This window comes from Erithacus rubecula (genome assembly GCF_903797595.1).
Source record: "Erithacus rubecula genome assembly, chromosome: 10".
Lineage (NCBI taxonomy): Eukaryota > Metazoa > Chordata > Aves > Passeriformes > Muscicapidae > Erithacus > Erithacus rubecula.
This window is the reverse complement of record NC_136662.1, coordinates 227,928-368,560: the sequence shown is the minus strand read 5'-3', so window position 1 is coordinate 368,560 and position 140,633 is coordinate 227,928. Positions and strand designations below refer to the sequence as shown.

Sequence of the window (140,633 nt, the reverse complement as noted above, 5' to 3'; positions counted from 1 at the left end):
CCATTTCCCATTCCCCATTCCCAGCCCTGTCCTGTGTCCCCATTCCCAGCCCAGGCAGCACCATCACTCTCTTGGAGAGCAAAGTCTTTTTTATCTCTTCCTTTGTGAGCTAATAATGTTTTTTTTTAATTGAAACATGTTCAGCTTCTCCTTCTTTCTTCTTGTTTCAAGTGATTTCTGCCTCTGCCAGCAAAATAAGAGCCTGTGTTGCTGGATATTTTTTTCCCCAGAAAATGCAAGGGTTTTTTCTTCCTCCTCTTTTTTATTTTTCCTCAAGATTTCAACTCTTTGACTTTGGAAGAGAAATCATTGTGGAGAAAGTATTTCTTGAAATGATGACAGAAGCAAAATTATATTCCTTTGTAGAAAACAGGGACATTTGAAGACAGGCTTTACATCTTTGTTCTTTGTTCCGGGAAGTGCGAATTCGCAGGGTCCTGGACCATTAATCCTTCCCCATTCTTGGTTTTTTGAAGATGAACATTGCAGAGAATGAGGCATTGTGCTTGAAAGGTCCTTTCAGAAAATACCTTTTCCTTCCACAATGTGTTCCAGCTCTCTGATAATTTGCAGAACAACTTGGCTTTTCGCAGCAATTTGTGTCTTTTCCTCATAAATATTTATTTTCCCGGGACACCCTGGTGTGATGGGGCTCCCAGGGTGGCTGCTGTGAGCAACCAGACCCTGTCCCCAGCCCAGGGGTTTGGCAGCTCTGGAGCAGAGGAGCAGAACCACGGGAAAGGGACAGGAGGATGGAAAGGGACAGGGGGATGGAAAAGGACAGGGGGATAGAAAGGGACAGGGGGATGGAAAGGGACAGGGGATGCAAAGGGACAGGGGGATGGAAAGGGACAGGGGATGGAAAAGGGACAGGGGGATGGAAAAAGGACAGGGGAATGGAAAAGGGACAGGGGGATGCAAAGGGACAGGGGATGGAAAAGGGACAGGGGATGCAAAGGGACAGGGGATGGAAAAGGGACAGGGGATGCAAAGGAACAGGGGGGTGGAAAGGGACAGGGGGATGCAAAGGGACGGGATAGAAAGGGACAGGAGGATGGAAAGGGACAGGGGGATGGAAAGGGACAGGGGGATGGAAAGGGACAGGGGATGCAAAGGGACAGGGGATGCAAAGGGACAGGGGGGATGGAAAGGGAGAGGGGGAATGGGAAAAGGACAGGGTGAATGCAAAGGGACAGGGACAGGGACAGGGATGGGACAGGGATGGGACAGGGACAGGGATGGGACAGGGATGGGACAGGGATGGGACAGGGACAGGGATGGGACAGGCACAGGGATGGGACAGGGACAGGGACAGGGACAGGGACGCGACAGGGATGGGACAGGGACAGGGACAGGGACAGGGAACAGGGACAGGGACATTCCCCACTGTGCCAGGGCAGCCCCGGGGTCAGGGCTGCTCTGAGCAGGGTTTAATCCAGCTGGGGAACCAGCCCCAGCAAACACTGGCGTTTTCCACATCCTCAAAGATTGCCGTTGCAAATCCCATCCTTAGCAAACCTGATTCTCCCGTTAATGTCTGTGCTTGGCAGTTTCAGAGGACTAATGAGCTCACTAACAATGTTCTGTGCCATCTCTGCTCGGGATGTTTAAATGATCTGGCTGTAAAACCCTCGGTCATTACCACACACTCTGATTATCACTTTTTCTAAGCACATTGTCAAGGTGCCTGAGCCTGTGTGCCTCCAAGGTGACCACACACTCTCAGCTATTTTGGCTTTCTCTTCGGGAGCCTAACGGTGCTGCACGCCCCTGAAATGTGTTTACAGCAGTGCAAACCTGCTCCCAGCACCTCCCCACAGGTCACCTTGGCCCAGCTGGGTGCACTGTGCTGGGACTGGCCCCAGAACCAGGAGAAAGGGATCAGACCTTCCTTCAGATCCTTCCAGAATCTGATCTCTGTTATTTAATAAGCAAAAGCTTCCAAGAAATGGGAATATATCCCACTGTTGCCCAAAGAAAATTAGAGATGTCTGTCAAATGCCAGCATCCCGGGCTGGAAGGGGTGAATTGGGATTTGCCCCTCCTGTAAAGCTGTGCAAATCCTGCCCTGCAGAAGGGATCACCCCAAAGGGCTCTGAGCAGGGTCCTGTGGGGTTATTGCCTCTGCTGCTCTGGGCACCAGCTTTGTAGGGTCACCTTAAATGAGAAAAGCAGCTCATAGTTGCTGAAAGGTTATTTATTACAAAGCACATCAGGCTCAAAAGACAAGCAGAAAAGCAAAAAGTTAGAGAGATTTGCTGAGCTCAGCACTGGGAGCCACTGGTTGCAGGTGCAGAACTGGATTTCACAGGAAATCAAGAACTGGATTTCACTTTGCTGTGGTTTGGCCTTACCCTGGAGAAGATCTGGGTAATAACAGGGACCAGCACCTGACTCCCCACCAGGATTAACCTGCAGGACAAACCTGAGAGAGCTCAGGGCTTTTTCAGGTGACTTTTTCTCCCAGGAGACAAAGACACCACCTGCACTGGTGGCTGTGAGCCTGAGGAGTGCAAACAGCACAATCCCTGTGTGCTGCCCTTGCTTTGAGCCAGTAACTAAATAACTGATTGTTAATAGGTGAACGATGATGCCTGATGCTTTTTCATGTGCTCCTAAGATCTGAGGTTTGTTTAGATTTAAGGGAAGCTCCATTCAGCACCAGCTGGCTCTGGTTTGGCAGAGGTGGTGCCTGGGGGAATTGCTCCAAGACTCAGCACTAATTTTGCTTTCCCATCTGCCCAGAGAACAAAGACTGGCTCTCGTTTGTGTGTTCCACAAAGGCACGAGGGCTAAGGCTGCACTCCTTGCTGGGGTTTGGATGGAAGTAAAACATCTGCAATTGCAATAAACAGCCCAAACACACCTCACTGCTCTGTGCCTTTGCAATTCTGTTCAGTTTTTGGAATATGAGCAATAAAAATGAGAGAACCATGGGGAAGTGGAAGGGAATATGCATGCAGTGTGCTGCCTTTAGTATTCCAGGCTGCAGCAAGCAGAGTCCCCAAAGCTCACCTGATTTCCTGAAGTTTATTTGCCTTAAATTCCTCTAAAAAAAAAAATTTAGAAAGCTTTGTACCTTACCTTGATAGATCCACAGTGTTTCCCCAGTAGAAGGAATAACCACAGACACAGAAGTGCTAAATGGATTCTTGTATCAGCCCCATCACAGTGATTACCAAATAAATTTCTAATTATGATACACTTGAAGCATTAGGAGGAGTAAAAGATCAAACACATCTCTTTATCAGGGAACAGGAGCTGAAACTAGAGACCATAACGTGCTGTGCTGGGAGATAAAGATCAGGTTACCATTGAATTTTTTATGTCTTCCAAAGGTCAGAATCACTTCACCATAAAATTTTCAGTGTCACAAAACTCAAAAGTCGTAAACGTGTTTTTGTTCTAGTGTACTCATGCACACAAATTATTGGAACCCTTAAATTGTTGGAACATCAAATAAAAAAAAACAGGACGTGAAAGTTTTCATCTTGACGTTAGAGTGAATATTCCTGAAAATCTAATCCATTGGAGATGGTCATAATTACTGTAAAATTGCTTCTGAAACTAATTTCTTCATGCACACACAAATGAAACAGAATTACATTTCCCTTTTCTCTTTTCTCTCCCTTTTTTTTTCACCTACAAAGGAAAGAGGAGACACCAGCCTCCTTTGAATATCAGGGTCTGTCTTCCTCAGGTTTTGATCTTCTTTGAAATCTCCTCCTCCAGGGCCTTGTTAAGGCAGCAGAGCCCCAGCCTGACACCTTAGAGAGCTGCAGCCACAGGTACAGGATCCAGCTGCAGGTCCAGAGCCACCCCACACCTGTCCTGGCTCACACCTGCCCTGACCTCACACCTGCCCTGATCTCACACCTGCCCTAACCTCACACCTGCCCTGATCTCACACCTGTCCTGATCTCACACCTGCCCTGATCTCACACCTGCCCTGGCTCACACCTGTCCTGATCTCACACCTGCCCTGATCTCACACCTGTCCTGGCTCACACCTGTCCTGATCTCACACCTGTCCTGATCTCACACCTGTCCTGGCTCACATCTGTCCTGGCTCACACCTGTCCTGGCTCACACCTGCCCTGATCTCACACCTGCCCTGATCTCACACCTGCCCTGATCTCACACCTGTCCCGATCTCACACCTGTCCTGATCTCACACCTGCCCTGATCTCACACCTGCCCTGATCTCACACCTGTCCTGGCTCACACCTGTCCTGGCTCACACCTGTCCTGATCTCACACCTGTCCTGGCTCACACCCGTCCTGGCTCACACCTGTCCTGGCTCACACCTGCCCTGATCTCACACCTGCCCTGATCTCACACCTGTCCCGATCTCACACCTGCCCTGATCTCACACCTGTCCCGATCTCACACCTGTCCTGGCTCACACCTGTCCTGATCTCACACCTGTCCTGGCTCACACCTGTCCTGGCTCACACCTGTCCCAATCTCACACCTGTCCTGGCTCACACCTGTCCCGATCTCACACCCGTCCTGGCTCACACCTGTCCTGGCTCACACCTGTCCTGATCTCACACCTGCCCTGATCTCACACCTGTCCTGATCTCACACCTGTCCCGATCTCACACCTGCCCTGATCTCACACCTGCCCTGATCTCACACCTGCCCTGATCTCACACCTGTCCTGATCTCACACCTGTCCCGATCTCACACCTGTCCTGATCTCACACCTGCCCTGATCTCACACCTGCCCTGATCTCACACCCGTCCTGGCTCACACCTGTCCTGGCTCACACCCGTCCTGATCTCACACCTGCCCTGATCTCACACCTGTCCTGATCTCACACCTGCCCTGATCTCACACCTGTCCTGATCTCACACCTGTCCTGGCTCACACCTGTCCTGGCTCACACCTGTCCTGATCTCACACCTGCCCTGATCTCACACCTGTCCCGATCTCACACCTGCCCTGATCTCACACCTGTCCCGATCTCACACCTGTCCTGGCTCACACCTGTCCTGATCTCACACCTGTCCTGGCTCACACCTGTCCTGGCTCACACCTGTCCCAATCTCACACCTGTCCTGGCTCACACCTGTCCCGATCTCACACCCGTCCTGGCTCACACCTGTCCTGGCTCACACCTGTCCTGATCTCACACCTGCCCTGATCTCACACCTGTCCTGATCTCACACCTGTCCCGATCTCACACCTGTCCTGATCTCACACCTGCCCTGATCTCACACCTGCCCTGATCTCACACCTGTCCTGGCTCACACCTGTCCTGATCTCACACCCGTCCTGGCTCACACCTGTCCTGGCTCACACCCGTCCTGATCTCACACCTGCCCTGATCTCACACCTGTCCTGATCTCACACCTGTCCTGGCTCACACCTGTCCTGGCTCACACCTGTCCTGATCTCACACCTGCCCTGATCTCACACCTGTCCCGATCTCACACCTGTCCTGATCTCACACCTGCCCTGATCTCACACCTGTCCTGATCTCACACCTGTCCTGGGCTCACACCTGTCCTGGCTCACACCTGTCCTGGCTCACACCTGTCCTGGCTCACACGTGTCCTGGCTCAGTCTCTCACCTGTGGAGCCCCCATTCCCAGCCTCCTGCCCTGTTCCCAGCTCTCTTTGCCCATCCCGGGCTGTTCCAGGTCTCTGGTTTCACATTTATCCCGTGCCTTTGCTCTGGCTGTTTGCCACAGGACAGGAGCACACCCAGTGCCTCAGGTGCAATGTGAAATCAAATCTGCAGCACCCAAAGAGCCTGTGCAGAGGTAAATGTTGTTTTCTCCCAGAAGCAGGGCTTTGTGCATGTATTTCTCAAATATTTATCCCATGTTTATTTTATATACTCTCAACTTCACAAACTGCAGATAAGGGAGTCGACTCTATTGCAGTTTTGTTCTTTAATCGTGACAAATGTTGCTTCTTTTCCAATAATATTATCATTCCCTTGTCTTATTATTTCAACATCTTCTTTCTCTGGTGCTGATAGATGAATCCTAATTGAATTTAATACTGGAGACCATAGGCAGGAGCCCATTACCCAGCCTGAGCTCCTCAGTGCAGAAAGCAGAGCTTGCTCTCCGTTGCTGACTCAGCAGACAGAACATCGGGTTTTACCAGCTCCAGACCCAGGAGGGGAAGGTTCCAGCTCAGCAGGTTGTTTGTGGTGTCAGGGAAGCCCTGCCTCAAGGATGGACACAGAGATGTCTGTGCAGCCAAAGGCAGCACAAAGCTTCCTGTGGGCTGAGGAGACACAAAGCAGGAGTTTGGGTTCCTCCATTGCTGGGACTGCAGTTTCCATTCCAGCACCTTCAGGAGCAGCTTCAGCAGAGAGGAGCCTCTTCCCACAGCCTTCAATCCTCTTCTTGTCTCCACTGAAAAGATGAAGCAGATGCAACACACAAATCTGCTAGATTTTGTTTCCAGGCTTTATCTTTCAAATTACCTCAAAATGGATCAGCTCTTGCTTGAAAACCAGGCTGGTGCCTCCTTCCCCTGCCCTGGGAGTGGTCAGTCCATGGAGGGGCTCTTCAGAGTAAAACCCCACAGGCAGAACACAGCTCCTTGCTCCACCTCCATGAGAATATCACCGGGCACTGCGTGGATTGGAAATCTCAAGGGTGAAAAAAGGTGTTAAAATCCTGAGCTGGAGTGTGCTCAGTCTTCCAGCATAAATTACACAGCTGTTTAATATTATTTACTAGTGTAAAAATGTGCTTAGAACATTCAGGCAGATCCAGAGAACATCCAAATGCACATATTTGATAGATCTCAGAAAGAAAACAAGGTATGTACCAGTATCCATGACAACAAAGCCACGGCGAGCCGTGGGTATGTGAGCAAGACTCTGCTTGGCATTATGGAAATTTGGAAAAGCCTGCTGCTGTCGAGGGCAGAGCTTTCCATGCATATTTTCATGCATATTAAGTTTATTACCTATTCCCAATTAGGTGTCTTGATGTTTGGTGAGGTTTGGAATTTGTGGGGAGGAAGGAGCCCCCCTGGATCACTGCAGAGGGGGCAGCCAGCTGAGGGGTACCCAGAACCCAATGAGGGGGACCCCAAAACACAGTGATGGGCACCCCAGCTCATGAAACCAGGTCTGGTCCCAAATTACCTGCCTGTCCTGCCCATGTCCCCCTAAGTGTCCTGCCCAAGGGCCACCAGTACCTCCCCTGGGTGTCTGTCCCCTCTCCCTGTCCCCTCTCCCTGTCCCATTCCCTGTCCCCTCTCCCTGTCCCCTCTCCCTGTCCCCTCTCCCTGTCCCATTCCCTGTCCCATTCCCTGTCCCCAGCACAGCTCAGTGCCAGGGGCAGCCTGCAGACCCCAGGAAAGGGCACAGGGCAAGGCTGGCACGGTGATGCTCCTGGAGGGAAACAAACCCAGGGATGTGCTAAGAGGGGAAAGGTGTCAAGGAGAAACCAAACTCCCTTAGTCCTGTTCTCCTGTCTTGTCTAATCACCTCTGGATTAACACAGCCAGGGCAGCCCCTCAGCAAACCTTCAAGTGTAGATCCTGTGAGTCCAAAATCTCACCTGGAACCACACTGCAGGGAGCAGAGAGGAAACAAAGAGCCCTGAAACGAGGATGGGTGAGCCCAAAATCTCACCTGGAACCACACTGCAGGGAGCAGAGAGGAAACAAAGAGCCCTGAAACGAGGATGGCCCAGTGCTGCTTTCCTGGGCTTGCCCTGGGCTGCACTGACCTTCCCCACTCCATGTGCTCCTCCAAGAGCCCAGGCTCTCTCCAGGGGTAACCACCGTGGTCCAAACCCGGCATGGCACTGGAAGTTATCCCTCCTGCAGCAAAGCCTCCCCTCCCGGGCTGCTGCTCACTCACAAGCTTTACGTCCTGTCGTTCATTTTTAGGGTAAATGCCTCATTCCATTGCCTCCGTTTCATGGCTCTTTATTTCTGGCACAGGAGATTCTGAAGAGCAGGAGTGAGTAACTTTGTGTTTCGAAACAGAAATTAAGATGCTCTTTGAAGCAAGGGTCACTGGATAATGCAGGAGTCCAGTTTCTCTCTCAGATGTTTTCTGGGTTTCGGTGGGGTTATTTTCCCACAAATGGCTTTTTTATTTCCCGAGAAAAAGGCTGTGTGAACCCAGAGTGCCCGTCGGAAAATCTGTTGTTGTGTTTATGAACTGTAGTATCGGCTGGAGATCGTGACACGAATAGCAATTTAGCGAAGGGACAGAAACAAACCTTCTGTGCCTGGGTGGAACCGCGTGTGCAGAGTCATCTCGGGGCAGCTCCTGCACAGAAACACGGTGATCAGGACTGAGACACCGCTGGGGTCGTTAGTGCAGGAGCTGCAGCGAGAGAAGCAGCGCTCGGTGTCCCTGCATGGGTCTGGGAGCGGAGCCCGGCACGGCTCGGAGCCAGGGACCAGGACACTGCTGCCAGCAGCCAGGGCAGCGACAGCCAGCGCCACAGCTGGCACCTCTGCAGGAGACAGGCTGGGCTGGGACCCCCAGAGCCCCGGCCAGGGGGGAACGGCCCCAGAGAGCGGCCCCATAGAGAGGGAGCTCCTGGGGCAGAGGGGACGGGGGACAGGGACGGGGACGGGGACAGGGATGGGACAGGGATGGGACAGGGACAGGGATGGGACAGGGACAGGGACGGGGACGGGGACAGGGATGGGACAGGGATGGGACAGGGACAGAGGACAGGGACAGGGGGACAGGGACAGGGACAGGGACAGAGACAGGGACAGGGACAGGGACAGGGACAGGGACAGGGACCATGAACAGGGACAGGAACGGGGACAGGGACAGAGGACAGGGACAGGGACAGGGACAGGGGCAGGGACAGGGACACACACGGCTGTTTGCCCAGCCCACTCTGCAGACAGGGGCAGCTCAGTTCTCCTCCTCCCTGCTGTTCCCGTGTCCTCACTCTGCTGCACCCATATGGGGCCGCTGGGTTGGAAGGATGCCCCGGTCCCTGCACAGTCCCTGTGCCACAGGGGACAGGCTCAGGGCTGAGACTCCACAGCCACAGAGGCAGGGAGACTACTGGGATGGGATAATGGGATAATGGGATAATGGGATAATGGGATAATGGGATAATGGGATAATGGGATGGGATGGGATGGGATGGGATGGGATGGGATGGGATGGGATGGGATGGGATGGGATGGGATGGGATGGGATGGGATGGGATGGGATGGGATGGGATGGGATGGGATGAATTGGGATCGATGGGATCAATGGGATGGGATGGGATGGGATCAATGGGATCAGTGGGATCCATGGGACGCTCTGGGTCACTGCCCCTGCCCTGTCCCTGCTCCTCCCAGCAGGGAGGGACCCCTGGCTCAGCTGCTGCTCTCCCGTCCCCTCCCATCCAGCGGGACCCGACATTTCCAGCACCACATAAATTAATTTAGCCTGCAGCAGTAAAGTGCATTACAGAGGTGATTATATTCTGTACTAGAGTGAATGCACCTTAATAAACCCCAGCCAAACGCATATAGAAAAGGTAACACTGCGGATTTATCTTTTTTTTTCTGTATTCTTTTATGGCCTCCATTTGCTTTTGTTCTCTTTTTTTATCCTTTTGGCTTTTATGTTTGCAAGTGATAAATTTTCCCATGTTTTACATTTTATATGTAGTTTATCTCTTTATTTTGTACTTACATTGCATTGAAAATGGAATGAGTCTTTAGAATAATACAGCTGATATTGAATTTTTTAAATTGCTATTGGGTATATACTGCATAAGGTGGTTATCTGATCTCCAACTTAATCATGGGAAAATATTGCTGTGGGGAAAGCTGACGGAGTAACAATGAGACCCCGATGCTTTCAGAAAATTTATTTAACTATAAACCTATTATAAAGCATTAATATAGAATTTTCTTACTTTCTGCTGCATTCAGGTCAGATTTACTGTGCACTATTACTGGATTCACACCAAAACTGGATTAATTATGCAGTCTCAGAGGTTCCTATTTGGGTTTATCAAGATATGCTCCTGCTCTCAGGATTTCCTGACTGCCAAAGTCAGTAAATATAAACAAAATTACAGTTCTGCTGTAGTTCAGAAGTGGAGATTCGGGGTGAGATAGAACATCATGTATTTGTCCTGCTGGAAATGATGGTTGCCCAAAGCTGAAGGACCCAGTGCCCTGGATCCCAAGCCCTGCACATCCAGCTGTGCTCTGGAATATCCTGGATCCCAATCCCTGCACATCCAGCTGTGCTCTGGAATATCCTGGATCCCAATCCCTGCACATCCAGCTGTGCTCTGGAATATCCTGGATCCCAATCCCTGCCCATCCAGCTGTGCTCTGCAGTGTCCTGCTCCCAATCCCTGCACATCCATCTGTGCTCTGCAGTGTCCTGTGTCCCAATCCCTGCACATCCAGCTGTGCCCTGCAGTGCCCCAATCCCAATCCCTGCACATCCAGCTGTGCTCTGGAATATCCTGGATCCCAATCCCTGCACATCCAGCTGTGACCACTGGAGTCTCCACCCCACAATGAGGACCTGGCCCTTCACATTAATTCTGATTAATTGATTCTGATTTGGTCATTGCCAGTGAGTGCAATGGATCACCAAGTCCTGGAAGGGTGCAGTGCTGTGAAACCCCAAACCTCAGGGGCAGAGTTTCCCAGCAGAGCTGCAGGAAGCCTGCCCAAGCCCTAACACACCTTACAGCTAAAATAATGCACATTTTCACTGGTTCTCCAATGTATGGCTCCTCCAGGGTTTATTTGAATTTCAATCAACGAGCAGAATTAACCACTGAATCAAACTGGAGGACGTTTAGCACAGTGTAGTTTTAACGTCACCCATCAGAATAAATGTCATTTCTCCAAACCCAGAGCTGCCTTGCAGGATTGCCAGGGCCCAGCAGAGGCTGTGGCTGCTCTGGCACTGCCCTGGCAGGAGGGAAGGGGCACTCAGAGCCCCACGTGCCCAGAGCAGCAAAGGTAAAACTCTGCACAGCCAAAACTTCTCCAGCTCAGAGCTTTAAAGTGCCACCACAACAGAGCACCCATCCTGTCCCAGCCCAAACTTTGAAGGACAAAGAAAAATTATTACTGCAGAGTGCAGTAATCCTGTTCCAGTTAATGATCTCATCCTTGTTTGTACAAAGCTCATCTCTTCCTCCTGCACACTGTTCAGCTGTGGAATCAGGATCAATTTCAGGAAAAGGAAAGAACATGTTCCTGTTTGTTTCATTTGAATTTCTCTTTTAATGTGTTGGTAATATCTGCAGTGCCCACTGCTGATGTAATACAGATCTAATTCTCAGCTCATTTAGCTGCTGCCTCAATAGGAGCACAAAGCCTTGTGGGAGTGATGATTAGAGAGCAACAGCAGAGATGTAAAGCAGAGATAAATGAAATAAATTCCAGAAAAGTTACTAACAACGTAATCTGTGGCCACTTCAGTCAGCTGCTACTCTGAGGCCCTAAATGGCTGCTTGGTTTTGTTGGGTTTTACACAGCAGCAAGGAGGAGAAAAGCAAGCAGGAATGCACAACCCACCCTCTGCTCCCGACCCCAGTGCCATGGGAGCATCAAGTGTGGAGGAGATGGAGCCATAAAAGTGAATGGCACGGCACATGGCTCTCAAGCTGTTATCTGTTATCCATAAAGAATTAAAATGAGCTCGTTATTTCATATGTGCCAGAAAAATGGGTTCATCAGTGTTGTGCTGAAATGCATTATGACTTACTGATTCCTGATCTCATGGCTGTTGTACTTATTTGAAAACATATTTATAAGCTTTATGTCAACTGCCAGCCATTGAATTTTTATTGTATATTACAGAGAGAAGCCTTATGTCTCAATTTGCATCTCTGCAGAAACACAGAACCATAGAATACATAATTCTGCTCTTGTGATTTCCTTGGGAAATACCCCACCACAGGCTCTGAGGACATCCCTGCCTGGCACACCCAGGTGATTCCTGCTGGCTCCTGTCCCCCTGCCCTGTGCAGGCAGCAGAGCTCCAGCCTTGGCCAGAGCTGCACCCTGAGCAAACAGGGACAGGGATGGGACAGGGACAGGGACAGGGACAGACCCAGGCTGCAGCTGAATGGACCAGAACACATCTCCATCCCCCAGAGCACAGGAGCAGGACTCCAGTCCGCAGTGGCCCAGGGGTCACCCCCTGCCACCCCTGTGTGTCCCTTCAGGGCTCCTGCTGGTTCCCTCTGACTCCCCATTGCTGCCTGAGCACGTGCCCGTGTTCCATTACTGTAATTCTGGGAATCTGTGAAGGCTGTGAACCAAAATCTCTGCAAATATTTGCCTTAATGTTTAATGAATTTGCTTCAGCTGTGTTTACCCTGCTCTGCACTCCCATCCTCCAAACACTCAGCCACAGAAGCCTGGCAAATCTGACTCCAGGCTGGAGCAGTGCTCAGAACAGGGATTCCCTGCCCAGTTTTGTGCCCAGCAGGGGCATCATGGCACGTCCAGGCCATGTCTCCCTGGGGCTGCAGGAATAATTAGGTATATAAAATAAAAAGGTGAATTCCTCTGCACTGCTGGCACCTGGATGGGAGCAGCAGAATGGGAGATGTCACCTCCCCCAGCCCGGGCTCCTCTGCTGCCTGTTCTCACTGAGGGTCACAGCATCTTCCCAGCACATGGGCTAACCCACAAGGGCACTTAATGACAGGGATAACACAGTTTGTGTCACAGCAAATCAGGCTGGTGCTGGAGGAGGATCTCGTGAAGGCGAGGTTGACACATCGCTGGTGTGAATGACAATGTGTGCAGCCATGGAGAGAAAAACCACCAGCACTGGGGGCTGGACCCACTCCAGAAATCTGGCTCTCAGGAGAGAATTGAGCTGAACCAGTGACATTCGCAATGCAGAAACACAAAAACACGTGGGTTTTTTTGTGGATTTGAAGTAAGAATGAAATAAATCCATTGGAGTTCAGTTTATTCACAAGTGGTTAAAATCCATTTCACATCACGGTTTTTCCAGCAAGAGGCAATTGGAATCCTGTTCCTGTGTTCTGAGAGCAGTGGGGGCACACTGCAAATTCCTTTTAGTGACACTGACAGCACCTCACTCCTCTGTAATCTGTGTTAAATTTTGGGTCAATGGGACTATTTATATCCTTTAGCTGGGTGTGCATGAAGGTCATCCATGAATCAGGTTCTAACAGCACAATAAAGGCCCAAAACCACAGAAATGTTAAACCAGCACCACCTGACCTCACGCAGCTTTTGAAGGCAAACAATCCCATTCTGTGCAATAAACATGGTGAAAGGGAATGGAAGGGCTCTCCACAATGGGGAGTTTGTTCCCATTCTGTGAGCTGGATCAAGATGAAATGCTCCTGGGATGCTGTGGCCAGAGGAACACCTGCCCAGCATTCCACCACCCTTGGTTCTTTGTACTCTGTGGGATGCTAAAAAGCCTGATCCATGCTTTCCTATAGTGCTCACACTCATTTTTCCTTAATAGAGGAACTAAAACATGAGTGGGTTGTGTGTCTTAAGACAGATTCATTGCCAAGACAGCATTAGATGTTATTTTAAAAACTCATAAAATTGACAAGTGGTGTGGCTGGATAAGTCTCAATAAAGACATTTTGTTTGCTCAGAGTGCCAGGCAGAACTGATGGCTGTGTTTCAGACTCACAACAGCAAATGTTGGTGAGTCTGATAGTTTGTGTGGGGATGGAGAGCAGCAGCTTGTGCTGAGCCCAGCAGAGCCAGGGAACCCCAGCCCAGCTCTGGGGTGTCAGGTCTGACCTGACCCTTGGGAGTGGCTGGGAGGGGAAAGGAGATAAAAAAAGATAAAACTCCTGAGAGAGCTCACTGATGGTGAATAAAAGCACAGAATAAGATTGGGAGCACAAGGTTCCTGGGAAAGCTCCAAGGGCATCAGTGCTTTGATTAACCCAAAAAAAGCAGCAGGGGCAACATGAGAGTCATGATCCCTGTGGCTGAATTCACCTGCTGCCCAGGTGAAATGTCACCATCTCCAGGAACTGGAAACATCCATTTCAAAATATTTGTATTTCTTTTCAGATGAGGGCCACGCACAGCTGGTGCTTTATGATGGAGATGACCTCAGGGTTTGGTGATCCCAGGCACAACCTCAGAGCCAGGCAAGTGGGGCAGAATACATTCCATCAGATATTTCCCTTTGGCTGGAGGACAAAGAACACAGATTGGACAAGGCTGGGGTTAGGTCACATTGCTGCTTGCTTGGGGGAAAAAAAGGAATTTTCTCTGAGTTACAAGTCCCAGTAAATCATGGGCCCAAACAGGACTGCAGGCTCAGAGCAGAGGCTATGGATTAACCCTAACACTAAGCCTAACCCTAACCCTAACCCTAACCCTAACCCTAACCCTAACCCTAGCCCTAACCCTAACCCTAACCCTAACCCTAAACCTAGCCCTAACCCTAACCCTAACCCTAACCCTAACCCTAACCCTAACCCTAACCCTAACCCTAACCCTAACCCTAACCCTGACCTGTTCCCCTACAAGGAGAACTTGTTCCAGTTGCACATTAAATCTGCCCCTCTGTAGCTGTAAAACCAGGAGCTGCAGCAAACCCCAGCTCAGCCTGGCCCTGCACAAACCCCAGAGCTGTGGGTGGGGGCTCCGTGTCCCCCTGCCCAGGTCCTGCAGGACCCAGTGCCCCCCAATGCCCCCCAGTGCCATCCCAATGCCCCCCAATGCCCCCCAGTGCCACCCAGTGATCCCCAGTGCCCCCCAGTGCCACCAGGGCCCCCCAGTGCCCCTCAGTGCCCCCAGTGCCCCCCAGTGCCATCCCAGTGCCCCCCAGTGCCCCCAGTGCCCCCCAGTGCATCCCAGTGCCCCCCAGTGCCACCAGTGCCCCCCAGTGCATCCCAGTGCCCCCCAGTGCCCACCAGTGCCCCCCTGTGCCCCCCAGTGCCCCCAGTGCCCCCAGTACCCCCCAGTGCCCCCAGTGCCCCCCAGTGCCCCCCCAGTGCCCCCCCAGTGCCCCCCAGTGCCCCCCAGTGCCCCCCAGTGCCCCCCAGTGCCCCCAGTGCCCCCCAGTGCCCCCCAGTGCCCCCCAGTAACTCCCAGTGCCCCCAGTGCCCCCAGTGCCCCCCAGTGCCCCCCAGTGCCCCCAGTGCCCCCAGTGCCCCCAGTCCCCCCAGCAGGCTGGTGGCTGAGGCTGCTCTCCAGCACAGCACACCCAGTGCTGCTCCAGATAGAATTGTTATCCCCAATATAATTATGCAGAACCACCTTGCAAACCTCATATTCTCCAGATTAATTTTAGCAGCATCAGCATATTGGCAATTCACTTAACTAATTATTGAATGTGTTTGTTTTCTTTTAAAATATCCCCAGTAATAATTGTTGGGGCTCTTGTTATTAAAGATGCCAGAATCTATTTCAATTATTATCACTTTTGGAGTACAAATGACATTTTTAATATCCTCCTGCGTGCTTATTACCACAGGAAATTGCCACGGGAGTCCAGTCCCATCCTTTCTGTAAGTGATATTCAGATTATTCTCATTTTTGCCCTGGCCTCACCAGGCTCTCCCAGAGCAGCACTCACACCTGAGCAGGGAAATCATCCTGTCCAGGCAAGGACAAGAGCAAGACCCTTCTGTAGGACAGAATTTCTGGCCAACAGTAAAAAGTATTAGAAATACTCACTAAACAGCTACCAGGCCTCTGGTAAATGGCAAAAAAGCAAGACAGTGGTGAATGGTGAATGGCAAACCATAAATGGTAAATAGTAAATGGTAAATGGCCCATGGTAAATATTAAATGATTAATGGTAAATGGCAAATGGTAAACAATAAATGGGAAATGGGAAATGGTAAAAACCAAGACAATGGTGAATGGCAAATGGTAAATGGTAAAAAAGCAAGACAGTGGTGAATGGTGAATGGCAAACCATAAATGGTAAATAGTAAATGGTAAATAGCCCATGGTAAATAGTAAATGATTAATGGTAAATGGCAAATGGTAAACGATAAATGGGAAATGGGAAATGGGAAATGGTAAAAACCAAGACAATGGTAAATGGCAAATGGTAAATGATAAATGGTAGAAACCAAGGCAATGGTGAATGGTAAACGGTAAATGGTAAAAAAGCAAGACAGTGGTAAATGGTGAATGGTAAATGGTGAATGGCAAATGGCAAATCATAAATGGTAAATAGTAAATGGTAAATGGCCCATGGCAAATGGTAAAAACCAAGACAATGGTAAATGGTGATTGGTAAATGATAAATGCTAAGTGGTAAATGGTGATTGGTAAATGATAGATGGTTATTGGTAAATGATAGATGGTAAGTGGTAAATGGTGATTGGTAAATGATAAATGGTGATTGGTAAATGATAGATGGTAAATGATAGATGGTAAGTGGTAGATGGTAAGTGGTAAATGGTGATTGGTATATGATAAATGGTGATTGGTAAATGATAGATGGTAAGTGGTAGATAGTAAGTGGTAGGTGGCACGTGGCTCCTGCCCTGGCAGCAGCTCCCTCTCCCCTGGCACAGCCCCTCTCCCGGGGCAGTGCTGGCACAGAGCAGTGCCTGGTGCAGATTTGTTGGAGCAGCCCAGCTCCAGCTGCTGGGCCCTCCTGGTGTCCTGCAGGAGCAGCCCTGCCCTGGGCAGCCCTGTGCCCCTCCTGCCCCTTCACCCCTGGCTGGGGGTTTCCTTCCAGACTGACACAACACCAGCTGAAGTGACCTGGGATGAAAACTGTTCACAGTGAAAGGTGTTTCTGGCTCAAAAAACTTTCACAGCCTTGAAAAGTGTGAGAGTTAATTTGCAACTGTGTCTGTGCAAGAGGTGACAAAACAGTTAAGTGAGGAAATAATAAAGATATTACCGTCCTCTCTCAAGGATTTTCTGTCTGTAATTTAATAGTTTCAAGCTCTTTAAAGCATTTGCCAGCACAGTTTTCTCACTTTAGCCAGGCACAGCTTGTGACCTCCATCTGAGCTGTGTCAAATCACAGCACTGTGAGCATGAATAAAATCCTGTTTTCAGTGTCTCAGCCCTGGGCTCCGTTTGCTGCAGCAGCCCCGGCCCAGGGCAGGGCAGGTGAGCTCTGACCTGGCATTTCAGGTGCTTTGGGACCCCTGCCTGGCCAGGAGGAGCAGCCCTGTCTCCTGGGGGTCACAGGCACCCAGAGCCCCCTGCCAGCCCCGAGGGTCCCCAGGGCTGGGCAGCTCACAGGGGTTTGGCAGTGCCTGGTGCCCTGGTGTTCACCCATGGGCACAGGGAAAAGCTGTCCCAGAAAAGGAAAAGGTGGCACAGGAAAGCAAGAAGAGAAATCTCACCCACAGGAAACCCAAGGGAATTACAGAGCATCAGTAAATCCCAGATTATTGCTATTCAAACAGGACTGGGTCCCCACAGAGAGCTGATTGCACTGAGTGAGATCAGTGACAGGAGACAGAAAAGAGGTTTTTTTACATCTCCACTGTATTAGCACAAAAAGCAGCTCCAAATGTAGGTGTGCTTGCACGGGACTGCTGTGCTGGTCTGGGAATTCTCCTGCTGCTGTTCTGCCTTGACTCAGCTCTTGGAACATCCCCAGAGCTGTACCTGCCTGGGAGAGGCACCACACCCCTCACACCTGAGCAGAGCCCACAGGGGCCAAGGGAACCTGCCTGGAGGGGATTTCCCTGTAAGGGGGAACTCTGGAAATGAACAGTTTGGGTTCTGATTCCTTGGATCACCTCGTGGCAGCTGCAGGAGATTCTGCAGGAGGCAAAGCTCAGCCTGCCCCAGGGAGGAGCAGGGTCCCAGCCCCACAGTGTCCTGCACGGACTGGGACTGCCAAAATCCTGAGAGCCCCGCTGTCCCTGTCCCCAGACAATGGGGGTGCAGGCTGTGCCCCCCGTGCTGCTGGCTGAGCCAGCTGCAGCACTCTGCTAGAGTTTGCAAAAACAGAATTATCCTACGGGCAGAACATTCCCCCATTGCAAATGCTGCTGCCCCAGCTGCACTTTGCAGATTTATGGTTTCAAAAGCAGCTGAGCACAGCCTCTGCTGCAGCTCAACATTTGAGAGGTTGGGGCTTAAGGACATTCAAAACCTTATTAAAATACAAGCTGAGAGAGTTTCAGTACATGATCCTCCATTTTCTTTGTTATGTGCATCTGTCACAATCTAAAGATGTGAGAAAAAAAAGAAAAATCTAATACAAACACAGACTTTATGAGGAATTCTGCTGGGATTCCATACCATGTAATCTTTATTTCATGCACTCTTTTATTTCTGTAATGAGCTCAAACACACTCGAGCAAGCAATTCCATCTTTCAGCACTGCTGAGGAGGAAATATTGCAAAAAAAAAAAGGATGGAGAGAGGAGAGGAGAGGAGAGGAGAGGAGAGGAGAGGAGAGGAGAGGAGAGGAGAGGAGAGGAGAGGAGAGGGAGGAGAGGAGAGGAGAGGAGAGGAGAGGAGAGGAGAGGAGAGGAGAGGAGAGGAGAGGAGAGGAGAGGAGAGGAGAGGAGAGGAGAGGAGAGGAGAGGAGAGGAGAGGAGAGGAGAGGAGAGGAGAGGAGAGGGAGGAGGAGAGGAGAGGAGAGGAGAGGAGAGGAGAGGAGAGGAGAGGAGAGGAGAGGAGAGGAGGAGAGGAGAGGAGAGGAGAGGAGAGGAGAGGAGAGGAGAGGAGAGGAGAGGAGAGGAGAGGAGAGGAGAGGAGAGGAGAGGAGAGGAGAGGAGAGGAGAGGAGAGGAGAGGAGAGGAGAGGAGAGGAGAGGAGAGGAGAGGAGAGGAGAGGAGAGGAGAGGAGAGGAGAGGAGAGAAGTCTCAGTGCCCAGGTGCAGCTGCAGGGGATGAGGAGAGCTCTCACCTGCTGCAGACACGGGGACAGGGGTGCTGGCACAGCTCAGTGCCACCAGGATGGAATTTCCCTGGGCCTGGAAATTTGTGGCTCTGAGGTCCCATGATGTCACTTACAACCAACCTGCTCTTGCAGCAACAGGCTGCCAAAGTGGGCTCATTTTCAATATTTTATAGCAATATATATAATATATAATATATAATATATAATATATTATATATTATATATTATATATTATATATAATATAGCGTATATAATATACCGTATATAATATACAATATTATATATATTATATATGTTATGGTTATATATTGTATTTTTTAATATATTTTTATATTGCATATATATAATTTAATAACTATGTGTTTTATAGCTATATTTTTACAGCTTGACTTTTAGGTTTATTTCCCAGCTGACCCACCTGTACCAGCTTCCCTTGCAGTCAGATTCCCGTTCCTCAGGAGCAGGGCTGGCTCTGCTCAGCCTGTGCTGAAACAGTGAGCAAGTTTTATGTATTTTACTCCCTTAAAATGTCAAGATTGAATGCAGTTCCGAGCTCAGAACTGGAACCTCCCTCATTTTAATTCTATATCAGGTTTGTAGTTTCCTGTCTCATTGCACCTGGACAGATGTTCACAGCCACGCTCCTCCCCTCCAGTCCACACCCGTCTATTTCTAAAAGTTAAAATAAAATAACGCGATGCATTAAATGGATTTGGGGTGTGATGGTGTCACATCACCTAATGCCTTCACTCTTGTTTTTTCTTTTTCTCTGTGACTCTGGGGGCTGCTGGAAGAGCCCTTGGTGCGGAAATCCTTCCCGGGAGATGAGATCTGCCCCAGACAAACCAGGGACTGGGATCCCCCCGGGCAATGGAAAAGCGAGCGGGGAATTTTCCTCAGTTTGTTGGGCTAATGGGAGAGTCTGAGCTGCCTGCTGCAGATCAAACACAAATAGACAACGGGAAAACAACGCTTAAATGGGAAAATAACTAAACATGGTAAAGTGCAGGAACAGCCAAGAGCAAAAACAACAAACACTGGGAACAGGGAAGCGACAGGAGGATTCCAGGAGAGGGAATATCCTGGCAGCTGCTCCACACGCTGAGCGCAGGTTTATCACTTTATCACCACACAGGGGCTGGACCTTCATTTCTATGAAAATCACCCTGTAAGTGCCAGCTTATTGAGATATTTATTGGCAGCAATTATTCCAATGAAGGAATAAAGCCAATAAATTTGGTTCTTCAGGAAATTAGAGCTGATTTGTGGCACCAATAAACACAAACACCGTGTTCTGCTGCAGTCAGCAACGAGACAGAAACAACCACAGGATCACAGGATCAGAGAATCACAGAACCACAGAATTTCTGAATCAATCACAGAATCAATCACAGAATCAATCAGAAACAATCACAGGATCAGAGAATAACAGAACCACAGAATTTCTGAATTAATCACAGAATCAATCACAGAATCAATCAGAAACAATCACAGGATCAGAGAATAACAGAACCACAGAATTTCTGAATTAATCACAGAATCAATCACAGAATCAATCAGAAACAATCACAGGATCAGAGAATAACAGAACCACAGAATTTCTGAATTAATCACAGAAACAATCACAGGATCACAGGATCAGAGAATAACAGAACCACAGAATTTCTGAATCAATCACAGAATCAATCAGAAACAATCACAGGATCAGAGACTAACAGAACCACAGAATTTCTGAATTAATCACAGAAACAATCACAGGATCACAGGATCAGAGAATAACAGGATCACAGAATTTCTGAATTAATCACAGAAACAATCACAGGATCACAGGATCAGAGAATAACAGGATCACAGAATTCCGGAATCAGCCACAGGATCACAGAATAACAAAGAGGATCACAGAATCACAGAAACAATGTGAGCCTGGCTAACAGCAGCAGTAAATCCTCACTGAGGATTTTCATCTGGAAATGTATTCCTGAGTAAATGGTGAGTAAAGATTTTGACTTTGGGCTCATCAGTCTGTGATGATCAGCGGCCTTAATCATGAAGACAAATTTCTGAGCATGTCAAAACATTTATGGGGAAGAACTGAAGAATTAAACAGAACACTGTGATTTCTTAGGCTCTCAGGCCACTGTCCCAGCTGTAAGATTTAGCTTCATTTCAGTTTCAATTATGAGATTTTATTCCTGCTATTAATTTACACTGTCATCTGAAATTTAAAGATTTGACGTAGTAAGACACAATTATGGTGGGAACTAAAAACTTCTCCAGCATTTTCTGTGTTCAGTAAAGGGCATGTTTTCAGAATTAAACAGGGAAATATCAGCAAATATTATACAGTGGGAGAGGATAAATGGGATGAGGAAAGGAAAGGAAGGAAAGGAAAAGGAAAGGAAAGGAAGGAAGGAAGGAAAGGAAGGAAAGGAAAGGAGAAGGAAAGGAAGAAGGAAAGGAAAGGAAAGGAAAGGAAAGGAAAGGAAAAGGAAAGGAAAGGAAAGGAAAGGAAAGGAAAGGAAAAGGAAAGGAAAGAAAGGAAAGGAAAAGAAAGGAAAGGAAAGGAAAAGAAAGGAAAGAAAGGAAAGGAAAGGAAAGGAAAGGAAAGGAAAGGAAAGGAAAGGAAAGGAAAGGAAAGGAAAGGAAAGGAAAGGAAAGGAAAGGAAAGGAAAGGAAAGGAAAGGAAAGGAAAGGAAAGGAAAGGAAAGGAAAGGAAAGGAAAGGAAGGCAAAGGAAAGGAAAGGAAAGGAAAGGAAAGGAAAGGAAAGGAAAGGAAAGGAAGGAAAGGAAAGGAAAGGAAAGGAAAAGGAAAGGAAAGGAAAGGAAAGGAAAGGAAAGGAGGAATGGAGAATGGAAGGGGATGGGATGGGATGGAATGGCTCATTCCTGGGTGGCAGCCCCGGGCAGTGCTGGGTGTCCCAGTCAGGCCCAGCCCATGGGGCAGGGGTGGCTGCAGTGGGTGGGGGTCAGCCCATGGGGCAGGGGTGGGTGCAGTGGGTGGGGGTCAGCCCATGGGGCAGGGCCCAGCAGCAGACTCTGCCTGCAGCTGGGTTACAGCAGAGCTGTCAGTTCTGTATTAAAGCCCCTGAAGATGTGATCCTGACAACAGCACAAATAAATGGGGTGCCTGATACACAAACACTCCTGAAAATTTTATATTTACATGGCAAGCAGCTTATTACATTTACATGAACATCTGCTGCAGGTTCAGGAAAATCCTTAAAACAGATGGACATGAAGACAGAGCTGGTAATTAACAAAGCTATATGTTGATTAAATCAGCATGTGGTTAATTCTAGTGATTACTGATCTCACTGGGTCCAGGGGGCTCCTCAGCACCAGAGCACTCTGTGGAGCTGCAGACCCTGTGCTGGGTGTGCTGCAGGGCTGGGCAGCCCTGGGGACCCTGCACCCTCTGGGGTCTGTCCTGACCCCAGTGCCACCAAAACCGACTGCAGAGCCGGGCTGGGCTGGGGGCCCCTCTGGGCTGGGAGCCCCTCTGGGCTGGGCACCAACCCTGCAGGGCCAGCTCCTTCCAAACCCAGCACCCTGCAAAGAGCAGCCACGGGACCACACCCTGCAGCTCCCCCGGGACAGGAGCTCACCTGGGACAGGGGCTCACCTGGAATAAAGGGGCTCACCTGGGACAGGGGCTCACCTGGAATAAAGGGGCTCACCTGGGACAGGGGCTCACCTGGGGGACAGGGGCTCACCTGGGGGACAGGGGCTCACCTGGAATAAAGGAGCTTACCTGTAAGGCAGGATCTCACCTGTAAGGAAGGATCCCACCTGGAAGGCAGGAGGTCACATGGAATGAAGGATCTCACCTGGGATGAAGGAGCTCACCTGGGATGAAGGATCTCACCTGTCAGGCAGGGGCTCACCTGTCAGGCAGGATCTCACCTGTGAGGAAGGATCTCACCTGTCAGGCAGGATCTCACCTGCCAGGCCCTGCTGGGGCGGGCTCTGGGGGCTGCAGTCAGACCATTCCCCTCCGGCAGCCCTGGACTGACCCAGCTGAATTAAGGAGCGTTGTCATTCTGAGTATTTAAAAACAAGCAGCCCTCAGAGCAGCCCGAGCAGCCCAGCCCTGCCTCAGGCAGCGGGCACTGGGACACCACAGGATTGCTCAGGACACCAAATCCCATCCTGTTATCAAAGGGAAACGCACAAAACCAGCCTAATCTCTGAGCTACTCTGATTAAAAGGAAAAGGACTTGGAAAAACCTGTGAAAAGCTGAACTGAGCCAGCACAGATAAGGGACTGTGCCATGTGCTGCCACGTCACTTGGATGGCACTCTGCAGTCCCAGGGACCAACAAAACATTGCCAGGAATTATTTCAGTTAGAGGATGATGTGCAGAGATTAGATTAATTAAACCAGTAAATCCCATTCACAGATCAAAAGCACCCAAGACAGAAGGGAAGGGAGTGGGGGCCGGGACCCACAGAGACCCCCAGGGACCCACAGAGACCCACAGAACCCACAGGGACACACAGGGACCCACAGAACCCACAGGGACCCACAGAACCCACAGGGACCCCCAGGGGCCCCCAGGGACCTGTGCTGGGGGCAGGGTCAGCAGCACAGGGACCCCACTCACCTGGAAGGAGCCAGCCCAGCTCCCCATCCTTTACAATACACTTCAAAATGTGATTTAAACACACACCTTGCACAAATGTGCATGGGTGACACCAGACCAATGACAGGCACAGGTGACACCCCAATAGTGACAGGCACAGTGACACCACAGTGATGACAGCCACAGGTGCCAGGCACAGGTGGCAGCTCTCTGGGAATCAGCAGCAGATAAATCCCAGCAGCACCATCAGATACTGATCCCTACAGAAATGCTCTGACACACGGGCACCCCCGACCCTCCGAACTCACCTGGGGACCCCCTGCAGTGGAACCTGCTGGGAGCAGGTAATTAACAGATCCAGAGCGTGAGCCAAGGTGAAACAATTGTTTTGGGGTTTATGGGAGAGGATCCAAACCCCTGTGCAGCAGCACAGCAACACTGCAAGAGTCTCCTGTGGCAAAGGTCCCCCAGACCCATTTCTGTGCTCCTGAGTCTCCTGGAGCAGCTGAGCCAAATAAAAGGGATGGGATGTCACCCTGATCTGCTGCAGCACCCCTCAGCTTTTGAATATTGAGACCTGCTGGGGAATGAAGCCTGTGGAGCAGGGGAGGATCAATCCCATCTGGGGCAGGAAAGGGGAGCCCAGAGAAGCAGAGAAGCTGCAGACCTTGGGGCTGGGCTGGGCAGTAAGTTAGACAGGAGCACGGGATGGAATCTGGCAGCCCAAAAGGTCGATGCAATCCGGGACTGTGTGTGCCCAGGCTCCCACACCCAGGGGATGGAGCCCCTTGCTGCAGATCCCAGCAGCTGGAACGAGTTTCAAACAAACACCCAAACATTTGGATGCCTAACCAGATCAAGCCTCAAAATCCTTTTGGATTTTCGCTTTGGTTTCTAACATCTTTATGTTTGGCCTGTTTTCTGAGAATTCAATCTGTTGTTAGAGCCAATCTCTCTCGATAACATCTGCAGTTGCCAAGAGACTGTTGTGCTGAGCCGCAGGATGATTTAGCATCTTGCAAACCGGGATTTTGGAATTAGAAACAATTGCTTGGCTCTTAGCAGCAGATACATTTCAACGCCTGAGGAGCAGCCATGGCTTCCCACAACTTTGATTCAGTTATTCCCTCCAAACCACTGCTATTTTCCTTAAATACCACTCCTTCCCGAGGCCCATTACCGGGCTGCTGGGAAGCACAGCAATAAACAGAGCAGAGTCTCTAAACAGAGACAAAATACTCCTTTTCTTTGCGGGCACCCTGCAGCCACCTCCCCAGCAGCAGAGCTCCCTTTGCTGTCGCCTGTGGCCGCAGGGCAGTGGCAGCTCTGCCTGGGACACTCAGGGTCTGACAGGCTGCAACTCCAGAGCCAGCTCCAGGAACGAGCCTTGCTGTACAAATGCCACATGTATTTAAATAGAATGCTGCACTGAACGCTAAGAGTTATTTTGTCTTTGAACATGTACTCGCTGTAGTCCTTTTGTAACCAAAATTGCATCTTTCAGCTGCTCATTGTTGCTTGATGTAACTAAAGCTTCCCTGTCAAGGAAGTTAAAATCCCTTCAGCCTCAACATTCACTCACAATTTTCTGTGAAGAAGATGGGAATTTATTCAGCTTGACCTTATGATTGAGCAGAGCAGGTTTACCCAAGCTGCCTGCCAAGCTCGACGTGTTTACTTTGGGCTGCATTAGAAATATTTACTGTAAGCACCAGAGGCTGGGGAAGCTTTGGAGCGACTGATGCAGGGATAAACCCAGGGCAGGTTTTTGAGAGTGGCCCCAGGGCAGGAGGGAGCACTTCCCCCCTTTCCTGGGAGGCTGCAGATCTCATTTTCCTGGGCACTTCACTTCCCCCCTGAGCAGCCATTCAGAGGATGGGAGCATCCCCAAAAAGCACATTTTTTAACACAGGGGGGTCGTTGGAAGTCAAAAGCACAGAAGAACATCATTCAGAATATCCGAGTCAGACAGGGACAGCAAATGGAAAATACCCTTGTGAAACAATAATATTAGCAAATTAGGGTTTTAGTTACCTTGCTGAAAATAATTAAAGGTTAGAAGTTAAAGGGAGTAGTTATCTGAAACTTAAATAATTGATTGCTATTTTATGTTTGCTCAGGTGTGCTCACAGTGGGGAAAGACAAAACTCGTGAGCAGATCCAAAGGAGCACAGACAGTGCAACCAGAAACCCATTCTGTGGAAAACTGGACTGTCCCCAGGAATCATTTGTATTGTCAGTGATAGAAAATGCCAAGAGTTTGGAAGCAGAGCCAGGCAGGGCCAGGGCTGGGTCTGGGGTCTGCCTGAGCCCCCTGCCCATGGCAGCCCCAGGGACAGGGACACTGGTGGCACAGGGACAGGGCCAGGGGCTCTGCTGGCACAGGGACTGGGACACTGGTGGCACAGGGACAGGGCCAGGGGCTCTGCTGTCACTCCCCCCTGCCAGGAGCAGTGTGGGGCTCCCCGTGGCCCAGTGTGACCTGTGAGGATGCACAGTGTGAGATCAGCTCCCAAAGGGCATTGAAGCCTCCAGCTGTGCCACAGCTGTGCACTGCTTCCTCCCACCCCTCAAACATCACTGGGATTGCTCACTGGCCAAACTCTGTTAATGCTCTGGGTGTCCCCTCTGAGCTGAGCCCAGTCTGGCTCCAGGGGGGCTTCAGGGCTGCCCCAGCTGCAGCACCTTCCCTGCAAAGGAAGGAGAGCAAAGGGCTCCAAGGATTCTCCCTCCCTGATTTTTGGCAGAGCTCTCTGCTGAGAATCAGCTGTGCCCTGACAGCAGCTGCTGCTCTTGACTCCCCTCCCAGCCCTTCATCCTCCAGCCATGCCAATCACACCCTCCTGATCACATTCAAGAGGTTCCTGAGATACACACACTCATCATTTTCCCTCCAAGAGCTCTGATGGCTTTGCCAGTTAATTAAAATAGAACTTCAAAGGGTGTTTGTAGTAGATTATAATATCTCTGGTTTCATGACATCTGTTAAAATTTACAACTGAGGATGTCATTTTTGGTGAAAAACATGTTCTGTTGCACCCAGCCCATTTATTTGTGTATTTATTTAGTGACAGAGCATCTCGCTGGTAAGAAGCAGGCCAAAGCAATCATTAATCATGCTTCTGTCACCAAGCAGCTCCCCCAGCTCATGAAAACCCACAGACAAGCTGTGGGGTGTGGGTGCCCCCAGAAGGGGCAGAGAGGGAAACAAAGAACCACAGAGGAGACTCTCCAGTTATCTGGGAAGGATGCAGCTCCATGGGTGGGGAAGGAAAGGGAAAGGGGGAAAGGAATGGCCAAACAGCCCAACTTTGGTGCAGTGCTTGCCAAACTCACTCTTTGTGCTGCCAGGTGGCCCCGGGCTCTGCTTTGGGGTGATTGTGGTGGGCTGGGGGGATTGGGTGGCCCCAGAGGTGTTCCCAATGCTGACATTCCGTGGATTCACAGCACCCCATGTACCAGGGCCAGGGAACCAGCCGTGGTCATGGCCAGTGGCCACCAGCAGTGTCCTGTTCCAGCCCCATGGACATTGCATCCTGCACCCAGCACGGAGCTCCAGACACCCACACAGTGCCAGGGGTGAGGGACTGGAGGGTTCTCCAGCTTCTGGGAAGGGGTTTGTTCCTCCCTGCCCATCTGCAGAGCACAGAGCCCTTCCTGCCCCACAGCTTCCCCAAACCCCCCTGCAGCAGCAGCCAGCCCTTGGAACAACTGGGATCTCCTGCATGGGGAAACACCTTTGAAGGAAGAGCTGAAATCACAGCAGCCTCTGCTGCTCACCCAGTTTTACAGTTCATTTTATTTTACAGTTTGCCCCCAAACCTCCAACCTGCAGAAAAACAGCTGCACATTAAGAGCTTTCACTGAACCCTCTTGCAGGATCTGCTTGTGTCACACCACCCCACAGCTCACGTGTCCATAAATGCAGAAATGGGTCACTGAGGTGAGCAAATTCAGTCACTGAGCACAGGCAGCAGACAGTGACCCCCAAAATCCACAGCACAGGTTTGGGCCAGCCCTGCCCATCCCGAGCTCTGCAGGACCAGCTCAGCTCTGGGGCTGGGGGCTGTAGGGGCTGACACAGAGATGGAGAGGTCAGAGGGTTTGCAGATGCTGTTTATTGCACAGAGGAGGCCACAGCAGCTGTGGGTGGGCCCAGAGCTGATGGCTGTGTGTGCTGAGGCTCTGTTCTACCCCTGTCACAAAACATTCTATTTCTCTTTTTGCTGTGCATCTTATTGCATTACAACCAATCAACACCTTGACTATCACCCATAGCCCACCCTAACTGCCAACATTACCATGTTCATGTGACTATTCTCCAATCACCAAAATCAGTGTGTTACAGTTTCAGCTAGAAGTTGTTCTTTAGTTTTCTTGCAGTGGAAAATTCTGAGATCTTTTCTTTACTTGCAACATGGTATTTTTGTTTGTCTGTGAAAATCCTTCTCCTTGATTAAAAATTCTTTTGTTTGAAGTGGGTTTATCCTTTGCTCAGGGTCATAAAAGCCCATCCTTGCTCTTTGCTCCCTTAGTTACTCAGTAAGACTGGCTTAGCTATTCTTTTCTTCTATACCAAAATTTGCTATTATTTCTATACTTAGATTTTCCATTTCATTTTTTTCTGTTTTACATAGATATCTGTGAGACCCTCTTGTCACATCCTGATCCTTCCCAAGAAGGGCAAACAGCCCCAAAGTGGCCAGGAGGGGCAGGGCTGGCTGTCCCGGGGCTCTTTAACCTGCTCCATCCAGCATTTCCAAGGTTCGGGTTTTTCTCAGGGCTCTTTAACCTGCTCCATCCAGCATTCCAAAGTTCGGGCTCCTCCCAGGGCTCTTTAACCTGCTCCATCCAGGATTTCCAAGGTCCGGGCTCCTCTCAGGGCTCCGAGCGCCCGGGGCACGCTTTGGTAACTGCACCATTGGGCTGCGAGCTGCAAATTGCCTGTTAAGTCCGACTGAAGCTGTAAAATTGCTTTTCACAATGCAAATTAATGTAAATAAGAACAATTGGTTCCACATATCACAGGCTATCGGATTGACGGCGGATGATGCGCGCTGGTTTTTCCCCCTGAACTGGCATCGCTTTCAAGTTAAATTCGCGCGTGTTTAATGCGGATGCTCCCACGGCAAATTCCAGCGCGTTACAAATGCCCGTGGGGATGTACAAACTCCATTATGGGAAATATGAACCAGGCGATCCTTGCTCTCCAGCCTGGCAGAAACTGCACAAAGCAAGGGCAGGAGCCTTCAGGGTGGAGGGGCAAACTGTGCACCTGAAAACCATCGCCAGGTGATCCGAGCCGCACCTGGAGCCCGCAGCCCCACCCTGCCCAAACTCACCCCATGGCCATATCCCAAACGTGCAACAGAGAGGGGACCAGAGGGGAAATCCGAATGGAAAATCAGAAAATAAAATCGGACAGGAAATCAGAATGGGAAAATTTGTCTGTAAATCAGACTGGAAAATCAGAAAATAAAATCGGACAGGAAATCAGAATGGGAAATCTGAATGGAAAATCAAAAAAGGAAATCAGAATGGAAAATCGGAAAAGAAAATCAGAATAGAAAATCAGAAAGGAAAATTGGATTGTAAATCAGAATGAAAAATCAGACTGTAAATTAGAATGGAAAATCAGAAAATAAAATCTGTCAGAAAATCAGAATAGAAAATCAGAGAAGAAAATCAGAAAAGAAAATCAGACAGGAAATCAGAATGGGAAATTTTTCTGTAAATCAGAATGGAAAATCTGAATGGAAAATCCGAATGGAAAATCAAAAAAGGAAATCAGAATGGAAAATCGGACCGGAAATCAGAATGGAAAATCGAAAAAGAAAATCAGAATAGAAAATCAGAAAGGAAAATTGGACTGTAAATCAGAATGAAAAATCAGACTGTAAATTAGAATGGAAAATCAGAATGGAAAATCAGAAAATAAAATCGGACATAAAATCAGAATAGAAAATCAGAGAAGAAAATCAGACTGTAAATCAGAATGGAAAATCAGAAAGGAAAATTGGACTGTAAATCAGAATGAAAAAATCAGACTGTAAATTAGACTGGAAAATCAGAATGGAAAATCAGAAAATAAAATCTGTCAGAAAATCAGAGAAGAAAATCAGACTGTAAATCAGAATGGAAAATCCGTCTGTAAATCAGAATGGAAAATCAGAAATAAAATCAGACTGTAGAGCAGCAAGGGCCCTTCTGTGCCCCAGCCCCGGCGGGCAGAGGCAGCGCAGCCAGGCACAGCACCCACCCCAGGAAGGGCCAGGTCTGTCAGGACAGACCCTCCAGAGCCCAAATTCATCCTCGGGGGGCTCCTGCAGCCAGGGCAGAGCTTCCCTCTCCGTGGGGAATGTCCTTATCAGAGGCTTTGCTTATCATCACCAACACGTTATCTGAAAATTTACATCCCCATTAGCTGCAGAAATAGCTGCTGCCAGTTCATCACAGATCCGTGCATAAATCAGGTGTCCCGATACCTGCCGGGGGCTGCAGCTCACCTGGGGAGGGGGAGCAGCAGAGGGTGGGCAGCAAACCAGTGTGGCTGTGCAGAAACCATCCACTGCTCACCTCTAGCCCTGGCTGTACATCCCAGCAGTGCTGCCCACACCATCACTCATTTCTTGTTGTGCCTCTGCTCACCTGCCCTGCACGAGCTCTGCAGGTTTGGGGATTGGCCACTGCCCAGAGCTTCACTGCCCACCTTTATCTTGGCTCTTCTCATCTCACTATCCTGTTTTTCAGCTCCTTCTCTCCCAATTCAGCACAATTTATGTTACACCAGTCTTGAAGGGTCTCAACGAGTTGCAGAAAAACACTTTAAAATGGCTCATCTTGTGCATTTGTTATGAGCAATGGTCTAAACTAGGAAATATACAGAAAAAATGTGAAAATATACAGAAAAAATACACAGCTAAGCATGTGAAGGAACAGCAAAATATGGAGAAAAACAGCTAAATAAAGTTTGGCTGGTACACAGAATACAGAACAAGGCCTGGCTTGTTCAGACATGGCACTGTGGCCCAAAATTGCTGAGATTGCTGCAGCCCAGCCCATGAGCAGCAGCTGTGGCTCCAGGCCAGGCTCATCCCCTCCCTGTGCCTCCAGCAGCTTTTCCTTCCTGCTCCCAATCCTTTAATTGCTGTTTTGAAGAGCAGTGTTGGAGGGAGAGTCTGGTACGAGGTGCACAGGTCAAACAAACTCCATGTTTGCTTATCTTCCAGAGGAAAAAGATAATTAGCCACAAGCTGGAGGTGTTTTCTGCCAGCCTCAGGGACCTTGCAGCAGCAGCAGCTTTCTGCCTCTCCCTCTCATTAACATACAGGCAGACGCAGATTAATTAGGCAAAGAGAACTCACACCAAATTTCCACCACTGACCCACATTTTGGGTTGGCTCTCGTGGTGTCCTCGGGGCTCTGCTCAGCTCTGGCTGTGCTGAATGCATTAAAATCTTTCTGTATCTCATTGCTCACAATCTGCACGTAGCACTCAGGGATCCCAATCCCTGGCTCAGCCTGTTCTTCCCATCAAAATTCAGGAGCCCAGAAGGTAACAAACCCCTGGATCTGCAGGATTTCTGCAGCCCCAGGGCTCAGCTGTGAACTTCTTCAGTCGGGCAATAATTCCATGGAGCTGCTGTGCCCTGCACCTGAATATATCCCTGTGAAAACAGCCCAGCACACACCTGCACCGCAAACCTGAATTACTCAACAACGAGCCGCAAATGAACCCTGGAAAGCACCAAAAGTGAATTGTTAACAGGCACCTCAGCGTCCCTGCAAACCACCAGTGCAGGGCTCGCCAGCACTGCTCTACAGGAATGGTGTTTATTGGGGTTTGGGGTGCTGCAAACAGGATCCTGAGCAAAAAAATCCCAGTGCTTTATTGGGGTTGGAGGTGCTGCAAACAGAATCCTGAGCAAAAAAATCCCAGTGCTTTATTGGGGTTGGAGGTGCTGCAAACAGGATCCTGTGCCCATGAAATCCCAGTGCTTTATTGGGGCTGAGATGCTGCAAACAGGATCCTGTGCCCATGAAATCCCAGTGCTTTATTGGGGTTGGAGGTGCTACAAACAGGATCCTGAGCACATAAAATCCCAGTGATTTTATTGGGGTTGGAGGTGCTGCAAACAGGATCCTGAGCACATGAAATCCCAGTGCTTTTATTGGGGCTGAGATGCTGCAAACAGGATCCTGAGCCCATGAAATCCCAGTGTTTTATTGGGGTTTGAGGTGCTGCAAACAGGATCCTGTGCCCATAAAATCCAAGTGCTTTTATTGGGGTTTGAGGTGCTGCAAACAGGATCCTGAGCAAAAAAATCCCAGTGCTTTATTGGGGTTGGAGGTGCTGCAAACAGGATCCTGTGCACATAAAATCCCAGTGATTTTATTGGGGCTGAGGTGCTGCAAACAGGATCCTGAGCAAAAATTCCCAGTGCTCTTATTGGGGTTTGGGGTGCTGCAAACAGGATCCTGTGCACATGAAATCCCAGTGCTTTTATTGGGGTTTGGGGTGCTGCAAACAGGATCCTGAGCAAAAAAATCCCAGTGTTTTATGGGATTTGAGGTGCTGCAAAGAGGATCCTGTGCCCATGAAATCCCAGAGCTTTATTTCAGTGCATTTTGTGAGTAAATTCTTGACAGATGGATGAAGCACCAGCAGGGTGGCACCAGGGAGTCAGCAGGTGGGCAGAGGAGCCAGGAGCTGGCTGGCACTGATCAGATTCTCCACTCCACATGCCTGGGGAAAGAGAAACCTACCAAAGAAAAAATTTTAAAAATCTCTGTACACACACACAACCGCAATATCTCTTAGCTTTTACACAGTGACTAAATCCTAGCTCCCAGGATTCAGGATTCTGTATCAGCAATAATGATTAAAACTATTGAAAGTCATTAAAGAACTTGCTAATCAGTCCCTTAATTGAGGCTATCTGTTTTGCTTTACTCAGAGACAAATTAAGCAGGTTAAAGCAGCTCCCAGCAAACATCTGTTGAAGCAATTCAAAATTAATGACAAATAAAACCGAGTTCCCTCTGTGGTTGATTTTTCTCCCAACTGTACCCATAAAGATGCTGTCATGGCTTGTCAGCTCAAAACAACTCAGCAGCAGCTCCCATCCCCTCCCAGCACCTGGGAATCACAGGATGGTTGAGGCTGGAGAATCCCTGCCAGGCCAGCGAGCCCAGCCCTGCCCTGCCACCCTGCCCGTGTCCCCAAGTGCCACCCAGGGCACTGAACCCCTGCAGGGATGGGCAGTTCAGAGCCAGCCAAGGCTCCTGCCCGGGGCTCTCCCTTGCTCAGCTCAGCCCAGCTCAGCCCAGCCCAGCCCAGCTCAGCCCAGTCCAGTCCAGCCCAGTCCAGTCCAGCCCAGCCCAGCTCAGCCCAGCCCAGCCCAGCCCAGCTCAGCCCAGCCCAGCCCAGCCCAGCCCAGCTCAGCCCAGCCCAGCTCAGCCCAGCCCAGCTCAGCTCAGCCCAGCCCAGCCCAGCCCAGCCCACTCAGCCCAGCCCAGCCCAGCTCAGCCCAGCCCAGCCCAGCCCAGCCCACTCAGCCCAGCCCAGCCCAGCTCAGCCCAGCCCAGCCCAGCCCAGCCCACTCAGCCCAGCCCAGCCCAGCCCAGCCCAGCCTAGCCTAGCCTTTGTTCCCTGATCACTTTTTGCTCACCCATGCCTAATTACTTTGCTCAGCATTGCCTTTGCTGCTGTACCTGTACAGGAACAGGAGCCCAAATTCATGAGCTCTGCTCTCCAGCTGAGTGGAGCTGGTGCCCAGGCCCCGAGCAGGAGCCACCAGGAAGCTCTGAGCCACAATGCTGGAGACAGAGATTTACACCTGGAGAGGAGCAGAGAGCTGGGTGCTGCCCAGCAGCAGGGACAGGGCTGGCACAGCTGGCAGCACGGCACAGCTGGCACATCTGGCAGCACGGCACATCTGGCAGCACGGCACAGCTGGAAGCACTGGCACAGCTGGCAGCACTGGCACAGCTGGGAGCACAGGCACAGCTGGCAGCAGTGGCACAGATGGGAGCACAGCACAGCTGGCACAGCTGGCAGCACGGGCACAGCTGGCAGCACGGCACAGCTGGGAGCACAGGCACAGCATCACCTCACTGCTCAGCAGGGCTGTGGGCAAGGGCAGGAGCCAGAAGCCTGAGCTGAGGAAAACGAGAATAACCTCAGGAAAATAAAAAAAAATTGATTATTGACCACAAGACTAAGACAGCTGCAGATTTGAAATGGAAGTTTGGTTTCATTTCTCATGTTCTCCAGTCTCACCGGTCCCAAACAGTCTCTGTTTGATTATTTGAAATATTTGATTGTTAGTTTTTCCAGAAAAAGATGAAAAGTCCTAAGACTTTACAAGTTTATCTGAGACATTCCTTTAGCTGGACAGTGGAGGTGCAGGGATGGAAAGAGCCTGGCTGAGCAGTCCAGCCCAGCCCAGCCACCCTCCTGCTCCCACAGGGGGGGAATCAGGGCTTTGCTCCTCAGCCAGCCCGCTGCAGGGATGGGCAGACTGCAAACACCACTTCTGATGGCTAAAAAACGTTAATTAGAACTCCTGAAACAATGAGACATCCAATTTTTCAAATATGACTCATCCTGCGTCGGCAGCAGCCTCCTGAGGGTCATTTTCATGGAGAATTAATCTCTGTATCAGGCTGAGGTGATCAGCAGTGACACCAGGGCCAGGGCGCTGATGGCATCGACTCTGACAACGCCAAAAATCAGCTGAAAATTAAAACAGCTCCAAAGCACCAAGAGGGGCCGTCTCAGCCCCCGGCCACGAGCTCTGTCCCCTCCTTGTGGGGTGGTGGGCTCACAGCTGGGTGGGCTGCAGCAGGGCAGGGCTGGAGAGCAGGAGAAGATCCCAGCTCTGGGTGCAGGAGCTGCAGGGGCTGCTGGAGCCCCCAGGGCAGGGGGTCCTGGGCAGCTGCCCGGGCTCACAGTGCCCACAGTGCCCAGTCCAGCACCACTGCCCTCCCAGCACTGCAGCTGGGCTCTACAGGACATTCCACAGCCAGCTGGGATGACCCTGAGCATCTGCTCTAACTCCCCTCAGGCAGCGCTCCCTGAACACATCCTGCAAGAAAATCTGCCTGCTGCCTACAAGCAAGCAACTCAGATAATCGTTCATGTTTTTCTTGGCAAGGTGAACTTCATAGCTGGGTTCTAGCAAATACACTCTGGGATTTATACCCTCGTTTCGTATGCCATCAAAATTCTACAATATTTGACCAAATTTTTCTTTGTTTTTTTGGCAAGCACTCTTGCCAGGAAGTTCATTAGCCAAGATTTGCAAAACTGGAGGGAAAAATCAATATTAGCACAGGCAGAGCAAATTCATTTGCTGATTAATGCAGGGATTGCTGGTATTTTCTTTAGGCCCAGTTGTCACTGGCAATACACAGGATGTGCTGAATCCCAAAACCAGGCTGAAACCATGGCCAGGCTGGAGTTTCATCAGCACAGGCAGGCAATTTGCTGAAAAATCCAATGTGAACCATCCATTTTTCAAAAAGGCAGGACAGGGCTCAGAGCAGCTCCAGGGGAGGGGTCCCTGCCATGGCAGGGCTGGAATGAGCTGCTGGGAAGGATCAGGGTGTGACAGGGAGGTCTCACCGATGTGTGTGTAGAGGGATCCTTGAATGCAGAATCTGGAGAAGGAATAGAAATAATAGCAAGTTTTAATGTGGAAAAAAAAAAAAAAAGAATTGCTGAGTTGTACTGGGTGACTAAGAAGGCAAAGAGCAAGTGAGTTGGATGGGCTTTTATGACTCTGAGCAAAGGATAAACCCACCTCAAACAAAATATGTTTTTACCAAGGAGAAAGATTTTCACAGACAAACAAAAATGCCAATGTTGCCAGGTGGAGAAAAGAACTCAGAATTTTCAACTTCTAGCTTAAACTGTAACACAGTAACTTTTGGTGATTGGAAAACAGCGACATGAATATGGCAATGTTAGTAGTGACAGGCTGTAGGTAACAGTGGAGGAATTGATTGGTTGTCGTGTTTTAAAATGCTCTGTAATGAAAAGTGTTTAATGCATCGTAACCAGAACTGGAAAAAGCTTTCAGAGGAACCCAGAGCTGTGGGCTGGGCTCTGCCACCCACCGCCCGTGAATCGCTGCATCATTAGGGTACAATAAACAGCATTTTAAATGATAAATAAACAAACAAACTGTGGCCCGAGCACTCAGCAGCCCAGAGACAGACACACCCAGCAGAGCCCCACCAGCCCCTCCCGCTGTGAAACAGAACAAACAGGACCGATGAGCTCGGAGATTCGCTGTGGTCCTGCACGCTGAGGGTGCAAACTGGGCTCGGCATTACAAATGAGAGATCACTGGGAGCTCTGCAGGGCAGGGGCAGCTGAGGTGATCGTGCATCTCAGCATCTGCACACAGCAGCAGCACCGAGGGCAGCAGAAGCGCCAGAGAGGGCACAGCAGCAGGAACCAGATCGCTGGGATGCTGCAGCAGGGTCCTGGCAGGTGAGGGGAGTGCCACCAGTGCCCAGGCAGAGGGCACACAGCAGCACTGGCATCCCGCAAAGCCACATGCCCCCTGAGCTGCCCCGACTGATCTGAGCCACCCCTGGCAGGAGGGGACGGTGCTGGGGCTGCAGAGCAGCACGGGCAGAGCAGGGCAGGGAGCCTGGGGAGCAGCAACCAGCACTGCCTGTGCCAAACACCCCGGGCAGCAGCTCACATCTGCCTGTTCGGGACACTGCATCCCCAAAGGGCTTCACTGGGCTGATCCACTCTCTGAGAAAGGACTGCCTGCTCTGCCCTGCCCAGCACTCAGCCCTGTGTGATTATTGGGTTCCTGTGCCCAGCTCTCACCCCTTGTGTGCATTATTGGGCTCCTTTACCCAGCACTCAGCCCTGTGTGATTATTGGGTTCCTGTGCCCAGCTCTCAGCCCTGTGTGCATTATTGGGTTCCTCCTTTACCCAGCACTCAGCCCTGTGTGCATTATTGGGTTCCTGTGCCCAGCTCTCAGCCCTGTGTGCATTATTGGGCTCCTTTACCCAGCACTCAGCCCTGTGTGCATTATTGGGTTCCTGTGCCCAGCTCTCAGCCCTGTGTGCATTATTGGGTTCCTCCTTTACCCAGCTCTCAGCCCTGTGTGCATTATTGAGCTCCTTTACCCAGCACTCAGCCCTGTGTGCATTATTGGGTTCCTGTGCCCAGCTCTCAGCCCTGTGTGCATTATTGGGCTCCTTTACCCAACTCTCAGCCCTGTGTGCATTATTGGGCTCCTTTACCCAGCACTCAGCCCTGTGTGCATTATTGGGTTCCTCCTTTTCCCAGCACTCTGGGCAGTGGAATCTCTGTGCTCAGAGGACACCCTGCCCATTACCCCGTTCCCACGAGCATTATTAACCTGGCACATCGAGTGCTCACACCCCACCAGCCCAGGAAATCCCTGTTTGCTTTGCACCCACACACTGTGCAAAGCACAGAGATCACCACCAAGAGTCTCCCCCGTTTGTTAGCAGGGTCAATTACTGGCCACTTTACCTTTTTTAATGTTCATCTCCTCCTTGCTCCACAGGAAACCCTTACTGCCAGCACTACAATCATAGAAATGCAATACAGCCCAAGCCCCCAAGGGTTTTGGTTTCAGAGCTGAAGCAGAGGAGCACAGCAGGAGCTGCTGAATGGGTGGGTGCATCTCCAGTGCCTCTGCAGGGGACAAACAGCTCCTGGGTTTCATTAAAGGTGAATATTTTGGTTTGTTTTTTGATGTCAGCACGACACAGCGAGGCTCAGCGTGCCCTGTCCCCCAGCTTGGTCAGAGTCTGTGTTTGCGTTTGCTCAGTCAGCTGCTCACACCTGAATGGTTGGCAGAAAACACATCTCATCTCTTCCCAGGAACCAAAGAGAAGCTCTCTGTGCTGATTCCTCAGCAAGGCTGCACTGAGGGCACCCCCTGCCCAGCTGGGTGCCAGCTCACAGGACAGCTCAGCCCTGGCTGGCTTCGTTAGCAGGTGATTATCACCAATTAAACACCTCTCACTTCAGCAGCTCTCTGTCCACACTGATTAGGAATGGCCACCACAGCTCGGTCATACATAAAACAAATCATGTCAAACTTCAGGAAACTCATCCAAGTAGCAGCAAGATTTCAGTCTGACTCTGTGACTTTCACGCTGTTTCCAGATTCTTTCAGACTTGATTCTTCCAAAGATTTAAACAGTTGTTTAATAAAGAGCCCTCGAGGGAAAAATCCAGGAGAGAACTGAGAGACAAAACTAATTTTGGACATGCAGAAAACAGCTGGCACACGGGGGATTGCTCAGGTGTGTCCTGTCAGTCACAGGTGCAGGAATCCTGCCAGAGCAGGGCAGCACCCCAGGATCAGCTGTGGGGATCAGCTCTGCTCCTGGGGATGCTGTGAATCCACCCAGACCAAAGGAACACTCCAGGATCAGCTGTGGGGATCAGCTCTGCTCCTGGGGATGCTGTGAATCCACCCAGACCAAAGGAACACCCCAGGATCAGCTGTGGGGATCAGCTCTGCCCCTGGGGATGCTGTGAATCCACCCAGACCAAAGGAACACTCCAGGATCAGCTGTGGGGATCAGCTCTGCTCCTGGGGATGCTGTGAATCCACCCAGACCAAAGGAACACCCCAGGATCAGCTGTGGGGATCAGCTCTGCTCCTGGGGATGCTGTGAATCCACCCAGACCAAAGGAACACCCCGGGATCAGCAGAAAGGATCAGCTCTGCCCCTGGGGATGCTGTGAATCCACCCAGACCAAAGGAACACCCCAGGATCAGCTGTGGGGATCAGCTCTGCTCCTGAGGATGCTGTGAATCCACCCAGACCAAAGGAACACTCCAGGATCAGCAGAAAGGATCAGCTCTGCCCCTGGGGATGCTGTGAATCCACCCAGACCAAAGGAACACCCCAGGATCAGCTGTGGGGATCAGCTCTGCCCCTGGGGATGCTGTGAATCCACCCAGACCAAAGGAACACCCCAGGATCAGCTGTGGGGATCAGCTCTGCCCCTGGGGATGCTGTGAATCCACCCAGACCAAAGGAACACCCCAGGATCAGCTGTGGGGATCAGCTCTGCTCCTGAGGATGCTGTGAATCCACCCAGACCAAAGGAGCACCCCAGGATCAGCAGAAAGGATCAGCTCTGCCCCTGGGGATGCTGTGAATCCACCCAGACCAAAGGAGCACCCTGGGATCAGCAGAAAGGATCAGCTCTGCCCCTGGGGATGCTGTGAATCCACCCAGACCAAAGGAACACTCCAGGATCAGCTGTGGGGATCAGCTCTGCCCCTGGGGATGCTGTGAATCCACCCAGACCAAAGGAACACCCCAGGATCAGCAGAAAGGATCAGCTCTGCCCCTGGGGATGCTGTGAATCCACCCAGACCAAAGGAGCACCCCGGGATCAGCTGTGGGGATCAGCTCTGCTCCTGGGGATGCTGTGAATCCACCCAGACCAAAGGAACACCCCAGGATCAGCAGAAAGGATCAGCTCTGCTCCTGGGGATGCTGTGAATCCACCCAGACCAAAGGAGCACCCCAGGATCAGCTGTGGGGATCAGCTCTGCTCCTGGGGATGCTGTGAATCCACCCAGACCAAAGGAACACTCCAGGATCAGCAGAAAGGATCAGCTCTGCCCCGAGGATGCTCTGAGCTGCCTCAGCCTCAGGTACCACGGGCTCAGCTGAAACACAGCCCTCACAAAACGCATGGAAACTGTTTCTAAATGTGAAAGGAATATCCATTTAACAAGACACAGAGATGCCATCATGATTTAGTAGAACAATTCATATCAAATCAACGTTTTCAGTAGACTTACTCAATCACACTCCGTCTTTACATATGTAGAAGAGAAAGATCAACTTATTTGTTCAGCACTTCACTTTTCAAAGAGTAACATAGTAAGGGAATTGATAAGTGGTGAAAGCATTAACTGTCATATAAAGATTATGACTCTGGTGCTTGGTCATACAATTAAATGCAATGTTTGTTTCTCTGTCTCTGTGCAGGATGATAAGATTTCCCTTGTGAATATCTCAGCAGTGACTGATAACATGAGGACAACTGCTCTGGGTGGCCAATGCAGCTCATTGCTAACCATGCATGTCATTAAAACTAAATTCTGCAATTACCTGAAGTGACCTCAAGTGCTAAGCAAGCAGGTAATATTTAGGAGTGATGACAGTAAACTTGCATAAAACCATCCCCAAACCAGGTCAGGCATTTAAAAAAATATATTAAAAAGATCGGAACTCATTTGAATAATACTGAGATGTGAAGCTGTATTCGTTTTTTGTTCTGTGTTCTGTGATGGGCTGTAATAAAGGAGACACTGGTGGGCGGGGCTTCATTCCCTGATGGGCGGGGTTTCTTCCATGGGGTGGGGCTTCCTCTCCTGATGGGCGGGGTTTATTTTGTGGTGGGCGGGGCTAATTCCCTGGTGGGCAGGGCTTTTTCTCCTGGTGGGCGGGGCCTCCCCGGGGGCGGGGCCTCCCGCCCCATCGCACTAATTCGTGTATTAGTGTGACTCTATTCCTCTCAGGTTTTCCAGCCCAATCCCTCCCCTTTTCCCCGCTGTGTCCCCACAGCCCCCTGCAGGGTCAGCCCCCGAATCCGGGGGATGCTCCCGGATCCCCCCGCTGCTGGCGGCCCGAGCGTGTCCCCAGCAGACTCGGCTCATGGCGGTGGCGCAGCCTGTGATCCACAGGATGTGACTGGTGCTGTTAAACCCGCTGCAAGATAATTGGGTGCTAATGTCACCACCGAGTCAAGGCGGCAGGAATGTCACCCTGTGCCGCGCGGGTGTGATTCTGAGAGACTGCAGTGTCACCTCGGAGCTGTGTGAGGCACCTGCAGCCAAGGGGAGAACGTGAATTCCGGCCCCAAACATGTTAATTAATGTCCCTCTGGAGAACCTGGGATATTCTGTACACTGGCTGTTTAATGCCAGCCTCACACAGAATTATAGAATCCCGGGTTTGGGTTGCAAGGGGCCTCAGAGCCCCCCGGTGCCACCCTGGCATGCAGGGACACCTCCCACTGCAATAAAACCTGCAACAGAGATTTCAATGGCTCGGCAGCCCCTGGACCAGGAGCAGCTCCTGTCCCAGTGAGGGGGTAAATGAGAGTTCAGCACCCACCATGCATCCACACCTTCTGCTTTCATGAGGTCTGGCGTGTAGAAACTCTTCTCCACCACAAACCCGAGGTAATTTTAATCTCAGCTGGATCTTATCAGCCCTGATGTGCCCATCAGCTCTTTGACACAGAAATCAAAGAAAACACTCGAAATAAAAGTAGACAGCCATAATATGAGAGAGGAAGGGGTTATCTATACAATATTATTACCTTTAAATATATTCCAGAATGCCCTTATTTTTATTTTTTGTTGCTGTTACAGACAGATATCCTGTTCAGAACAAGATCATCAGGAGGACCCCATGGCCTTCAGCAATCCCATTCGTTCTTCCCTGGCCTGGAATTGAACTGGGGAGTCAATGCTGGCCTTGGTGTTTCCATTGCACTCTGAAAAGTTCCTTCACTGAGGACACGTAGCAGGGCCATGGGCACTGACAGCCTCTAGCAAACCCATTTTCCTGGGGTGTGTGAGGTCTGGGGATGAGCACCACGATCCCCTGGCTGCTGCCCAGCCCCCCCAGTCCCCCCAGTCCCCCCAGACTGGCCCCTGCCCCCAGCACCATTTATCCACACGTGTCACAGTTGGCTCCGTAATTACACTTTAAATTCCCTCTCAGCTGGAGCTTCTGAGCGCTGGGCATGTTCAGAGGCCTGACACTAAAACATGCAGAGCAGTGCATTAAGGCATCAAAAAGGGTAACTCAAAAGTCATTGCCATGGCTACAGGGCAACTTATTTTGCAGTATAATATGTCCTATGAAATATGTATGATCCTATTCAATATATAGATATCATTTGTTTTTAGCATTCCATTTCTGATAATAGCAATAATAACAATCATGGACTTTAAATTATTGTAATGATTAGACTCTTATAAATCTACAAGTTTTATGTTAAATATACTTAAATCCCTTAAAAATACTTGTTTTCCTCTGCACTGTAGAAAGTGCTTTGCTCTTTTGCAGTGTCTGGAATCTCTTTAGAGCCACTTTAAAAAGTCTTTGGGGAGCCTCAATTCCTTCCCTGGCTGCCAGAGCCTCCTCGTGTCTTTTTCTTCTTCCTTTAAGGAGGTGATAAAGACAAAAAAAAAAAAATCAAGTACCCATTTTTTGCATCTAAAAGGTAATTGTTAACATTCTTCATATTTTTACTAACCAGAAATTCTTAGTGACTAAATCTGGTGATAAACAAGGGGCTCAGAGCTGCACACAACACTCAAGTTTTCACACCCCTCAGCTCCACTGGCTCCTGGATGCCCCCACAACCAACAACAGCTCTTTGTGCCCTTTGCTTTTTTCCTTGCAGAGCCACTATTAGGCACCTTTGTACTCTACAACCTCCCCATCCTTCAAAACCCCACATCTTCCAGTCTTTCTTGGTAGAAAATATTGTGAGTTTTCAGTGAGGTGATATATCCAGAAGGGAAGCTCGGGGTTCATTCAGTGCCCCAGATCACACAGGGAGGTTTAATCACATTTACCAGGTCCCTACCCATTCCAACACTGCTTTGTTAGACTTTTATTAAAGACAGGGATGGAAAAAGAGAGAATTATTTGCTATTCTCTCTAGTTTTTTCTGCTTTTAAAGGGAAGACTAGATGCTGTGGAAGCGTTCCCACATGTCTGCCCACTGACACTGACTCATCTCCTCTGCTGGGCACACAAAATCCAGGATTAATTGGTTTCCAATGAAGGGGCAATACAGCAGAAAGTGTGAAATGCCAGCCCTTTGCCCTCTGCCCTGCACACCCAGCTCAGCAGAGGAGCAGGGGCACATTCCAGCCTGGCCCAAAGCCACTTGGGCCATACAGCTCCCAACATTTTCACTTTTGAAATGCTCAGTTTAAGCAATAATTATAGCAGATCCCCTCTGTATGGTATCAATGGAAGAACATAGTCACAACTGCCCTTGGCAGCAACTTGAACAAAAATGGGTTAGAGAGGAAAAAATGTAATTGGGACGAGACACAGATGCCTGACTCTGAAAGAAAAAAGATATTTTGTACCTAATTCATCAGAGAAATTGCCCCAGAAGAGCTCAGGGAGCAGAGCTGCCTCCCTGGCTGGCCAGGAGCACTGGCCAGCTCCAAAAGCAGAAGAAAACCTCTCCCTCTTTCCTCCCCTGCCTTTGAAGAAAAAATTCCCAAAAGACATTTGTGCAGCCGATAGACAATAATGTATTTATAACAAATAAGTGCAACGGAAACAAAAGCCGTGTGTTAAGGGAAGAAAGTGCAGTATTGAAAAGGAAAAGTGCTGGGAATGAACAGAAAATAAGAATATTGATACTGCTGCCAGCAGCAGTACAAAATAATCATTCCTGTCTTCCAGCATCAGCATCACTGTTCAGGGAGCTCACCTGGGAATGCAAAGCCAGGTTTTGCTGCAAGCCCCTCATTTCCACAAGCACAGAGCTGGGGGTGCCAGGAGCAATCCTGCACCTTGATTTCTCCTGGAGGGGTTCAGAGAACCCCAAACTCACTGACTCCAAACCAGCCCTGCTCAGGGTGCCCAGGCTGGGGCCAGGGCAGATCCTGGGGCTGAGCCAGGGCCCAGCTGGACCCCAGCACGAGGCCACCACCCAAGGGACACCCTCAGGTGCCTGGAATAGCACAGAACAATCCCAAACATTATAAAAAAACCAGACAAACAAGGAAAAAAACCCAGCAAAACCAAAAAACGAAACATTTCTAAGGTACGTTTGCTATCAGGGAACTTGGATCCAGTCCTATCAATCCTACTAAAACCAGGATTCAGTACCATCACTGTTAGTGCAAAGCCTGGGTTGCAGGACCTCGTGTAGCACAGGAACACAGCAGCCCACAGCCCTGTCTTGCTCCCCATGTCTCAGACCCAAAAACACACAACAGCCAAAAGCAGAGACTGCCTCCCCCTCCCTGAACCCTCCTCTGGAGCCTGCCCACTGAACTCCTCCACTCTGCTTCTCACCAGACATTTCTCAAGGACTGCTTTCAGGAGTAAGAGTTAACAAATATTTGGTGATTATATCAAAAATAGAACCTTGTACACGACGTGGTGAGGATAACACATGGACCTGTGCAAGCGTTTCCTCCATATGCTGGAAGATTTTGCTGTGGTTGGGTTGGTTTTTAAAATAAGTCTGAATGTATGGTGCCATCTCCTGGAGAGAATAACCTCACCGCAGTCCAGGGCTCTCAGAAAACCTCGGGAATGCAGAGCTGACAGGACCCCAGGCAGGTCTGGGTGGGAAGGACCTTCAGGCTCCTGCCACTGTGCCCTGTGCCAGGGCAGGGCACTGTCACTGTCCCAGGCTCAGCCCCGTGTCCAGCCTGGCCTTGGCTCTGCAGGGATCCAGGGCACCTGTGCCAGCCCTGCCCACCCTCACAGGGAACCGTTTGTCCCCAGTCTCCAGTCCAGATCTCTCCTCTTTCATTTCAAACCCTCCCAGGATGGGACAGCACAGCTCCGCTTCAGACTGTTCGTATATGGGGAGAGAGACTTTTCCCTGGGCTTTTTAAATTTATTTCTAGCAGGTATCAATGTCTGCTTAATTCCAACATGCTGCCCCGTGGGACTCATTAGCAGTTTAACAAACTCTCTGGGTACAAACACACAGCAGATAAAAAGACAGAATCTTAAAATGTTGTATCTGCGCCCACAAAAATAATCTGGGTGAATGATGAAGGTGTCAGGGAAGTGCTCAACCACATCAAACACTGGAAACATTTCTGAGATGGGCTGTTTAAATATTAAATAAATACCCTGAACTTCTGCAAATGTCAAACAGGAGAAATGATGGAATGCTATTTTTCCTAATCTGTTTCCCACTGTAATTATGGACTCTATACTCTGGCTAAAAAGATCATTTATCTTCTGCTAAGAGTTTCAATTGCTTTGTCTCCAATAAATTGCAGATATTACCTTTGACAGGTAACTAAGCCCAGCACAGTCACAGCTGATGTGCTCAGAAAATATTTGACATTTGTCTTACATATGACTTTAATAAAATGTTCACAACATGTTTCATGTCTATTTTTGTGAAAGCTTTTTTATCAAATTATGTATTACTAAAAAAATAATTTCTTATACCCAGAAAGACTAATTTTAGAGAGAGAAAGGTTATTTATAGGCAAATGCTCTGAACTGCATCCCTCTTTTTATAATACTACCAGTATAACAATATGGTGTTAATATACGTATTATACAAATAACAACACAGGTGAGTTATTTTTCCATGAGCTGACCTGGCCACCAGCATGCAGCAGGGACATTTCCACTGTGACAGATAATTTATGCAAAATAAATCCAAACCATAAGTAACTGCATGTGTGAGAACTGGGAAACTAATCAAGCCGAGCCAGCACTAATGAGCGCTGGCAGCCAGGAGCAGGGGCTGTGCCAGGCCTGGCAGGGAGGAGGGAGGGGAGAAGCCATCCATGGGAATGGAGCAGGGCCTGGAGCCCACCCTGTGCCCATCCCATCCCATCCCCATCCCATTATCCCATCCCATCCCATTATCCCATTATCCCATCCCATCCCATCCCACCCTGTGCCCATCCCCACCCTGTGCCCAGCCCAGGGCACTCAGTGTCACCCTGAGCCCACCCTGTGCCCCATCCCATCCCATCCCATTATCTCATCCCATCCCATCCCATCTCATCCCATTGATCCCATCCCATCCCATCCCATCCCATCCCATCCCATCCCATCCCATCCCATCCCATCCCATCCCATCCCATCCCATCCCATCCCATCCCATTATCCCATCCCATCCCATCATCCCATCCCATTATCCCATCCCATCCCCATCCCCACCCTGTCCCCATCCCCGGGCACTCAGTGCCACCTCCAGGAATGGGCACTCCGACCCTCCCTGGCAGCCCCCGCCGAGCCCTGAGCATCTTTCCTTGGAGAAATTCTTCCTGCATGGCACGACTCAGCACCACACCTGTTTATTTTTGCCACCTGAACCTCGTAGGCATTTCCTCCTGGTTTTTATGCAGCATTTAAAATCTAAGAAAAAGGACCAGTACGGGCACAGACTCGCAGCACTTACCAACGCATTTAATTCACCTTGAAATACCAGATATTTACTGTTCTGGGTGGGATTACAGGAAATCTCAGCTGAATCAGAGACTTTCCTTTAGTAGTTATTTTTTGTTGCTATTTAAGCCGGGCAAAGCTGAGCAGCAGGTCTGGTGTTACAGGTCCATCACTGCTGAGAACAAGCAGTTTCTCACAGTGCCTCTGCAAGAGCTTAGATTACGAAAATGCCATCAAATCTCAGCACTTCCATAAATACTCAGAGCTGGAGCGTTTTCCGTCTGAGGTGTCGGGGGCCTCGGGCTCTCCCGCCGGCAGCACAGGTCACCGCTCACACCGCAGGTCAGGCACAGCTCCTCCTCTCACGCTTTGATGGGATTCGGTGGGGTAAGCGTGCTCAGAACAAATGCTGCCTTGTTTTGTACTTTTCGTACTTTTTTTAAACTTCATAAGTTCTTTTTTTAATTTTTTTTTTCTTCCCCTCGGTAGCTCCCATTGTGCTTTTACAGCTACTTTTTATTGTAAGATTTGTGTATAATGAGATCTTATCACGGCAAAGCCTTCATACCCCCCGACTGCACTTGGTATCTGTCATCTCAACAGGCTGAACACAAACAGAACCCGCAGATCAAAACCCACAATATCCGAGGCAAGGGACCGCAGAGAGGGAAACCTTCAGCTGGAAAACGCTTCAGCGGTGTGAGTGCTGCCAGGGGCTATTTCTCCAGCACATATAAATAATATCTGTTCCTTTTCCGGGTTAAGTAAAGGTGGCCCGTCCACCTTGGACCAATCCGGTAAATTGGTCCAAATCGGGTGGTAATTGACGTTTTATGAAATGATAAGTCCTGTCCCTATTCACTATCAGCGACCTAACTGCCTTGTGGCTGCCCTACGTCCCTAGCTACTGTCTTATTTATTATAACAATCATCAAAGCATATAAAAATTACAAAAATACAAAAAAGCAAAAACACTACGAAAAGGGAGCTAGAAATATAATAATATAATAATATAATAATAAAAAAAATTGCTAAAATCAACTTCTTTGGATTGCATAATTTTCTGGCCCTACAGGCAAACATATGTACAATGTCCACAGACGACAGGAGTGCTGTTGTGGATAAAGTCCTGGCAATTTTCTCTTGCAGAGAGGGCTGGGCTCGGCTCCGCTCCGGGCGCGGCCGGACAGCCCGGGCAGGGGGGCTGGGAACGGGACTGGGGATTGGGAACGGGACTGGGGCTGAGAACGGGACTGGGGCTGGGAACGGGAACGGGGCTGGGAACGGGGCTGGGAACGGGACTGGGGCTGGGAACGGGACTGGGGATTGGGGCTGGGAACGGGGCTGGGAACGGGACTGGGGCTGGGAACGGGACTGGGGCTGAGAACGGGACTGGGGATTGGGAACGGGGCTGGGGATTGGGAACGGGACTGGGGCTGGGAACGGGACTGGGGCTGGGAACGGGACTGGGGCTGAGAACGGGACTGGGGATTGGGAACGGGGCTGGGGATTGGGAACGGGACTGGGGATTGGGAACGGGACTGGGGCTGGGAACGGGACCGGGGCTGGGAACGGGACCGGGGCTGGGAACGGGAACGGGGCTGGGAACGGGACTGGGGCTGGGAACGGGACTGGGGCTGAGAACGGGACTGGGGATTGGGAACGGGGCTGGGGATTGGGAACGGGACTGGGGCTGAGAACGGGACTGGGGATTGGGAACGGGACTGGGGATTGGGAACGGGACTGGGGATTGGGAACGGGACTGGGGCTGGGAACGGGACTGGGGCTGGGAACGGGACTGGGGATTGGGAACGGGACTGGGGATTGGGAACGGGACTGGGGCTGAGAACGGGACTGGGGATTGGGAACGGGACTGGGGATTGGGAACGGGACTGGGGATTGGGAACGGGACTGGGGATTGGGAACGGGACCGGGGCTGGGAACGGGACTGGGGATTGGGAACGGGACTGGGGATTGGGAACGGGACTGGGGATTGGGAACGGGACTGAGGCTGAAAACGGGACTGGGGCTGGGAACGGGACTGGGGCTGGGAACGGGACTGGGGATTGGGAACGGGACTGAGGCTGAAAACGGGACTGGGGATTGGGAACGGGACTGGGGCTGGGAACGGGACTGGGGCTGAGAACGGTACCGGGGATTGGGAACGGGACCGGGGCTGGGAACGGGACTGAGGCTGAAAACGGGACTGGGGCTGGGAACGGGACCGGGGCTGGGAACGGGACTGAGGCTGAAAACGGAACTGGGGATTGGGAACGGGACCGGGGCTGGGAACGGGACCGGGGCTGGGAACGGGACTGAGGCTGAAAACGGGACTGCGGCTGCCCTTCGGACTCTGCTCCTCGCCAGATTGACAAACCGGGCATCCGTCCCTACCCACGGTGAGTGCCCGGAGCTGCTCCCGAGCCGCTCCCATCCCCGCCCGGCAGAGCCGCTCCCAGCCCCGCTCCCAGCCCGGTGGAGCCGCCCCAGCCCCGCCCCAGCCCCGCCCCAGCCCCGCCCCAGCCCCGCCCGGCCGGGCGGTCCCGAGCGCTGCGCTCCGCCCCGGCGCCGCCGCCGTTTCCGTGCCGCTGTGCCGCCAGGCCGGGCCGGCTGTTCCGCGGCCATGGGCCCGCGCAGCGCCGAGCGGCGGGAGCACACGGCCCGGCGGCTGGAGCGGTTCGCGGCGCTGCGGGGTGCGGCGGGATGGCTCGGGATGGGGCGGGCGGGATGGGCCGGGATGGGCTGGGGCGGCCCGCGGGGCTCGGGCCGGGCCGTGTCCGGCGGAGTCTCAGCGGTGCCGTTCCCGCGGGCCGGTCTGATCGGTGCCGTTCCGCAGGCGCGGCCGCCCGGCCCGGCGAGCTGTGGGACGCGGTGGTGCTGACGGCGGCGGACGCGGCGCAGGCGGGCGCGTTCCGGGAGCAGCTGCGGGAGAAGCTGCGGCGGGGGCAGCTGCCCCGCGGGGTGCGGTACCTGGTGTGCGCCGACCCGCCGGGGCCCAGGATCGGTGCGTGGGGCCGGCATCGGGATCGGGATCGGGACCGGGACCGGGACCGGGATCGGGATCGGGATCGGGATCGGGATCGGGATCGGGATTGGGATCGGGATTGGGATCGGGATCAGGATCGGTGCGCGGGGCCGGGATCGGGATCGGGATCGGGACCGGGATTGGGATCGGGATCGGGATCGGGATCAGGATCGGTGCGCGGGGCCGGGATCGGGATCGCGACCGGGATCGGGATCGGTATCGGGATCGGTGCGTGGGGCCGGCATCGGGATCGGGATCGGGATCGGATTCGGGATCGGTGCGTGGGGCCGGGATCGGGATCGGGACCGGGATTGGGATTGGGGCCGGGATCGGGATCGGGATCGGTGCGTGGGGCCGGGATCGGGATCGGGATTGGGATCGGGATCGGGATCGGTGCGCGGGGCCGGGATCGGGATAGGGATCGGGATTGGGATCGGGATCGGGATCGGGACCGGGATCGGGATAGGGATCGGGATTGGGATCGGGATCGGTGCGTGGGGCCGGGGCCGGGATCGGGATCGGGATTGGGATCGGGATCGGGATCAGGATCGGTGCGTGGGATCGGGATCGGGATCAGGATCGGTGCGCGGGGCGGGATCGGGATCGGGATCGGGATCGGGATCGGTGCGCGCAGCCCGGGCAGGGCTCGGCTCGCAGCGTGTCCTGGGGTATGGGATAGCACTATTCATACTTACCTTGATCTGGTTATTTAAGCAGTTTGATTATGGTTTAGTACACTGCCCAGTGCTCATGTTAAACTGGCCTCATTGCTCGTAGTAACATCCTGTAATTCTTAATTCCCATTTCCTTTGATATACAAAGTATTATCTGCAGTACGGAGTAATATTCAGAGGCTAATTCTCAGGAGTCTAGCAGTTTTAAGTTGTAGGAGCACACAAAATATCCCAAACCATTTCCTCAGATCCCAAATCTTCCTTATTTCCATACTGTACATGTCAGAAGTGCTTCTGAGCACTGCCTTAAACCCATTAGTAGGCTTTTATGTGACTCGTTTCTTCCAGGAGCTGTTTTTTGTGGCGGAGGTAAGGCCTGTTTAATGGATGAAATGCTTCAGATGGTGGGGCTGTGCAGAAGTGCCTGGGAGAGTTTCACACAGTTTTCCCTGGAGCTGTCTGCTCAGAGAGCACAGGCTTGAGAGGGACTGGGACCAGCTTCTGTGTATGATCTTACCAGCCAAGGGACAGCAGCAGGACTATCCCATCTCTGGCTGGCACAGCAGGCATTACTGCAGCTCTTCTCACAGACACTAAAACTCTTTTCTGTAGGAAATGGTGGGTCAACTCTTCATGCTCTTCGGTGCTTGGAAGAGCAGTATGGTGATCAGTGGACTACCTTCACTGTGCTGCTAATCCATTCTGGTAAATCCTGTTTTATGTGATTTGCTCTAAAGTTATATACCTTTTCCTTTTTTTCTTCCTCAAAATAATAAAATGGCAGAGGAGCTGGAGTTCCAAATTACAGTTCCTTGAGGAAAGTACCCATGTGTCTGATCGTTTGCAGTTAGATTGGTGCTTGCAGGATGTTACTGTCACTTCAGCATTTCTTGCTCAGCCAGTGAGAAAGGTGTGATTCACAGTGGGATTTAGGTTTCTGCAGTGAAATATCCATGTAAGGAACACAACCCTCCCTCAGGGGACCTTGGGCTCCTCATACCTCTGGGCAAGCTGAATGCTCCCCTTTTTATCCACTGAGCCAGGCCACTTCCAGATGTGGAACAGCATCAGTTCTGCAGAGGAGAAAGAAACCAAGTGATAACAGGTGTTGTGACCAAACCACTGCCTTCTTCACTCATCTCTGGCTTAAAATTCCCGTCAGGAATGTGGGGGTTCTCCTCCAAGCAGAAGGCAGGTGTTGTTTGCTTCTGTCACTTCAGTGACAGCTCTGAAACAGAAGGGTGGCACCATCCATCACAGTTGAGTAGGAGCTGTGTAAGGCAGGCTGGGTTCTGGACATGAGGTCAGATCTGCTTTGGGCCTATGCCCAAGCCAAGAGGTTTGTAATGCTTTTGTGTACCGTGCAGTAGGTGCCTAGGTCTGGGTTTTGCTCACTCTATACAGTGTTTCTGTGTAACTAAAAGTGTTTTTGCAGGCGGTTACAGCCAGCGTTTGCCAAGTGCCAGTGCCCTGGGCAAGATCTTCACGGCGCTGCCCCTGGGCTGTCCCGTGCTGCAGATGCTGGAGCTGAAGCTGGCCATGTACATGGACTTTCCCCAGCACATGGCACCAGGCGTGCTGGTCAGCTGCTCGGACGACATCGAGCTGTACAGCACTGCAGCCACAGAGAGCATCACCTTCGACAGGCCTGGCTTCACTGCCCTGGCCCACCCCTCCGAGCCGGCCCTGGGCACCGCGCACGGGGTGTTCGTGTTGGACCCCAGCAGCTTCTCGGGGCAGGGGGGGCTGCTCTACGGGTCCTGCCATCGTTTCCTGCACAAGCCTGACCTGCAGACCATGCAGCAGAGTGGTGCAGTGTGTGTGAGGGGGGCTGGCCCTCGGCCCAGCTGCCCTGGGAGCCAGGGGGGCTCGCAGTGCGTGTACACGGACAGCGTGTTCTACATGGACCACGGCACTGCCCGGCAGCTGCTGCTCTTCTACAAGCAGGTGGGCAGCCTGTGCTGTGAAATAGATGCCTACGGTGACTTTCTGCAGGCGCTGGGGCCCGGAGCCACCCCAGATGACACCAGGAGCACCAGGGAGGGCCCGGGGCCGGTGGCGGTGCGGCAGCAGCTCTTCTCCCTCCTGCAGGGCACCCCCCTCCACGTCATCGTCCTCAACAACTCCCGCTTCTACCACATCGGCACTGCCCAGGAGTACCTGCTGCATCTGGCTGCTGGCAGCAAGCTGAGGTTTGAGCTGGGGCTGCAGCCCGTGGCTTTCAGCCTGGTGCCTGGCCCGGCCGCCAGCTGGGACCGGCTGAGCGTCGTGCAGAGCATCCTGCAGCCCGGGTGCCAGCTGGAGCCTGGCTCCGTCATCGAGCACTGCAGGCTGGGGCCCGGGGTCTCTGTGGGGCAGGGCTGCATTGTCAGTGGCTCCTGCATCACTTCCAGGGCAGACATCCCCTCCGGCTGCTTCCTGAGCTCGGTGAGTGTGCAGATCTCTGGCCGGCTGCAGTTTGTCACCATGGTGTTCGGGGTGGGCGATGACTTGAAGAGCACTGCCAGGTCGCTGTCGGATATCCACTCCCTCCAGTTCTTTGGAGCCAGCCTGCCAGAGTGCCTTGGCCTCTGGGGCATGGAGGCTTCAGAGCAGCTCTTCTCCAGCGAGGACACGCGTCTGGGGCTGTGGACTGCCAGGATTTTCCCTGTCTGTGCCACTCGGAGTGAATCAGCCAGGGTGTCGCTGAACATGCTGAGTGCTGTGCGGCACAAGTCACCTTTCAAACTGAGTGGCTTTCAGCTTCTGTCTGTTGAGGAAATGCTCACCTACAAAGACGTGGAAGACATGCTGAGGTTTAGGAAGGAGATTTACGATGAAATCTGCCTACAAAAACAAAAGGAGAAGTCTGATTATGGAACAAACAGTGCTTGAATAAATCTCTTGTTTTCATTTGTGGATGATTGATTACTTCCCAGCTTGTAAGAATCCTAAGGGAAAAGTACACAGATCTCTTCTCTGATCTCATTGAAGTAGAAATGAAGAAATTGCATAACATTAATAAAGCAGCAAATGCAGATAAACTGCTCTTTTGATTAATGTAGGGGAATATTTCAGATCTGAAAACACTAATTGGTGACTTTTTGTGGGTTATATGTTATGTCTTACAGTCTTTGTCAGGATATGATACAGAAAAAATTGTCTATTTGTCTGAAAACTGCTTTAAAGGCTTTTAAAGGGTAGAATATTAGTTTCAGCAACATGGAATAATTCAACTTAGGTTTCTGTCTTTTCATGCTGTCATTTTACAGTACAGTGTCAGTTAGGTAGAGGTAAAATGATTAAAAGTGCTTTTAACTCAAGCCACCTTGTCTTAGGCATTAATAAATTTTTCTCTTTCGTTTTGTAACTTTTTTTATCCCTTCCTGTTTTTCATCAGAGATAAAAAGATTGGCATGAGAGATTATTCTTCCCTTGTGACTCCTGGCACTGGGGTCAGCACCTGCCACAAGAGATGCTGATTTATTTTACTGGGAGTTGCTGGAGGCTGCAGTGCAGTGTGGTGGAGAAGTTGCCAGCTCTTTGTTACCCGTGGACTGAGTGATGTGTGCCCTGCCAAAAGCAGCATTTTGTGTTTCTCCACACTGAGCTCTTGCAGTCCTTGCTGTGCTTGGTGGGGCAGAGCAAAAAGCAGAGAGGTTTATTGTGAGAGGCCCCACAGTGAGAGAAGCTCTGCCCCTTCTCCCCCTTCTGCAGATGAAGTTGATATTTAGGTCCATCTTTGGATGCCCAAGATGCAGCTCCAAACACAATCTGCTGCTTTTAGGAGTATGCTGTGCACTGTGTCAGTGGGATTTGGCTGTGAGCATGGTGCCTCCTTTGCTCCTGAGTGTCTCTGTGGGGTTTCATGTTTTATTTAGTGCCTCATGACGACAGTGTTTATTCCCTGCTGCCTGAAATCCCAAATGGCACCTAGGAGGCAGCAGAATGGCATCCCCTGGGCATTGCCCCCCCTGCTGTCACCTGCACCAGCTTCTGCTTCCTTAATAAACCTGGAAACACAGACAAGTTAACATGGAGGCTGGGAATTCCTTCAAAGGAATAAAGATTTCTGAGAAAATAGAGGTCTAAAAGTCAATGAAATGTTGTTAATGTAGTTAGACAATGGAAGCCATAGCTTTGGGAACACTCAAGTCCAAGATAAAGTCACAAAGTGGAAATAGTCATAGAGCATGGAGTTGTCATTTGTATATCATCCTGTTTGCATGGTTTATTCATCTATTGTTACACAAAAGATTTCAGGAGAAACATGTCAGACACAGACTGTGCATCTTGACTTGGGGACCAGGCTTGGTTTGGCACAGACTCTGCTGTGCTGCCAGGTGAGTTCTCTGAGTGTTTGGCAACAGGGAAATGCATCCTCTTGCAATTGCATTTGTTCTGAGTTCCCTGAGTACCAGCTATTGAGTTCATTAGTGAAAGCAAACTGGATAAAAATAGGAATGGGTTTGTTTGTGGCACATAAGTATTGGGAAAAGAGACAACTTGTGGGAGAGGCTGTGGTAGGCTGGGCCAGCAGCAGCTGCTGTGGCTTAGGGAGCAGTGAGAATTCCAAGACAAAAAATGGAGTGCCAGCCTGGTGTAGCCATGGACTAGTGCAGTTAGCCCCAGGTCAGATCTTGAGGCAAAGGTTTGAATGAAAATAAATCTGTTGTAGTGGAATAAGCCTAGATTTAGCAGGTAAGAGCCATTGCACTGCTTTCAGTCTGGGCTTTCCTCTTACTCTGAGCATTTCTGTCTCAAATTGAGAGGAGATTTCAGTCAATATTAGCCCTGGATAACATCAGCAGGGTGGATGGATTTACTCCACAGGTGTGGCAGTATCTGGTGGTGTACCATTCTTCATTTCTGAACTGCAAGCAAGTTTAATGTAAAAGGTTATGAGGGACATTACAATATATCTTTGATTTGCAGAGAGCTGTATTAATTATTTTCCCATGTGGAGGGATTTGAAAGCCACATGGATGTGACACTTGGAGGCAGGTTAGTAGTGGCCTTGGCAGTGCCAGGGGAATGGTTGGACTTGATGGTCTGGGAGGGCTTTTTTCAGTCCAAATGCTTCTTTGATCCTGCAGTTCTCTGTACTGCAGCTATTTATGAAGTGTGTACATTTTTAGCTGTAACAAATTGCAGTCCTTACAGCAAGGGTCATGTTGCAGTGTCAGTACATCTTATTAAAATCAAAAAGCCTGCAGAGCAGAGCCTTCCTGACAATAATAATAACAATAATCCAAGGCTGATGTATTCAGTCTGTGTATGTATTTTATCTGTACTGCATTTACAACTCCAGGTAATCTGTGTATTCCACAGCCTGCTGTTCGTGTAGATGACAATTTTCTCCTGCAGCCAGCTGGGATAAGTGTGTCCCAAGGAAACTGGGAAACTGTGCAAGCCACCCAGTAACACTTCACAGGAGGGTCAGGGGTTTGGGGTTGCTAGTTTCCAGGGCCAGGTTCCCAAGCCAGGACCATCACAGCATTTTCCTGAGGGATGAGGGATGCACTCATCAGAGTGCCAGGCACAAGCAGCTCTGCTGGGGTCCTCTGCTGAGAGCCAGAGTTTGCTTTGGGTTGTTCCTCTCAGAGTTCCCCACGTGGGTGCAATGTTTTGTGTCCTCTAGGTCACTGCTCCATCTGTCCTGAAATGCAACTCGGGCTGGTACAATCTCAAACAAACTCAAGATGAGCTTGTAATGACTTTTTTTCCTGTCAGCTTTGTTTATTGAATTAGTTTTGCTGTTTAGTACAAGAATAGGGCTGGTGATGAGCAGGAGTGCAGTGATCTCCCTGGGCAGGCACTGTGGCCAGAGGGTCAGCCCTGCTGCCTGTGCTCTGCTGAAACCTGAGAGGGGCTGTTTCTGTCAGACTGCCACCTCACAGAGAGCTCAGGGCAAGGCAGCTGACACAGAAACCAGCAGCTGGGAGGGATGTGTGCCAGGAGGATTTGGGGAGCTGCTGAGAGAAGTGAGCTGCAAGGATCAGCCGGATCTGCAGAGCAGTGCTGGTGCCTTCTCAGGGTGGGTTTGCTGCAGCCTCTTCTCATGCCCAAAGCTGTTTGATGCCAGAGCTTTGTGTTTGCTCTCTCAGCTGAGCCCCTCTCCTGAGAGCAGAAATGGCAGCACGGTGCTGCACACACTGCTGCACCTGCTCCCCTCCAAGGGCCACGGGCTCCTCTCTCCTCCTGAGACACATTTCCTGGGACACACCTGAACCTCACCAGAGCAATGAAATTCATGGGAACAACTGACAGCTTCCTCAAGTAAATTATAAATGTGGGTATATGTTAATTGTGGATATGTTCTGATCAATTTGAAATAAAGATGATTTCAAAAGCCTTACTCCTGTAAACCCTCCTGGGAAGGACATTTCAGAGCTCAGCCCTCCCAGTGGTTTGGTGGCTGGATGTGGGAATCAGCTGCCAGGCTCGTGCCTTTCTGTGAGTCATTCCCAAACATCTCAGCATCCCTTGTCACAGCAGTGCCCACTCTTGTGAGGTGGGTTTGTGTGTAAATGTGTGCAAGTGCAGGGGCAGGCTGCAGTGCCAAGGCAGCCAGGCTGGGCAGGGGGATGCAGCAAGATCAGGTTTTAGGGCTGTGTGTTCTGTTAATGTGCTTGCCTGCCTGAAACCCTTCACTGGCATGAGAACTCACACACAGAGCAGCTGCTGGGGCAGTCACCACACTTCAATACACGAATATAAATATTTGTATGTGTGTGTGTTTGCATTTCACTTTGAATTGTGTATTGCCCTTCTAAGTGCCATGCCCAGCTCCTGTGTCAGGGGTTCTGAGCTGCAACTACCCCTGGCCTCTGAGGGGTCACCCCTCTGGGACCCCTGCACCCCCTGGGGACCCCCTGCACTCCCTGGGGACCCCTGCACCCCCTGGGGACCCCCTGCACTCCCTGGGGACCCCTGCACTCCCTGGGAACCCTGCACTCCTTGGGGACCCCTGCACTCCCTGGGAACCCTGCACCCCCTGGGGACCCCCTGCACTCCTTGGGGATCCCCTGCACCCCCTGGGGACCCCTGCACTCCTTGGGGACCCCTGCACTCTTTGGGGACCCCCTGCACTCCCTGGGAACCCTGCACTCCCTGGGACCCCTGCACTCCCTGGGAACCCCTGCACTCCCTGGAGATCCCTGCACCCCCTGGGGACCCCTGCACTCCTTGGGGACCCCCTGCACTCCCTGGGACCCCCTGCACTCCCTGGAGATCCCCTGCATTCCTGGGGACCCCCTGCACTCTTTGGGGACCCCTGCACCCCCTGGGGACCCCCTGCACTCCCTGGGGACCCCTGCACTCCCTGGGACCCCCTGCACTCCCTGGAGATCCCCTGCATTCCTGGGGACCCCCTGCACTCTTTGGGGACCCCTGCACCCCCTGGGGACCCCCTGCACTCCCTGGGACCCCCTGCACTCCCTGGAGATCCCCTGCATTCCTGGGGACCCCCTGCACTCTTTGGGGACCCCTGCACCCCCTGGGGACCCCCTGCACTCCCTGGGACCCCCTGCACTCCCTGGAGATCCCCTGCACTCCCTGGGGACCCCCTGCACTCCTGGGTACCCTCACAGAACACCTGGCTGCCTTCAGCTGCCTGAATTCCCTTTTCCCTACAGAATGGGCAGCAAGTTACCAATTATTACCCTTCCCAAATTACCCCTTCCCACGGCTGGGGGTGCCCAGGAGGTGGGTCAGGGGTTTCTTTGCAGGTTTCTCAGCCACCTGAGTGGATGTTCTGTCACTTTAGCCCAGGGCACAGCACAGGCTATTGTTGCATGACATTCCTCTGGGCACAGTGATTATTTTTAGCCAGACACTATCACAAGTATTTTTCAGCAGGACTGTCACTGCCCCTGAACAGGGAATCATATTACTGCAAGAACTTTGCTGAAACAAAGAAGATACATTGGACAAATGGGAAATTATAAATCCAGACCAAGCCAGACTTGCACGGGTAACTAATGTCACTTTTTTACAGGTGGTGTGCCATCCATCCATGGGCAAGGAGAAATGCTATTTCAGGGGATAATTCATTCCTGCTTTGCTCTTGAGGTCAAGGCTCAGGTATTGTTCTTGACTTAACCCAGATGCAGGCTGTGAAAGAAGACATACCAAAAGAACTACTAAGCTAAATTTATTTGGGCAATTATATAAGGTCATAATAACTTGTATACTATGTTGATTTAACTCATACTTCATGAAAAAAAAAAAAACTTTGAATCTCCAGCTGTTTTCTGCTGTGTGTCTGTTGAGGAAAAAAGAGCTAGCAAATGTAACCTGAGCTTTAAGTTTTCTCTTGGATATTATTTAATAATAAAATATTTCTAGTGAGGATTCATGCATATTTACTGTCTCTGAAATCCTTGAATATGTTCCTGTATTGGCTGCAACAGGAATAATTTAAAAGCTGTAATATTTTAAACTTTAATAGCAATATATACAAAATTGTACAATTGGATGTTTACAAATGAAGTGTTTGGTTACTGGGGCACGCTGATTTTTGTGCTTGGAGGTTTCATCAGTTGGGAGTGTTTGTTGCAGATGAGTGGAAGAAGAAGGTTGGTGAGTCCTATGCCACAGTCAGGGAGCGGCTGGAGGACGATCTGCACCTGGGGGAGAAGGAGCTGGCAGAGCTACAGCAGGTCTTCAGGTACTGCCCCAGGGTCTGCTCACTGGCTGCTGACTGCTGGCAGTGGGTGCACTTTCAGCTGCTCTGTGTGGGCAGTTTCTCTGTGGAATGCATGTTCCCCCTGTCTATTTTTGGGAATACATCGTCCTGGTGCTGGGCAGAGCCCACAGCACACGACCAAAATTAGTGACTGCTGATTAATGCCAGTATTTTACAGCAAACACCAATGTACAGCACCACAAGTGGCTCTAGTGCAATGTCTGGGTTTGCTGTGCACTCCCCAGTTCTGCTGGTGTGTTTCTGCAGCAGGAATGCAGCAGTGCATTGCAGCAGTGCATTGCCGCAGTGCTTTGAGGAATTACCCTCAAAGCTCCAGTGCAGCTGACACCCAGCTCACAGATGGGAATGAGTTCATAGTTACACAAATCCCAGTGTTCTGCAAAATCAGGGTCATGGGTCTGCTGATACTGAGTGGGAAATCCCAAACTTCTGCAGGCAGGCCAAAATCGAGATTCTCGATTGCATGGCAGGATTTCTCAGGAAACAATAAACCTGAACCACTCAGCCTGATAGCAGTGAAGCATTTCTGAATTTACAGCCTGTGAGCTGGGTACAAACCCAGCCTTGTGTCTCAGGAGGATTCCATTTGGGTACAAACCCTTGTGTGTCAGGATGATTGCATTTGGGTACAATGTGTCCCAGGAGGACGCCCCATGCCCTTCTCTCAGGAGGATTGCATTGGGTGTAACCCTGCATTGTCTCTCGGGAGGATTCCATTTGGGTACAATGTGTCCCAGGGTGTTCCCCGTGCCCCTCTCGGGAGGATTGCACTGTGTGCAGTGTCCCAGGGGCTCCCCATGCCCTGTTCCCGGGAGGATCGCACTGTGTGCTCTGCTCTCGGAGGTGCCCGCAGTGCCCGCAGTGACCCGCTCTCGGGAGGATCCCATCGTGTCCCTGTTCCCAGGAGGATTCCCCGTGTCCCCTGTTCCCGGGAGGATCCCATTGTGTGCAGTGTCCCGGGAGTATCCCCGTGCCCTGTTCCCGGGAGGATTCCCCGTGTCCCCTGCTCCCGGGAGGATCCCATTGTGTGCCCTGTTCCCGGGAGGATTCCCCGTGTCCCCTGTTCCCGGGAGGATTCCCCGTGCCCTGTTCCCGGAGGATCCCCATGCCCTGTTCCCGGGAGGATTCCCCGTGTCCCCTGTTCCCGGGAGGATTCCCCGTGCCCTGTTCCCGGAGGATCCCCGTGCCCTGTTCCCGGGAGGATTCCCCGTGTCCCCTGTTCCCGGGAGGATTCCCCGTGCCCTGTTCCCGGAGGATCCCCGTGCCCTGTTCCCGGGAGGATTCCCCGTGTCCCCTGTTCCCGGGAGGATTCCCCGTGCCCGGTTCCCGGAGGATCCCCATGCCCTGTTCCCGGGAGGATTCCCCGTGCCCTGTTCCCGGAGGATCCCCGTGCCCTGTTCCCGGGAGGATCCCATTGTGTGCTCGGTTCCCGGAGGATCCCCGTGCCCGGTTCCCGGAGGATCCCCGTGCCCGGTTCCCGGAGGATCCCCGTGCCCTGTTCCCGGGAGGATCCCATCGTGTCCCCTGTTCCCGGAGGATCCCCGTGCCCTGTTCCCGGAGGATCCCCATGCCCTGTTCCCGGAGGATCCCCGTGCCCTGTTCCCGGAGGATGCCCGTGCCCGGTTCCCGGAGGATCCCATCGTGTCCCCTGTTCCCGGAGGATCCCCGTGCCCGGTTCCCGGAGGATCCCCGTGCCCTGTTCCCGGAGGATCCCCGTGCCCGGTTCCCGGAGGATCCCCGTGCCCGGTTCCCGGAGGGTCCCCGTGCCCGGTTCCCGGAGGGTCCCCGTGCCCGGTTCCCGGAGGATGCCCGTGCCCGGTTCCCGGAGGGTCCCCGTGCCCGGTTCCCGGAGGATCCCCGTGCCCGGTTCCCGGAGGGTCCCCGTGCCCGGTTCCCGGAGGATGCCCGTGCCCGGTTCCCGGAGGGTCCCCGTGCCCTGTTCCCGGAGGATCCCCATGCCCGGTTCCCGGAGGATCCCCGTGCCCGGTTCCCGGAGGATGCCCGTGTCCCGCTCTCGCCCGCAGCTCGGCGGAGGCGTTCTCCAGGGTGAACCTGTGTTTCCGCACCGAGGCGGGGCTGTCGCTGCTGCACCTGTGCTGCGTCTGCGGGGGTGCGTGAGCGCCGCTCGCCCCTGCCCTGAGCCTGTCCCTGTGCCTGTCCCTGTCCCTGTCCTGTGCCTGTCCCTGTCCCTGTCCCTGTGCCTGTCCCTGTGCCTGCCCTGTGCCTGTCCCTGTGCCTGTCCCTGTGCCTGTCCCTGTCCCTGTGCCTGTCCCTGTGCCTGTCCCTGTCCCTGTCCCTGTCCCTGTCCCTGTGCCTGTCCCTGTGCCTGTGCCTGTGCCTGTCCCTGTCCCTGTGCCTGTCCCTGTGCCTGTGCCTGTCCCTGTCCCTGTCCCTGTCCCTGTCCCTGTGCCTGTCCCTGTACCTGTCCTGTCCTGTCCCTGTGCCTGTCCCTGTCCCTGTCCCTGTCCCTGTCCCTGTGCCTGTCCCTGTACCTGTCCTGTCCTGTCCCTGTGCCTGTCCCTGTCCCTGTCCCTGTGCCTGTCCCTGTGCCTGTCCCTGTCCCTGTGCCTGTCCCTGTGCCTGCCCTGTGCCTGCCCTGTGCCTGTCCTGTGCCTGTGCCTGTGCCTGTCCCTGTCCCTGTGCCTGTCCCTGTGCCTGTCCTGTGCCTGTCCCTGTGCCTGTCCCCGCTCAGCTCTGCCCACCGTGGCTCCTGCCTGGCTCATGTGTGACACAACCCCAGCAGGAAGGCGTAATAGGCCTCACCTGTAAAGGCTACAAAGAAATTTTTAAAAATTTATTTTATTATTACAAACTATAAAAATATTAATAAGAATCAGAATAAAATGTTAAGAATATTTTTTTCCTACAACTTCTTCTTTTTCACACCAACCAAGTATGGAAAAAATTTAGTTAATTTACTGTTTCTAAAATAGTCTTTTATTAATTTACTCCCAAGAGAAGACTTTTCTTTTTAGTTTATGGAGATTTTTATACAAGAAACAGGTTTTTTGTGGCCTTGATGTTATAGTGATTAGTTATTTGAGAGAATGGAAATTTCGTTATTATGTAATTTTTTTTACTAATGGTTTTTTTACAACTATTATTGAGGTCTGCATTAACTTATATTAACTTATTAACTATATTAACTTATGGGATACACTTTAAGGATTATGACGGTTTAAACAAAAGCTTTTTCAATATTTGAAAACAGGGTTTTCTTCGGTTTTTTGTTCTTTTTGGGGGGACACCTGGGATTTTTTATATTTAAATTATGGGATTATAGCTATTTTAACATTTGTTTACTTTAGTACTGATGCTTTTGTTCATATCTACAGTTAAAATATTCATATTGATACATTCATGTCACTTTTTAAAAGGCCTTAAACACATAAACTTTTTCATTAGCATAACAATGTATTAATATTAAAAATCAAGCTCATCCAGAATTGTTCCTGTGTGCACTCCTTAATCCAAGTTCGTCTCAGAGCATTTCTGGCTCCACCTTTCTGGACTCTGCCCTTGGCTCAGGCTCCAGCACAGGGACCTTGTTGTGGCAGCACTTTGCTGCACTTACACCACCAGCCCTCCTGCCCTAGTGAAAATATCTGTATTCTATTCCACACTGATTAAAAGAAGAATAACTGAAATGCTTCAGTGACAAACATCAGCTGACAGGGCTTTTCCCAGATCAGAATCCACAAGGGAAGAGGGCAAGGTGTGTTCACCATTTCAGTGTCACAGGATGTATTTCATTACTTGCCTAGGCCAGCAGTTCAGGTACCTATTTCTCTGCTTTCAGAGAAACTTCTTACCTCATCTGCACGTTCTTTCCTGTAACTGACTTTTTTCCCACTTTTCTCCCTGAAGGTAACAAATCACACATCAGGACTCTGATGCTGAAAGGGCTGCGCCCATCCAGGCTAACGAGAAATGGATTTACAGCTCTGCACTTGGCAGCCTATAAGGTAAATTATCTTAGCTGGAATTGGTGCCAGGAAATCAGAACTGAGCCACTGGTTTGTCTGAACTGTCTAGATGAGCTCTCTAGTCATTATTCCTGGTGAAAACATTAATTTCACCCTTGTGGTGCATAGGAAAATGCCCCATAAGGGGCCCATGCACAGGAATCAGCTTTTGCAGTGTCATCCATGGGGTAGGACACTGCTTTGGAACTACTGATGGAGACACCCAGTGCAAGACACAGGGACTCAAGGTACAGGGGTTGTCCTGTGCCACCATAAAACCAGGATAGAGCCTCTTTTGACATCCAGGCTTCAGTCTAGCAAAGCCTAGCCTGGTGCCCAGGCCAGCCTTGCCCAGCCTCTCCTGGCACTCTGAACCCCTGGGGCTCAGCTGGTCCCTCTGGGTGTCACAGCCAAGGCTGGGAGCTGTCCCAGGGATGATGGGGTGAGCTCTGTCCCATGTGAGTCCTGTCCCAGGGATGATGTGAGTGGATCCCTGTCCCAGGTTTGGTGTGTGATCCTGTCCCAGGTTGGTGTGTGTGATCCCAAGTTTGGTGTGTGATGCTGTCCCAGGTTTGGTGTGTGATGCTGTCCCAGGTTGGTGTGATGCTGTCCCAGGTTGGTGTGATGCTGTCCCAGGTTTGATGTGTGATCCTGTCCCAGGTTTGGTGTGTGATGCTGTCCCAGGTTTGGTGTGATCCTGTCCCAGGTTTGGTGTGTGATGCTGTCCCAGGTTGGTGTGATCCTGTCCCAGGTTTGGTGTGTGATCCTGTCCCAGGTTTGGTGTGTGATGCTGTCCCAGGTTTGGTGTGATCCTGTCCCAGGTTTGGTGTGTGATGCTGTCCCAGGTTGGTGTGATCCTGTCCCAGGTTTGGTGTGTGTGATCCTGTCCCAGGTTGGTGTGATCCTGTCCCAGGTTTGGTGTGTGATGCTGTCCCAGGTTTGGTGTGATCCTGTCCCAGGTTTGGTGTGTGATGCTGTCCCAGGTTTGGTGTGTGATCCTGTCCCAGGTTTGGTGTGTGATGCTGTCCCAGGTTTGGTGTGATCCTGTCCCAGGTTTGGTGTGTGATCCTGTCCCAGGTTTGGTGTGATCCTGTCCCAGGTTTGGTGTGTGATCCTGTCCCAGGTTGGTGTGATCCTGTCCCAGGTTTGGTGTGATCCTGTCCCAGGTTTGGTGTGTGATGCTGTCCCAGGTTTGGTGTGTGATGCTGTCCCAGGTTTGGTGTGTGATCCTGTCCCAGGTTTGGTGTGATCCTGTCCCAGGTTTGGTGTGTGATGCTGTCCCAGGTTGGTGTGATCCTGTCCCAGGTTTGGTGTGTGATGCTGTCCCAGGTTGGTGTGATCCTGTCCCAGGTTTGGTGTGTGATCCTGTCCCAGGTTTGGTGTGTGTGATGCTGTGCCAGGTTTGGTGTGATGCTGTCCCAGGTTTGGTGTGTGATGCTGTCCCAGGTTTGGTGTGTGATGCTGTCCCAGGTTTGGTGTGTGATCCTGTCCCAGGTTTGGTGTGTGATGCTGTCCCAGGTTGGTGTGATCCTGTCCCAGGTTTGGTGTGTGATCCTGTCCCAGGTTTGGTGTGTGTGATCCTGTCCCAGGTTTGGTGTGTGTGATGCTGTCCCAGGTTGGTGTGTGATCCTGTCCCAGGTTTGGTGTGTGTGATGCTGTCCCAGGTTGGTGTGTGATGCTGTCCCAGGTTGGTGTGTGATCCTGTCCCAGGTTTGGTGTGTGATCCTGTCCCAGGTTTGGTGTGTGATCCTGTCCCAGGTTTGGTGTGTGTGATCCTGTCCCAGGTTTGGTGTGTGATCCTGTCCCAGGTTTGGTATGTGTGATGCTGTCCCAGGTTTGGTGTGATGCTGTCCCAGGTTTGGTGTGTGATCCTGTCCCAGGTTGGTGTGATCCTGTCCCAGGTTTGGTGTGTGTGATGCTGTGCCAGGTTTGGTGTGATGCTGTCCCAGGTTTGGTGTGTGATGCTGTCCCAGGTTGCTGTGTGTGATCCCAGGCTGGTGTGTGACCCTGTCCCTGCTGACTGGCTGCCCTGTTGCAGGACCAGGCAGAGCTGCTGGCAGCCCTGCTGCACGGAGGGGCTGACATCCAGCAGGTTGGCTACGGGGCCCTGACTGCCCTGCACGTGGCGAGCCTGGCCGGGCACCAGCAGGTACGTGGGGGTGAGGGAGGGGCTGGGGCAGGGTGGGCACGGGCAGCCAGCCTGATTCACCTGCCAGAGCTGGCCCAGAGCTGGGGAATGCAGCTCTGCTTCACCTGCCAGAGCTCATCTAGGACTGGGTAATGCAGCTCTGCTTCACCTGCCAGAACTGCATTCAGTTAACTGGGTAATGCAGCTCTGCTTCACCTGCCAGAACTGACCCAGAACTGGTTAATACTTCTCTGCTTCACCTCTTTCAAAACTGCATCCATAACTGGTTAAGTACAGCTGGATTTTATTTAATTTATTTTTCTGGTTTTTGGGAAGATTGCGTCTGTGCACGTATTTTTTCACTGAACAAACGTGCACCAAGGACACAGATCAAAGGTTGGACTTCACAGATCTCAGGGGTCTTTTCCAACCTTGAGGATTGTTTGATTCTAATAGTTGTGTGCAGGATGATGGTGGAGCTGTTAGCCTGAGCCCTAACTCTGGGATGCTGTGATCTCTCCAGTCTTCTCAGGGCACTCTGGGGTTCCAAGTGATTTCTGAAGCATCTGTCCCTTCTGCTAAAAGCCAAAGGCAGACCTGCTCAGATATCCTGAGCTCCTGCTGGGCTTGTGGGCAAGACTTGCAAGGACAAGTCTATTTACTCCATGGGAAGTGAACTGCTGCTAGTCCTTATTTCTTCCTTGGGAGAAGGATCAGCTCTGTGCCACAAGCATCCCTATAAATGGAGTGGGAGCCTGTATAACTCATTTGGTTCATTGCTGCTCTGGGAGCCAAGGATTTACAGCCCAGGCTCTTGCTTTCCTTCTTTACATAGCTGTGAAATTTTCAGTCAGTTTAGAAGTTCCTCTGCAAGATGAAGTAGCTTGTTTTGGCCACAATTTCAATAAAATTAATGAAAACATGGAATAATTTTTTCAACCCCCCATTATAAGGATGAGGTTTTATCCCTTGCCCTTTTCCAAAACACAAAGTCCCCATGTCTGGTTTTTTTTTTCTCCTTCTAACCTTCAGAGTGTCTTATTTAATTGTCTTTGAAGTGAAGATCGACTTGAGTGTTCAAAACACTTCTGAGTAACCCTTTTGTAAGAGAATTTTAGGAAAAATTGCTGAGGCCATTGTACAAGTGGTTTAGTGTTGTTTGGAGATTCCATTGGTTGTACAAGGAAGGGCAGCATTGTCTCCCCTGGCTCTCCAGGCTGGGATTTTGGGCTGCTTTTGAGCTTCCTCTGCAGCTGGGCAATGTCCCTGGGTTACAGGCTCCACCTTCACTGTCTCCTGAGCATAGAAATCTCTTTTTTGCCTCATTTTCTGAAGTATTTCTGTCCTTGCACATCCCTCCAGCAGAGTCTCACACCTGTGATACCTGTGACAGTTTTCAGTGCTTTCCAAGGCTCCTTTTTCCTTTCCTAGAAAGGAGTTTTGTCTGAGAGACCACCAAGGCTGTCTCTGTGCCCCTCTCACCATTTACACTCCAGAGGAATTTCAGTACACACACCAAATCCCATTTATCAGATCACAGGCAGCAAGCAGAGCTGCCTTTGCTCCAGCCTGGAAAATGTGCCAAAGCCCATCTGGCTGTGTGCTCCTCACAGGGTGGCTCCACATCACTCAGCACCATCTCTTCACCTTGAAGGCTTCTGGATTAATCTAAATTTTGAATAGAGTGGAGAAAGGCATTTCTTGAGAGTTCACAGCTTGCCAGAAAACACCTGGGCCTCCTGAGGGACAAAAGAAATAGAAATTTGAAAGAAAACTCTTAGAGTTGTTTATTGAAGCCAAAGAGCTCTTATCTTCTAACACAAGGAATCTTCCCCTGTTTGAGGATTTACCTTCACACGTTTAAATTTAAAAGGATCTTTTCATTTTGTGTGACTTTTTCACTTCTAAAAACTCTCACATGTTTACAGCTCTTTGTTCATAATGGCTAAAAGAAAATTAAAGGTTGTTCTGAGGATATCTAGACAGCCATTTCTGTGCTCTCACTTCAGAAATCAGTTTATTTTAGTGGCACACCGATTTCAAGCTCATTTGCAAAGCATCAGTGACATTCAGTGTTCAGTTCAAGTACTGTAAGCTGATCCCTTTTACACAGCTCTGCACCTTCATAACTCATTTGTTTGGGGCTGTTTGACTTTCTTTAAACTGGAGGTGTGAGGTTTCAAAATCCTGTTTTACCAGAGCACATGTATACATATATACACATATACCTACATACATATATACACATATACACATATGTATAGACATTTAGACATATAGATATATACATAGACATGTAGACACATAGACATATAGGCATATATACATATATACATATATACATATGTGCAGTGTATATTCTGATTTTTTTTGTGCTCCTGGTCCCCCAGGCTGTGGATATCCTGCTGCAGCACAGGGTCTGTGTGAATGTGATGTAACCCAGTGTATAATGTGATTTTTTTGTGCCCAGGCTGTGGATATCCTGCTGCAGCACAGGGTCTGTGTGAATGTGATGTAACCCAGTGTATATTGTGATTTTTTCTTGCCCCAGGCTGTGGATATCCTGCTGCAGCACAGGGTCTGTGTGAATGTGATGTAACCCAGTGTATAATGTGATTTTTTTGTGCCCAGGCTGTGGATATCCTGCTGCAGCACAGGGTCTGTGTGAATGGGATGTAACCCAGTGTATAATGTGATTTTTTTGTGCCCAGGCTGTGGATATCCTGCTGCAGCACAGGGTCTGTGTGAATGGGATGTAACCCAGTGTATAATGTGATTTTTTTGTGCCCAGGCTGTGGATATCCTGCTGCAGCACAGGGTCTGTGTGAATGGGATGTAACCCAGTGTATAATGTGATTTTTTTGTGCCCAGGCTGTGGATATCCTGCTGCAGCACGGGGCCTCTGTCAACGTTCAGGACGCCGTGTTCTTCACCCCTCTGCACATCGCTGCCTACTGCGGCCACGAGCAGGTGACTGGGCAGCCTCAGCCCTGGACTTGGCTCTGGGCTGTCCCTTTCTGACACTGTTTGTCACTCAGACCAGCCACTCTGGTCTCCATCCACCACACAGAATGGTTTTCTGAATTAACGTTTGCGTGCTTTCGAGAGTTTTAATATTTTCATAGACACCTATGAAAATGGGTGTTCTCTTTAACCTCTTCTCCCTATTTTAACTTTGCAGAATGCTGACATATACAGCATTACCCAGTGCAATATTGCACCTGGTTTTCTCAGTTCAGTTTCCAAGGGGTGTTTAATTGACCCTGGTGCAATGTTCAGGTAACTCGCCTCCTGCTGAAGTTCGGGGCCGACGTGAATGCGAGTGGTGAGGTTGGGGACAGACCTCTGCACCTGGCTGCTGCCAAAGGCTTCCTCAACATCACAAAGCTTCTGATGGAGGAGGGAAGCAAAGCTGATGGTAGGAAAAGATAATTTAAAACCACCTGTAACACAGTGTTTTCTAGAGAGAGCCTTAGCTCCCTGACACGTGCACTTTGTACGAGTGTCTGTGTCATCCGGGCGAGCTGAAACAAGAGCAGAGTTGGAGAGTTTCCCTGGGTCCTGCAGGCTGTGAGTGCTGCTGCAGCTCAGGATGTGTGAGAGCAGCAGCAGGGCCTGGAGGGAGCAGCTCTGTCAGCTCTGAGAGTGAGCTCAGGGAGTTTCAGCCTCCACGTGCGTGCTCTGAGCTGGTATAATTATAATAAAGAGGAAAAGAGACATTCTCTCATTGTGACAGGGCAGTGGGAGGTTTGCTCTCTGTTAGAGAGTTTATTCCAAAAGGAAAGAATCTGGGGCACCATTTCAGATCCTTTTCTTTAAACTCAGAATCTTCAGCACAGAAAAAAAGAAAAGGGAGACTGGAAGCAGGAAGCCTTTTGCTCTGAAAGTAGCACACTTTGAAACTTGCTGTAAATGCAGCAGCAGAGGAAAAGCCTTTGGTGCCAGGAATGAAAGGAATTGGGGAAAGAACCTGAATAAATCTGGCCCTGTTCAGGGCAGAGCAGTAATTGGGGTCACAAACCTGAGGTGTTTCTTTAGCACAGTGTCTGTCCAGCCCAGAGCCAGCCCTGCTGTGCCAAGGCAGCAGAGGCTCCAGGCAGGGTGAGCTGGGCAGGCTCTGCCCGGATCCCACCCCAGTCCAGGGGTCCCCAGGGTCACTGAGCCCTGCCCCTGGAGCAGCTCTGTGCTGCCTGGACATTCCCAGTTCTGTTGATAATGTTGTTATCATCTTCCTTTTGCTTCAAAATTGCTTTTTCTAAGGGTTGTTTATAACTCAGGATTCCTTCATGGACAGCTTCTTCAAAAGTTTGCAGCTGGAAGGAAGCAGCCATGCCCCAGTTCAGGAAATCACTGCAGAGGGCACAGAGCAAAAGATCACAGAAATTTCAATTTTAAACAAATACATCCACCAACATTTTTCCAGGAGGTTTCAAAATGCATAGACACAAGACATAAAATTCTACTAAATGCCTGAGACAATGCCAGGCACGCTGTGCTAGGGATAAAATCCTCTCTGTGTTTTTTCTGGGTGCACCGGCAGTGAATGCTCAGGACAATGAAGATCACATTCCTCTGCACTTCTGCTGTCGCTTTGGGCACCGTGACATCGTGCAGCTGCTGCTGCAGAGCAGCTCCGAGGTGCAGCCCCACCTGGTGAATATCTACGGAGACACCCCCCTGCACCTGTGAGTGCCCCGCAGCTGCTGCTGGCTGCCCGAGATTCCTGCTGTGCTCTGCAGTGCTGGTGTGCATCTCTGCATCAGCCTCATCCAGACCAATATTTATTTGGGGCTCTTGGGAGGGCTCCTTCTGCTGACCCCTCTGTGCTGGCTCCCTCTGCAGTGCCTGCTACAATGGGAAGTTCGAAGTTGTCAAGGAACTCATCCAGCTCTCAGGAACAGAAAGCCTCTCTAAAGAAAATATATTCAGTGAAACAGCTTTCCACAGGTGAGGTGCTCCAGTGCCTGTATTTGTCAGCAGGGCTCCCCTTACCCACTCACACTCCCAAAATCCCAAACTGGAGTCTGTAACCCACTCACCAGCAGCCAGGGAGGGACTGAGCTCACAGGGAGGGTGAGTTTGACAGGGCACGAAGGAAGAGCAGAACCAGGCAGGGAAAATCATTCCCCACCACCAATGGTTCCTCTGCTTGTCCTTGTCCTGTCTGGGAACTGAGATGAGTTTGTTCCACCTGGGTGTCTGCTGGAGCCAGGTGCTCTGAGGGAGAAACCAGGTGGTTTGGTTGGAGTGATGGAATTTTGTGAAGGGCTGTTTAAGAGGAACTTTGCAACACAGATTGTTTGCAGAATTAGGTGATTCAGCATTAATTAGAATGGTTCTGAAACAATAAAAATGAATATGCTCTGGTGGATTAACCATGCATTTGCACATTTGCAATTACCCTCTATTACTGCATTTTTACCTTGGTGTAATTCTCTGTAAATCTTTGGCTACCCAAAGTACTCCTGTGATGGACTCACCACTGCCTTTCCTCCTGCAGTGCTTGCACCTATGGCAAGAACATAGAGCTTGTCAAGTTTCTTCTTGACCAGAATGTTGTGAGCATCAACCACCAGGGGAGAGATGGGCACACAGGTAATTACCATCATCATTCCTACTGTGTGTGGGTGAGCCAGCAGCATGGCAAGCACAACCATCATTGCCAGAAACTCCAGCACCTCTCAGACGGGGCACAGCTCTCCTGAAACACTTTTGCAGGAGGCACAGAAGTGATAAGACTTCAGTGAGGGTGCACCAGGCTCATTAGGGTGTACATGAGTAATAAAACCTGGTGTAAACTGTTCCTCCCATGCTGAGCCTTCCAAGCAGAGTTAGACATTATTCTGCAGGACAGGCTCGTGGTGCCTGGAGGTCTGCACACCTCCTGACCCTGTGCACAGAGCTGCCCTTGCTTGCAGCTGCTGTTTCTCACATGCAGAATTGCTCAGTGTGCACAGAGCTGCCCTTGCTTGCAGCTGCTGTTTCTCACGCAGAATTGCTCAGTGTGCACAGAGCTGCCCTTGCTTGCAGCTGTTTCTCACATGCAGAATTGCTCAGTGTGCACAGAGCTGCCCTTGCTTGCAGCTGCTGTTTCTCATGCAGAATTGCTCAGTGTGGTCACAGAGCTGCCCTTGCTTGCAGCTGCTGTTTCTCACATGCAGAATTGCTCAGTGTGCACAGAGCTGCCCTTGCTTGCAGCTGCTGTTTCTCACATGCAGAATTGCTCAGTGTGGTGGCAGTGGCAGGGTAAGGGGTGGCACAAGGTGCACAGGCAGTAGTTTGGTCCTTGCAGCATTAATGTCTCATTTTTGCCTCTTGCCTCGGGAGCTTTTTTTGATACACATTTATTTATGGAGGAGATCTATTTGCACTTTGGGCTGTTGCTGCAGTCCTGCAGCACGTTCTGACAGCTGTGCTCCCTCTCTCTGCTGGGGCAGGGCTGCACTGTGCCTGCTACCATGGCCACATTCGCCTGGTGCAGTTCCTGCTGGATAACGGAGCTGACATGAACCTGGTGGCCTCCGACCCCAGCAGGTCCAGTGGGGAAAAGGATGAGCAGACCTGCCTGATGTGGGCTTATGAGAAAGGTATGTCCATCTTCTGCTCTCTGCTGTGAAACCCACCAGGGCTGTGCAGGAAGGAGAGGGCAGCAGGGGAAGGAGGCAGCTCAGAATAACCTGGCAGTGCCTGAAGAGAGAGCTCACCCCAGGAATGGCACAAAGGGCTCTAAAGGGTTAAAAAGGGTTAAAAAAAGGTTACAAATGGCTACAAAGGGCTACAAAGGGTTACAAAGGTTTATAAAGGGCTACAAAGGGTTACAAAGGGCTACAAAGGGCTACAAAGGGTTACAAAGGTTTATAAAGGGCTATAAAGGGTTACAAAGGGCTATAAAGGGTTACAAAAGGTTACAAAGGGCTACAAAGGGTTACAAAGGGCCATAAAGGGTTACAAAGGGCCATGAAGCCCATCCCTGACCCCAGAGCTCTGTTGGACCCCATCCATCCAGCACAGCCCCAGGGGTGCCCGTGCAGCTGGAGCAGGGCACAGCTGTGCAGCTGGGCTGCCCCTGTGCCATGCAGGAGCCATCAGCTCCCTGCTGAGCATGGTGAGAAACAAAGAACCAGCCAGGAATCCTGGATTCTGCAGATATGGACCAAGGGAGGCATCTGCCATGTTCTGTTGCACTGTCTGCTTGCACAGCAGCTCCCTTTTCATCTCTGAGCCTGTGGATTCTGGGACATTCCCCTGCAGGGCCACTTGCTGTGAGGGTGACTGTCATAAATTAAAACTATGGGTTTGCAGGGCTTTACAAAACCTGACCATTGGCAAAATGATACGTGTGAAATCACTGAGGGAAAACTCACCTTGGAAAGGTTTAGGAAAGCATTTTGAAAGGTGCCAGGCAGAGTTTAGTGCTTCAAACACCTGAGCAGGTGGCCCCAGTGGCAGCTGGTGCCTTGAAGGGGCAGCTGAGGTTCCATCTGCAGCAGTAGGAGTGCAAAGGGCTGGGTTAGGGCTACAAAATGAATGTTTAGACAGGCACTGGGTCTCCTGATCAGCTCCACTGAGCACTGTTGTTGTCAACTTGCATTGCAGGATTCCTGCAGCAGGGTTTTCCTTTGCCAAATCTTGCATTTTAGGAGTAGGTGGACTTGAGAAAATTACATGCTTGTTTTTACTGGCAGAAATTTCCAATATTTCTACAATTAAGAATCACAGCAGGTTTAGATTATCTTCACCATGTCTTTGCCTATTTTATAGGCACGTCTCACTTATTTTTTTTAAATCTCCTGATTTTCTGGTTTTTTTTTGTTTTTTTTTTTTTTTTTTTAATCTCCTTTGAGTTACCTGCAGTTCCTTGTATTTCCTGTTTCTTTCCTAGGTCACGATGCAATTGTGACCCTCCTGAAGCACTACAAGAGGCCTCAGGATGAATCCCCCTGCAATGAATACTCCCAGCCTGGAGGAGGTATGGCTGAGCAATCATTTTATTCCAAGGGCCTGATCCAAAGCCTGCTGCACTCTCTGGAACTGCTGTACCCATGTCAGAGAGCTTTGGGTCAGTCCTGGCCAGCACAAATAAAATCATTGTCATGGCACTCACCATTTTCTGGCCATACACAAATTCCTTTAATGACTGTCTCAGCTCTCCCCATCCCTGGCCATACTCAGATTCCTTTATACACTGTCCCAGCTCTCCCCATCCCTGGCCATACTCACATTCCTTCCATCCCTGTCCCAGCTCTCCCCATCCCTAGCCATACTCAGATTCCTTTATACACTGTCCCAGCTCTCCCCATCCCTGGCCATACTCACATTCCTTCCATCCCTGTCCCAGCTCTCCCCATCCCTGGCCATGCTCAGGTTCCTTCCATCCCTGTCCCAGCTCTCCCCTTCCTGGCCATACACAAATTCCTTTATACACTGTCCCATCTCTCCCCTTCCTGGCCATGCCATCCCCTGCCAGCAGTGTCTGCAGCCTGCAGCAGCCCCATCCTGCTGAGCTGGTGCAGAGAGGAGAATGAGCTGCCCCCCAGCCCAGGCAGATGTGCTGGTGTGTTTATCTGATTCCCACCCTTTATTATTGAATCTTTCTGGCATCATTGGCTCATGAATTTACCAGCACCATCACTGAGCTCCATATTTCACTCTGTTCTTTGTTTCAGATGGTTCCTACGTGTCAGTGCCATCCCCTCTAGGGAAGATTAAAAGCATGACAAAAGGTATTTGCAATGGCAAGGGAAAACATGAACTTTTGTGGTGCTTTTATCCAATGTGTTTGTCACCCTGAACATCCTACAGAGGGTCCTGTGCCCCAGCCCAGGATCTCCTGTGGTTCCTGTGCCCCAGGCAGGGTTTGCTGGTGTCTGGGGCTGGCAGGGTGTGGTGCCAGGGTGCCCCACAGCCCTGCCAGCCTGTGTCTGTCCTGGGCTGTGCTGCAGCAGATCCAGCAGCCATGGCCAGGGCACCCAGCCTGCAGGGCAGGGGGCTCAGGGCAGTGTTGGGGGGCTCAGGGCAGTGTTGGGGGGCTCAGGGCAGGGCAGGGGGCTCAGAGTCCTCTCCCCTGCAGAAAAGGCTGATGTGCTGCTGCTCCGGGCTGGGCTCCCTGCACATTTCCACCTGCAGCTCTCGGAGATCGAGTTCCATGAGATCATTGGCTCAGGTACACGGGGAAGGGGCTTGCAACCCCCTCCCTCGGGGTGCTGCTGCCCATCTCAAACATGTTCCAGCTCGTTTCCTTTGTCCCTTTCAGGCTCTTTTGGGAAGGTCTACAAGGGGCGGTGTAGGAACAAAATCGTTGCCATCAAACGGTGAGTTTGTCCTTTCCTGGGCTGGTTTGAGGACCCACCAGTCCCCCTCCTGTGACATCTGCCTTCCCTGTGCCGATCCAGCTACAGAGCCAGCTCCTACTGCTGCAAGTCAGACGTGGACATGTTCTGCAGGGAGGTGTCCATCCTGTGCCGCCTCAACCACCCCTGTGTCATCCAGCTGGTGGGGGCCTGCCTGGACGACCCCAGCCAGTTTGCCATTGTCACCCAGTACATCTCGGGGGGGTCTCTCTTCTCCCTGCTCCACGAGCAGAAGAGGTACAGCCTGTGCCCCAGATGGGCAGTGGGAGCTGTGGGGCTGCCAGTGCTCATTGCAGCCTAGGACAGCATGGGGGAGAAATGGGCTTTGGCTCAGTTTATTGGGTAAATTGGTGAGTGGTCACAAAATTGTTGTCATTATTTTACGGTACATAGGTTTACATAGATTATCTAACATTATTTTGTATGTAAAACAATTTTAAATGTTCTGTGATTTACAGGTAAGAGTAATTTTCAGCTGTCTATCACTTCAAGTGACCTTTTATTTTTTTACAAAATGCAGAATCCTTGATCTGCAGTCCAAACTCATCATTGCTGTAGATGTGGCCAAAGGCATGGAGTACCTCCACAACCTCACACAGCCCATCATACATCGGGATTTGAACAGGTCAGTTCCTGTCTCCAAACTAAAAATTCGGGCAATGTGAAACCTCAGAGGCACAGGGACACCCTGCAGTCTCTGCAGCCCCAGTGTCTCATTAGCACTCCATTGACAATGATCTCAGAGGTTTTGTAGAGAGCCCTGCAAGTCACAACTGCTGAACTGTGAGGCTGCAGGCACTGGCAGTGCTCCTGTGTGTTTGTCTGAAGCTCTGTGTTCTGTTTCAGTTTCAGCCTGGCCCTGCTGTCTGAGGGCCCTTGGTCACATTCCCTCCTCACTCCATCCCTTTGCTTTGTCTCTTGTGCTGTGGGTGTTTGCCTGGTGTTTGCTCCAGCAGCAGCTCTGGGTGCTCCCCCTGGGGCTGGGCTGTGGCACAGGGCCAGGCACTCACCTGTGCCTGCAGGTGCCAGGGGAGCCCTGAGCCAGGGAAACCTGCTCCTGCTCAGCCATGGAAACTGGAAACAGCAGGGCAGGGAGCACCTGAGCTGCTCTGCTGCAGGGCTGGAGATGGAAAGGGTTCTTCTGCTGAGGCCAAAACATGGTCCTGCTCTGTCAGAACAGGGCAGGCAAGGCTCAGACCATGGTAGGCAAAGCTCAGATCAAGGCAGGCAAGGCTCAAAGCTCCCAGGGCAGCCAAAACCCAGTGCAGGGCAGCCTAAACCCGGAGCAGGGCAGCCAAACCCGGAGCAGGGCAGCCAAACCCGGAGCAGGGCAGCCAAACCCAGAGCAGGGCAGCCAAACCCAGAGCAGAACAGCCTAAACCCAGAGCAGGACAGCTTAAACCCAGAGCAGGGCAGCCAAAGCTCAGACTAGGGCAGGCAAGGCTCCCTGGGCAGCTCCCTGCCTTGGTGGCTCTTAGAAGAGCAGCTGTGCACTGGAGGGTTTTCAGTGCTGGTTTCCAGAGAGGAAACCCAGCTCAGTGGGTTCCCAGAGGGGCACAGAGTGCCAGGGGCCGTTTGTGGGGTCAGGGGCAGTGCCCGGGGCTGGGGGTGCCCTGAGGGGTGCTGCTGAGGGCTCAGCTCCTCAAAGTGCAAGAGCAGGAGTGGTGCTTGCAGCATGAGCCCCAGCCAGCCACAGGCACAATTAACAGATGAAAATCTTTGCAACAGCTTAGCAGAAAGACTGAGAGTGAAATTCCGTGTTAAGTTTTGCCAGTGGCTTCAAAGGAGCCTCATATTTTTTACCTTGAATTTCCACATAACTCAACCACCTTTGTGAGTTCTTAAATCTAATGCACTGCACATAATGCATTAAATAAACCTGCAATGTGGCTCGACAGAATAGAGAACAAAATCAATCTTTCATGTCTCTACCCTGGAAAAGGGGTTATCCTTCCATTTGAAGAATAATTGGGAGCTTTATTTTGCTTTTCACTTCTGGCAGCCATCAGAAATGGTGACATGCACCACCCTATTACTGCTCCCCCCGTGGTGAGGGATGGCAGCCACGATGATCATAGCACTTTAATAAAAGAGAGACCATTTCAGTGCCCATCTAATGTGAGCCACAGCAGCTGAATGTGGCTGGAGGAGCCTTTGAGTGGCTGACCTGCTTTGATGGCTCTGGCTATCAGTGAACGCTTCTGAGAGCTGCTTGGGAGGGAGATGAGAGACAGGATGGCAGCAGGGATGGAGTCTGTGACTCCTCTTTGTTGAAATACCCCTTGTGAAATCCTAAAATACCCATTGCTTTTCATTACACCCCCAGCACGTTGCAGACAGAAGGATCCTTTAATGGCCAAATCCCTGGGAAAGGGACACCTGAGCCTGTCACTTGCCATGGGACAGAGGAGCCTCTGTGCCTGGCACAGCCCAGAACCGTGTCCTTGCACAAACCAGGGTGATTGCACACCCCCCATTCCCTTCTTCCCTGGTCTCACCAAGAGAGCAGTGCCTGCTCCCACCTCTGCCATCCCTGAGTGCCCCTAGCAGGAGACAATTCCTGATTCTGCTGAATTCAGTATTAGTCTTCTGCCAGCTCAGTTCAGCTTGGATTTTCCTCACTGTATTTCTCCAAACACAAGCTTAAGAGTTCCTGTTTCATCTGAGGTTTTCAAATTTTGAAGTGCCACTGAGGCAATAGCAGCATTTTTAAGATGTTCCTTCCAAGCCTTGTTTCTGTGGGTGTGCTTTGGACTTTGGAAAAGAAAAATCAGTATCTGCAGCATTCCCTGGAGGTACCAGGCTGGCAGATCCCTCCCAGAGCTTCCTGCTCTCAGGTGTGCCCACCAGCACACCCAGCACCAGGAGGAGCATTTCAGCAGGGTTGGCCAGGTCCTGGCAGGGCAGGTTCAGGTTGGGCAGCAGGGAGAATTTCCTCCCTGAAGGGGTGTCAGGCACTGGGAGAGGTGCCCAGGGCAGTGGTGGAGCTGCCCAGGAGCAGCTGGAGGGGCACTGAGTGCTCTGGCTGGATGAGGTGGGGATTGGGCACAGGATGGGCTCTGTGATCCCTGGAGCTGCCCCAGTGCTCTGGGCTGGGACAGGTGGGGATTGGGCACAGGATGGATTCTGTGATCCCTGGAGCTGCCCCAGTGTTCTGGGCTGGGACAGGTGGGGATTGGGCACAGGATGGATTCTGTGATCCCTGGAGCTGCCCCAGTGTTCTGGGCTGGGACAGGTGAGGATTGGGCACAGGATGGATTCTGTGATCCCTGGAGCTGCCCCAGTGTTCTGGGCTGGGACAGGTGGGGATTGGGCACAGGATGGGCTCTGTGATCCCTGGAGCTGCCCCAGTGCTCTGGGCTGGGACAGGTGGGGATTGGGCACAGGATGGGCTCTGTGATCCCTGGAGCTGCCCCAGTGCTCTGGGCTGGGACAGGTGGGGATTGGGCACAGGATGGGCTCTGTGATCCCTGGAGCTGCCCCAGTGCTCTGGGCTGGGACAGGTGGGGATTGGGCACAGGATGGATTCTGTGATCCCTGGAGCTGCCCCAGTGCTCTGGGCTGGGACAGGTGGGGATTGGGCACAGGATGGGCTCTGTGATCCCTGGAGCTGCCCCAGTGTTCTGGGCTGGGACAGGTGGGGATTTGGCACAGGTTGGGCTCTGTCATCTTGGAGAGCCTGGAGACTTCCCAAGGATTCTGTGATTCTCTGAGAGGCTGATGCATGCCATGAGCAGAGTGGGAATTTCTATTGATTTCTCTGCCTCTCCACAAAACCTGCCAGCCTAGGTCTAGATATGTCTTGACTTGTCAGATTGGGTTTATTCAGGTCTGCACAGTCCTGGAAGGGTCTGGAGTTGAAGCCAGGGCTGTGAGCAGTTTATTCCCACTGAGCCATGGTGATGATTGCTGTGCCTGCTGGCAGGGCCAGGTTTGAGCAGGGTGTGCAGTGTGCTCCTGCACCCAGCCTGGGCTCAGCCTTCAGGACTCTCTCACTCAGCCCTGCCTTTGACTCCTATTTTCATTTGGCACTTGGTGTCTCAAAACAATTCCACATGTCATACTGAAATCACAACAATGTTTTGATGGAAAGTACACATGAGAGCTAAAATCAGATTGAATATAAATCAAGAATCATGGTTACATTTTTATGATTAAATTTATTATCCCAAGGGTTGGGTTTAGGTGAAGGTGGAAATCTTGAAGACAGTGATGTGTGGGAGTCCTGTTTGGGACAGCTTAATTTTTTTTCTGTCTTAAAACTGTAATCTGGTAAAATTTGTGTTCCTCAATTGACTGTTCTTGTTTGTATCTGCAGCTCTAATATGACAATGTTGTGCTTTTTGTTGAGACCATCAATATTATTTCCATTTTCCCTCCTCTCATGTAAACTCTTGCCAATTTTTTAATTTCTGTTTTTCATACACTTTTCACTCTTCTGAATTTTCCTGGTGCAGTGCCTGGGCAGGGAAACCTTTTTCTCCAGAGCTGCTGGAACTTGTGACCCAGCTAAAGCAGCTTGTGGGTCTTCCCAAGTTCCCATTTTGTTTGAACCCTTTTTGTGGTTTAGCTACCCAAGGAGGTGATATGAACTCAGATATTTAGCTATGACACAAAAACTATAACATTTTCACCATCTTTAAGACACTATCAAACAATTACCTATATTTTGTTGTTCTTTTTTCCCCAGTCACAATATTCTCCTGTATGAGGATGGTCATGCAGTAGTTGCTGATTTTGGAGGTAAGGAGTTTTTATGAAACACTTATAAATTACCCCAAATTCTCTAAAACTAAACATGTGCTTACTGAGAGGGTCCTGTGGAACTGCTCTTAAGGTAGGACTTTTGTACAATAAGGTGTGTGTCTGTATTGGCCTGAGAGTAATTCTTTCCCTTGCTCTGTTTCAGAATCTCGATTTCTGCAATCCCTGGATGAAGACAACATGACAAAACAACCTGGGGTTTGTTCCTTGCTTTGTTCCACATAATTAGTATCAAACATAGAGGCACACACAGTTTAGGAGAAGGAGACATTGCAAATATGTTTGTTGGAAAAGATGGAACTGGTGTAGTATTTCATCTCTCTCAGTGTTTCTCTATCTTGGTTTTATTTTTTCTCTCTGTCCTTAATAGCAGAGATGAGGGAATCTATAACATCTGCAGCAGAAACAATGCTGTATAAGGCTGCCTGTGGAGCACTACTGCTCCAGTTCCTTACTAAAGAGTTATTTTTAATCCACTCTGCCCCAGTCACAGGCTGCTGGCAGGTGGATCCTTGTTCTAACAGGGAATTAGTTCCTCAGCACTGGTTCCCTCATTTCACAGCTTTCATTCACAATGGCCTGCTGCTCACAGTGAGATTTAAATCTGTGACTGTGGCAGTGCTTGTCCCCACGGTGTGCAGCGTGTCCTGTGTGCCAGCCCGAGGCAGGGATGCTCAGAGCAGCCCTGCTGAGTGGGAGGGGGTGGGATGGCAGGGCAGGGCAGGGGGTGCTGCTGCCCCTGCCCTGGGCCAGCTTTGCTACAGCACTCTGCAGTGGCACCCAGAGCCTGGGGACACAGTGGGGGACAAGGACTCTGCAATCAGCCTGGAGCATCTCCCCAGGGACAGGGGGTGCTTGTGCAGCAGCTCAGCTCAGAGCTGGGGAGTGCAGGGACCCCAGAGAGCAGCCCCAGCGCAGCTGGCCAGTTCCTGGCCCATGGCATGCACCTGCCAGGGGATGTGGTCTGCAGCCCCCCGGGCTCTGCCCTCATCCCCAGCCTGCCGGGCGTTCCACCCTCTGGAGCTGAGGCGGCACATCAGTTCCATGTCGTGCACGGTGGCACTGCTGCAGATTGCCCTGGCACATCAATTGTTTCATGGAGGGAAGGGGCAGGAAGGCAGGCAGACAGTGCCGAGCTGAGCGGGCAGAGGAGCGCTGAGCCGCTGCTCCCGGGCAGAACCTGCGCTGGATGGCGCCGGAGGTGTTCACCCAGAGCACCAGGTACACCGTCAAAGCCGACGTCTTCAGCTACGCCCTGTGCCTCTGGGAGCTGCTGACGGGGGAGATCCCCTTTGCACACCTGAAACCAGGTACCTGCCGGGAATCCGCGTCCAAACTGTCCCTAAACCTGAGAGATCCCCTTTGCACACCTGAGACCAGGTACCTGCCGGGAATCCGTGTCCAAACTGTCCCTAAACCTGAGAGATCCCCTTCGCCCACCTGAAACCAGGTACCTGCCAGGAATCCTTGTTCAAACTGTCCCTAAACCTGAGAGATCCCCTTCGCCCACCTGAAACCAGGTACCTGCCAGGAATCCTTGTTTAAACTGTCCCCAATCTTGAGAGGTAGCTGCACTGTGTGATTCTAACCAACACCTCACTGAGGGTGTCATTAAGTGTAAGATATGCAATTGGTGGAAGGCACAGAAATATCCTGTCCAGGCCTGGGGCTGGGAACAGGACCCTGGCTGCAGGGTGTCTGTCTGTCAGTCTGTCTGTCAGTCTGTCACATGATTGCTGGGATTGCAAAGCCAGTTCTTGGTGCATCTCCTTGGTGTGCCCCAGGACAGCATCCATGGGATGGCTGGTGCTGTTGGGTGTCCCAGGGGGGTCAGGGCTGTTGATGGGTGTCCCAGGGGGGTCAGGGCTGTTGATGGGTGTCTCAGGGGTGTCAGGGCTGTTCCTGGGCTGGTGGCTGGTGCTGTTGGGTGTCCCAGGGGGGTCAGGGCTTTTGATGGGTGTCCCAGGGGGGTCAGGGCTGTTGATGGGTGTCTCTGGGGTGTCAGGGCTGTTCCTGGGCTGGTGGCTGGTGCTGTTGGGTATCTCAGGGTGTCAGGGTTGTTCCTGGCCCTGCTGACCTGCCCTGCCTGCCCCTGCAGCAGCAGCAGCAGCTGACATGGCCTATCACCACATCCGCCCCCCCATCGGTTACTCCATCCCCAGGCCCCTCTCTGCCCTGCTGATGAGGGGCTGGAATGCCTGTCCTGAGGTGAGTGCAGCCAGCAGAGGGGAGCACACTGCTCTGCCTGGACCCCAAAAACACATTTCATACTGCAGAAACCCCCAGGCAGATCACGGGTATGTCAGCAAACACAGGAGAGTTGCTGAATTGAGGAGGAAAGTAAATTAACCTTTAATTAATCACATAATGCTGATTAGGACTTGAGCTGTTACAGAGTGAGTAAATTCAGATTTTTGTGAGGAATGGCTGATGATAGCACGTAGCACACATTCATTTTAGATTTATTAATCAGGTGTCATATTCAAGTGCTGACCTGGACAAGCAGGAGATGGGTCTCTGAGTGTTGTCAGCATTCCCACAGCCCCTCAGCCCCATGGGGAGAAAACATCTTTCCAGAGTCCCAGTGCAGTTTGTTACCCATCCAATGTCACTTCATCTTGCCAGTGTTTTAGAGCTTCAGGGCAGAACTACAAAACAATTGATGGCTCAGTCAGCTCCTGGATAGCCAGAACTTTGCACAAGATCTGAGCAAAAACTTGTCAAAATTATTTTTATTAGAAGTTTTTTGCTACTGTTCTTTATTAGGCTCTATTTTGCTTCACTAGAAGTTTTTTCTACTGTTTATTATGGAAAAATTATTAAATTTGGAGCTCAACGAGTGTTCACAGGTCAAAGTTCTCCAGAAGATCTGCTCAGTTTAAAGAAAAAAAAGCAGAAAACTGAGCATGCTTGTAGGGGTTTTGCTGGATGACCATGAAATGCCCCCAGATTAGAAATTGTATCCTTTTATTTATCTTTAATTTCATTCAAGGCTCATCCCAGCTGAAAGCCAGTTCCCATGTGCCATGTCTGGCTCTATTTATCAGCTACTTGAACATCTGTTTCCCAGAAACTTTTGACAGCAGTTGTCTCCAAAGGCAAACTGGCGATTACAAGATTAGCAGCATCTCCTGAGAAGCCTTTTCCATTGGCTAATAAGATTTGTGAGCTTTAATTAGAGCCAGAGAATTTGCCATAAGGCCTAAGGCTGAGCTCTGTAAAGCAGTAAAGATTTAGTTTTATTAAGTGCAGCTCTCATGGACGGGGTGGCCACAGAGTGGGCAGGAGCTTGTCCAGTGCCCATCACTGCTGGCTGAGCTCCTGCTCGTGGGAAAAGGGGAAGTCCACCTAAAGAGCAGAGCCAATAATGCATTGGGGGTGTCTGTGTGATCTGGTCAGCATTAGCACAAATCCAATCATTTCAGAAAAAGGGATGAGTTGCAGTTGAGGCTCGTATGCACTCCTCTCCAATTGTAGCTGAACCTCAACTTGCAGATTTCATCACTCCCGAACAGACCGACAGCTGTGCTGTGAAATTCAGAGGGGAATGGGGGCACTGGGACCCTTCCCTTCCCTTCCCTTCCCTTCCCTTCCCTTCCCTTCCCTTCCCTTCCCTTCCCTTCCCTTCCCTTCCCTTCCCTTCCCTTCCCGTTGTTAACCCAGCTCTGCCTTTCCTGCCGTGTTCCCAGGGCAGACCGGAGTTCTCAGAAGTTGTCACAAAGCTGGAGGAGTGTCTGTGCAATATCGAGGTGAGGCGGGGGCCGGGGGGTCCTGGGGGTCTGTGCGGTCCCGGCGGTGCTGTTGGGTCCCGGGGGGCCTGTGCGGTCCCGGGGCGGCCGTGGGGCCCCGGCGGGGTGAGGAGGGCCCGTGAGCCCCCTGACGGTGTTTTGGGGTCCCAGGTGCTGTCCCCCGGCTCCAGCAGCAGCAGCGGGTCGCTGTCCCCCGCCTCCTCCTCCGAGTGCCTGGCGGCGCGCGGCGCTCCCGGCCGCAGCCACGTGGCGGCGCTGCGGAGCCGCTTCGAGCTGGAGTACGCGCTGCAGGCGCGGGGCTGGCGCCTGGGGTGGGTCTGGGGGCACGGGGGGCACGGGGGGCTGGCGCCTGGGGTGGGTCTGGGGGCACGGGGGGCACGGGGGGCATGGGGGGCTGGCGCCTGGGGTGGGTCTGGGGGCACGGGGGGCACGGGGGGCATGGGGGGCTGGCGCCTGGGGTGGGGCTGGGGGCACGGGGGGCATGGGGGGCTGGCGCCTGGGGTGGGTCTGGGGGCACGGGGGGCATGGGGGGCATGGGGGGCTGGCGCCTGGGGTGGGTCTGGGGGGCATGGGGGACATGGGGGGCTGGCGCCTGGGGTGGGTCTGGGGGCATGGGGGGCATGGGGGGCTGGTGCCTGGGGTGGATCTGGGGGCAGAGGGTGGGTATGGGCAGGGGACATGGTGGGGTTTGGGGGGCACAGAGGGCTCTGGGGGCTTCCCTGGACTGACTGCACAGAAAGACAAGGCTGTGCTGCTGGGAGGTGGCGTGGTGGGACCAGCATAGAGGAGCAGGCCTGGGCCAGCACCTGTGTCCAGCACAGTACATTATTGTACCACTAAGTAAACACCTGAGGTGTTAGACCCTGCCACTGGGAGAGCTGGTTTCAAGGGCAAACACAGCAGCTCTGATCTCTAGGATCAGGGATGAACCACGTGCTGGCAGGACAGTGGGTTTGTCCATGACTGGAGGATAATTCCACAATCTTCCTGGCCTCAGAAGTGTGTTTGCAAGGACCTTTTAGCAGTGGCACATCAAATACATATCAGTGACCCTGGATTGATGCGTGGAATTGTTTCCAAGGTGGCAATCCAGAGAGAGCTGTGAGACAAACAGGGTATTTGAGTCACTCTCAGAAGGGTAACTGAGGGGGCCTGGGGGTCATGGTTTCACTTCACGACTTATTCTTGCTGTTTGTTTACTGGACTGCTGTGGCCAGGCCCAGGCTGATGTCTCATGGTCTGGAGTTGTGCCATCCTCAGTCTTACCTACACTGACACTCCTGTTTGATTGCAGCACGGGGCAGCCCCCTCCCCAGGGCCTGTCTCTGGATGACATGAGAAGGAGCTTCCAGTACCCCCCCGTGGACCAGAACGGTGAGCTGCTGCCAGCAGCTGCTTCTGCTGGCACTGCAGGGTGGCCAGGGCACCCTGTGACCCTCTGTGACCCTCTGTGTCCCTCTGTGTCCCTGCAGGGTACGTGTCAGACCCCCTGAGCACCATGAGGTTCCACCCCTGCAGCAGCAGCCTGGAGGACAGCAGCTGAGAGAGGGAGGGAGCATCACCCTGGACATGGAGCCCTGAGAGCCACAGGGGCATGGCCAGTGTCCCTGTCCTGCACCCTGAGAGCCTCAGGGACATGGCCAGTGTCCCTGCCCTGCACCCTGAGAGCCCTGAGAGCCTCAGGGACATGGCCAGTGTCCCTGCCCTGCACCCTGAGAGCCACAGGGACATGGCCAGTGTCCCTGTCCTGCACCCTGAGAGCCTCAGGGACATGGCCAGTGTCCCTGTCCTGCACCCTGAGAGCCTCAGGGACATGGCCAGTGTCCCTGCCCTGCACCCTGAGAGCCCTGAGAGCCTCAGGGACATGGCCAGTGTCCCTGCCCTGCACCCTGAGAGCCCTGAGAGCCTCAGGGACATAGCCAATGTCCCTGCCCTGCACCCTGCCAGCCCTGGACAGCCTCAGGTCATGGCCAGTGTCCCTGTCCTGCACCTCCTCAGCTGCCACCCTGCCACCTGCAGCTCTGGCATTAAAAGCCAGAACAGAGGAAGGGCAGCAGGGGCTGAGCTCTCCCTCGAGAAGCAATTACAGAGTTAATCATGCTGCTGTTTTCTGGGGTGTTTTTACAAATTAACAGACTTCACCTGTCACGCTGCATGCGTGGCCAGGCAGAGCTGCCTCCCTGGCTGAGCACCGTGGCAGGTTCTGGGATGATTTTGAGGATGTTTCCCTGCAGCCACGGTCCCTGGAGCTGTGGGGCAGAGCTGTGACTGCATGCTGGGCCCTGACAGTGCTTCTGACATTGCTACCACAGTGTGAAGCAATAAAAACGGCGCAGATTTCACCAAGCAGGAATTAGAGGTCATTTTCCATTTGTTCTGTTTCACGTGAAAAGTGAATGGGGAGAAGCTGTTGGAGAAGCACAGGCAGGGAATAAGCTGATGAAAGAGGGGGGACAGAAAGGAGCCATTGTCAGATCTGAAAAATCAGTTCCAGCACTGATTCATTTTACAGGAATTTTTTTCTTACAAATATCTTTGCATTCTGTCTTTTTTCCATGCTTAAAGTAACCATGCAGTGACTGCATTTAGTGACTGGGCCTGAAAACCAGAAATTAAACTAGATTAGAGAAACAAAAGTGGAGCAAGGAAGCATCCTTCATGTGCACTGACACCTCTGTACTCACTGATTCCTGAGCTGAGGTGTCATCCCTGAGCACCTTCTCAGAACACATCAGAGGGGAGCATATGGAAACAACAACCAAAAAAATCAGAATGCAAAACTTTTTTAGTTTAAAAGCTCTTTACAAAGACAAGTGCTTGCATATAATTAAAATTAGTAATTACTGGTTCCTTGAAGGAAACAATGTCTTAGTTAATTGCTCTATAGAAGAAAATTAGGCTCAGAGGGGAAATGTGTTTCATAGGAGTGATCAGTTAGTAAAACAAACAAACTCTGAAAAATGTAAGTAGAACATGTTCCAGAGCAGTTTGTGGGAGTGCAAGTAGCCTGTCCTGTTCCCAGAGGAGCCCCAGCACACTCAAATATTTACCAAGAATGAGATGCTAAGAGGATTCTGACCCTGCTTTGGGGACATGCCAGTGATTTGTGTCTGTCTGTCCAGCTGAGCCCAAAGGCACTGAGGCCATTCCCAGCCAGGACAGTCCCTTGCAGGCTCCTGAACATTCCTGAGCTGCCCACCAGGTCCTGGGAGTGTCTGAGCCACCATTCCACACCTGCCAGCAGTGCCAGGTTGGTGCCTGGTTCCAGGAGCTGGACTTTAAATTCTTCCCATCCTGTGTCTGCAGTGCTCAGCTGTCGTGGCTTTGAACTGATGAAATGCATTTTTCAGCTTGGAATGTCAGCAGGTGCCAGCTGGTGAGACACACCTGAGGCACAACGAGCAGGAGCCAGTGACAGGCAGCTGAAAACACCTGACACCTCAGGGAGTTAAAAACCCTTCCTGATGAGCCACGAATGAGTTTTGCCAGTGGCAATGCTGTTGGATAGTTTGCTTTGCTCACATATGCTCACTTCAATAATTAGTCTTTTTTTCCTTCTTGCTGCACATCTTGTTTTTCCCTAAGTACAACCTACTTTTCACTCTGAAGTTAATTACCAATTAGCACCATAGGAGAGGAGAAAGGACCACGGGAAGCTTTTCCAAATCTATACAATTATCCATTTCCACATTTTGCTTATTACCAAACTTCTGCCCGCTCAAACGACAGGGACACTAATGATTTGGAACTCCACATATGTGTTCCTAACCACAGAATCCTTTCCCCCAACTGTTACAACCATACACATAAGTGTCAAATATGTCAAGAATGTTAAATACTGTGCTGTTATTCATTATTGTACAATATAGGTGTTACATTTTGCATTCCAGGTGCTTACAGTGACGCTGCTCTGTTCATCCAAGCCTTCACTGGTGCCCCAGAGGGGCTCCCAGGGAATCTCTGCAAAGGCAAATCCGTGCATCCCTCTCTTTGCTCACCTGTAACCCTGGAATTGCTGCCCAGGTGTGGCCACACCTGCAGCCCTGGGCAGGAGCTTTAGGGGCACAAACACCCAGCCCAACCTCAGCCAGCCTCTGGCAAGCAGAGACAGACCCTGAAGCTCAGCCCTGCTGCACTGGCAGGGGTTAGGGTTAGGGTTATCCCCACAGCTGCTGCACAAACTGAAGGAGCTGCACAGACGGGTGCAGGTGTTTAATAGAGCTGAGGGAACACACAGGTGTGGGCATGGGCACAGAAACACAATCCTCTGAGACAGCCAGCACATGTGCAGTGTACAAATGGAACCATCACTAGCACAGGAACGTCTCTAGGAGCGAGCACACTGCAGCCCCTTGATCACACTCGAGTTTCCAGTTCGTGTAGATTGATCTCAAGTGACTCACAGCACCAACCACTTGCAGTCCTGCTCGCTCCGGTGTCCACACCACACGGAAACACCACAGACACCGTGCTGAGCTGGCAGGTACGAGCTCCAGAGCAGCAGGGAGGGGGAGCGCTCCCAGGGCTCCCCCAGTGCCACCAGAGCTGCGACAGGCGGGTGCGGCTGCGGGAATTGATGCCACAGCAAGGGGATTCGTTTGCCCGGGACTGGGGGAACGGGAAACAACGCAGAAACTGTCACCCAAAGGATTTATCATCCCTTGACCCAGCCACCCTCGGCAGACATTTAAGGAGTGGATAAGGACGAGGAGGTGCATCCTGTGTCCCCCTGCCAGGGGCTGCGGCTGCTCTCGTCCACGCCAGCGGCCTCCGGGACCCCTGCGCCCCCTCCGAGGGGTCTGTCCTGCCCCTGCTGCCCTTCGGCCTCCCCTCCTGCCTGCCCCGTGCCCTGCCCCTCTCCGCCCCGGGACCCTCCTGCACCGGGCTGTTCGCCCCGGGACGCTGTTCCGAGCCCCTCTGCCCCTGTCCCGCTCTGTGCCCCCAGCACTGCCCCTGTCACCCCCTCCTGTGCCCCCACCCCTGTACCCAGCCAGCCGCTCCCAGTCATTGCCGGCCCCCTAAGCAGTGCCGGCCCTTTGGCTGTTGCTGCTCGCCCGGGCTGCCCGCCCAGCACAGCGATGGCCACTAGCCCCGGCTCCCCTGGCCGCCTCCCCTGCCCTGTCCCTGTCGCACAGCCCGGCTCTGTCCCCGCTGTCCCATCCGCGCTCTCCTCCTCCGGTCCCCAGCCCGCCCCTGCAGACCCTGCCACTGCCCCGGCTTGTCCTTCCACCGCTCTCTGTGTCTCTGCTTCGCTGCTCCCAGACTCTGGGGTTCCATCCCAAAGTGCTTCTGCTGCACCCTCCTCCTCCTCCTCCTCCTCCTCCTCCTCCTCCTCCTCCTCCTGCTCTGCCGGCAGCTGCGGTGACCCTCCAGTGCCAGGATCCCCCCGGGCACCCCCCAGTGCCCCTAACCCAGGTGTCACTTCCAGCGCAGGACCCTGGTCAGGCTCCACAGACTGTTCCACCGTGTCCTCCGCTCTCTGCGGAGCGCTCCCTCCCTCCTCCCATCCCTGAGCACCCTCAGGCGCTGCTGCTCCGGCTTTCCCCATCTCCGCCCACTCTTCCCCCGACGCTTCCAGCTGGGAAAACTCAGCTGGTTTTACAAACCCTTCCTCTCCGGGCATCGCGTCTCCTGTTTGCATATCCCCTAGTGCTTCCCAGAGACCCCCAGGCTCCACCGCAGCCCCCTCCCCTTCAGAAATGCCCTCTCCAGCACTCTCTCCTCCTCCAGGGCTGATGGCAGTGCCCCGTGCTGCCCGCTCACCGTGCTCCGCAGCCCGCTCTGCCCGTGTCTCAGCGCCAGCAGCAGTGTCCCTCGCCCCCTGCCCTGCCTCACCCGCCTGCTCCTCTGCTCCCCTCGGCTCTTCCTCTGCAGCCTCCTCCTCCTCCTCAGTGCAGCCCCCGGCCCCCTGCAGCCCCGTGTGTGCCCCCCACCCTGGCAGTGCCCCAGCTGGCCCCTGTCCCTCAGCCTCTGCCAGGGGCACCTCTCTGTCCATGGGCTCCGGCAGCACCTGCTGCTCCCCGGGTGACACCGCTGTGCCCGGTCCCCCTGCCTGCCCTGTGCCCGGTCCCCCTGCCTCCCCTGTGCCCGGTCCCCCTGCCCGCCCTGTGCCCGGTCCCCCTGCCTGCCCTGTGCCCGGTCCCCCTGCCTCCCCTGTGCCCGGTCCCCCCGCCTGCCCTGTGCCCGGTCCCCCTGCCTGCCCTGTGCCCGGTCCCCCTGCCCGCCCTGTGCCCGGTCCCCCCGCATCCCCTGTGCCCGGTCCCCCCGCCTGCCCTGTTTCCTTTCCTTTGGGATGTTCCTGTGCCGCGGCGCCGTCCTCAGGTGCGGGTTCGTGCAGCTCAGCCCCGGTGCCCGCCTGGGGCAGCGAATCCCCGGCCCCTGCCGCTTCTCCTCCGGCCCCTGCCGCTTCTCCTCCGGCCCCTGCCGCTTCTCCTCCGGCCCCTGCCGCTTCTCCTCCGGCCCCTGCCGCTTCTCCTCCGGCCCCTGCATCTTCTCCTCCGGCCCCTGCCGCTTCTCCTCCGGCCCCTGCCGCTTCTCCTCCGGCCCCTGCCGCTTCTCCTCCGGCCCCTGCCGCTTCTCCTCCGGCCCCTGCCGCCTCTCCTCCGCCCTCTCCGCTGGCAGCACCTCCCTGGGCGCCGTCCTGCTGCAGGGCTGGTCGCTGCGCTGTCCCCCGCCCTTGTCCCGCTTGTCCCGCTCTCTCCTGCGCAGCGAGGCTTCTCCTCCCTCCTGCCGCGGAGCGTCCAGGCGGCGCTACCAGGAAACAATGAGCATTGCTTTACTCACACCCCGTCAGGGCTCCCCGCTCCCCAGGTTAGTGCTAAAGGTGCCACTTCAACGGGGGACATCAGCCCGGGCCCCCAAACAGAATCGCTGTGCTGCTTCTCAGCACATCCCCGGGCCCTGACCATGACTTTGGTACTAAAAACATGTTGCACCAAGAAACCTCAGAGCCCCTAGCAAGGCTCTACAGTGCTCTGCAGAACTGACCTTGTGCATCACCTCCAGAGCATCCATCACCTTCATCCTGCTCCCTGCCCGAGGCCCCCAGAGCCTCCTGGCACGAGGTCTCACTCCCCTTCCCAGAGTCTAAATCATGGCTCTTATCATCTGAGGGTGCCTCTGGCAATCCATTCACTTGATCACCAGTCTGCCCCTCTTCAATGACTTCTTCATATGCTTCAAAATCTTCCTCATATTCTAAAACAGAAGAATTGTACTGTGAGACAAGAAACAGAATTCACAATTAACAAAGTTCTTTTTAAGCAGATAGAAGTTAATGCCATTGATCTCCTTTTGCTCTTGAATTTGCTCAGTCTTTTTAAATCCGGGAGAGAATCTAAAACCACAGATAGGAATGAGCATAGGTAAGAGCACATTATCATAAAAAAGCATTGTGTTCTTCATAGAGTAGAAAAAATGCAGCAAAACTACAAGTATGATTAATACATCAAAACAAAAATAAACAAAATTACCATCTGTGGAAAGTACTAGAAACATTTAGAGCCAGGAAAACTCAGAAATTAAATGTAAGAATCTCTTAATACAGGAGAAAAACTGGTCGTGAGAAAAAAAAATTACAAGCAATTGAGAAAGCTGGAGAAAGGTAATAATATATTGTAGTGCAATAGGTCAAATAGCAGAGAAGTGTCTTGTAAGCTCAGTGAATTTCATGAACTGCAGGCAAAGGGCACTGAGAGGAACTCTGCTGTCACACTGCTCTAAGGTGCTGCTCCAGGGCCCAGGGCAGAGCCCAGCACAAACACATCCTGCACAGAAAGATGTCCACACTCATACTCACACTCATACTCACACTCATACTCACATTCACACTCATGTCCACACTCATGTCCACACTCCAGATTTCAGCCAGGTGCTCTCCTGACGAGCTGTGTCACCTGACAGGTGACAGGGCAGAGGAGCTGCAGGGATGCAACAGCACCTGGGCCCAGCCCCCAGCCCTTCCCAGCCTCTGCTCAGCCTGCAGCTCAGGACCCTCCTCACACAGATCAGTAAACACTGCCCTTCCCCAAACCGTGCACACCCAGCACAGCACGGGGAGGGATCCCACCTGCAGTGCAGAAACTACCTGCTGCTGCACAGGGAGCACACCTGGAATGGCAGGGAACACACCTGGAATGGCAGGGAGCACACCTACAGCACACAGGGAACATACCTGGAATGGCAGGGAACACACCTACAGCACACAGGGAGCACACCTGGAATGGCAGGGAGCACACCTACAGCACACAGGGAACATACCTGGAATGGCAGGGAGCACACCTACAGCACACAGGGAGCACACCTACAGCACACAGGGAGCACACCTGCAGCACACAGGGAGCACACCTGGAGCAGGCAGGTGAGCTGGCACTGCTGCCCACACCACCTGTCCCTTGTGGCCCTCATTCCTCCCTGCACAGATTCCATTGCTGCCCTGCCTTCCTTCCACCAGGGCTGTGACAGACTGAAGGGACAGAGGTCCCAAGGACAGAAATGAAGAGCTCCTCATGCAGGGCCAGTTAGGGAAACAAACAATTACCAAGACAATGAAAACTGGAGGAGAAAGGAGATTTATTTTTCTGTGTTAAAAATCTGTTTCAGTGTGGGCAGTGAGGTCTCTTTAGGTAAGTGTCAGAGGGGCATTTCCTCCTGAAGGAAGAAGGCTTCATTAATCCCAAACACACATCTGGAGGGACTAATAAAAGTCAGATGAGCAGTAATGATGCAGAACTGTGAAAGCAAAAATAGGCATAGGAAGTAGGAATTAAAATCTCTCTGTAAGTGTGATTGCCTCTAAAGAAGACTTTAATAAGGAGCAAGTAAAGGCAGAGGCAGAGCCTGACTCCTCTTCCACAGCTGAGTGCACCTTCCACCATCCCTGGCTGCTCCAAGCCCCGTTTAACCTGGGCTTGGGCACCAGGGCTGGGCAGGCAGAGCTGCTCTGGAGCCAGAGTCACTGCCTCAGCCCCCCTTCCTCACCTTCTGCCTGCTGCACAGCCCCTTCCTCACCTTCTGCCTCAGCCCCCCTTCCTCACCTTCTGCCTCCTGCACAGCCCCTTCCTCACCTTCTGCCTCCTGCACAGCCCCTTCCTCACCTTCTGTCTGCTGCACAGCCCCTTCCTCACCTTCTGTCTGCTGCACAGCCCCTTACTCACCTTCTGCCTCCTGCACAGCCCCTTCCTCACCTTCTGCCTCCTGCACAGCCCCCATCCTGCTGCAGGGCTGAAGGAGCCCTTCCAGTTCTGCTGCCCAGACACCACCACACTGCTCATGGCCCAGCCAAACTCGCTGTCCCACCCCTTCCCCAGAATGCTGCTGTCCCATTTCTCACCCCCTGCTCATGTCTGGAACACTGTACCTTCTTTGCTGGTGTCTTCCTCACTCTCTTCTCTCTCCTCACACTCCTCGCTCTCCTCGGTGCTCGGGTTTTCTGTTTCCTCCTCACTGAACTCCTCCTCAGTGTCCAGTGTCCTCTCCATGGTCTCTGCACTGGTTCCCTGGCTCGGGGTGATGACTGAGGCTGATTCTCCCGTGGATTTGGGCTCAGTGCTGCTGTCACACAGCTCGCAGCACACGGCACGGTGACAGGGACACACGCGCTTCACCTCACAGGGTCTGCCCTTCCTCTTGGGAGGGGAGGGCTTTTTGTCCAGGCCCATGGCAATAATGCACCTGTAAATAGCACAGATTGGCAAACACCACACTTTTCTTCTTTGGGCAATGGAGGGCAGCAGACACAGTGAGTTCAGCCTGTGATCAGCAGTGAGACCAGCTGCCCTGCACTGCACAGTGATCACAGCAGCACCCTGAACCACAACTGGGGGGGAAGGAGGACACTGAAAGTTACTCATTTCCTTTTTCTGTCCTGTTTACCTTCCTAAGAGAAACCCAAGCAGATGGAAAACAAAGAGTTTTGAAGGAGCTGGGGCTGCTCCTCTTGTACAAAAGGCAGTGATATGCTCTGTTACAGTCAGGAGCTGCACAGAAGTGCTGGACCTTGGCCAGCAGAAAGCTCTCATGACAAAGCTGACAGCACAGAAACCACTGCAGCACCCCCTGAGAACCCTGACCCACCAGGGAAAATCAGCTGGGACCTTGACTGCACACCAGAGTGGGCACTCAGTGCATGGCACAGAGCAGAAAACAAACCACTTGCACTTGGCCTGAAGGATGTGAAAACAGCTGGAATATATGGGGAAAAGCAGTTAATGGAGATGGTTTTCAGTCATCAGGTAAGGCCAGCTGGACCCATAAGAGGCAGGAAAAAAGAGAGGTATCACTAAGGGATAGGGGGAAAGGGGGACAGAAAGGGGGAGTAACTCAGAAATTAATTAACACAATTTTTGGATACTATATTAAATTCAGAAAATTCACTTCAAATCTTCTAGAAATCACAAAAAGCTAAGATTTGGGCATTTCCTAAAAACTATAGCCACTATATCCATTCTGAACTCAGATGCTTTTCACTCCTTTAAACATGCATTAACAAAAATCATGTTCATTTTTAGACTGGAGCAAAAACTATGGCACAATAAAGTGGCCTTTTTTTTTTTTTTTTTAGAATTCAGTTCTTATCTGAAGGAACAGAGTGCAGCTCTGTGGAGAGTCCCTTCCAACCGCTTGCTTCTCTTCTAAAAATTATTTCTTAAAACAACATAAAATATTTTAAATTATCCCCATGTCCATAAGTTTACTGTATGGCCTGAGTTAACAGAGAAGACTTTATGAAGATGAAAGCCTTTTGGCAGAATCTGCAGTTGGTCACAGCACTGACTCTCACCCAACACCTTTCTGCACTGATTTGGTTTCTGAGCCGTGGCAAACACTCGGTGCTGCTTGAGAGGGAAGGGAAGCAAGCTGTGGGCAGCTGGGGCAGGAGGGGCAGGGGCAGGTGGGGCAGGTGGGGCAGGAGGGGCAGGGGCAGGTGGATGCTGGGGCAAGAGGCAGCTGGGGCAGGAGGGGCAGGGGCAGGTGGGGCAGGTGGGGCAGGTGGGGCAGGAGGCGGCCAGGGCAGAGGCAGGAGGATGCCGGGGCAGGTGGGGCAGGAGATGCTGAGGTAGGTGGATGCTGGGGCAAGAGGCAGCTGGGGCAGGTGTCTGGCAGCACAGGTACCTGTAGCAGGGCGGGGCTCCTGCCACGTGCAGCACCCTGAAGTAGCTGTTCCTGGTCCTGTTCCTGTTCCCGTTCCCGTTCCTGCCCCCGTTCCTGCCCCGCAGGTGCCGGTACTCGCAGCAGCTGCTCAGCCGCTCCAGCTCCGTGTCGTTCAGCACGAAGGTCAGGCTGAACGGGAAGCCAAGGTGCCTCTTGGACACGAACTGGAAGGTGTCTGCAACCACAGGGAGAGGCTTCAAGGAAAGGTATTGCACTTTGCTGTCAGCCTGTGCAGGTGCTGTGACAGCTGCATCACCGCAGCACCCAGCCCTGCAGGACAGGCACGGGGCTCAGCTCTGGGTTAAACCCTTCCCCTCCTCACCCAGCCCTGCAGGACAGGCACAGGGCTCAGCTCTGGGTTAAACCCTTCCCCTCCTCACCCAGCCCTGCAGGACAGGCACGGGGCTCAGCTCTGTTAAACCCTTCCCCTCCTCACACCCAGCCCTGCAGGACAGGCACGGGGCTCAGCTCTGTTAAACCCTTCCCCTCCTCACACCCAGCCCTGCAGGACAGGCACGGGGCTCAGCTCTGTTAAACCCTTCCCCTCCTCACCCAGCCCTGCAGGACAGGCACAGGGCTCAGCTCTGGGTTAAACCCTTCCCCTCCTCACCCAGCCCTGCAGGACAGGCACAGGGCTCAGCTCTGGGTTAAACCCTTCCCCTCCTCACCCAGCCCTGCAGGACAGGAACGGGGCTCAGATCTGTTAAACTCTACCCCTCCTCACCCAGCCCTGGCTCTTGCCAGCCCCGGATCCCAAACTGGGACAGCTGGCACAAGTGACAGTCACACTGTCAGTCTGGCCACTCACTGCTGCAGCAGGACAAAGGCCAGAGCCTCACAGCCATTTCCAGTTTCCCAGAACACAATTCCTCTTTTACTGGTGTGATGGAGTTGCACTCACATAAAATAGATGGGAACTGGGCTCCCACTATGTTATTTTCCTTCTGGATAAGAAGGGACATTACTGATCTATTTCAGCAACCCATAACTCCTTTTTAAGGGCAGTTTATTGCTTCAACTGCTCTATTAACTATATATCTCTATAGAAAATTAACCTAAGCCATGAGTATTTTGTTAAATCGATTCTCTAAATTCTTCTACCATCATTGCCAAAGTAACTGTAACCTCACTTTCAATCATGGGACTGTAGATCCAGATTTAATGTGGAGGCAGATGGTATAAACATCCCTGGTGCATATATCCTGACCAAGCTGAGCTGAACCCACTCTGATGCCAGGGCAAAGTTTTAGAAAAACGATTCTGCCAGAATCAGAATGAGCTCTCTGACTCCATCCTTACCCCCCTCCATCAGCTCGCCTCTGTAGACACAAATGTTCTCTGTTCCACAGTATTGCTGGTAGACTTTGACCTGGTCCTTGTAGCCAAGGGACACGTGCTTACTCCTTCCCAGGTAGATCATGGTGACCAAGGCATTGCTGCACCGCGGGGACTTGGGGTACCCTCGAGTATTCTGCAGCAGAAAATGCACAGAATGCCTCCAGCCCCACTCCAAGGGGGAAACAGCTCACACCTGTGAGCACACACTTGAGACCTGCAGGCTTTTACAAGCACTGAGCTGATTCAACTGGGAGGTGTTTGTAACATGCAGAGGGTCTGGGAGGTGTTTCCAGCTGAAAACCCAATGCACTCAACAGCCCCACATTGCAGGGACCAGCTCTAATGCCCCCATCGTCCCCAGCCCTGGGCTCCTGCACCCTCATCTGCAGGAGTTCAAAGTGCCTGGGGACAGTGAGTCCATGCACCCAGGGCATTTCACAAAGCCCAGATCCTGGTGCCAGGCACAGGCCAGACTGACTGAACTGGAAGCCTTGGAATAACAGTCAACTACAGGCTGTAGTTCAGCACCTTTTTTTGCTCCCCAGCTGACGAAAAACACCAAAAGCTTTAGTTTACAGAGATGTGCACTGCAGTTATATATTTCAATAGTTACACATTTTCTTTAAGCTGACTAGGCAGGCACATCTTTCAGCATTACACAAACACCCCAGCGAGGAGCACAGTGCTCCTGGCAATGCAGGCTGTGCTCACCCTGATGAGGAGCTGCTCATTTACAGAGCCATGCACAGCAGTTAAGTATTTAATATTTTAATATTATATAGATATAATATATATTGTATATCATAATATATTATATAATTATATAATATATTATATAATTATATAAAAATTTGTTTATATATTTATACTTTAAAATTTATATTTTTATTATATATTTATAAATATATTTATATTTTTTATATTTAAATATGTTTCATATTTTGTATTTTCTTTGTGCACACACACCTTTCAGCATCCCACACACACCCCAGCGAGGAGCACAGTGCCCCTGGCAATGCAGACAGTGCTCACCCTGATGAGGAGCTGCTCGTTGCAGACTGTGGTGGGCTGCAGGCCCCTCTCGGGGGGCAGGGGGCCCCTGAGCGCTGTCCTCAGCCTGTCCCCCCGGCGGGGGCGGGCGGGGGGCACGGGCAGAGCCCGGGGGCACAGGGCAGGGAGCTGGTAGGGCGACAGAGGCAGGTACTCCAGCGAGGTCACCACCTGGATCTCACTGCTCTCCCCCTGCAAGGCATTCGGCAGAGTGACACGGCTGGGGACACACAGCGCCCCAGGGAACGGGCTGGGGAGGGCCATGGCAGTGCACCGAGCAGCAGGGACTCTCTGGAACTGCTCCTAACCCAGGGCATCCTCTGGAACTGCTCCTAACCCAGAGAATCCTCTGGAACTGCTCCTAACCCAGGGCATCCCTCTGGAACTGCTCCTAACCCAGAGCATCCTCTGGAACTGCTCCTAACCCAGGGCATCCCTCTGGAACTGCTCCTAACCCAGAGCATCCTCTGGAACTGCTCCAAACCCAGGGCATCCCTCTGGAACTGCTCCAAACCCAGAGCATCCTCTGGAACTGCTCCTAACCCAGGAGCACAGTGAAGGACAGCCTCAGCCCATGGACACAGTGCCCTATACACAATGTACAACCTCAGCCCATGGTCACAGTGCTGCTCTGGGCACACTGACAGCCTCAGCCCATGGTGCTGCTGTGTGTGCACAATGAAGAACAGCCTCAGCCCATGGTCACAGTGCTGCTCTGGGCACACTGACAGCCTCAGCCCATGGTGCTGCTCTGTGCACAATGAAGAACAGCCTCAGCCCATGGTGCTGCTCTGTGCACAATGAAGAACAGCCTCAGCCCATGGTGCTGCTCTGGGCACACTGACAGCCTCAGCCCATGGTGCTGCTCTGGGCACAATGAAGAACAGCCTCAGCCCATGGTCACAGTGCTGCTCTGTGCACACTGACAGCCTCAGCCCATGGTGTTGCTCTGGGCACAATGAAGAACAGCCTCAGCCCATGGTCACAGTGCTGCTCTGTGCACACTGACAGCCTCAGCCCATGGTGTTGCTCTGGGCACAATGAAGAACAGCCTCAGCCCATGGTCACAGTGCTGCTCTGTGCACACTGACAGCCTCAGCCCATGGTGCTGCTGTGTGTGCACAATGAAGAACAGCCTCAGCCCATGGTGCTGCTCTGGGCACAATGAAGAACAGCCTCAGTCCATGGTCACAGTGCTGCTCTGTGCACACTGACAGCCTCAGCCCAATGGTGCTGCTCTGGGCACAATGAAGAACAGCCTCAGCCCATGGTGCTGCTGGTGTTTCAGTGCAGGCACCTGTGTCTGGCAGCCCAGAGGAGGGGCTGGGGCCAGGGGCAGCACTGCTCACCCTCAGGCAACTCTGAAAGGGAAAAGAGAGAGAAAACCTCAGTGAGTGGCTTGCAATGCCCAGCAGCACAGAGGAAACAGCCTGATGGGGGTGATGCAGTGATGAGAGATTTCAGATACCTACAGGACAGGCATTTCCTAGTCTGCCTCAAGAGCCAGACCCTTCAGCACTCTGGCTGACCACCCAAAACAACTCCTGGCCAGAAATACAAGGTTTGCTCCTGTCCCTTCATGTGCAGCCTTGGAGCAAGCACAATGACCTCTCAGGAACTGCATCAGTGTGCTGTGGCTTTCAGCACAGGCACCCAGAGAGAATGCACAGCAAATCACACTTATTTTTGTTCAATATTTGGGTTTCTTCAGACTGTTTTATATCTTGTTTTCCTTGTATGCCCTTCAGAATACCAAGTTAAAATATTGACACCTAACAGAAGTGTTGAACTGTGGTTTACTCACCACCTTAGAGGAGAAAGTCTCCCTGATTCGGTGAGGATGAGCACAATGTCCAACAATACAATCAACTCCAAGTCCAGGCAAACTCTATGAAGAGAAGGTCGTTCAGGACTTAAAAGTTTCTCTTCAGTCTGCACCAATTATCATTGTTGATAGAGAGAACCAGTTGAAACTGAACTAGATATTTGATATATTATATTGATATATGTAATTATATATAATAATAATAATTATATATATGTTATATAATGAGCCTATATATATATACACTACACATATGTAATTATATATAATAATAGATATTATATATCATATAATATATAACTATATATAATATATATTATATATAGTATAATATATAACTATATATAATAGAGTTTACATATCACAATATTATATATAATATGGTGATATTGATATATTATATGATATCTATATTATATCTAAATATTGACCTATGACTTGGGGCTGTAGCACAGTATATTTCAAGGGTATATTAACATTCCCTCCTTGCTGTTAACAAAGAGCAAAAGGCAGAGCTCCTAGACCACAGCCCTCTGAAACGAGCTCCAGTCTGCTTTCATCCCTTTATCCAGTTTTCTAAAAGAATGGACAGCCCATTTTCAGGGCTTTACAACACGTGTAACCTTGTCTAGAGCCCCTGTGCCCCCTGACAGTGCCCCACACTGACTGCAGCCTGCTGAGGTCATGGGGCAGCCAAAGTGAAAGGCTGAAGCACATTTATCAGAGAGCAGAGTTTTGGGGGTTTTTCCAGGCTCTGATGTGCCATTCCTGCAGCCTCTGGAGGCTCCTCTGGACAGAGCCCGGCACTCAGGAAATCAGCCTGTGACTGGGGATGGGGCCCCAACCCAGCACGTCCAGGCCCTGCAAACTGCACCCAGGCCCTTGTGCACACTTTCAGCTCCTGTGCTTCCCTGCAGAGGCTGGTGAAACTCACACATTGAGAGCAACAAGCCTCTTCTGCAGCCACCAGAGGCCAGAGCCCGTGGTGGTTCCTGGCTGGGTGTGGGCACTGCACGTGGATGATTTCTTCCAGGGATTCTCTGATTCGATCCAGCTGCAAGAAAAGGAACTGTTGTTTCTGTGGCACTGAATCCAAACACAGTGATGTGTGTCTCTTGGGTCTGTCTGTCACTGCACAGCTGTGCAATCAGCTGGCCTGCACCTGATGGAGCAGGTGCTTAAGGGAGGAAAGGACACCATGGGACAATGACAGGGACAAGCAAAAAGGCTTGTTCCCAGCTCTAGTTCATTTCCCCGCACCTGATGGAGCAGCTGCTTAAGGGGGGAAAGGACACCATGGGACAATGACAGGGACAAGCAAAAAGGCCTGTGCCCAGCTCTGGTTCATTTCCCTGCAGCTCTCTCTGGCTGCTGACCCACCAGGTTCAATTCATGCCTGTTTCTGTGTATCTCACAATTCTTGGCTTGTTTGAAGGCCTCTTTCTTTCTTGAATTTAAGTGTTCCTGCCACTCCTCTGCTGTGGCTGCAGCCTCTCCCCAGCCTCTCCTGGCTGCCCCCCTGGAAACTGCCCTGCCTCTCACCCTACCTGGCTCAGCATCTCCTTTCTGCTTTCCTCTCAGAGGAGCCCCCCAGGTGGGTTCACTGAGGGGCAAGGTGAGAATTGGATTACAGCTCTGGCTCAGGCAGGCCCTGCACCCAGCACACCCAGATCAGGTGTCTGCAGGGCTGCTGACAGAGCAGCTCTGCTTCACCTCCCAAACATCCACCCTGACAGAATCCCTGCGTGACCTCCCACCACAGGAGATCCGTCAGCAAACAGCACCTTTGCAATTTCCACAGTGACCAGAGTCTTCCAGGAGAATCTCCTCCTCTCTTTACCCCATGACTTGATCACAGTTTACGCATTATTTACAATTTAACAGATCTGACATTATTTACCAGCTGCTCAACGAAGCAGCCACCCATTCTGCTCAAAGCATTCAGGTTCCTAACACAGAAATAAAATGCTGAGCATGTTTCTGCCAAGATGAGGATGACATTTCCCACATGAATTCAGGGGAGAAGAACCACTGACTTCTATGGGATTTCCACTACTCTAACCACAGAATCAAGTTCAAACTCCATGGCACATAAATGAAGACTCCTAAAACCTCTCACATTCCCCACATGCCAGCTCTGCCCAAACCCTGTGCAGAGACAAACAACCAAACATGAGCTCAGTGCTCATCAGCAGCCAAAAGCAGAGAGGTCTAGAATTACTGGGAGGACAATGTATCTTGAATTATTCATTCTGTTACAGTTCCCCATTTCAAAACAGAAATAGTAGAATCAGACAAGGTAAAAAAACAGCAGCAGTAGTGAGAAGCCTGGAATGGCTCAGGTAAGAAAAATTCAGACTGAGGACCTTCAGCTTAGAAAACTGAGAAGAATGTATATGAAACCACAGATGCCTTGGAAAAAGAGAACATTTAAGAACTTTTGTCATACTGAGAACAATGGAGCATCAAACAGACAGGTCAGACAGCAGAGACATTTATTACTATCCAGAAATGCAGGGAGGTACCCTTTCATGCAATTCAGGATTAAATCACCCAACCAAGAACACTCCAGAAGCAGAAGAATAACTAGATTCAGAAGGAGTTAAATGCATGAATGGAGTTAAATGCATGAATGGAGTTAAATGCATGAATGGAGTTAAATGCATGAATGGAAGCTCTGAACTTCTGGACAAAGGATGAAGGAGATGCAGGATGATCCCCTACTTGCCTGTTTCTTGTCCTTCCCTGGTCAGAGACAGAGCCCTTGTCTCATCAATCACAGGCTGGTGGTTGTTGCTCAGCACAGCTCCCATCAGCAGTGCTGCAGCCTTACCTTGTCTGACTGCATCCTGTCCTTGCCCCCAGCACAGCCGAGTCTGTTCCTGCTGCCCAGCCGGCGATGGTGCTGCCATGTGAGAGGAAAAGAAATGCCATTACTGTGTGTGCTGCAGCTCTTCCTCCTGCTCTCACTGTGCTGCAGCTCTTCCCCTGCTCTCACTGTGCTGCAGCTCTTCCAGCTGCTCTCACTGTGCAGCAGCTCTTCCTGCTGCTCTCACTGTGCTGCAGCTCTTCCTGCTGCTCTCACTGTGCTGCAGCTCTTCCTGCTGCTCTCACTGTGCAGCAGCTCTTCCTGCTGCTCTAACTGTGCAGCAGCTCTTCCCCTGCTCTCACTGTGCAGCAGCTCTTCCTGCTGCTCTCACTGTGCTGCAGCTCTTCCTGCTGCTCTCACTGTGCTGCAGCTCTTCCCCTGCTCTCACTGTGCTGCAGCTCTTCCCCTGCTCTCACTGTGCAGCAGCTCTTCCTGCTGCTCTAACTGTGCTGCAGCTCTTCCTGCTGCTCTCACTGTGCAGCAGCTCTTCCCCTGCTCTCACTGTGCTGCAGCTCTTCCCCTGCTCTCACTGTGCTGCAGCTCTTCCTGCTGCTCTAACTGTGCTGCAGCTCTTCCTGCTGCTCTCACTGTGCAGCAGCTCTTCCCCTGCTCTCACTGTGCTGCAGCTCTTCCCCTGCTCTCACTGTGCAGCAGCTCTTCCTGCTGCTCTCACTGTGCTGCAGCTCTTCCCCTGCTCTCACTGTGCTGCAGCTCTTGCTCCTGCTCTCACTGTGCTGCAGCTCTTCCTGCTGCTCTCACTGTGCAGCAGCTCTTCCTGCTGCTCTCACTGTGCTGCAGCTCTTCCCCTGCTCTCACTGTGCTGCAGCTCTTCCCCTGCTCTCACTGTGCTGCAGCTCTTCCTGCTGCTCTCACTGTGCAGCAGCTCTTCCCCTGCTCTCACTGTGCTGCAGCTCTTCCCCTGCTCTCACTGTGCAGCAGCTCTTCCTGCTGCTCTCACTGTGCTGCAGCTCTTCCCCTGCTCTCACTGTGCTGCAGCTCTTCCTGCTGCTCTCACTGTGCTGCAGCTCTTGCTCCTGCTCTCACTGTGCAGCAGCTCTTCCTGCTGCTCTCACTGTGCTGCAGCTCTTCCCCTGCTCTCACTGTGCAGCAGCTCTTCCTGCTGCTCTCACTGTGCAGCAGCTCTTCCCCTGCTCTCACTGTGCTGCAGCTCTTCCTGCTGCTCTCACTGTGCTGCAGCTCTTGCTCCTGCTCTCACTGTGCAGCAGCTCTTCCTGCTGCTCTCACTGTGCTGCAGCTCTTCCTGCTGCTCTCACTGTGCAGCAGCTCTTCCCCTGCTCTCACTGTGCTGCAGCTCTTCCCCTGCTCTCACTGTGCAGCAGCTCTTCCCCTGCTCTCACTGTGCAGCAGCTCTTCCTCCTGCTCTCACTGTGCAGCAGCTCTTCCTGCTGCTCTCACTGTGCTGCAGCTCTTCCTGCTGCTCTCACTGTGCAGCAGCTCTTCCCCTGCTCTCACTGTGCTGCAGCTCTTCCCCTGCTCTCACTGTGCTGCAGCTCTTCCTGCTGCTCTCACTGTGCTGCAGCTCTTGCTCCTGCTCTCACTGTGCAGCAGCTCTTCCTGCTGCTCTCACTGTGCTGCAGCTCTTGCTCCTGCTCTCACTGTGCAGCAGCTCTTCCTGCTGCTCTCACTGTGCTGCAGCTCTTCCCCTGCTCTCACTGTGCAGCAGCTCTTCCTGCTGCTCTCACTGTGCAGCAGCTCTTCCCCTGCTCTCACTGTGCTGCAGCTCTTCCTGCTGATGCTCTCACTGTAGCTGCAGCCTTGCTCCTGCTCTCACTGTGGGGCAGCAGCATCTTTCCTGCTGCTCTCACTGTGCTGCAGCTCTTCCTGCTGCTACTACTCACTGTGCAGCAGCTCTTCCCCTTGCTTCTACACTGTGCCGGCAGCTTCTTTCCCCGCTCTCCACTGTGCTGCAGCTTCTTCCTGCTGCTTCACTGTGCTGCAGCTCTTCCCCTGCTCTCCACTGTGCTGCAAGCTCTGCTCCTGCTCTCACTGTGCAGCAGCTCTTCCTGCTGCTCTCACTGTGCAGCAGCTCTTCCTGCAGCTCTCACTGTGCTGCAGCTCTTCCCCTGCTCTCACTGTGCTGCAGCTCTTCCTGCTGCTCTCACTGTGCTGCAGCTGACCTCTGCTCCTCACTGTGCTGCCTCTCTCCTGGCTCCACTGTGCTGCAGCTCTTACCCTGCTCTCACTGTGCATGCAGCTTCTTCCGCTGCTCTCACTGTGCAGCAGCTTCCCTGCTCACTGTGCGCAGCTCTTCCCCTGCTCTCACTGTGCTGCAGCTCTTCCTGCTGCTCTCACTGTGCTGCAGCTCTTCCTCCTGCTCTCACTGTGCTGCAGCTCTTCCCCTGCTCTCACTGTGCAGCAGCTCTTCCTGCTGCTCTCACTGTGCTGCAGCTCTTCCTCCTGCTCTCACTGTGCTGCAGCTCTTGCTCCTGCTCTCACTGTGCAGCAGCTCTTCCTGCTGCTCTCACTGTGCTGCAGCTCTTCCTGCTGCTCTCACTGTGCTGCAGCTCTTCCCCTGCTCTCACTGTGCAGCAGCTCTTCCTGCTGCTCTCACTGTGCAGCAGCTCTTCCCCTGCTCTCACTGTGCTGCAGCTCTTCCCCTGCTCTCACTGTGCTGCAGCTCTTCCCCTGCTCTCACTGTGCAGCAGCTCTTCCCCTGCTCTCACTGTGCTGCAGCTCTTCCCCTGCTCTCACTGTGCAGCAGCTCTTCCCCTGCTCTCACTGTGCTGCAGCTCTTCCTGCTGCTCTCACTGTGCTGCAGCTCTTGCTCCTGCTCTCACTGTGCTGCAGCTCTTCCCCTGCTCTCACTGTGCAGCAGCTCTTCCCCTGCTCTCACTGTGCTGCAGCTCTTCCCCTGCTCTCACTGTGCAGCAGCTCTTCCTGCTGTTCTCACTGTGCTGCAGCTCTTCCCCTGCTCTCACTGTGCTGCAGCTCTTCCTCCTGCTCTCATCTCCCCTGCCCTCTCCCTGGCCATACCCCCACTGAGCCCTGCAGCAAAACTGCTGTGGGCTGAATCTATTTGTATTTCACTGCTTATATTCACACAGCCAAGGGAGCAGCTGAGCCCTGGTAAAGCCGTAGGAACCAGCTCCATTCCTGACACCCCACAGCAAGGTGCCCAAATTTTGCACTCAGGCAATGTATATAAACATGTCCAAACTGGTTGGTTTCTCTCAGGATTTTTCAAAGCAAGCTGGCCCTGTGAATATCATCTCACAATCTGCCAAGGAGCAGGAAAGGAAGCCAGGACAGTGGCTGCTCCCACAATAACTCAGCTGAGAGGAGAGGCCCCTGCAGGTTTCACGTGGGGACATGTCCTGCACAAAGAGTGTCCCTTTCCCATCAGGAAGAGCACTCCAGGGAAGCAGCAGGGCACGTGGGGAGCAGCCCCAGGGCTGAGGGCTGCCCCCAGCCCAGCTGCCTTACCTCCATGTCCAGGACCTTTCGGAATATGGCATCGGCCAGGCGCTCCCGGGCGTGGCTCTGGCGCTCCCTCCGCATGGCATGGGCACGGAATTCCCTCTCAGGGATGATCCTGCCACTCCTTGAGATCTGCCAGGCACAAACAGAATCCTACTGAAAGCAGCAAGGTGAAATAGGCCCTGTTCTATTTATTATTTTGAAACTGTACATTTCCCAAAGGCGTGGAAAGGATTCAGCACTTGCCTCCCTGCTTCACCTGTCTGTGCAAAGCAGAGTCACACCGAGGGGTGCACCAGTGCTTGTAACAAAATGTTCAGCATTGCACCTTTACCAAATCTTTCAGTTTCCATTAAACTCTTTGGAAAAATTACACTGAGCTATTTAAACAAGCCAAAGATGCTTACAGCTCACAGTGTAAAAACCCTGAGTGAATCAATATGATGCTGTGCATCTGAAAACTGAAACACTTTGCAGAGGGAAACTCCAAGGAGCAAAAGGAAATATGGAAAAAAAAAACCAAAAAACATTCTGAAATGAATGTAGAATTGAGGGAAACTTTTCAGCCTCACCAGTCCTGATTTCTGAAGATGTCGTCTTATCCTGGCATTGCTGAAATATCCAGCCAGGTGTTTGTCTGTAAGACTGTTGTAGGTTTCAAGAAGTCTGCAATAAAAAAAAAGGAAATGCTTATAATCCCACTGACTGACAAATTATTACAGTTTAAGTTAAACAGAGCTACCCAACAGCTTGCTACACAAAATGCACAACTGTGTCTCACTTCACCCTCTGGAAAACTGGACAGTGACACCAGGATGCAGTTTGTGGTACTGTAAATCCTTCCACTTTTGTTTTACAGCACATATTTCAGTATGTACAGTAGATATTGCACAGTTTACACACTCGGGTACATGCTGCATTAAACACTCAGCCTGACCTGGCTGTCTGAGGCAGGATTTGCCTCAGTTACACCAGAGACTGATCTTTTGTTTCCTTTGGCTTAGGTTTAAATGCACTGTGCCTCTATTACACCCCTTTCAGCTGGATCATTCAGTTATACATCTATTGCTAGGCTGATCTGCCACACACAAAAGCATAATCAAGGAAAGAGAAGACAAATTTTTTAAAGTAAAGAGATCATGGATTTACAGGAATTTTATGTGGGTTTCACATTAACATCAAAGGTAGCTGCCAACAATAAATTAAACTTTAAACAAACAATGTAGGTTACCCTTTTATGCCTGTTGGTTAAACACTGGTATGATAGCAACTGTTCTATGTTACTTTTTTATTCCAGAGTTGAATTTGAAACCACCTGATTCCACCAATTTTGCTAAGTACTCATTTATGGTATCACCTGGCAACTGCATGTTGAGGCAGAGGAGAAACTCAATCCAACTCCTTTCTATTCACTTCCTTCCATCTAAGATATCCTAGACCATATTACTAGTTAAAATGCAGCTCCCACCTGAACACAGTGATGTGGCAATTTCTGTTTCACCACAGTCTCAGAACACGCATTTTCTCATTTAAATTATGAATAGGCTGGCCCTCAAAAATTAGAATTAAATTCAAAGGCCAGAAGGGTTTCAGAGGAAATAAGGAAATAACCAACACCAGTTAAATCAGTGGGCAGAATGCAGGAGGGCCCATGGGACCCCGAGCACCACACTCCTGCCCTGGAGCCCCCTGTGCCTAGAAATGCTGCCAGGAACATTCCAGCAAGGCAACCAGTCCCCCTCAGTCTGCTCATGGGGTCAACACAAGGATAAGAGAAGTTCTTGTCTGAGCTGTTTTGTTCAAGATTCCAGTATGTAAGAACCACACCTTTAAACCCTCTGCAACAGGCTGAAGTGCAGAACTGAGAAAATCCACATAAGGGAAAAACCACAGGGAAGGGAGAGCCCCAGAGAGCTCTGTGTGTCCCAGTAACCACATCCCTTCTCTGGGCATCCCTGGGGCTCCTTCTCCTCTGCCCGTTCATCCTCTCCATTCTTCTCTCTAAAAACACTGGGTTTTGCTAGAACAGCAGAGTTTTCCTGGCACAGGACCTGAGCTGACTGGTCTGTAGATTTCTGGAGCACATCTGAAGCTGTTCCCAAGATGAGTGTCGTGTTTGTTTCTGACAACATGTCACTCTTAGGTCAGTAATTTTATATTTGAGGTTATTTAGAGTTCTATGGTGCTGTGACCATTGACACTATTATTTATTAACAGTACATTTGTTCTCAGCTGTCAGCTTACCCACAACATTGCACTCAGAGCCAGAGCTGTGTACCATGGTAAATTTTAAGATCAGTCTCCCTCATTTGGAGGGATATCGAGACAAAGTCACAGCAGGCATCCTATGCGTTTTGCAAAGCAACTCTTCACAGTTAATGTTTCACAGTGCAATTAAACCAGTGGCCACCAAACAAATGATGTGAGAGCACCAAGGCTTCAGTCATCGACGGGCAGGGTCACAGGGGACCCGGGTGCCTGTGCTCTACCTGGCACCTGTCTGCCACCCCCAGAGGAACTCTGAACCCCACAACCAGACAGGGAACCAGGAGCCAAAGCGTTCTCTGCTACTGATTTCTCATGAATTTCTCTCTGATTTTTCGCCCGGGAGCGAGTTCTGCCCGTTTCCTTACTCAGAGCATCGCCCACCCGGCCGGGCTGTGCCGGATTTTGTCTCAGCTGCGCAGGGGTTCCCCGCTCCTCCCTGCTCGTCTGTGACATCAGCCCGAGGCAGGCGGATTCTCTGAGCTCAGGAGCCGCGCTCGGCAGCCACAGCGAGGGGATGAGTCCCGGGCAGCGGGGGCTCTCGGGCACATCCCCCCAGAGCCCCCTCCGTCCCTCCCTTCCCTCGGCAGCCCCGGCCCGCAGAGCCGCGATTCCCGCAGCATCCCACTCACCGCGGCTGCGGAGCGCTCATGGTGCGGCCCTGCAGCGTCCCGGCGTCGCCAGGAGACCGGGAAGGGACGGACGGAGGAGGAGGAGGAGGAGGAGGAGGAGGGAGGAGGGAGGGAGGAGGGAGGGAGGATGGAGGGAGGGACGCACAGAGGAGGGAGGGAGGGAGGGAGGGAGGGAGGGAGGGAGGGAGGGAGGGAGGGAGGGAGGGAGGGAGGGAGGGAGGGAGGGAGGGAGGAGGGAGGGAGGGAGGGAGGGAGGGAGGGAGTGAAGGATGGGATGGAGGGAGGGAGGGAGGGAGTGAAGGATGGATGGAGGGAGGGAGGGAGGGAGGGAGGGAGGAGGGAGGGACGGGAGAGGGAGGGAGGGAGGGAGGAAAGGAGGAGGGAAGGATGGAGAGAGGGAGGGACGGAGGGAGGAACGGAGGAGGGAAGAATGGATGGATGGATGGATGGATGGATGGATGGATGGATGGATGGATGGATGGATGGATGGATGGATGGATGGATGGATGGATGGATGGATGGATGGATGGATGGATGGATGGAGGAAGGGAGGGAGGAAGGGAGGAAGAGAAGAAGGGAAGGAGGAGAGAGGAAGGGATGGAGGAAGGGATGTAGGGAGGGATGGATGGATGGATGGATGGATGGATGGATGGATGGATGGATGGATGGATGGATGGATGGATGGATGGATGGATGGATGGATGGATGGATGGATGAAGAGAGGAAGGGATGGATGGATAAACGGTTCTGAACAGAGAGAATTCTGCCAAATTCAATGGTGTGTGGCCCTCACTCTCTTCCTCCATCCTTTTCTGCACTGCCAAGGGGCAGCATGTCCCAAAAAGAGAACAGAACCAGGGACTCTCCAGGATGCTACATTCTCTAAATGGGTGGCTTGCACAAATCAGACACACCTCACTCCTACCTCACTAGTTCTATCCATATTACTTCTTCCAAAATGAAAAAAAATCCTTCCATTTGTCCAACACTTTGGAAATTGACAGAATAAATGTTATGCGACATTCCCAACCAGTCAGTCCCAGTCCTGCTGTGCCTTTCTGCCAGAAAGGCAGAGAGCAGCGACAGAGCTGCTCTGACACCTTCTGGTGACAGAGAATGGTGACAAACTCCATCACTGCCTCGGGACAGCAACGGTGAGGACAGAGCAGAGACTGCTCTGCTTTTCTCCTCTAAACACCATCCAGGATGCAGAGGCAGCACTGAGCAAGAAAGGAGCCACTGCAAACTCATTCATGTCATAGACCCCTACTCAATTAGAATGAATCAAAAACCATTAAATATTGGAACACTGAATATAGAGAAAAGGTATATAGTTTTATATGCACATTATCTCCACAATAATACCCATCATTTATCAATACCTTTAACCTCTGCTTAGTACTTTGATATTAAAAGATGTTTAGTACTTTGATATTAAGAGAGGTTTTCTTTCTCTAACAGCACTGTCAAGAGGAATATTAGGTTCCCAACACAGCACCACTGCTCAGGCCACATTCTGCTTGAGACAGCAGCAGCAGCCAGCAGCTTTCACCTGGATAATCAGCTGGGACACGACCTACACTCATCACTTACCCCAGGGGGATCACTAAACCCTTCACAGAAAACCAGCCCCTGCTCCTGTGGGAAGTGCTGCAGGGAAGGAAACCAGCTCCATTCCCCAGGGAGCCTGGAAGGAGGAGGGACCCCTGCACCTGGGTGGGCAGGGTCCCTGCCTCATCCTCCTCTTCCCAGCTCTCTGAAACCTCCCACTGAAATCATTAACTCAGCAACATTCCATCATCTTCCCTGGCCACAGCAGCTGCTGTGCAATGGATTCCAGGTGTGAGAACAAGGCAGTGAAATGACCCCAGTGCAGTGGCAGTGGCCCCACAGACACCTGCACAGGAGCCAGGAGCTGAGCCTGAGCCCTGCCCACCCAGCACAGGGGCTCAGGAATTCACAGCAGCCAGGGACCCAGCAGACTTTATAAAGGACACAGGAAGAGCTGGAATCTTCACACCCAGCCATGTACACCCAGCTGTGCAGTGATGAGCATCAGTGCCAGGGGCAAATCCTGCAGGGAGCTCCAGAGTGACAGTCCTCTGCATGAGCCAGGACACAGCCTGAGGACAGAACTGCCTCTGCTACAGACACTCCATGTCTGAGAGATTCTGCCCATCTTTTGAGCTGCAAAGGGAGACATTTTCTCAGTAAAAGCTTTTATTTCAAGTAAATTATATGACAAAATTTGAGTACAAATTGTGTAACAAATTTGAGTACAAATTTTGTGGCTAAAAGAATTTACAGTTCTAATTAACATGCATGGTGAGCTATTTAAATTTGTGTATCTATAAAAAAGCAGCTTCATTCCGTGTTACCTACAGTGGCCTCACTCTGCCTTCAGATGGACCATGATACCAAACCCCACCATCCCCTGCAGCACAAAGAACACCAGCAGAGAAAATTTATTTCCACATTAACCAAAAAAAGCTACCAAAATTGCTTTACAGTAAATGCAACTCTGCTCATTACAAAAAGAAAATGTTAACTAATTCATCTAAGTGAGCATTTTCAGTTCCTGTCAGACATGATCAAAGGCATGTTTATAACATACAATCAGTGAACCATGTAAGCAAAGGTGCAGTTAGAACAGCTACAAACTAAATGGGAAAAGCTGCTCCTTTACAGAAGGAGCACCATCTTCCCTCGAGCACCACTGCTGTGAATAATGTCTTCATGAGCCTGGGCTACTTTCTCCAGGGGGTATTCCAAGCCCACCACAGGCCTCAGCCAGCCAGCTTCTACCCCCTTGAGGATTGCTGTGGCACATTCATTCCTTTCCTCCTGCAGGCAACAAACACAGTGCTTGTGACAAGGCCTTTGCATTTTAGAATAGTGCAAGAATTAAAGCAAATTCCAAACATGAAAATGTTTTAGGATGTTCAGAGAGTGAATTAAAACATAGAGAATGAACTAAAGAGTGAAATTATTCATTCTTTTTTCATACAAATAATTTTAACTGTAAATGGAGGGGTGCTGGAAAAGCCAATTAAAGCTTACTTAAAATAGAAATGTTTTCTCACCTCAGTTGCAAGGAACAGACCCACTCCAATAATGCTGGACTCCCTGCTCATTGTGTCTCTTGGGTTTATCTCAATGCGTCCCCTGCAGCCCACAACCTGCCCAAAGAGCCCAAAGATCCAGTCAGAGCTGTTCAGAGAGGTGCTGAAAGCAAAACCAGTGACAGAGCAGCCACCACCCCCTGCACAGGACACACTGTCACCCCCTGCCCCAAAACAAACACTCACTGTCACCCCCTGCACAGGGACACACTCACTGTCACCCCCTGCACAGGGACACACTCGCTGTCACCCCCTGCCCCAAACAAACACTCACTGGTCACCCCCTGCCTAGGGGACACCACTCCACTGTCACCCCCTGCACAGGGACACACTCACTGTCACCCCCTGCCCCAAAACAAACACTCACTGTCACCCCCTGCCTAGGGACACACTCACTGTCACCCTCCCTGCACAGGACACACTCACTGTCACCCCCTGCCCCAAAACAAACACTCACCATCACCCTCCCAGCACAGGGACACACTCACTGTCACCCCTGCCCAGGGACACACTCACTGTCACCCCCCTGCCCCAAAACAAACACTCACTGTCACCCCCTGCCCAGGGACACACTGTCACCCCCTGCCCCAAAACAAACACTCACCATCACCCTCCCAGCACAGGGACACACTCACTGTCACCCCTGCCCAGGGACACACTCACTGTCACCCCCTGCCCAGGGACACACTGTCACCCCTGCCCAGGGACACACTGTCACCCCCTGCCCCAAAACAAACACTCACCATCACCCTCCCAGCACAGGGACACACTCACTGTCACCCCCTGCACAGGGACACACTGTCACCCCCTGCCCCAAAACAAACACTCACTGTCACCCCCTGCACAGGGACACACTCACTGTCACCCCCTGCACAGGGACACACTGTCACCCCCTGCCCCAAAACAAACACTCACTGTCACCCCCTGCCCAGGGACACACTCACTGTCACCCTCTGCCCAGGGACACACTGTCACCCCTGCCCAGGGACACACTCACTGTCACCCCTGCCCAGGGACACACTCACTGTCACCCTCTGCCCAGGGACACACTGTCACCCCTGCCCAGGGACACACTCACTGTCACCCCTGCCCAGGGACACACTCACCATCACCCTCCCAGCACAGGCCAGCAGCTGCAGGTCAGCATCCAGGTTGACATTGGAGAGCATTTCTATGATGATATCCACTCCCCCTGGCCCTGTGCACTCCTGGACAGGACACAGGGTGGCATTTCAGAGCGTGGCTGCCACCAGCTACTCTGAACTCTGCAGAAACCATCCATCCCTCAGCTTGCAGTGCACATCTTCAACACAGCCTTTGTACTGCAGCTGACAGCTAAGGAGCTGGATTGTTTAACTCAGCACATTTAGCACATTCTGCTGTGCTAACTCATGCTCTGATCCCACACTGGAATCTGCTGAATGAAGAAGTCTAAGTGCCACTCTTCCAGCCTAAGATTTTCCTTGTGTAGGAACAAGAAAGGCACTACAGTGTTGCTCCTACATAAATCTAGTTTAAAGTCCTCTGCAAACAACTGTTCAGGTTTTGTTAAGAACACCACAACCTGCATTCCTGAGTGCAGACACCAGCCTACCTTGATTCTCTCTGTGTAATTGGGGTCTCTGTGATTGAAGGCCTGGTGAGCACCATTCCTCAGGACCACATCCATGCCCTCCTCAGTTCCTGCTGTACCCAAAACCTTCAAACCATAAGCTCTGGCAATCTGACATGCTGCCAGTCCCACCTGAGGCAAGAAAGAAAACAGAGAAAATCAGTTTACTTAGTTCTCAGAATTTTAAAATTTAAATACTCTACCAGTGACTTGGAACTTCCCCATTTAAAAAGCTAGTCTGGTAATGTGCTTTATAGCCACTAATTTGGATCTTAAAGACAGTCAAATACTCTTTTAAAAAGAAAATATATTTACAGAGGTATGGTACACTTCTGGGGTTTTTTAGTAGCTATCAGAATTTGACATACATCAATGTAGAATGCTGAGTATCTGTCAAAGCTGGACCATATATTTGTGATACAAATTTAAGGAAACTCTTCACAGAATCACCTGCTGTTAATACCAGCATTATACATTGCAAAGAAAATTTACAGGCACAAATTTTATTAACACTACTTCTTTGGAAAGTAAATTCTCAGTGCCTTCTACCAGCTTTGCACTCCAGCAAGAACAGAAGAGCCACATTTAGTTTATGAAAATTTTAAAAAACAGTTATGATGCTAAATGCCTTAATAGTATCTCAGAATAAGATATGGATTCATCTTTTTGTTGTATAATAAATAATTCAGGACACTTGGCTGTTCACAGCAGCTGTTTGGTGCACACCAGAAACTGAGCAAGTGCAGAGGGTGGGGGATCTAAAACAGGTTTGCCATGAAAACCCCAAGAAAACTAGAAGTGCAATTTGCTGTAGTATTCAGTCTCAGGTTTATATGTTCCAGCACCTTTCCTGGTGCAGCCAGCTGCTGGCTCATGGTAAACACATCCCAGAAATGCACAGTCACCCTGACTCATCCTCAGAGGACTGAGAGCAGCTTGCACATACTGGAAAATCAGAGTTTTCTGCTGTCAAACTCCCAGACCAAGCCCCTGCAGCAAACACCTGCCCAGGGTGGGCCCCTCTGCCCGGGGACCCCACAGCAGCACCCACAGCTCCTGGGAGCAGAGAAAAAGCTGAGCTGCAGATCTCTCCCAAACGTGACCGTGGCTCACAGCCCAGAGAGCAGAGCAGGGCAGAGGGCAGTGCCCCCTCACTGCCTCCCTGGCATACTTACCCCCCCACTGGCACCATGAACCAGCACGCTCTCCCCAGCTCTGGCACGGCCTCTAGGTGAGAACACAGGCAGTGTTGGCACTGGCTGAGTGACACTGAGCTGGGGCTGCAGGCTCTGACCAAACCTCACTGCTCACACAGCACTGACTCCCACTCATGCTCCAGCTGTATCCAATTTAGGGCTAAACAGGTACCACAAACCTTTCTGGGAGAGCAAGGAGGCAGAACAAACCCTGTGCTGGATGGCTTGAAGCAAAACTCAGCCAGCAGCCAGTGAGAGCCTGGCACTGAGCCCCAGCTCAGACTTTGGGCTGTCACAGGACAGGCTCTGCCCCACAGCCCCTGTCTGCTCACTGAGGAAATTAGCACTACTGCCCTTCTTCCTCCCCAGCCAAAACAGAATGAGTACTCAAAGGGAGTCACATCTTATTCCATGGAGCTTTTCCAGGTAGGTTCTCTCAAGGAAAAAGACTCCAGAGGAAAGCACAGTCACAAGTTTCCAGGTCACAATTACCTGACAATTCCATCAGTGCAATGTTTTTGAACACTTCCCACTCACCGACCTCCCCACTTTACAGGAGAGTGAAAACATGAACTTTGGCATTGCAAATATCAAAGATTAAAGTGCAGGAGCAGGGATTTGGTGGCTTACTTCTGGAACAGGGCCCTGTAGGCAGTGAAGTAGGGCACTCCAATGGCTGCCCCCTGCCTGAAGTCCAGCTTGTCTGGCAAAGGAAAGACTCTGTTGGCTGCAGCAACTGCATACTCTGCATATCCTCCAGAAAGCGTCTCGAGGGTGAAAACTCTGTCCCCTTTCTAGAGTGGAGGACAGAACACACAGGAATCAATCCCTTCCCTCCTTTTATTAATAAACATTGAGAAGAAATTTGCAGGGCTCTGTTACATAAATTCCAAATCAGGAAATTCCAGCCCAATTGTACCTACAATTTTAATGTTTGTTTAGGACCAAACGTCTCAAGACTTAAATGGGAGTACCAATTTGAAAACTAAACTGTTGTCATAGATATCCTTTAGCAAATGGAAATTTGCCTTGTCCTGTCCAAAGACTTTTCCACTGAGAAATCCAAGTAAAATTACTAGACAGGAATATACAGCATTTCAACAGTTTTACCAACAAATATCACAATTCATGGAGCTTTACAAGTAAGCACTTTCCATTTCTCAAACACCTTACAGAGAACTTTTCAGTTCTGAAAATTACTGACACTTCAGTGCCTGAAATTATTACACCCAGCAAGAAGCATGCAATCTCAGCTCCTGCAGTGCCAGACTGCAGTGAGTCTTGTGAGAGCCCAGAGGCCCAGGAGGGCTCAGCACGCCCCACAGCCCCACAGCAGACTGGTTTGTGGGGATCCCACAGGGTGCTCTCACCAGCCCTGGAAGGATCCCCCCTTGAGGAGATTGCATCACTACGAGCAACAAAAGCAGGCACAGCCAAAAAGGAGGCAGCAGGCAGCAGGATGGCAGCCAGGTGTGAATACCTTGAAGGCAGTGACGTGCTCCCCAACACTCTCCACCACCCCGGCCACATCCGAGCCGGGCGTGTAGGGCAGAGCTGGTTTCCTGGCGTAGGTCCCTGAACGAATGTAGGTCTCAACAGGATTCACCCCACACACGTGGACTCTGATTAAGACCTGAAAGAAAACAAACACTTCTTAAGCAGCAACTAAAGTGGTTTAGCCCTTGAATTCCCAGAAGAGCATTTTTAGTGAATTCTCAGACAGGCTCTGTGACAAGGCAGTGTCAAAGTGAAGGTGATTTCAGGGAAACCTTGGTGTGGGAGCGGCCCAGAGCAGAGTGAAGAGCCCACATTTGGTGAGCATGGTGCCTGGCAGCAAGAGCACACCGACAAAGCTCACGGGCTCCAGTGTAGGGCTGTGGGCTGCTAGCATCATTACCCCATCTCCCCTCACACAGCTCACGTGTACCTGGTTTGCTTTGGGAACAGGAACTGACACATCTGACTGCAGTTTAAGCACTTCAGGGCCACCGAATTCAAACACTCTGACCGCTCTCATCACACTCCTGGTGGCTGCCATGGCGACCAGAGGATCTGCTGACAGAAACCAGGAGACCCTGGGACCTGCTCAGGCCAGGGGAGCCGAGGAGACGGACACGGGCTGGAACAGGCACACACGGCGGGGACAAAGCGCAGACGGAGCCGGGGACACTGCCTGGGGGCGCGCACAGCACAGCCGGCCCCGCCCACACACACACCCACTCACAGGCCCCGCCCACAAACACACCTGCGCTGTCAGACCCCGCCCACACACACTCACTGCCCAGGCCCCGCCCACACACACCCACTCCTCAGGCCCCGCCCACAAACACACCTGCACGGGCAAACCCCACCCACAAACACACCTGCGCTGTCAGACCCCGCCCACAAACACACTCACTCCTCCAGGCCCCGCTCTTTGGCCCGCCCACGTGCTCCGCCCGTGCCCCGGAAGTGTTCCTTCTATCAGGCCCCGCCCCTCCGGCCCAGCCCCGTCGCCGCCAGAGGCCCGGCCGTGCCCGCCGTGGCGGTGGAGCCGGCGCGGTAGCGCACAGCCGCCGCCTTTCCGTCCCGTCCGGTCCCCGCCGAGGAGCGGCGGGGAGCCCCGCGCCCACCGCCCGCCTGCGGCCCACCTGCGGCCTCCCTGCGTCCCCGGCGGAGGCGGGTGGGACCCGGGCGGGAGGAGCCGCCCCGCCCCTCGCCCCGCCCCGCCGCGCCGCGCGGAGTGTGTCCCTCGCGGGCCGCCGTCCCCCGCCATGGCGGCGTTCGCGCGGCGCAAGGCGCAGCGGCTGGCGCGGCCCGACCCCAGCCGGAAGCGCGCGCTGGACGCGCGGGCCGCGGGGCTGGCGCGGCTGCTGAACGCGCGGGAGCGCTTCTGCACCGCCAGCTCCTGCGACGGCAGGGTCACCGTGACGGTGGGTGCGGGATGGAGGGGCACCCGGGGGGATGGAGGGGCACCCCGGGATGGAGGGGCAACCGGGATGGAGGGGCACCCCGGGATGGAGGGGCAACCGGGGATGGAGGGGCACCCCGGGATGGAGGGGCAACCGGGGATGGAGGGGCACCCCGGGATGGAGGGGCACCGGGGATGGAGGGGCAACCGGGGATGGAGGGGCACCGGGGATGGAGGGGCACCGGGGATGGAGGGGCAACCGGGGATGGAGGGGCACCGGGGATGGAGGGGCAACCGGGGATGGAGGGGCACCCGGGATGGAGGGGCACCCCGGGATGGAGGGGCACCCCGGGATGGAGGGGCACCCCGGGATGGAGGGGCACCGGGATGGAGGGGCACCCGGGATGGAGGGGCAACCGGGATGGAGGGGCACCCGGGATGGAGGGGCAACCGGGATGGAGGGGCACCCCGGGATGGAGGGGCACCGGGATGGAGGGGCACCCGGGATGGAGGGGCACCCGGGATGGAGGGGCACCCGGGGGGATGGAGGGGTCCCGCCCGCCCCGCGGTGTTTGCTGGCGCTCAGCTCCCCGAGCTCCCGCCGTTCCCGGTCCGTCCCTGTCCCTGTCCCTGTCCGTACCCGGTTCCTCGGTCGGTTCCCGGGCCCAGCCCGCTGCTGCCGGGGGCCAGCTCGGTGTGTCTGGGCTCACTCCCAGGGACACTCTTTATTCAGAGCCCAGCTCGGTGTGTCTGGGCTCACTCCCAGGGACACTCTTTATTCAGAGCCCAGCTCGGTGTGTCTGGGCTCACTCTCCAGGGACACTCTTTATTCAGAGCCCAGCTCGGTGTGTCTGGGCTCACTCCCAGGGACACTCTTATTCAGAGCCCAGCTCGGTGTGTCTGGGCTCACTCTCCAGGGACACTCTTTATTCAGAGCCCAGCTCGGTGTGTCTGGGCTCACTCCCCAGGGACACTCTTTATTCAGAGCCCAGCTCGGTGTGTCTGGGCTCACTCCCAGGGACACTCTTTATTCAGAGCCCAGCTCGGTGTGTCTGGGCTCACTCCCAGGGACACTCTTTATTCAGAGCCCAGCTCGGTGTGTCTGGGCTCACTCTCCAGGGACACTCTTTATTCAGAGCCCAGCTCGGTGTGTCTGGGCTCACTCTCCAGGGACACTCTTTATTCAGAGCCCAGCTCGGTGTGTCTGGGCTCACTCTCCAGGGACACTCTTTATTCAGAGCCCAGCTCGGTGTGTCTGGGCTCACTCCCAGGGACACTCTTTATTCAGAGCCCAGCTCGGTGTGTCTGGGCTCACTCTCCAGGGACACTCTTTATTCAGAGCCCAGCTCGGTGTGTCTGGGCTCACTCTCCAGGGACACTCTTTATTCAGAGCCCAGCTCGGTGTGTCTGGGCTCACTCCCAGGGACACTCTTTATTCAGAGCCCAGCTCGGTGTGTCTGGGCTCACTCCCAGGGACACTCTTTATTCAGAGCCCAGCTCGGTGTGTCTGGGCTCACTCTCCAGGGACACTCTTTATTCAGAGCCCAGCTCGGTGTGTCTGGGCTCACTCCCAGGGACACTCTTTATTCAGAGCCCAGCTCGGTGTGTCTGGGCTCACTCTCCAGGGACACTCTTTATTCAGAGCCCAGCTCGGTGTGTCTGGGCTCACTCTCCAGGGACACTCTTTATTCAGAGCCCAGCTCGGTGTGTCTGGGCTCACTCCCAGGGACACTCTTTATTCAGAGCCCAGCTCGGTGTGTCTGGGCTCACTCCCAGGGACACTCTTTATTCAGAGCCCAGCTCGGTGTGTCTGGGCTCACTCTCCAGGGACACTCTTTATTCAGAGCCCAGCTCGCTGTGTCTGGGCTCACTCTCCAGGGACACTCTTTATTCAGAGCCCAGCTCGGTGTGTCTGGGCTCACTCTCCAGGGACACTCTTTATTCAGAGCCCAGCTCGGTGTGTCTGGGCTCACTCCCAGGGACACTCTTATTCAGAGCCCAGCTCGGTGTGTCTGGGCTCACTCTCCAGGGACACTCTTTATTCAGAGCCCAGCTCGGTGTGTCTGGGCTCCCTCCCAGGGACACTCTTTATTCAGAGCCCAGCTCGGTGTGTCTGGGCTCACTCCCAGGGACACTCTTTATTCAGAGCCCAGCTCGCTGTGTCTGGGCTCACTCTCCAGGGACACTCTTTATTCAGAGCCCAGCTCGGTGTGTCTGGGCTCACTCCCAGGGACACTCTTTATTCAGAGCCCAGCTCGGTGTGTCTGGGCTCACTCTCCAGGGACACTCTTTATTCAGAGCCCAGCTCGGTGTGTCTGGGCTCACTCTCCAGGGACACTCTTTATTCAGAGCCCAGCTCGGTGTGTCTGGGCTCACTCTCCAGGGACACTCTTTATTCAGAGCCCAGCTCGGTGTGTCTGGGCTCACTCCCAGGGACACTCTTTATTCAGAGCCCAGCTCGGTGTGTCTGGGCTCACTCTCCAGGGACACTCTTTATTCAGAGCCCAGCTCGGTGTGTCTGGGCTCACTCTCCAGGGACACTCTTTATTCAGAGCCCAGCTCGGTGTGTCTGGCTCACTCTCCAGGGACACTCTTTATTCAGAGCCCAGCTCGGTGTGTCTGGGCTCACTCCCAGGGACTCTCAGACTCTTATTCAGAGCCCAGCTCGGGTGTGCTGGGCTCACTCTCCAGGGACACTCTTTATTCAGAGCCCAGCTCGGTGTGTCTGGGCTCACTCTCAGGGACACTTTTATCAGAGCCAGCTCGGTGTGTCTGGGCTCACTCTCCAGGGACACTCTTTATTCAGAGCCAGCTCGGTGTGTCTGGGCTCACTCTCCAGGACACTCTTTTATTCAGAGCCCAGCTCGGTGTGTCTGGGCTCACTCTCCAGGGGACACTCTTATTCAGAGCCCAGCTCGGTGTGTATGGGCTCACTCTCCAGGGACACTCTTTATTCAGAGCCCAGCTCGGTGTGTCTGGGCTCACTCCCAGGGACACTCTTTATCAGAGCCCAGCTCGGGTGTCTGGGCTCACTCTCCAGGGACACTCTTTATTCAGAGCCCAGCTCGGTGTGTCTGGGCTCCACTCTCAGGGACACTCTTTATTCAGAGCCCAGCTCGGTGTGTCTGGGCTCACTCCCAGGGACACTCTTTATTCAGAGCCCAGCTCGGTGTGTCTGGGCTCACTCTCCAGGGACACTCTTTATTCAGAGCCCAGCTCGGTGTGTCTGGGCTCACTCTCAGGGACACTCTTTATTCAGAGCCCAGCTCGGTGTGTCTGGGCTCACTCCCAGGGACACTCTTTATTCAGAGCCCAGCTCGGTGTGTCTGGGCTCACTCCAGGGACACTCTTTATTCAGAGCCCAGCTCGGTGTGTCTGGGCTCACTCTCCAGGGGACACTCTTTATTCAGAGCCCAGCTCGGTGTGTCTGGGCTCACTCTCCAGGGACACTCTTTATCAGAGCCCAGCTCGGTGTGTCTGGGCTCACTCTCCAGGGACACTCTTTATTCAGAGCCCAGCTCGGCTGTGGTCTGGGCTCACTCCCAGGGACACTCTTTATTCAGAGCCCAGCTCGGTGTGTCTGGGCTCACTCCCAGGGACACTCTTTATTCAGAGCCCAGCTCGGTGTGTCTGGGCTCACTCTCCAGGGACACTCTTTATTCAGAGCCCAGCTCGGTGTGTCTGGGCTCACTTCCAGGGACACTCTTTATTCAGAGCCCAGCTCGGTGTGTCTGGGCTCACTCTCCAGGGACACTCTTTATTCAGAGCCCAGCTCGGTGTGTCTGGGCTCACTCTCCAGGGACACTCTTTATTCAGAGCCCAGCTCGGTGTGTCTGGGCTCACTCCCAGGGACACTCTTTATTCAGAGCCCAGCTCGGTGTGTCTGGGCTCACTCCCAGGGACACTCTTTATTCAGAGCCCAGCTCGGTGTGTCTGGGCTCACTCCCAGGGACACTCTTTATTCAGAGCCCAGCTCGGTGTGTCTGGGCTCACTTCCAGGGACACTCTTTATTCAGAGCCCAGCTCGGTGTGTCTGGGCTCACTCTCCAGGGACACTCTTTATTCAGAGCCCAGCTCGGTGTGTCTGGGCTCACTCTCCAGGGGACACTCTTTATTCAGAGCCCAGCTCGGTGTGTCTGGGCTCACTCCCAGGGACACTCTTTATTCAGAGCCCAGCTCGGTGTGTCTGGGCTCACTCTCCAGGGACACTCTTTATTCAGAGCCCAGCTCGGTGTGTCTGGGCTCACTCCCAGGGACACTCTTTATTCAGAGCCCAGCTCGGTGTGTCTGGGCTCACTTCCAGGGACACTCTTTATTCAGAGCCCAGCTCGGTGTGTCTGGGCTCACTCTCCAGGGACACTCTTTATTCAGAGCCCAGCTCGGTGTGTCTGGGCTCACTCCCAGGGACACTCTTTATTCAGAGCCCAGCTCGGTGTGTCTGGGCTCACTCCCAGGGACACTCTTTATTCAGAGCCCAGCTCGGTGTGTCTGGGCTCACTCCCAGGGACACTCTTTATTCAGAGCCCAGCTCGGTGTGTCTGGGCTCACTCCCAGGGACACTCTTTATTCAGAGCCCAGCTCGGTGTGTCTGGGCTCACTCTCCAGGGACACTCTTTATTCAGAGCCCAGCTCGGTGTGTCTGGGCTCACTCTCCAGGGACACTCTTTATTCAGAGCCCAGCTCGGTGTGTCTGGGCTCACTCTCCAGGGACACTCTTTATTCAGAGCCCAGCTCGGTGTGTCTGGGCTCACTCTCCAGGGGACACTCTTTATTCAGAGCCCAGCTCGGTGTGTCTGGGCTCACTCTCCAGGGACACTCTTTATTCAGAGCCCAGCTCGGTGTGTCTGGGCTCACTCTCCAGGGACACTCTTTATTCAGAGCCCAGCTCGGTGTGTCTGGGCTCACTCTCCAGGGACACTCTTTATTCAGAGCCCAGCTCGGTGTGTCTGGGCTCCCCTGCGGGCTGCCCCTCGCTGAGCTGCTGTAACCCTTTGTGTCCCTGCCAGCACACGGACGGCGCGGGCATCCCAAAGAAGAACTGCACGTGGCTGCTGGTGACACACGAGCCCTGTGCCAAGGGAGATGTGGTAAGAGCACCGTGCCAGGCTGCATTCATATTTATATTTGTATTTATTAATGCTCCTGGTGTCATGGAGAACACATCGTGTCCAAGGGCTTTTATTTCCCCTGCTGAGATGAATTGATACTCTGCTCTCAAAATTAACTTTTCCTTAGATGTGTTATTTAATAAGTTCTTCAAACCTGTTTTAAGAGAATGCTTTTAAACTCAATATCATATTCTCTGCATAGTTATAAATGCAGCTGATAGTCCATAAACTTATATAATTTCTTACTGTCTCGAGTCATATTTAAAACTCTTGCGTTAAAAAACCTCTTGAGCCCAGCTTGCTGTGCTAGCAGACATGGTGTAACAGGGAGTCTCTTACTGCACTGTTAATTTAGTGTTGTTAAATCCTCTGAGATTAAAAACATGTATAGTGCAGAGTTTTTAATTTTTAGCATGTTTTCAAAATAATCTACTCTGCATTTATTGCACAAGTGAAGCAGTTGCAAGGTCAGTATTTTCTCACTCAATTCATAGTTCACTTTACTGTACATATACATTCTCACACGTGCACAAAAGTCTCCTCCAGAATATTTGTTTTCATTAGTATTTGTTCCAGCAGAGCAAAGCTTGCTGGAATTTCTATCAGAAGATTTCAGGCCGAGCAGGATGCAGTAGGGTGTGGTTAACTCTTAGGAGAGGAATACTGTGATTTTTATGTTGTTTTTATGATGTTTTTGTGATGTTTTATGATGTTTTTATGTTGATTTTTATGCTGTTTTGCTGCTTTCCCAGATGACAGCCCTGGAGAAGGCCACAGGTGATGCTGTGTTCAGGTTTGAGCCATTTGTTCTTCACGTGCTGTGTCGGGAGCTGCAGGATGCACAGCTGCTGGTAAAGCCACGTCCAGAACAATGGGCATTGTTGTTCTGTTACATTCCTGCCTCTAAAAAGAAAAGTATTGGCTTTTATAGGCAGTTGCAGAAGTTTTTTTGCAAAACCAAGATTGTACATTGTGTCACAACCCACCCATAAATATATTTTGCTGTGAAAGTGTACAGGACATGTTTAAGCATTTATTTTTTCTGCAGCATTCGGTGGCTATTGACTCTGGGTTCAGGAACTCTGGTATTACAGTTGGCAGAGGAGGAAAAATTACAATGGTAAGAATTCTGCTTCTGTAAGGGATGTAATGAAGTCACATTGTTACGTTAACCTTGATTTTTGTACAAGCCAGGACCTGAGTGGTGCTTGAGAGCTGTCACAGGGCATGCTATAGCAAAGAAATAGCTCACTGCTTTGGCTGACAGCAACCTGAATAATTGCATAGATAAGCAGGTTTTTTACTATAATGAACTCCCTACATTATTTAAATAACCTTTATAAATTAAGCAACTTTATTCCAGGTGAATCATGTGTGTGTTTCAGGCTGTGCGCAGCACTCACTGCTTGGAAGTTCCATTGAGCCACAAAGGGAGATTGATGGTCTCTGAAGAATATATTGAATTTCTGGTACATGTGGCCAATCAGAAAATGGAGGAAAACATAAGGAGGATTGACAGGTTTGTAAGAAAACACCAGTTCTGTTCGTGACATCTAATTTTTATTCAGTATTAAGTAAGACATTAGTAGCCACTTTTCTCCCCTTGCATGTTTTGATTGCATTCCTTTCTCAGAGTAATTTGCAGATCCTGAGCGAATGTATAAAAGCAGTAACCACAGTGTTGTTTCTGGTAGGTTCCACAAAGGCCTGGAGCTGGCTCTGGAGGCTGCAGTCCCTGCAGATCCCTTGTTTCCTGAGGTGCCACAGAAGAGCCAGGTGTACCTGCACAGGAGAAAGAGAGGGGCTGCTCGGGGGCAGGCTGCTCCCAGCACAGAGCTGGAGCCCCAGGATGACACTGAAAGCAGCCTTGCTCTGTTTGCTGAACTCACGATAGACTAAGACATTGGAAAGCAAATGGTGAACAGAGAAATGATTGTAATGCTCTTTTTAAGAGATTCATACACTCCTGTGCTCCGAGTAGTAATGCTCTTGTGCACTGGCCAGAAAAAAGGTAATGAGCAGAACAGTGAGCAGGTGTAGCTACAGGACACAGAGAACAAAGCTGCAGCATTTTTTGGGAATGTTTTAAGTGTACTGTTGAATTAACAAAGTGCTACTTCATCAGTTGCCCCAGAAAGAGCTGGTTTGCTGCGGTCTCACCATTCCCTGTGGCAGCATTTCACTTCCAACTTCGGGGTTTTGCAGAGCCTGCTGCTCTGCAGGTTTCTCCCTCAGGGAGATGGAGAGGTGCTGGGGACAAGCACTGAGGACTGAGGAGCATCCACTGGTGAGACAGCCAATACCTGAGGTGGATATTCCTCAGAGCCTTCCAAAGGAGCACAGTTGGACATGATAGAGGGACTGACACCAGCAGCAGTGACCACAAGCAGTGCCACAGACACTAACAGCAGCAGCACTGCAGTGTTTACATGCTGAGAAATGCAGTTCATCAGAAACTCGTGTGGTATGATCCCACATTGCCCTGAAAAATGAGTAAAAGTTCAGGGAGGCTTTGTGGCATCGTAACACAAAATCATTACCCTCACTGTGGCATCCTGTTACTTTATTCCCATCATCTCTAATGGCTGGAGACTGCTGTTGGCCTCATACTGACACTGAACAAGACCCTACAACAAGAAAAATCAAGCAGCAGGGCAACATGTTACTTCAGTATGTAGAACAGTTTTTGCAGGGTTTTTCTCATTTTTTACACCCCATCCAAGGTTGCACTGGTGGTGCTGAGGTGGTTTCAGCAGCCTGACACCATTCTGGGGCCAGCAGCACCTTCCTCCCTGCACCACTGCCCTTACAGCAGGGATCACACCTTGCCCCATGCTCACCCAAGTTCCACCAGCTCCTTTTGAGGTTAATTTTGTCAAGCTGTGTTTTATTTCCAGCTTCTGATGGGCTGTAAATGTGCAGAGCACAGGCAGCCATTGGGAAGAGCATCCCAAGGCATGGCAGTGAAGGCAGCACCCCTGAAAAGGAGATTTGGGGGTTATGGCTGAAGGGAAATTCACTGATAAACAACAAGACTCCTAAAACTGTCAAATCTTTAGCATTTGTCAGTGTGCTTAGCCACTTAATTAATCTAAAAGGTGTTTTTATGCCTGCTCTCACTGTGTCAAAATTTTTAAAATTCCAGTTTCACTCCGTGTGCACTCAGTTGTTTCAGGGGAGGCAGATGGGTTCGTTCACTCCTGGGGCTGGTTGTCATTTTTCACCCCAGTGTTTCACCCCAGGAAACCACTCAGGGCAGCCCTGCAGCCTTGCCAGCTGGCTGTGCCACAGGTTCTGAGCCAGCTGTGCTCCCAGCACCTCCATGCACAAAGTCACTGGGATCATTCTGTGCATGCAAATCACAGATGTCAGGAGCACCAGTGCTCACCTGAAGCAGCTTCTCCCTCTGAAGTTGGGGTACTGAGAATGGTTTACAGGAGCGTGGCAGTAACAGCTGCAGAGGGCAGTGGAATCTGTGGGAATCTCTGTTTCCACGTGGGGTTAAACCTCTCTGGACCAGGGCAGCTCCCAGCCTCCCCTCCTGCCAGGGAGGACTGGAATTTAAGTCTCAGTTTAACTGTAATCAGTCCCAAGTTTCCAATTTATCACATTAAATGTATCATGCACTGGAGGCTTAGCAGCTCTTCAGTGCTTTTGGTTACTGAAAATACAGTTACTTTTCAATATCTTGGCAATTTTTTTTTACATAGTGGGATCTTATGGGAAATGTTTCATTTCATAGTTGAAACTACCCCAGGGGACTATGCTGGGTGTTTTGTGAGAGAACCTTCAAAAATTAATTTGTGTATTTTAAACATTTTATAAATGCCTGAATTTCCTGAGCTGCTCAATTCATTTCAAACGTGCTGTGCTGGCAGTGGTGTGACAGCAAACAGATACCTGGAATCAAGGTCAGAGAATCCTCAGGTCTTTTTATCCTTTTTTTTTCCCCTAAATCAGAGAATAATACCCAAATTCCATATAGAAATTACATGAAAGGTCTTATTCTGCTTTCTGCTTGCAGTTTATTTATGGTACTTGAGCAGATACGCTGTCAATTTTATACTGGAGGTAAAAGCTTGTTTTCGTTTCCTGTAGGATCATGAGAAAAGAGAAATATTTTTTCTCAAAATCAGGTTTTATAGTTGTAATTGCAATTTTTGCTGAGTAATTCAGACAGCTCAGAGCCCGGTTGTTTGCCCAGCTGGCAGAGGACACCCGCTCTGTCCCATCCCAAACTGCCCGACTGTCCCAGCTGGCACCGCCCGCCAATGTCCCATCCCGGCTCTGTCCCGGTTCTGTCCCGTCCCGGTTCTGTCCCGTCCCGGCTCTGTCCCATCCCGGTTCTGTCCCAGCCCGGTTCTGTCCCGTCCCGGTTCTGTCCCAGCCCGGTTCTGTCCCAGCCCGGTTCTGTCCCGTCCCGGCTCTGTCCCGTCCCGGTTCTGTCCCAGCCCGGTTCTGTCCCGTCCCGGCTCTGTCCCATCCCGGTTCTGTCCCAGCCCGGTTCTGTCCCGTCCCGGTTCTGTCCCAGCCCGGTTCCGTCCCAGCCCGGTTCTATCCCAGCCCGGCTCTGTCCCGTCCCGGCTCTGTCCCATCCCGGTTCTGTCCCAGCCCGGTTCTGTCCCAGCCCGGTTCTGTCCCAGCCCGGTTCTATCCCAGCCCGGCTCTGTCCCGTCCCGGTTCTGTCCCGTCCCGGTTCCGTCCCAGCCCGCAGCGGGCGGTGGTTGCTCGGCGCATCCCCTCGGTGCAGCGGGACCCTCCCGGGGTTCGGGGGTTCGGCAGGTGCCGGCACGACCCGCGCTAAGGGCGGTGAGATCCACACGGAACCGGGGACCGCTCCGTCTGTAACACAACAGATTTTTCGTTTCTCTAAATAAGGATCTAAATAAAATCTGTTTTACCGTGTTTTAACCGGCACAGGGAGCGCAGCTCTCCGCGCCCGCCCTGCTCCCGCCTTGGCTGCGTGGCCCGGTGGGTGCCTGGCGGAGGGGAGCCGAACCCGGGCACCGACCGGCGGAACCGGGCACCGACCGGCGGAACCGGGCACCGGGCGGCGGAACCGGGCACCGAACGGCGGAACCGGGCACCGAGCGGAAGAACCGCGCACAGAGCAGAGGAACCGGGCACCGAGCGGCGGAACCGGACACCGAGCGGAAGAACCGGGCACAGAGCAGAGGAACCGGGCACCGAGCGGCTGAACCGGGCACCGAGCGGAGGAACCGGGCACCGAGCGGCTGAACCGGGCACCAAACGGAGGAACCGGGCACCGAGCGGCGGAACCGGGCACCGAGCGGAAGAACCGGGCACGGAGCAGAGGAACCGGGCACCGAGCGGAGGAACCGGACACCGAGCGGAGGAACCGGGCACCGAGCGGCGGAACCGGGCACGGAGCAGAGGAACCGGGCACGGAGCAGAGGAACCGGGCACCGAGCGGCGGAACCGGGTAACGAGCGGAGGAACCGGGCACCGAGCAGAGGAACCGGGCACCGAGCGGAGGAACCGGGCACCGAGCGGCTGAACCGGGCACCGAGCGGAAGAACCGGGTAACGAGCGGCGGAACCGGGCACCAAGCAGAGGAACCGGGCACCGAGCGGAGGAACCGGGCACGGAGCAGAGGAACCGGGCACGGAGCAGAAGAACCGGGCACCGAGCGGAGGAACCGGGCACGGAGCAGAGGAACCGGGCACCGAGCGGTCCCGGTGAGCTCGCCCGGCGCCCGTGCGGGGACAAGGCAGCGCTGGAGCCTCCCCCGCTCACCTCCGGCGGCGGCAGGAGCCTTTTGAACCCCCGAAATTCCAACGGCTGGCGAGGAAAAGCCTGTTTTCCTCGGGGTGACCAGCAATTCTCCACTAATGGCGTATAAACGGTCCCAGCGCTTCCCGACTGCTCGTCCCCGAGAGATTCGGCATCCACCTTACACGGGCAGCACCGCTCTTTTATAATTTCTCATTTAAATATTTTTGCATAACATCGCTAGCAAAAATCAAGGAATATTTACAAGAGAAATGCGCTCAGAGTTTATGCATATAATCCACTTTTTTCTGTTACTTTGCATACCTTGGTGCTTTATTTCAGAGCTTTATTCAATTGCTCTTAACCTGAGCCTTGTTTTGTTTTCTCCCACTTGAAACACCTTGAAAATACTGCAGAGAGAGTGAAGGGAAAATTAAACCTACCAGAATTTTACTTAGAGCTCTTTTTTCTCCTGTAACATATTCACCTCATGGTGACATACAGGATCCAGGGACACACCAGTCTTGGAAAACACGCAGGAATGCTGTGGGTAGTTCTAAATGGGATCAGAATTTGACTCAAAATGTGCAGTATTAAAAATGACCATTTTCCCTTCATTCCTAGTACCTAGATATGAAAGTTCAAATTCAATAATGTGTTTTCACATCCACAGCACTCTGGGGTAGTATTAAATGAACTCTGTTTAATAAAACACATTCCAAGTTGCTATTTTGATTGAAGCATTATATTTCTTGTCTTGCTATAAGTAGTTCAGATTTCACTGGGTCATTGAAAATTTTTGAATCTGCCTCTTTTCAAATCATATTCAAAATAGAGACATAAATAACTGTGACACAGATCCCTTCACAGCACAAACCAGGAGTAAGGGACTCAGTGCTGCACAGCCAGTGCTGCAGTTACCTCCCAAGATAGGAAGGAAATTTTGTCATTCTCCAGCACACTGATCATACCTTTCACAAAATATCTCACAAAATATCTCACATTCATCCGGGGAGACAATGGCATCCCATTTAGTCCTTGAATCATTGAAATAAGAGGTATTTTGATCACAAATGTCTGCTATTATCAAAACACCATCATGATTTCCACAGGATTAGCATAGATAACCCAGGTGAAGCTGTGCACAGGTCTCCCCTGAACAGGTCCCCCCTGGTTCCTTTTTCTGCATCAAGTTTTATCTGTTTTTAAACACTCTGTCACTGAGAACAGCAGCCCCAGGCGAAGTCCCTAGTTGTGCCCAGGGCAGCTGTGGCCCTCACAGCTGATGGACAGAGGTAGATGGTCCAAGTCCTCTGTTTTGATGTTTACTCCCTAGAAAACCCTAGAATCACAGAACTGCTTTGGCAAAATAACCTCTAAGATCAACCCTGATGTGCATGTGAAAATCACAACAGTCTTGCAGAAGATGTTGGAAGAAGTATTCACCGAAACACTGAAGCATTTACAGACACAGTTCTGCCTGCCTGAACCAGGGAACAAAGGCAGTAAGTGCAGCTCAGGAGCCAGGATAGCCCATGGCTGGGTGGCTGATGGCCCCCAGGCAGGGCTGGGCAGTGAGCAGCAGCTCTGTCCAGCTGGGTGACCCTGACAGGGCCAGGGGGGCTCCTTTGGGGTGGCAGTACCAGCACCCCCCTCACCTGCACGGGTCTCCCTTTCCCTGGGCAGTTCCTAAAGGTTTCCCCCTCTGGGAGCTCAGGCAGGAGCCCTGGGCTGGGAGCAGCACTCAGGGTACTGCTGATCCCTGCTCAGATCTCTGCAGCAAAGGGAAAAGCTTTCACCTCTCTGTGCTTAAACCTCCACATGTCAGAGTGCCACGGGCAGAGGATCCCCCTGGACTTTTCTTTCTTGCGTGTTTCCACTGTGCATCCCTTCCCTTCCAGTATGAGATCAAGAAAAGGGGTGGTGGAAGTAGGAGAGCAGTAGCAGGAAAAAAAATCTGACAAACAGCAACAGCTCCCCAACACCCCTTTAAAGTAATGATGATTTACCAAATGGTTGGGAAGTTGTTATAATTCCTTTTCCAAATTATTACTCGCCCTTTAGATTAGAAATGAGGCCAGGGTTAGCAATCAGCCATAAATGGTAGGATTTCTGAAGTAGAAGCACTTGTCTGATTGTGAAGTGGAGGCCATTATTGCCTTGATTGAGTCTTTTTTTTTCCAGGCTGGTTTTTTTTTTTTTTGGTTTTTTTTTTTTTTTTTAAGCTTGCTTGATTTGTGGCTGAGAGCACACATTCACCACAGTACTGGGAGCAATCAGAGTCTTCCCTGCTCTTTTTTGCTCTGCGATTTAGGGTCCACTACTTTGGCACAGCTGCCACCTTTTAGCCTCCATCAAGCAGAGATAGTTTTAAGTGAACTGCATTTTGTGTTTGTCTTTCATCCTCCCACTGCCTTCCTCATGCTTTTTCTCTCTTTTTTTTCCTTCATTTCTTTTTTTTTTTTTTTTTTTTTTTTTTTGGGGGGGGGGGTTGGTTTTTTTGCAGGGTGGGGGAATTGATGTCTGTGAAAATATTGTGTGAACTTTAGTTCCAAGTATGAAGTTGAAAGAAGGCAGCTGAAGCTGGCTGGTTGTCATCTGGCTCCATGTACACATCAGCTCCACAGTTATACAAAAAATAGGGTTGAAGCAGTTTGCTCAAGGACTGAAGTAAGCCAGAAGCACTGATGGGTGTTTGGGTGCTAGGGTTAAGTTTAGTTTGCCTGAGACTCAGTGTTTAGCCAAGAATTTGCATTTATACCATTTATTTCCAGAAATGTTCTCTTTTGCTAGCAAATGGCATTTCAGAGCTCCTCCAGGCTGTCTGCAGTGTGGAGCACAGCTGCTGGGCTGTGCCTGGCAGAGCCCCTGGCCAGGCCCATCTGTGCAGAAAAGGCAGCAGAGCAGAGCAGGGCACCCTGTGCAGCCAGCACAGAACCAGCAGCACCCTGGGCTCAGGAGCAGCAGCACACTGCAGGAGCCACAGGCATCCTCCTCACCCCTGCTGCTGCTCTGGAGCAGCCGAGCTTCGCCTCGCAGGGGGAACTCCGTGAGCTCAGCCAGTAAAACACAATCCCGTGTGAATGGAAATGCAGCAAATCCCCACCTGCAGAGTGGGACAGGCCCTGGGGGCACAGGGGCCAGCTGTGCATTAATGCCACATAAATGGATGGAACACCCACCATGTGATGTGATTGATGTGATTGATGTGATTGATGTGATTGATGTGATTGATGTGATGTGATGTGATGTGGTGTGGTGTCCTGTGATGCTGCATTAGAAGGCTAGTGCTGTTGACTGTGATCAAAAACAGGCAGTGGAAAAATATCCAAACTAATGTTTCCTGGTGCTGGAAGCTGGAAATGCAGCAGAACAGGCATTAGGGTGTGTCTGTAACTCACCTGCTCCTCAGACAGGTTTTCCAGTGTCAGTTTGGAGGGTCTAGTGCCTCGCCCCAGCCACAGCAGCAGCTCCTCTGGGGGAACACAGGAGAAGCTGCTGCAGAGGATTGTGTCTCTGTCTAAGAACAGCTCCCTTGGTGCCAGGGAGGGGACAGGGACCAAAAGCATCCCTGAGGGAAACTGGGGACAGAGAGCAGCCATGGTCACAGGGCCAGCCTGCCCTGTCTGCAACATTCCCCCAGGGTGCATCTGCTCATCTGACAAGAACCTTCCAACAACTGGAAAAAATGTTACATTTTGAATAATCCTCTGTTAAGTTTCAGCTCAGTTGAAATTTTGTGGTAGATGCTGTGGTTATTTGTGTGGAACAACCATCTAGTATTTTTCCAGTGATTTTTTTTTTCTTTCCTAAATGTATATTTAGGAAAAAAGCAAAATTAAAAAAAAAAAAAAAAACCCAAAAAAATAACCAAAACCCAAAAAACAAAACCAAATACTGGAGAAAGCTGGCCAGGTGCTGTTGCCCATCAACATGCTCAGAGATCTCCCCAGGTGTGTTTTGTCAGCTCTGAGCAGTTTGCCAGGGCTGGCCTGCCAGGACACACCTGCCCTGTGTGGTGGCCAGCAGAAGGAATGCTCCATTCCTCACACGTGCCCCTTTTCCAGGCTTGCACACTCCTTTTCCACACCAAGCTGCTGTGGGCCCAGCAGCTGTATGCTGGCCAGCTCAGGACAAATTCTGCTGATCAGCCTGGAGGGGCAGCAGCAGCAGAAAGGGATGAAGGAATGAAGGAATGAGGGAAGGAATGAGGGAGGGAGGGAGGGAGGGAGGGAGGGAAGGAGGGAAGGAGGGAAGGAAGGAAGGAAGGAAGGAAGGAAGGAAGGAAGGAAGGAAGGAAGGAAGGAAGGAAGGAAGGAAGGAAGGAAGGAAGGAAGGAAGGAAGGAAGGAAGGAAGGAAGGAAGGAAAGGAAGGAAGGAAGAAGGAAGGAAGGGAAGGAAGGAAGGAAGGAAGGAAGGAAGGAAGGAAGGAAGGAAGGAAGGAAGGGAAGGAAGGAAGGAAGGAGGAAGGAAGGAAGGAAGGAAGGAAGGAAGGAAGGAGGAAGGAAGGAAGGAAGGAAGGAAGGAAGGAAGGAAGGAAGGAAGGAAGGAAGGAAGGAAGGAAGGAAGGAAGGAAGGAAGGAAGGAAGGAAGGAAGGAAGGAAGGAAGGAAGGAAGGAAGGAAGGAAGGGGAAGGAAGGAAGGAAAGGAAGGACGGAAGGAAGGAAGGAAGGAAGGAAGGAAGGAAGGGAAGGAAGGAAGGAAGGAAGGAAGGAAGGAAGGAAGGAAGGAAGGAAGGAAGGAAGGAAGGAAGGAAGAAGGAAGGAAGGAAGGAAGGAAGGAAGGAAGGAAGGAAGGAAGGAAGGAAGAAGGAAGGAAGGAAGGAAGGAAGGAAGGAAGGAAGGAAGGAGGAAGGAAGGAAGGAAGGAAGGAAGGAAGGAAGGAAGGAAGGAAGGAAGGAAGGAAGGAAGGAAGGAAGGAAGGAAGGAAGGAAGGAAGGAAGGAAGGAAGGAAGGAAGGAAGGAAGGAAGGAAGGAAGGAAGGAAGGAAGGAAGGAAGGAAGGAAGGAAGGAAGGAAGGAAGGAAGGAAGGAAGGAAGGAAGGAAGGAAGGAAGGAAGGAAGGAAGGAAGGAAGGAAGGAAGGAAGGAAGGTGTGTCTCAGCTGCCCTGCAGCCCGAGCTGAGCACGCTGGGGTGCAGAGCTGTCACTCACCATTATCAGCTGCATCTGCCTGCAGGGTGGCAGCCTGTCCAAGGATAACCATCTCAGTGCAAACCTGACATCTATAAATTGATTACATAAGTGGGCACTGGTGGTCCTTTCAAGTATGTTCCTTTTGTTTCAGCTTTACAGTAAAATTACCAGCAGCAGTTTACAATTAAGGGAAATAATAATAACTTCATATGCTTTCATCTGCACATACAATTACAATAAACTGCTTGCTTTAATAGGATTGTGAAAAATCTATGTTTGACCCCTACAAAAAAGTAAACATTCTTGTTCTGGATACTATATCATTATCACAACAAAGGGAAACTCCTGAAATCTGATGATTTAAACATCTGGAGAATGTTAATCACTTCAAAATGACGGATGTTTTTTATTTCAGCTTTTGACAGACACACTCCTTTCATAGATAGATGATTATTTACATAAATTACATCACCAATGTGAAAAAAAAATCCAAAATAACTTCAAAGGATAAAGAGCTTAATTAAAAGGAGGCTTTTACATTTCTTCAGCTGTAGAACTCAGAAGAAACAGAAGGATTTGCAGAGGGAAAATGCCACAGCACCATTTTAAAGGTTTTGCAGTTTGTCTGTTGGTGTCTCCCCTCTGTGCCTGGGCTGGGGGTGCAGTGACAGTGGCCCCCCTGTGCACCAGGAGCATGTTTGAGATGGGCCCAGGCACAGCCCAGCTTCCCCAGCATCTCTGCAAAGGCTCTGCAAAGGTTCTGGTGCCCTCTGAGCTGTGCCTGCAGCTTCCACTGCTCCCTTGCCACCAATTCCAAACCATATAAAGCCACTGAATTCAGCAGAACTGCTCCTCACCAACTCAGACTTGTTTGGCTTCACCAGTATTAGTAAAATAAATAATGATAAATATATAACAAACGCACAATGCGTTCTGTATAACATAATGTGCTCTATTTAACATAATGTGCTCTATTATAACTTACAGATCTGCACAGAGCAGCACCAAGGTGCTCACCAAGAGCAGGATTATGGAATCTGCATCCAGTCCTTGTCCTGTGCCTCAATGTCACTCATCAGGAGGCAAATCCAGCATCCTCCCCCCTGCCTGGTGGGTGATGAGCACAGGCTCAGCTGCAGTTTCACTCCCAGCTACTTGTGAGACAACAGCTCAGAGAGGGTTGCAGAAGAGCCTGCAGGAAATGTCCCTGTGCATCTGCAGGGAGCAGGAGCACTCTGGGCACAGCTGGGAGCCCCTGGAACCTGCAGGGGCAGCAAACCAGTGTGGCTGTGCAGAAACCATCCACTGCTCACCTCTAGCCCTGGCACTACATCCAGGTACATCCCAGCAGTGCTGCCCACACCATCACTCATTTCTTGTTGTGCCTCTGCTCACCTGCCCTGCACGAGCTCTGCAGGTTTGGGGATTGGCCACTGCCCAGAGCTTCACTGCCCACCTTTATCTTGGCTCTTCTCATCTCACTATCCTGTTTTTTAGCTCCTTCTCTCCCAATTCAGCACAATTTATGTTACACCAGTCTTGAAGGGTCTCAATGAGTTGCAGAAAAACACTTTAAAATGGCTCATCTTGTGCATTTGTTATGAGCAATGGTCTAAACTAAGAAATACACAGAAAAAATGTGAAAATATACAGAAAAAATACACAGCTAAGCACGTGAAAGAACAGAAAAATATGGAGAGAAGCAGCTAAATAGAGTTTGGCTGGTGCACAGAATACAGAGCAAGGCCTGGCTTGTTCAGACATGGCACAGTGGCCCAAAATTGCTGAGATTGCTGCACCTGCCCACTCAGCACTGACCCAAAGGGATTCCTGTGCTGATCTGACCCACAGCCAGTGCTGCAGGATGGAAATGCACACCCTGCACAGTCTGACCCACAGCATTGCTGCTGCAGATGGAAATGCACACCCTGCACAGTCTGACCCACAGCCCTGCAGCTGAGCCCTGGGGCTGCAGCAGGCTGGGATTGCATGGTGCAGCACATCTGCAGCACATCTGCAGCACAGGCTGGTCCCTGGGGCCGTGCCCAGCACAGTTTGGGCTGAGCTGCTGATTTCCTCCTGCACACTGAGCTGAGCTGCACACTGACCTCGGCCAATCTGTTCTTCTGTCTGGCAGAAATGGCATCCAAAAGGAAGTTATTAAGTCAAGGGGGTAATTCTGCAAGAGCAGCCCACTGTATAAACAGAACTTGACCCAGGGTAATTTATTTCTAGTCCTGCACAAAGGTATGGTCAATGCATTTCAGGGTCTAAGTACGCCAGTGTAGGCCAAAACTTAAGAATTTTAGACAATATTCGTGACGGGTTTTCTCTAGTATAGAAACTGAGAAACAAGTGTAAAACAGCCTTCAGTATCTGAAGAGATTTAGTATCTGTATTTAGGAGAATAAACATTTGCAGACAATAGAGCTGAATTTTTGCTAACCAACTCTTATTTAATTCTCTCCCCACTGTGTTAGACTACATTGATGTCCCCCCACTTAACAGCATTATAAAGGGGACCATTTACTGTCTTTTTTCCTTACCAACTTAAAAGATTGCTTAAAAATCATTTTAAAATGCAGCAAAGAGTGAAAAATTACAAATTCCTGCACTCCAATGTAGAAAAAAATGTCATTTGGATTGCAGTTGGAGGCCTGTCTTCCTTGCTAATATAAAATTAATATTTTGCTTAGCCTAAAGTCTCATTTCCTTACCCAAGTCTAGTTCTCCACACACCCATGGACACAGAGCATCAGGTTTTCTCAGCTGGCTGCACACACAGACATGCAGAGCCCGGGGATGGGCTGCTCCCAGCCCTGCAGTGGCCAGGGCTGCCCTGGGTCCCTGCCAGGACCCTCCACCCTGGCCAGGATGGAGCCACAGCTCCCCCCTGGCTTGCCAAGGGCTGGACCCTTCCAGGCTGGCTCTGGAGAGGGAATCACCGAGCTGGGTCTGCCAGGAGCAGCTGGGGCAGCCCCTGGCCCTGTGAGCTGAGCTCAGCTTTGCAGGCAGAGGACAGTCACACCCAGGTTCTGGCAATGGTGGCACAGTTTCAAGGAACAACAGTGTAGAGGGCTAATGTCACAGTTTTTTCATTGTCAAGCCCTTTCCTGGTGTGCAGAGGCATGAAATGGTTAATTATATTTATACATGACTTCCCAAGCCATGAGAAGCAGCTCCCTTTCTTGGCTGGTATTTACACTCCCATTCAATAGCTCACTTTCTAGAAATACCAGCATCTGAAGTTTAAGGAACTCCACAGGATCAAAGCTTCCTTGATGGACCCAGATGAGCTCATTGTGCACAACTCAGCCCTGCTCAAGTGCACTGCCTGCTCTGCTTGTTTTCACCAGAGAAACCTGGATGGATTCTCCAGCAAACACAGAATCTGCTTTCTGTTCTTGCTCTTGTCACCCAAAAGGGGCTTCACAACATACTGTCTATTATCAGCTTGCTTGAAAATTGTTTGTACTAACAGGAACAAAAAGACAGCTCAGTTTATACACTTCTGATCACACATTGCATTTGGGTCCCCAGACACCAGCTGGAGAGGCTTCTTCACACTCTGTGCCAGAGAAGTGAGTCTGTTTCCTGGCATTATTTGTACATTCTTCCCTCCCTCCACATATTTCCACTTGAAATTTCAAATTCTTTTCACAGGGGGTTCACTTTGTCTGCCAAAGCCAAAAGAGCCCTGTTCCTGCCCAGATTTACTCCTGGCACAATGCAATGAGCTGTTGCTCGTTTGGGGTCTGCTGGGATGAGCCCCAAGACACAATTCTGTGTCTGGCCCAGAGCAAACCTGACTGCTGCCCTGTGCAAGGACAGAGCAGCTCCTGGCAGCTCTGACCTCAGGGAAAACCTCACACCTTTGCTCCATGGCTCTGGCTGCAGGAAAACCTTTGTATTCTGCATGAGGCAGCAAAAGGGAGCAGGGTGGGACACAGAGAGACCCCAGACCCCTTCCTGCCCCCAGAGGAGACTCCCATCAGAGAGGATCCATATGCATCAATCCAACAGAGGAGGGAGGAAAACAAAGTGCAGCCCAAACCTCCCTATGAAAGGCATTATAGATCTGTTATCTGGTTTTTATCAGTTTTCCATGGTTTAAACAAGTTGTAGGATTTAAAGTTCTGCCTCAGCATGAACCAGAACATCATCTCCAGCCCACCACATGCTCAGGGTAGTGTTCCTCTCTTGGTTTGTCCTTGAGCCATTTTCAACCAGTCTTAAAAAAGAATAGAGTTTAGTCCCATATTTTGTACCATTGAATGTATTGGTCACCTCTAGTTTCAATAAATAATAAACTAGCTAATTAATTAATTAAATAAATAAGTAAATAACATAAAAATAAATAAATAAATAAATAATAAAAACAAACAAACAAATAAATAAATAAATGAAAACTGTGAATAAATAATGTGAAACTGAGCACATTTCCCATTTATGTGGAAGCTTGACTTTGGCACTGCCCAGAGGTGGCAGAGCATGAGGCTGTTGGCACCACACCTCAAACACCCCATCTCTTCTGGTTAAATCCACAATCTCAGCTGGAAAACAGTGAACTGATGTTCAGCCCTGGTGGGGAGAAAACAATGAAAAAAATAAAAGAGTTCCACTGTCCTTGAGGCTTGAAGTGAAAAAACAGTAAAAATAGGCATTGAGCAGTCCCCAGTCTTGCTCTTACTCAGGCCCCTCCTGGGACTCTTCTCTCCACTGGCAGCACAGTCTGGGGCCTGGAGGAGCAGCCAAGTGAGAAAATGAGCTCCTGCAGAGTTAAATAGCAAAAAAAGAAGTAGCGAGGGTGAAAATAAAGTTATGAAATAATTTTCACCACGCAAATGTGAAATGAGATGCATGAAAATTAAAAATTACAAGAAATTGAACACAGGTTCCTGATTATATGCTTTTATAGCTGAATCCCAAGCCCCCTATTTTACTTAGTTATCACATAAAAAGTTGTGTTATTTTCAGTGAGTTTCATATCAGGCGTGCCTCAGGTTCTTCCTACAGCTGATAGCACCCATCAGTTCTTCATACTATTATCATAATAATTGTTTGGAATTATCATTGCTATTATGTATGCAGAGAATAGAAAATTAAACTAGCACACAAATCAAATGGGAAAACGTGTTTTAAAAGACCAGAATTCAAATCTAAAGTGACAGGCACAGCAACACTACCTCTCTGTGGAAAAGGTGTGGATCTTCCTGACAGCTCTGGATGAGGCACTCCAGAAGATTGTTCATCAGTTTGCATTTTAATACAACCTTAAAATATTAAAATCAGAGCTGAGTGAAAAGTGCTCAGCCAAGTAATTTCAGTTCTGTTTCAGAGCACAAGCCCTTCTGTTCCCCTCCTGCTCCCCCAGGAGATGAGGTGACAGTGATGTCCCCAGAGAGGGCCAGGGTGTCCCAGGGGGTTCCACATCCTTCTCCAACACTGCACAGCCTGAGAACCAGCACTGCAGAACAACCAGAGAGAGAACCAGCACAGCCAGAGAGAGAACCAGCACAGCCTGGGAACCAGCACAGCCAGAGAACCAGCAGTGAAGAACAGAGAGAGAACCATCACAATCAGAGAGCCAGCACTGCAAAGCACCTGCTGCTGGTAACTCACAGCACCAAACACCTTTGCCTCACAGACTTCTCTTACTGGTACCAAGCCTCCCAAATTCCAGCCTTGTCTGAGGGTGCCTCAGCCTGTGCTGTGTCCTGGTGCCAGCAGTGTACCTGCACACAGACCTGTGCATCCATGCAGAACAGCCCCAGAGAAGCCCCCAGACAGACACCAAAATGCAAAGGCAGCTGATGCTCAAACCAAACACTGCAATCCATTATTGCTCACTGCAATCCACAATTACTCACTGCAGATGGAAACAGTGTAAGCTTACACTTTTCACACCACATTTTGACTCAATACCAGCCAAAGACCAGAGCCAAAATTCTGTCAAGACTCTGCTCTTTTCAGTTTTGATTCCTTGAGAAAGAATCTGAGGGAACAACATGACTAGGACTCCTTTAACCTAATTAGAAACTTATGCCCTTTTACAAATGAATGGACGAGATATAGACAGTGAAAGGAAATGTCATCAGAATCCCAGGATTCCAGCAGTCCCAGGGATGTGTGCAATCCCCTGGTAACCCAATAGCTGCATCAAAAGCAGCCCTGAGCCCCGGGCAGTATGGCCAAGATGATTACTCAGTTCCTCTTGGAAGTTTACATCCAGCTTCATGTCTTACATGCCCCACGCTGCACATTGCAGCAGGTAAAAGGAAACTGAGCCATGTGTTCCTGTTTTAATTACAGAGCCAACCCTTTCAACTCATTCCTGGATGACTTAATCATGCTGGGAAACTGAGCAATGCTGACAGGTGAATGTGAGTATAAGGAATACGCAGTTGTTAATCTAAACCTTTCCCCTGTGCTGGGGGACCATGGACCCACCACGACTGGCAGAAGTGAAACCCCCAAGGACCCCAGGGGGGACTGGTGGGGCTGCAAGGCTCGGGTGGAAACTGCACAGTTCCCATCTCTGGTAGAATTTCCTGGGTAAAACACCTAAGAAATGCAGCTGTGAGCCATTTTGCAGAAAATGAATGCAGGCATACCAAGGGATGAGCAATTTACCCAAGGGAACACGGATGTCAGGCCACACAGGGGACTGGGCTGTCATGTCCAGAGCCTCTGGCTCCTTTGCCAAGCACAGGTGTGCCCTCCACACCCAACCTGTGCCCAAGGGCATGTGCCATCCAGCAAGAACAAGAGAGCAGCAGAGGCCTGGGGTGCCCAAAGCCTCCTTCACCCACACAGGGCTCAGAGTCCCCTCGTGCCCTGCCTGGCACCAGGAGTGAGCAGAGCTGCCTCTGAAGGGGGCTCTGGCTAGAAAGCAAAGGGGGGTTTGACCCTATTTGGGATTTCCCTTCCAACATCCATTACCACGTACACCATGACACTCAGTGTCAAACAGAGCTCCCAGCAGGCTGCTGATGGAACATTCCAGGCCCTTCTCAACCCTTGGGATGAGAGCAGAGGCTCTGCACTTCACCACTCAGATGAAAGCCCATGGGTTCAGAGGTATTTCATCTCTCTGCAGCATGTCTCAGCATTTTCTTTACCAATGATGGTTATTCAATAAAAGTTTGTAACTGCAACTTCATATCCACAATATAAATCAGTTTTAACTGCACAGCCTGAGTATGTGAGTGTTCTGGCAACCAATTGAAAACAGATAGGTTCCTGCTCACAGCTCCATGGCAGTGAAAACCATGACAAGCTGAGGAAGGTATGCTCAGAAAGGAAAATCTCACACCAGTGCTCATATGGAAATGATTGTTTCAAAACACTGTGGTATTGCAAACCCAGCCCAATAAACAGCAAGGTCACAGTAGCATTGTTCATCATGGCATCTCCTGTAAAATTCAACTTATTCAGCATTTTTTACTGTCAAGACACTACTTGCTCTTCAGTGTTAAAAGTTAACAGCTGAACAAAAGTCATCTTCATCACTACTAATTCTTCCTAAAGGTTCTCAAGCTCAGGGATTGGGGTACACACTCCTGAGTGCTGGAGCTTCACTTATAATATATATATATATTATATATACACTGTTATATATATAACTACAATATAGAGAGAGCAACACAGAACACTGCATACTTGCTACTTTTAGTAACAAAAAATAACAACTTTATTAGTTAGCCGTGAGCCTGCCAGTGCTTCAGAACTCTTTGGACAAAGCTCTCAGATATATGTTTAACTTTCCAGCTGCTCTGTGTGGAGTCAGGAGTTGGACTCAGAGGTTCTCATGGCTCTGTTTCAGCTCAGGATATTCCATGATCCTCAGGATATTCCGTGTTGTTGGGTCAATACCAAGGAACCCATGACAGTATGTTTAGAAGTCGAGCAGACATGTTGGTTTACAGAGGTCTTGAGAACCTGTGTGGGCTGCACTGGATATGTCTGTGGCTGGAGAAAAAAGCCATGATCAAACACAAGGATTTAACTCAAGAGACAGGAACAATCACACAAAAAATTCCTGAGTGAAGGCTAAGTTGGGCCCCCTTGGAGATTCATCAATACAATGTAGTGATGAGCAAAATAAGAAGTGTGTACCCAGTGAGCCAGCTCTGACAAGGGCTGGCTGCCTGGGGGTGGCTGGAGGGACCAGATGCTGGCTGAGCTTTCCTCTGCTCAGGGCACTCAGCTCCTCGCACAGGGAAATTTTTAGCTGTTGCTGTGCCAAGCTTTTGGCTTGCATACCCTTATACAAGACACTCACTTTATCTGTTCTTAATGGTGCCTAATCCAGGAAAGGAACCAAACATGTGCTGAAACACACACTGAAATCCCATGGAAGACAAGAGAGGAGCTTAGGAATCAGTGCCAAGGCAAGGAGAATTATTTCAGTGGTTTGGGAAACAACGTGGTGGTTTTGCTCTTGCCCCCCTTGCTCCGAGCTCTCGTGGCAGCACCCTCTGGGCTGGCAGGGCTCTGTGCCACTGTGCACCAAAAACACCTCACTGAAGTATCACTTAGTGCTTCTCTGTGCCTTTATCACAAACCCCATCAGCCCAGGAGGCCCAGAGTGGAGCTAGACAGGGATCAGGGCAGGAGCACACACTGCTGGAAGAGTGTCCTTCCCAGAGAGCCTGACTGGCAAAAACCACCAACAGGGTGAGAGGAGATGGCCTCAAGGTGCAGCATGGCAGGTTTAGATCAGATATGAGGAAAAAGCCCTCATGGCAAGGGTTGCAAAGCCCTGGCACAGCTGCCCAGGGCAGGGGTGCAGTCTCCATTCCTGGAAGGGCTCAAAAAGAATGTGGCAGTATGAAGGACATGGGTGGTGGTGAACATGAGGTTGATGCTGGGTTGATGTTGGACTTGATGGTCTTAAAGGTTTTTTCCAGCCTTAACAAATGTATAAATCTGTGATTGGAGTTTCTTCTCTGTTATTTGGAAGTTTTTTATTGTGCTTTTCACTGGGGAAGGTTACTAGGGGCTGTCATGGTGGTGTGACACAGGGAGGGCAGAAGGAGCAAGAGGGATGGCTGAGTCTGGTGAGGAGACAGAAAGCTTTGGCTGTAGCAGAGAGAGGTAAAACATTGCTGCTGCCAGAGAGATCACAGGTGTGACCAGCAGCACCCCTCAAGAGGTCTCAGAGCCACAGGACTGGCTGCAGTAGTCAGTGTGCACACCACAGACACAACCAGCAGGACTCAGCTCTTACAGCCCTGCTGCTTCTGGACATGCCTTGTTCCTGAAATGCACCTCTGCCATCTAATTGCTTATCAAATAATTAGCTGAGATTTGGTCTTTGAGTGGTTGCAGCTCCTTGGTGTGGGTGAGGGCTCCTAACAGCTCAT

At 51.5% G+C, this 140,633-nt stretch overlaps 5 protein-coding genes across 6 annotated transcripts; 3 read left to right on the top strand and 2 right to left on the bottom strand.

The window, feature by feature from the left end:
* Nucleotides 1-48,120: 48,120 nt before the first annotated feature.
* Nucleotides 48,121-52,607, top strand: FPGT (fucose-1-phosphate guanylyltransferase). The gene is made up of 4 exons (XM_079314356.1): nt 48,121-48,252; nt 48,396-48,563; nt 49,871-49,963; nt 50,694-52,607. Exons 1-4 carry the CDS (start codon nt 48,183-48,185, stop codon nt 52,130-52,132), a joined length of 1,770 nt encoding a protein of 589 aa, XP_079170482.1. The 5' UTR covers nt 48,121-48,182; the 3' UTR covers nt 52,133-52,607.
* Nucleotides 52,608-57,100: 4,493 nt separating this feature from the next.
* On the top strand, nt 57,101-84,090 carry LOC306805994 (serine/threonine-protein kinase TNNI3K-like). Of its 2 annotated transcripts, none has more exons than XR_013775354.1 (26): nt 57,101-57,212; nt 57,800-57,908; nt 59,972-60,057; nt 61,815-61,912; nt 63,951-64,061; nt 66,912-67,010; nt 67,320-67,458; nt 68,581-68,725; nt 68,883-68,987; nt 69,541-69,635; nt 70,478-70,627; nt 71,923-72,009; nt 72,707-72,763; nt 73,111-73,203; nt 73,294-73,351; nt 73,433-73,627; nt 73,911-74,015; nt 78,081-78,133; nt 78,300-78,352; nt 79,332-79,464; nt 80,253-80,362; nt 81,844-81,903; nt 82,054-82,218; nt 83,198-83,277; nt 83,376-83,458; nt 83,823-84,090. XR_013775354.1 is itself a non-coding variant. In XM_079314349.1 (26 exons), exons 1-25 carry the CDS (start codon nt 57,173-57,175, stop codon nt 83,444-83,446), a joined length of 2,460 nt encoding a protein of 819 aa, XP_079170475.1. In that variant the 5' UTR covers nt 57,101-57,172; the 3' UTR covers nt 83,447-83,491; nt 83,843-83,886. The 2 variants fall into 2 exon arrangements, 1 of the variants encoding a protein (XP_079170475.1); XM_079314349.1 differs by having other exon boundaries at nt 82,054-82,181; nt 83,376-83,491; nt 83,843-83,886.
* Nucleotides 84,091-86,060: 1,970 nt separating this feature from the next.
* On the bottom strand, nt 86,061-105,693 carry ERICH3 (glutamate rich 3; the record flags this gene model as incomplete). Its single annotated transcript, XM_079314044.1, has 10 exons — nt 105,626-105,693; nt 104,147-104,240; nt 103,581-103,706; nt 95,425-95,634; nt 94,354-94,525; nt 93,016-93,229; nt 91,262-91,575; nt 88,877-89,100; nt 88,100-88,653; nt 86,061-86,124 (listed from the first exon to the last, which is right to left on the bottom strand). The coding sequence occupies exons 1-10, from the start codon at nt 105,658-105,660 to the stop codon at nt 86,061-86,063; spliced, it is 2,007 nt and encodes a 668-aa protein (XP_079170170.1). The 5' UTR covers nt 105,661-105,693.
* Nucleotides 105,694-108,673: 2,980 nt separating this feature from the next.
* CRYZ (crystallin zeta) lies at nt 108,674-114,503 on the bottom strand. The gene is made up of 8 exons (XM_079314372.1): nt 114,329-114,503; nt 113,882-114,034; nt 113,032-113,195; nt 112,381-112,432; nt 111,188-111,337; nt 110,700-110,801; nt 109,555-109,650; nt 108,674-109,315 (listed from the first exon to the last, which is right to left on the bottom strand). Exons 1-8 carry the CDS (start codon nt 114,437-114,439, stop codon nt 109,154-109,156), a joined length of 990 nt encoding a protein of 329 aa, XP_079170498.1. The 5' UTR covers nt 114,440-114,503; the 3' UTR covers nt 108,674-109,153.
* A 604-nt stretch (nt 114,504-115,107) lies between these two features.
* On the top strand, nt 115,108-122,398 carry TYW3 (tRNA-yW synthesizing protein 3 homolog). The gene is made up of 6 exons (XM_079314266.1): nt 115,108-115,313; nt 120,298-120,378; nt 121,152-121,250; nt 121,448-121,519; nt 121,785-121,918; nt 122,094-122,398. Exons 1-6 carry the CDS (start codon nt 115,155-115,157, stop codon nt 122,296-122,298), a joined length of 750 nt encoding a protein of 249 aa, XP_079170392.1. The 5' UTR covers nt 115,108-115,154; the 3' UTR covers nt 122,299-122,398.
* Nucleotides 122,399-140,633: the final 18,235 nt, after the last annotated feature.

Coding starts and splice junctions, on each gene's coding strand:
- TYW3 (XM_079314266.1), top strand. CDS start 115,155: ATGGCGGCGTTCGCGCGGCGCAAGGCGCAGCGGCTGGCGCGGCCCGAC. Junction 120,379..121,151: donor CCTGTGCCAAGGGAGATGTG/GTAAGAGCACCG, acceptor CTGCTTTCCCAG/ATGACAGCCCTGGAGAAGGC. Junction 121,919..122,093: donor AACATAAGGAGGATTGACAG/GTTTGTAAGAAA, acceptor TGTTTCTGGTAG/GTTCCACAAAGGCCTGGAGC.
- LOC306805994 (XM_079314349.1), top strand. CDS start 57,173: ATGGGAAATTATAAATCCAGACCAAGCCAGACTTGCACGG. Junction 57,909..59,971: donor GAGCTACAGCAGGTCTTCAG/GTACTGCCCCAG, acceptor TCTCGCCCGCAG/CTCGGCGGAGGCGTTCTCCA. Junction 60,058..61,814: donor CCTGTGCTGCGTCTGCGGGG/GTGCGTGAGCGC, acceptor TTCTCCCTGAAG/GTAACAAATCACACATCAGG.
- CRYZ (XM_079314372.1), bottom strand. CDS start 114,439: ATGGCAGCCACCAGGAGTGTGATGAGAGCGGTCAGAGTGTTTGAATTC. Junction 113,196..113,881: donor AGCACGTCACTGCCTTCAAG/GTATTCACACCT, acceptor CCTCCACTCTAG/AAAGGGGACAGAGTTTTCAC. Junction 109,316..109,554: donor GTCTGTTCCTTGCAACTGAG/GTGAGAAAACAT, acceptor TGTTGCCTGCAG/GAGGAAAGGAATGAATGTGC.
- FPGT (XM_079314356.1), top strand. CDS start 48,183: ATGGGCCCGCGCAGCGCCGAGCGGCGGGAGCACACGGCCCGGCGGCTG. Junction 48,253..48,395: donor GCGGTTCGCGGCGCTGCGGG/GTGCGGCGGGAT, acceptor GCCGTTCCGCAG/GCGCGGCCGCCCGGCCCGGC. Junction 49,964..50,693: donor TGTGCTGCTAATCCATTCTG/GTAAATCCTGTT, acceptor GTGTTTTTGCAG/GCGGTTACAGCCAGCGTTTG.